The sequence below is a fragment of the Triplophysa dalaica genome, chromosome 3, assembly GCF_015846415.1.
Source record: "Triplophysa dalaica isolate WHDGS20190420 chromosome 3, ASM1584641v1, whole genome shotgun sequence".
NCBI classification, from domain to species: Eukaryota; Metazoa; Chordata; class Actinopteri; order Cypriniformes; family Nemacheilidae; genus Triplophysa; species Triplophysa dalaica.
Genome location: NC_079544.1, coordinates 11,814,315 through 11,936,210, shown reverse-complemented (window position 1 = coordinate 11,936,210; position 121,896 = coordinate 11,814,315). Strand labels below are relative to the sequence as shown.

The following is a 121,896-nucleotide window of genomic DNA, read 5'->3' as shown; positions in this document are numbered from 1 at the left end:
TGAAAACAGTTCCTGAATCATTCATTTGCAGTCGATATGTGAATGACGTGACTCAGTGCTGCCCTCTGGCGGTCTGGTAGAGCACACATACTCATTTGTATTATGCATGTGTTGAACAAAGACGTTAGTGCACGAGATTGACACGGATGCGGAAAGTCAAGTATGCATGGGCCTTTAGGTTGGAGCAGTTCCTCTTTACGTCATTATATCATGTCTGTAAAACAATGTGTGGGTGGTGGAGATGTTTATTCTTACAATAGTCACTTAGAATATTAATGGTCATAAATGGTGATGTTTAATCTGGAAACTTTAAATAGGAAATCATGGAAATTTCATTGATAAAAATATCCATATATAAAGCCTTTACTCCGATTACATTTGTGGAATCAACTTTTTTGAAAACCAAGAAACCTTGAGATGTGGCGAGGAAGAAAGAAAGGGAAAGTTACAGATCCGCTGTGATTAAAATAACGTTACCACATAACTGCCTGTTTTTAGAGGGAGCGAATCCGGGATTCAGCTTTAAAGACACTTCTGATCAGCTTTGCTGTTGTGTAAATGAAAGTGGTTTAGATGTTGTTTTTATGTGACCTGAAGTAGTCCTTGAAGTATTACTTTTATGAATCATAGCTTTTTGGATTCCTACTTATAGAAACAATATTGCAACACATGAACATTTTGTTGATGATTTTGTTTAATAGCAACATACAGCTTAAAAAGCAGAAATCCAGTGGTCCTTTGATCTAGTTCCTTAGGAAGGGGTGGAACAAAACATCAAATGAAGCTCTAATGGTCAGCGTTTGTTGTGTATCTGTATGGAACTTATTCTTCTGCTACATAGTTATTTAAAGAGCATGCATGCACCAGCTCTGTAAAGAGAAACATATTAACATGTATTACAATCAAACGTCCTTGCAATATCCATAAATGTATCAAAATATAACTTATTCTTTTCATCTGATAAAAAGCTGTTTTACGTAGGAGTTCTCAAGCATTAAAATCTCATCATAAGAGCATCACACTTATAGCCAAGTTTATTAGCATTTTACTTTAAATTCGCATTCAAAGAAAAAAAAATGAAAATGTTTTGTTTAAATAAAGAGCACATTAGTAGAAAATTCAGACTTGTAAGTAGAGAATCGGCCATGGCGCAAACGCAATTGGCACTTAAAGGGAATGAGAGATTAGACTCTGATTGGTTTACTGCACGTTACGCCCCAAAACACCCATAACTCATTCAGAGGATCGGGACAACCCGTTTATGTGCCAACCGTTTTTCCGTCATTAAATTGTGGATTCGGACATATCCTGAGTACACCTGTCCGTGCTCTTTAAACCATGAGCTTAGATCGTGAAAATAGGGCCCTGCGTGTGTATATTATAGAAACTATACCTGGTACATTCTTGTCAGTCTTGTAATTACTTTCAATTATGTCCACATATTCTTTAGTAAGGAACTCCTTGGTGGGTACTTTAATCTCTTGAAGACATTTAGTAGAATCAGAAAACATGAGGTTTCTACCACCAGGTGACACAAATAGACCATTGTCAGCTTTACTCTGAAAAAAAAGAGAGAGAACTCACACAAGAATTTACATGAGCTGTTCACTACATGAGTTGCTATGGATACGGTCTTTAAAAAAAATATGGTCAAGCGTAGAGTTTATCAAAAATTGTTGTAGAGTCTTGCTTTTTATTTATTTGATTGATGTCAGTGTCAACAAAACTATAAAACTAACCCAAAAAACTGAAACATAATCTATACAGAATAGCAGAATTTACCTGAGCAACGTTCAGGACACGGACTACATCGTCGCGAACATCTGGACGGGTCATAACAGCATGAGCGGGCACAGGAGACAAGTTACAGTCTTTAAATTGATCTATTTCTTTTGCTACATTTGGAAACTTTGGACAAATCAATTCAAAATCTTTTGACTTTAGATCCTTGGCCCAATCTGGTCCATGACCTAATCAGATAAAACAGTGAAGTAAGTATCTTAGTAAAACAGGCCTATTAGGAATATAATATTTTAAAGGTGCGACTAAAGGATTTATATCCTCCATATATAATCATGAAACACACTAACCATCTGTGTTACTTGGAACAATGCTGTGCTTGATAAACGCGACATCACCTCCTCCTTCAACAAGACACCTACAAACAGATGTGATATAAAAAACAACTGCAGAAAACAAAAATTTGTCAGCAAATGACTGCATTTCCATGTGTGAACTGTAAAACACGGGTTTTGGTTCAATTAAAAAAATGTATCTAGTTGCCTTAAAATTTTAAGGTATTCAACTTATAAATATTAGCTCACTGAATTTCTCGTTGAGTTGATTAAACTTGTCTAATTTACTAGTATTTTTAGGTTGCATTAACTCAAACCAAGGCAACTCATTTTTTTGTGTTTTTAAGTTACTTTTTACACTGTATGTAATGTACAGGTTAGTATTTTCTAGTACCTGAAGGCTCCATCATAGCCATAAAACTTCTCATCAGCAGAGGCTTTGCACTTGCTCCCCTCTCCTCCCACACTCTTCCCACTGCCGGTACACAGTTTACACATGTTTGAGTCAAGTTGAGCACCAGGAGCACAGCCTTCACTGAAGAAATTGTCTGCAAAATTGAACAAACAGTATTACTTGTTATTTAACAAATTCCTGTTCTTTCTGAAATTACATCCCATGGCATAAGGCCCATTTATTCCAGTAAGAAAAATCTCAATACCATGTTCCAGTGAAATTCTTTAAAATTGTGTGCTTCAAACCGTTCCAACAAAAAAACGTGAACAATATTTAAACGATTTGGAAACTTTAGCAGAGAATGTGTCCCAATATCAGAACCATTATGTGTATAAGGCTTGTACGTACAACATCTGGATAAACGTTCAAAATACTTTTTATATTTCATGCAACATTATAGACACAAAATATTTTTTGGCTAAATTGAATGATACTCACTCAAGGTACACACAGGGTTCCCCTGGCATATTACACCTTTCGGGATATTCCAACCAGCGTTGCGGTTGAAGCCAGTGTGGCACGACTTCTTATTTCTCAGAGTATTCCAGGTTACATCTAAAACCTTTTTCACCACAGCCACAGCATAGTAGGAGGCTGTTGCGTCTGTGCACATCACAGAAATGAAGATTAAGAATTGACATACACTGAAATGCTTAGGAGTTGAAAAGTCTTTTAACGGATTAAAAATAGTTGTCATCAGTTAACAGTTACTCATTTATACTTACTGGTATCAGCACTGTTACACAAATCTAAAAAGGGACAAATTTCATTATTAAATATTCTGACATCAGATATAAAGATATCTGGTTATATGTGGTGGGATGAAAATGACACAAAAAGTTTTGTTTTCTTTATTCTTACCATTATCATACTGCTCAGCCATGATTGGAACTAGACCACAAAAGTCACCAGTCAACACATACCCACCATCAGATGCAAAGGCATCCATTTCTCCACGCTTAAAAGAAAATAAAAAAAAAATCATAATCAGAAAGTTTGTTAGACTAGGTGGGAACCACATAAGCAGTTAATGTACATTCTCAAATATAAAGACTTCTGTTTATGACATGCTGAGGTTTACATGACACATTATGGTTTTCAGCAGCTATACATTAAGGAAGTTGCTGTTTCAGATGCAATCTTGTTAAAGGAAAATGTGTCTTACAGGACCACAGTGCTCCCCATTAAACATATCGCTGCTGTCCTGAAACCTTGTATCTCCATACTCATTATTTTTATATTTTTGCCGTAAATCATTATTATTAGTCTCCCTTTATGTTTGTCACTGGGTTTTGCAAATACGTATGTAACCCAAGAAAGTAGTAAAAGTGCTTGTCAACTTTGACAACATATTATCTAATCATTTAAAAAGAAATGTTTTTTAAGTTTCTGAAAAACAGTAAATTTTCCACTGGCCCTGGACCCCAAGGTGAAAAATGTACGGTTGGAAAACTAAAAACAGTGTCCACTAGATCATTCCAGAGACTAAGACTGAAGATTAAGTCTCTCTCTGTCTCCTTGAAAGTATTGGCTTTATTACTCGTCATTTTGAGTTTAACCTTCCAAATTATCAAGGTCTGGTATTTTCCAAAAGTAAATGCAGGAGCCTGATAAAGTCCTCGGAACTTCATATAATCTTACTACGTCTTGATCCGAATAATTGTTTTATTCAAGGTTTAAAGTTGTCAAGCATTACGTCTCATTCATACTGATAGTGACACTTAATGGCCGAAGCTGGTACCGCATGCTAAAGTTATCAAGCCATCATTTTTTTCTCACTGGTGTTGCTCTCTGAGGAAAAAGGTTTTGCACAACGGAAAAAAGTTTTGAAGAGTAGAAGAAAAATTAAAAGCAAAAAAAAAGAGGAGAGAGTCTTTGTCTCAGAAAGGATCCAAGACATTTTAAATGCTTCTTCTCACAAAGATATTTTTTCACCTTGAGGCTCAGGGCTTTTGTAGAATCTGGACATCCAAGGTTTCGGAAGGACAATAACGGTTTATAAACGTATGTCTGCTAAACAAAATCTAACTATACATGCGTCTTATTTAAATGCTTTACAGTATTCTTTAGATTGCTACAGTTTACTAAACACTTAAGTAGACTAAGGCATTTTTTCATCAAAGAAAAAGTAATTTGTTACGCTAAACCAAAAAATCTGCCTTCTTTCTATTTCTCAGTATTTCTTTTAAATAGGACGTAATGAAAAAAAAATGTTAAAACACGGAACGTCGTGAGATTGGATCGTACCGCTTGCGGTCATATGAATACATTTAGCAAGAAAATGATTGTTCTTCTAGAGGTCATCCACAATGAGACACGTTTAAGATATAGTATCGTATAAGCGTTTCGTCCACACGGATCTGGTGTTTTAGGAGCCTGAAACCACAATCTCTTGAAAACGTGTGTGTGGATGAATTTAAAAACGTCTCTGTTGCGTTTTCGTGTGTACAAGCCGATACCTATATTTTTTATGTCATCACCCCTCGGCGCAGAATTTATGCAGATCAGGGACGTGCACAGGGGGGTTGCTCAGGTTGCCCGGGCAACTGCCCATATTGCCCTTCTCGACTCAGGTTGCCCTTCCGAGGTGAAAAAAAAAAAAAAATCGTACAATGGATGCAGAATTTCACGTAGGTCTAGATAAAAAACAACGCAAAGCCTCATTCACTTCCATATTCGGTCACCGAAAATGAAAGTCAGTAGGGGAAGAGCAAACTCTGTTTACATGGCTGCAGCGCTGCACGCGACAGGCACTTGAGCCTGCATGAGCCGTCCTAGAAGGAGATTGTCGCGGTTGTCGGGTGAGACGACTCATTGTCAGAAAAGGTGAGTTTGTGATGTATAACAAACGAACGATCATCATCATCATCAAGTTTTTTGAAATGAAGTAAAATCTTCATAAATCCAGGCTGAGTTTGCCACGTTTAGCCACATTTAGCCTAAATAATAAGACAGATATAGGCTACAATTTTTTTGCTGATAGTTAGTTTCTCACATTTCGTTTTACCAAGAACAATGAATGATGGAAGTAATGCATCACATTAATTATTTTATCCAAAAAGGTTAAATGCATAAATGTACGACGGCGTTTTAGTGCCACGAAAAAAAAAAGATTTCGAGAATAAAGTCGAAATGTTACGAGAATAAACTCGTAGTAATACGAGAATAAACTCGTAATATTTTGAGAAAATTTACAGAATTTCTAGAAACAATGGCTGTGGAGGATTTGGTTAAAGTACTTCAGCAGGGGGTCACAACGAGTTGTGGCATATGGATTCATATGATAAACAGAAGCTAACATTGAAATAGAATACAAACATTGAAATATTAAAACAATGCTTGATAACCTAATGTACAAAAAGCTGGTTGCATCAAGCTTATAAAAGCCACAATCCTTAAGGATTTATAAAAAAAAATGTACAAATGTGAACTAAAGAGGTTTTAAAAATGACTGCTGTTGTTTGCAAGGCCTTCCGAACTCACTGGTTCAGATGACACAACTTAAACTCTTAAAATACAACATTCACGTAAACAAAATACGTTTCACGACGAGTTTATTCTCGTAAAATCTCGATTTTAAACTCGTAACATTTCGACTTTATTCTCGAAATCTTTTTTTTTTTTTTTACGTGACATTTCGACTTTATTCTCGTAACATTTCGACTTTATTCTCAAAATCTTTTTTTTTTTTTACATGGCAGTAAAACGCCAACGTAGCACATCACTGCAGGGTTGGCTGCGAAAACGCCAACCAGCAGATGAGACAGAAACTTTGCACTGTGATTAAGATGACATGACACTGTGTAGGCGAATTGATTAATTAATCAGAGTTTTTCTCAGTCCTTCATATAGCCCGGGAGTTTATTTTCAGTTTTTGGGGGGGGGTGCCCTTTTTTCAGGTCAGAGCAACTGCCCCTCAAAATTCCTGTGCACGTCACTGATGCAGATGCTCCAAGTTTTCTTCTCCGTTTTAAGTGCATCTCTGTGGCAGAATAACAGCGCCACATGCTGATTTGGCGTTTATACTACATCGTTTTGAGTCGGTTTCGTAGTGATGGGAATATTTTAAGCCTTTAATATAATAAATTAATTCATCTTCATCAGCGTTTTAAAGAAACTATCTGATGCATGCATAGTCCAATACGACTTATTTGTTATCAAATTAACTCACATTTAGCCAGAGTGCTCCCATGTGCCCTAGTAGCAATAGCACAGCATCAGTTGTCCAAACTGTTCGGTAGCCTGAAGGGAATCATGAATGCCCCCTATTATCAGCTCATCGGTTCTCAGTCGGATGTGTCCAAAACAGCTCTTGGTTCAGTGTACTGGTTTATCTGAAATCTTTTGCTACCGGTTCTTGGCTTGAGAACGAGAACCGATCTAGCAGTGTCAAGAACCTAAACGGCGCTGCAGATTGTTGTACATGCAGTGTAAGGCATTAATAAAGTCCTAAACAAATTAAAAACTGTGTTTTATATTATCACACCTGATGTTTGATAAAATGTCTGACTCACAAGCTTTTTATCCGCTTTAAAAAAAAAACACACACTGCGCAGTATCATGTGTCCGAAAGAACCTGAACCGCTCAGTCTCAGCTGCTGCTCATTCTCATCAGTTCTCTCTTCACTCCACTTAAGTCCAGTACTGGAGTAACTAAGCAATAAAATGGTTTATTTAGAGTCAGAGTGACTGTCAGACACGGCAGAAAGTGAGTAATTCAAGTAATTTGTGATTAAGTGCATAGTTGAGACGCAAACTGTTTAGAACGATTCAGACCGGTTGAAAAGAACCGGTTCAATAGATTTCACCGGACATCACTATGATAAGAGGTTTTGTGTGTACGCAGATATTTCTTGAGACCACGCCGTGAAAAGGAAAAATAAAATCGGATACGGAAAGCTCTGGCTTTCTGTGGATGTGGCCCTAGTTTTCTGTTGTACAGTCTTTTCTGTAGCCATTTTCAATGAGCCAGTGTAAGGAACAAAGGTCAATTTGATCTGACCATACCATGACTTTTGGGATGCATTCATCCACTGAAGATGCCATCAGACACTCGATATCAGAAATCTGTAAGCTGTCACACTTGGCTTTTTCTCCATGGCCAACATTACACCACCGAACACGTCGAGACGAATCTTTAGCTGATAAAGGGTCACCTGAAGAAAAATAATTGTATATAAGTTTCATAAAATACATAATGGAGAAAATAATGGATATATTTGAATTCTGTGGCTTTATCACCTTTAAGCGCAAACATGATGTCATAATAATCTTTTTTCAAGAAGTGAAAAGAGTCAGTGATTTCTGGTAGCCTGATCAGTCCAGATGCAGAGTCTGAGAACATCAGATCTTTACCTCCCTCAGATGAGAAAAGATCTGATGCCTGTTGAGAAAACAACATAAGAATAAACAAAACTAAATCCTTAATTTAACTGATTAAACTGTTTGAAATGGCATACCGGAAGTTTACTAAGGAGATTATAAATCCGTTTTGATAAATCAGGATCCTTGCGGCTGATGACAGCATGGCCAGGCTCTTTACCAAGGTGGCAGCTTTTGTAGTCATCAACACTTTTCCTGGTGTCGTCCAAGCACAACAGCTCATAATTCGGTTTCTCATCCACTTAAAGTTTCAAAAAACAACTTCTTTACTCACTCAAAAAAACGTAGAATCATATAAACACTGAATCATATATAGCTCTTGACAGTTTCTATGTCAATAATCTCTATTTCATTTACACCTTTAGGAAACACTCACCTGGGATCTTATTTTGACAAACAAAGGCAACCTCTCCACCATTCTTCAGGCACCTGGAGAGGAGTACGAGTTTATAATATTGTTGATTTGTAAAATGGAAAGAGTCAATGTAAATGTGATAATGTACTAGTTTTAATTTTACCGAATGGCTCCTTCATCACCATAGTAGTTTTCATTGGGTGTGCAGGAGCAGTCACCATTGCAGGCTTTACAAAGATTTGGATAGTGAGCTCTTGATATTCCAGGAACACAACTGGCTGAGAAGAACTCTGACACAGCTGCAGAAATAAATCAAGCAATATAATAGATTCAGCCTCATGTCCTGTTATCTTAGTGATACATCAATTACAAAACACCTCACACAGGCAAAAAACACATTTTTCCTAATCAATAATTTATTTCTGAATAGGACAACGTTCACCTTTTTCAAGCGATTTGTCATCAACACCTTCCCAAATCAGTTTATTTTCCCTGATCAGTCTGCCGATGGGAAGATTCCAGCCTCCAGACATTTTATAACAACTGTGACAGGACTTCTTCCCTTTGAGATCTTTGATAGTGAAGTGAGTGTCTTTCTTTACCACAGCAACAGCATAACATGGTTCTTGTCCTGTTAAAATGATAAAACAATATACTTGCAAAACTTAATCATTTTGATATCAACAATGCATAGAGGTTTTGATTTCTATTTATCAAACTCTGTTGTAACTGAAAAAATAGATTATTAAAAATGAATAATGAATGAATGAATAAAACTCACAAAAAACTGTACCTTTTTTATATTTCTCTGCAATGATAGGATGGAGATCGTAGTTCTTGAGTCCACCTTTATACACATTTTCTCCATCAACTGTTATGGCATCTGCAAAACCATCCTGTCAAACAAAAGTAATTTGATTATTAAAAATATGTACTCTTTTAAGGCCACAACTGGGTTTTTTTCAAGTTGCGCCTTTTGTCTTTGTAGAACAGACAAAATGTAGTTTTACCTTGATGCTTTTAAAACAGTCAGTCCCACTCGGCGGGAGATAACAAACAAGTTCTGGTGCTTTGCTGGACAGTTTGTTGCATTTATTTAACTCGCTCTGCGACTTCACACACCATTTGATTTTTGGATCAGTGGCTGAAGCCAATGCCAAAACTGAAAAGAAAAATGCATATTAAACACAACTATTGAATCAACAAAACAGCAAGTACATGTCTATGATATCAAACTTATAATGAAAAGTACCAAGGCACCCCAAGAGTGTGGTGAGCAGGAACTTCATACTTGGCCCAAACCTGGAAAAAGCAGGCAGTAAGAGGACAAACAACGCTTTTTATAGAAGGGCTAGAAACTCTGTGGGTTGGGTCAGACAAACAGAAAACTCATGATTGCTCATTTCTCAATATCTACTGTGGAGGTTGTGAGCCAGTTCACATTTACAAAGAGAAGGAGACTGATATGTACGTGGCTTTGAAATCATCTGATTGCTCCATATTTAACTAGTGTCCTTTGTAAGCATTACTCAATTCAAAAGCATAAAGTACCAAATCTTAACTACTAGGTATGATGAATGATATTTCATTTATGTTTTTGAGAAATATATGCGCTCTTATGAGCACTGCATGCAGGTTCTTTAGCATGGCTTTAACTTTAGAGTCAGTCAAAGTAGACTATTGACAAAAGTTAGGGGCGATTATGAGAAATATGCTATACAGTTGGACATGTTTGTTTCAAAACCTTCAAACTGAATTGTTTAGATTGTGGGAAGTGATGTGAGCTTGTTTGAACAGATACAATCCATCCAATCTTCAAACCGACTTATTCTCTGGAGCGTCACAGGTTTTACATTATTTTATTCAAGCTATATGAATTAAAAATGTGTCAGTGCAGTTTCAGCAGAATGTGACTTTATCTGTCTGAACTGTCCGTATAGCAAAATCTAAAGAACTCTGACCTCTGACAGACTGCCACCTGACAGAATAACAGACAAGCTTTTAGCAAACACTGTGTAATATATTTCCAGGGATACTGGGCCACAATGTGAAGGGTCAAAGGTCATTTTCGCATGTATATAAATATTTTCTATAAATATTTTAACATGAATTTGATAATAAAACATTTAGCATTGTTTTTTAAGGGTGTTAAAGATTGGAGTTTGAACGTTGTAAATGTTCTCTGCTGGTTGATAGCAAGCTACTACACTGGTGAATGTAAAATCCCCCTTTTAATCTGACTTTACATTGCCAAGAATGAGCAGTGCTGGCACTATGTAGTCTTATGAGCAAACGCTGTGCTTTCCACCGCCGGTTGAGTGACCTGACTTGATATTTGGGCAGCTGCAGATATTTAACTTAGCCTCAGTTGCACAATTTTATAGGAAGTTAATGTTGTTTTGTAGTAGTATCTATCTTTCAAGACCTAGATTTGAATGAAAATGAAATCCATCTGCTCAATGAGCCACTGCATGTACCTCAATATTAAACAAAAAAAATATTTCAACTATTGTTAAGTTTAGGATGACAGTTACGGTTGGGTTTGTGCATCCAAAGTATTTATTATTATTTTGCAGTTTTAAGCTATTTGGCCATGGAAACTGTGAAAGAAGAGATTGATTTCAAGAAACAAATATTTTAACCCAAAAGTGAATGTTCTTTCATCATCTACTCACCTTCTAGTTGTTCTGAATGAACACAGTAAAAGATATTTGAAATAATCCTTGTAAACAGTTCTCGAACCCTTTTGACTACCATAGTAGAACAAATAATTTTTTGTTCTGTTGAACACAAAAGAAGATTTTATGAAGAATGTAGTACAGCAAACAGTTCTAGAGCAATTTCGACTACCATTGCCATTTTTCCTACTATGATAGTCAATGGGGTTCAAGAACTGTTTGGTTACAAGCATTCGTCCAAATCTCTTTCTCTTTTTATCAACCGAACAAAGAAATAATTACAGGTTTGGAAAAACTAGAGAGTAATTGAGACAGAATTTTAATTTTGGTATGAACTATCTGTTTAAAGTGGTACTTTAGACCTTTAAAACACCAAAGTAATGTGGGCCTGATACTTCACCATCATTTTCTATGAACGAAAGTCACATTATTTGGGTACGCTTCTAGACCTACAGGTACAGAACAACATCATCATCATCAAAGTTCTGGAATACTTTGGAGAAAAATCAGGATGGTCATTCATTGAGATCAGAAGCTGTCAGGAATTTGCTTGTGAAGTACACACCATGAAGGATGTTTCTTATGTTTTGATAGCGGCTGTCTTATTGATCTACATCTTGATTAACATTGTCCTTATATCACAAATCTGTGATCAGGGGTGCATTGATGCTTTTCTCTTTTGACAACTCTCAAGGTATTCCGTATATCATATTTTAATGTATAGCGGTTTTCTGCTCCAGGCAAATTGTACAGTTTTCTTGACTTTCCTCTCCAGTTTAAAGGGAGTTTCTAAATAAGGAGAAGATTTGAAAAAGCTATTTTATATTCTGGATTACATGCCATTTCTCTATTGACTAAATTGATGTGTCAAGGTGCAAACCCATGTACAAGGGTTCAATAACCTGGTTGTATAAGCAGTTAAAGGTTACAATTTTCCCCAACTGATGTGATAAGCAGAAAGTCACAGAGATCACAGAGCAAAGAGCAAAATAAGAGCTTTACCACATAATATAGTCCTGTTGGTAGACCCAAGAAACCAAAGGTGTTTCTGTGGCATCATGAACTATTTTTATGTTATGTTATATTGTTTACACTTCATGAAGCACTTATAAACCTCTAAAACCCACACAAAAGCATACAGCTCTGAATATTACTTCACCTGCTGGGGTGGCTGCCCCCCAGGGGCCATTCCTACAGTTCAATCTTTGCAAGAAGGGTGATGAGAGAAGAGTGATGTCTAACAAACATCTTATGATATAAGTCTTTGTTGTGTTTGAGCATAAAATTATTTAAACTTCATTTCAAAGGCAAACTATGTACTACCCTGGAAAATCATTTTTCAAGCCATGTGAAACTCAGTTGGTCAATTTTTTAACCTAAAAGACATTCAGATGCTTCCACTATTGATCAAGTCATGTTAAATTTGAGTTTCAAGCTTTTTAACAATAACCAAGCCACAAAACAGAGAAAAAGTCATAGAAAAATTACTTCAGTAAATTACTCAAGTAGGCAAGTCGTCCCTTTTGTTTCAATGATTATATTTGAGAATGAGTTTTTGTGGAAATGATGCAGTATATAAAAAAGGAGACAGAAACTTACTATAGCTAAATGTCACTCCACTCCTTACCTGCACATTGCAGTTGAGATTTTTGATGGTGTACCTCTAAAGAATGAACACCCACCCGTTCATCCCCCGAGCCTGTGAACAATAGGACCCCTTTGCTTAGCTGAATCTGTTAACAGGAACTTCAGCAATTTTGGAACAAAGAAACTTTGCATAAACATGATAAGCCATCAGAATAGCATTCCTTACAAACCTATAAACCATCAGAAACCTTTTGAGTATTTCTATTCTACATCTTTTCTAAACGTTAGCTCTTTCAATGTGAGTGTGACAATGAAATAAAGAGTTAGACCCAAACAGGATGGGATGTGCCGATTTCTTTGTAAAATAAATATGTATATAAATGGAGCTTGGGGTGGCCCTATGAACTACAAACTGTTCCATGTAACCAGAACTTATTAAAAAAAAGTGGTAACAGGGCACAGTCAATTCAGTCTTTCTAAGGCACAAGTGACAGGATAGGAGGGGTGTGGTTTATATAAAAGGGGAGGGGCTAATTCCTCTCTTGGACAAACACAGTCTCCTGCGGACATAGTCCTGCTTCTTGCAATGTGATGTCATAGTCCAAGTGAGTAAGTCTTCAACGGGGAAAGTTGGTGACAAGTTCAAAGCGCTCATTGGGGAACCCTTTAGACTGAACATGTCTCACCAATGCCTACAAAAGACAAAAAAGAATTCATATTTCATACATCAGACCACTGCACTTTACTGAATACTGAGAAATACAACAAACTATAAAACAGTAGAAGGATGCCCACCATAAGATTAGCTTTAGCAGACAGTGCTATCTGTTCCCTCTGGCCATCCGGGTATCGCAGCATCAAGCGGGCTTTTGGACCTGCAGACGTAGTCATTTTATTCATGCGAGAATTACAAACAAAATACATGCTTCAGGTTTAAACGAAGCCAAAAAAAATGTTGTATACCATTGTCATCTGGTTCTGCTGTGCTGGTGCCAGCAGGCTCTGAGGGCTGGTGTGATATGGATCTGTGGTTCTCTACAAGCTGATGCTGGGACTCTGTTTGTCCTGACTGTCTGTGGCTATGTCCCGCCGGCTCTATGTGGTTCTTTTTGCTCTCCTCTTTCCTGCAGCCCAACTCTTTGTGCAGGGACTTCCTGTGATGGGGAGGACTGTCTGCTCTAATGGGTTGGGCTATGGGAGGAGCAACATCTTTGGAGACCTGTCCATCTAAAGATTCCTCCCCTCCCGAGCCATCTACTGAGATTAGACCTTCGCTATCAGAGAAAGGCTCTGCATCTGAATCATCATCAGAGCGTGACTCAGCCTTGTCCTGGGAAGACTCGTAGTGTGTTTCTTGAAGAGATGCCCGGATAGCTGCCTCTAACTGACTGTCTTCACTGGCATCTATTAAACTCTCCTGTAAAATAGATTAAAAAAAACATTAATATTAAGATATAATTAAATGCCTTCATGAACTACTTGAACTTTCTGGATCCTTCAACTTATACTTACAGAACGAGCACGTTTGGCAGGAGGTTGACTGGATTGCCCGTCCAGCTGCCCATGCTCTGACAGGAAGCCTGTGACCTGATCCAGGAATGAGGACACATCTAACTGGTTCAACTCAACCATTTTTTGTCCTGCATTTGTCAACAAAAATGTAAAAAGCAAATGAATACAAAGACATAATAAACTGTACTTAAGGTAAAATTGAAGTGATCGCAATACCAAAGTGGCCCAAAAACAGTATATGTTGGACGGTAATGGGAGAGTGACATTAATCTCACAATGTGGACTACACATGTGGTGACAGACAACTTGAAGACTTTGTAAATGTGACAATAAATGAATTCAGAGCACAGTTTAATGATTTAATAAAACTAAATATGGGATTATACTACTGTTCATCATCAGAACACCGGGCACATCATAGGACAGCAAACAGTTCTTGGGCTCTTTTGACTACCATTGTAATTTTTCTTACAATGGCAGTCAACGGTGGCCAAGAACTGTTTGGTTACAAGTATTCATGCAAATATATATTTCTCTGTGTTCCACCAAAAAAAGAAGTTGATAACGCTCATAGAACTCATAGAAGGCCACTTCAGAATAATCCAATGTTTTGTTCTTATCCATTATCCATGATTTTAGCTGTGTGTTTTGGGTCATTATCCTGTTGGAAGACCCATGACCTGCGACTGTGACAGCGCTTTCTGACAATGGGCAGTACGATTTGCTCCAGAATGCCTTGGTAGTTTTGAGATTTCATTGTGCCCTGCACAGATTCAAGGCACCCTGGGCCAGATGCACACTGATACCAAACAGCACAGTGACTACTTTTCTCCGTTTAAATAGGCTGAATGACTGATTACAAGAAAACTGCTGTGTAACAATCTAGGACGTGAGTTTGAGTTACCATGTTTAAAAACATACTGAAATGGATAAGATAATAGCATGTGAGGCATAAGATATGACTGTGTGTGTATGTTCCATTTTATTAGCATGTGTGAGGGATCAAACAGCCAAGGAATGGAGGACACACCTAAAAAAATCTCCCAGGAAAAAATAGTTTCATAACAACATCAAATTTCTTGCAAAAATCGTAAGGAAATCAATTTACACATACATTTAACAACGATCAAACAGACCAGAACTAAACTTAAAGAACTTAACTGAACAAACTTACCTCCTAAATGAAGCAACAGAGAAACATTTAAAGGTTTGGACCACTCTAAATAATAAGGGTATGTAACCCGTATTGAACAATAGTACTAGGAGGAATGGGGTTAAATCATTTATTTTTCAGTTTTTTTGGTTTGTTTATTATATGTATAAGCATTTTGTGTTTCTTGTCTCTAATTCTGAGATAAGGTTATTTAAAACGATTACGTTCATACGCACAATGTCCCTTACGTCTTTCTATGTAAGGTTTGGTTGAATTACACATGTAAAACACGTGTGTGTGTGCAATATAGTTTGCTGTATGTAATGTTATTGGATGCTTAGTAGCTTAAACCCGCCTTCAAGGTGTGTGTCTGTAATGCTATTGGTTACGTGGAGGAGGAAGAAAAAAAGAAAGAAAGAGAGGAGACATGAGAAGCTGAGAAGTCGTTCGTAGGTGAATAACTTGCGAGTTTGTAAGCAAAACGCAATTTTATTTCAGTCTAAATTTGAGTATGTTGTCATTGACTTTGAACCTAAAGTTAGCTCAAGACATGGGTTAACAATTAGTATCGATGCGCATTGGTGTGTTTTGGACACGCACCGATCTGTTGGAAGAGGTCTTTTGCCGTGTCGTGTAGAACAGCATTGCACCTTTTTATTAGCGTTTGTGTTCTCCCGTGTTTCGTTTCTCTGTGAGAGCTGGAGAGAGTACAACGAGTAATTTTAAACCGCCATGCGAGTTTCAATCTAAGAGGGAGAGAGCTACGGAAATAACCGGATAGCTCACCCAGCCACCGGAAGCGTTGGGTGTTCCTACGGCTACGAGGGACGTTCGGTGCTTTTCGGAAGGATCCTAGAAAGCGATTTATACTGGTGCTTTGGATTAAACAGCCTAACAAGGATATTTACATATTAGTGGTGGGCCGTTAACGGCGTTAACGCAGAGAGACTATTATCGCGCGTTAAAAAAAATCTATTCTCAAAGTTGGGTTGGCAGCTGGGTCTATACTACGCAAGCTATGATGACTTTCACCCTGATATTTTAGCGTGGATGTATACCAGCTTAACTGCACTGTACGGGGCGAGAACGAGATTTTTCAACTCGCGTGATTCGCGTCATTCGCGGAAGAAGAAGCCGCCTCATCATCTCATAACCAGGGCTTCATTCGCGTCCTTAGCGCCGCCTCATCATCTCATAACCAGGGCTCCATTCGCGCGATTCACGCCGCAAGTAGGTCTATTGGCTCTTGCATTAACATATAAATCACTCGCGCTTGACACGACATTCGCGTTTGGTCTGAACACAACATAACGTTACTGTGAAATTACCGCATCAAACGTGACGTGCTAACATGGATGCAGCTATGAAGCCGCTGGGTTTGCTTCAGGGAATATTCATTTTTAAGAAGCTTCCCAATAGAAACATCGACAAGACTAAGGTTGTTTGCACCTTGTGCAATGCGGAATTGGTTTAAAAAAAACTAGTGGTGGGCGCCGTTAACGCAGTGAGACTATTATCGCGGGTTAAAAAAAATGTTGCCGTTAATCTATTCTCAAAGTTGGGTTGGCAGCTGGGTCTATACTACGCAAGCTATGATGACTTTCACCCTGATATTTTAGCGCGGATGTATACCAGCTTAACTGCGCTGTACGGGGCGAGAACGAGATTTTTCAACTCGCGTGATTCGCGTCATTCGCATGAACCAGATTTGTGCTTTGGTGTTTATTTCATGTTATAGACTAAGGCGCACAAGCAAGATATGATTTTAACAGGTTAACATGAGCTGTGTGCTCTCCCTACATTCGGGTGTCGAAATTATATACTTTTGCTCAGACACCTGTTTAAAAATCGTATAGGGACTTGCAAACTTGGCCTGAAAAAGAGAACTAACTACAGGAAACAAGGGCAATATATGGTCACCCGGACTAAAGGTCCGGCACTCCCCACTCCTATCATACCACAATTTAATTTTCTATTGTTGAAAACTATTAAGAAAATCAATTAGGTTTTTGGAGGCTCAGTATCTTTCCAAATATGTGCCAACATTGCACATAAAAAGCATGGACAATGTGCAAAGTCAAGTTCATTTGGGCAAAAAACCAAACTCTCCTGCGTCACTTCTCTGGCAACAAGCATCAACCCAGTTCCTCCCAGCTCCTTACCCAGCTCAATACAATAGGCTCGTAATAAAGATTTTAAAGTCTGTTGGAAACGTTCCAACGCTCCTTGACTATGAGCATTATAAGCTGAGGCTTGGACATGAAGGACACAGAGATGTTCCCTTTCTGTCGGTTGTGTCGAGCCGACAGATGGAATCGTCATTGAGAACCTATCAACTGTCAACCATGCTTACCCAGGCAGCCATAGGCATTGGGTTGCAGTGCACACCACTGCCTCCTCCACAACGCTCGCGGCTGGATACATGGTTTCTGGGGTCGGCGCGCGGTGCCAAATGCGCCTACCCCCGTTGCCATTCTTCCCGGTGGTGCATGAAGAACTGTGCAAGACTAGGAGCGCTCCACTCATAGCTCGCTCCAGTCAAGCCAGTTCTAGCTCCCTTACTTCCCTCGATGGTGGGGCAGCCAAATGCTATGGTGGAACGTGTGGTCGCGGTGCACCTTTGCCCACAGACAGCTGCCACCTGGAGGAATCGGCCACGCCTACCGTCTAAAGCGTGTAAGACTTCGGCATCACTGGTGTCGAAGGCTAACGCTGCTGCAGTACAGGCTGCCTCCTCTCTTCATGCCACTAGGCCATGGCGTTAAGAGAGCTCCACGAGGGTAAGGCTGACCCGGGTATTATGCAGCATCTCCGTGCCGCCACTGACCTAGCCCTACGGGCGACCAAGGTGATGGCACAGGCCCTGGGTCTGACGATGTCCATGCTAGTGGTCCAGGACAGACACCTCTAGCTAAACCATGCGCAAATGAGTGACAACGAGAAAGTCCGCATTCTCGACACATTCATCTCGCAGAGGGCGCAATCTGGTGACACCATCGAGGACTTCGCTCAGCAGTAGGGCTGCAACAAACGATTATTTTGATAGTCGACTAATCTAAAGATTAGTAGATCGATTAATTGGCCAATCTTACGAGTATTAGATCGATTAATCCACTAATCGCCTGTTATTTCAATGACTAATCAGTACGTTTTTAATGATTATTCAGCTTTCGCAACTAGGTAAAACATTGAGTTATAGATAATTTACGTAATGAATAAAATCAATTCAACTTTTGAAATTTGCTTAAATGAACTTTAAACCAACTGGTTAAGCTCTTTAAGTTTGCTGATTCTGTCCAACTCGAATCACACAAATACTCTCTCCCTAGAAACTTTTAAATACAAATAAAAATAAATAAATGAGGTACATTAAAGGCAATTTTTTTAAATGTAAACAAATCTCTTGACAGAAGCATTAAGCAGCATTTATGTAAACAGTTCAGTTTAAATCTTTCCCCGTCAGCCTTTTAAAAAAAAAATTGTAAGCCTACGGCAGCGTTTTTTTTTACATTTTAACCAAACTTTGATGGCTCACACAACATTTTCTTTAAAGAATATAAGGACAGACAATATGTGCAATGAAAGAACACAGTCTCTGCTTTAAAAAAAAGGAAACCATATTCTTCAATCTTGATTTGATCTTTTTTTATCACTCCTTAGATGTGGGTAGGTTTCTTCAAAAATGCATCACTTTGATTAAAAGATCATTTTGAGTCAATTAGTTTTTTTTGTCAAAGATTTCGCACAGATTACAATCATTAAAAAAACCGATAAGAAATAAACTTAGGTTCTAGGATTCTGTATTTTCACGAAAGGTGTGTAACAGCGCCACCTGCTGTACAACAGTATAACCACTGATTGCCGTTATAACTCATTTGGCGGGGAACCGTTTTTTTTAAATGACGAGATAAATCATCAATCATGTCGGTGAAAGAGATAATGAAAAAGAGCAAGAAACAGAAGAAAATATTTTAAAATAAAGTCAAGATATAAGACTCCTATCACTTAACTTCCCTCTCATATAAGGATTTTCCGCTCATGTAATACGTAAATGTGTTATAATAATCAAAACAGGCTTGACTTTTAAACTCGAGCAAAGCTTTTTACTTTGCAAAACAAACAATAACATAACTGTAATTATATGATTATTGTTGTTATTATCATTACTGTTATTATTGCATTCTCTCATAAAAAGATTAAAGTTTAGATTAAAGACATAAAAAGTTAGGTCTAGATTGAGAACACTCGCCTCTCTTCTGCTTATTCTCCGGGATGTTTTTCTTTTAAATACTCCAGCATGCAGGTTGTGCTGATGTGAAAGGCAAGTTCGGCCTTGCTTGCATTGCACACAACCACATTTGGTCGTTTTCAATTTGGTAAAGCTTTCTCAAACTTTATTTGTTCGCATTCGTTTGTACTCCGCCATAATTCTCGCTGCGTGTCCTTCTACTGCGATAGCATTCGGTAAGGCTGCATTACACTCTAGCGCTACAGTGCCGTAGCGGTCAAATTGTGATATTGCAGGCCCTTAAATTAAGTCACGTAATCAAACGACTACTTGACAACAAGAATATTTGTCAAGAATTTAATCGTTTCAGCCCTACTCAGGTGTTCTCGACGGTGAAGAAGCAGACACAGGCTATTAGCCAAATTCTACCTCGCCACGACTCGGCCGCCCAGAGGCCTCTGAGATCTCAAGCGACATCTGCTTCCCGGCAGCCCAGGCCCCCTTCGACATCGGCTCCGGTTCCTGTGCTCCAAGCTCAGGCTGCACCCCGGAAGAGGAAGTCGAAGGGGAAACCTCCATCCCATCAGCAACCTTCTCGCAAGAAGCGCCCCTGAAGGGAAGACCCCACGGAGAACAACATCGGGTCGGACCATCACAGCCACGCCTCTGATCGGTCGGTACGGATCGGTTCCTACCTCGTCTCAAAGCCTGGCCCTTCTCAGGGTCTGGCACCCATTTCCGTTCTCCCTGGGTGTCCCTTGCAGCCGCTCTCACTCTCCACTGGACTGGGTTCGGCAGCCCGACCTCACGTTGTGATGAGACGTAAGGTCGAACACACATTACATTGATCAAAAGGCTGGCTCAGAATCGGAAGCAACTGAGCAGGTTTTAGCATTTGATTCAGTTTATCTGTAAGTTGATATGTATGAAACGTTTTAACATAGGCAGACACGAGGCCAAAAGAAATGCCTCAACACCTGATCATATGTTTTATACACATCAGAATGACCAGACTCCTTATGTGACACTGCTGCACGAAATTTTAATGGCAACATAGCCTGGATAATAGGATCCCCAAGAACTTTAGCTTTCTGGTCCAGGCACTTTCTCCCCAATAGTGAGTTCTGGAGAAAATACCTGCAGTATCTCCGAATCGGGCTTGACGTGTTGAAACAACTCAGTTAAAGATGAATCTGTCTGCTGCTACGAAAATAACTGACTGTGAGACACAGACACGGGAAAATCAGACAAAGGCAAAGGAAATTTAGCTAGGAATTTTCCCCAAACTAGACAGTGAATCAGGATCAACAACGGTTTTAATGAGCAACTTAGCACACATTACTGTATTTACTCTTTGTTTACCCGCTATCCGCTTAGAAAAAAATTCTTCCCGACCTGACCGTTCCCGCTAAATTTAAATATCTTTTCCACAATATCACATTTAAATTTCCACCACTGAAAGAGAGAAATAACAAATAAAACTGTTGGTTGTACAAAACATATTTATTTGTATTCGTCTTGTCAAGATGCTTTTAACACTTAGCCGTCAACACAAAAGGAACACGTGTTGCAGAAAAAAATGTCCATCTGCGTCTATAAAAAACGAAAAAGACTCCCATACATCAGACTTGCCTGACGGGGGGGTTTCTTAGCAGTAAACTGACTGTTTTCCAGTCCATGTTGAACATCCTTCAAGGACAGCGCATCCGCTGCGCATAAATGCTGCGTGCACCGACCTTGCGAAAAATGCATAACGCAGAAAGCACCGGTCCATGTTTGCAGCGCGTGCACAATAGTCCTAAGTGCAGACTGTAGGCCCTAATTGTGGTTGATAAGAATGAGTGAAGACATGTAGTTCTGAAAGGACGACGGGAACGGGTTGTTTTTAAACCGCCCGTTCCCGTTCAAATAACACCAAAGTTCCCGACCGCTACCGCATTTAATTTGGAAATGTATCCCGCGTCGCAAGAACTCTGGTCGGGTCCCGCGGTTCCCGCGGGATAGCCGCGGGAATGCAGACCTCTAATGCAGACCGTCACACCTGCCATAGTGAGTGTTGGTATGTCTTGCATTTTTGCACTTTTAATGGGTAAGTCATCCAATCACACAAATGAGTGATTTACGCCAATAATGTGATATAGCTGGTGGGTAATCAACAAAGATTGTCGAGAACATTAACACACAATTTCTGAGAATATTAATGACCCTTTGAAAGTAAGCAAGCCAAACTGCCAGTTAATGTAGCTGGTTAATCCAGAAACTGTATGGCCGTGTGGGTGCGGGATCGCACACTTGCAAAATTATGAAAAACATACATTCACACACACACACACACACATATTTATTTCTTTATACTATTTCAGTGAGCCCTGATAAATACTTTACCCACTTTATAAGACAAGGATAGAGCGAACAATCGATTCTAGAGGCATCAATATCAACCTATTCAGCACCACCGCCATGGACAGCACCTGCTTACGACACACTAGAGAAGGTTTACATTAAGTAACCTTCAAAGGTATAGTTTGGGAACACATGTTGAAAAGTTATGCTTGTAGTCAGGGGCGCCGTATAGGGGGGGAAAGTTAGGACAATTCCAAGGGCCCATGACTGACAGGGGCCCCAAAAATAGGTAAAAACTAATATAACACTATCAAACAATCATCCATTATATATATATATATATATTTATATAATAATACAATTAATAATCTCTTTTTTTTGGCAGTAAAGGTTAAAAATTCCCATTGACCAAAAAGTAAACATCCATATTGACCGACCACCCCCCTGTATCTGAATGAAATGGTTTGGTCCTGCCTTAGCGCTCTCAGTGATGGTGTTTAGTTGCAGTCCGAAGTTTCTGCCAGACCTACAGTGGCGACAATGTTCTCTAATCAAAATCTGGTTTTCAAAAAAGGAAAGAGAGAAAAGAGAGAGAGGTAAGATAAAGGAAAGGGTGTGAAAATGTAACCCAGTTTTTCACCCAGAAAGGTGGGTAGCCTATAGCAGTGGTTGTCAACTACGCATGATCCACTTTCCTGCCTAGTTCAGCAACCAACTCTGATAAAACACACGAAGAAGCTAATCAGTGACTTCAGGAACAGACGCGTTCAACTTAATCTTGGGCTGCAAAGATTTTTTGGCATATCGCATTAAAGTACCGCGAGACCGATTCAAATGCGTACCGCGCAATCGGCAATTGAATCTCTATAGCGGTACTTAAATGTCATACGATGATAGATTTTCACAGCGCCGCATTAAATTGAAAGCATCATAAAAGTGTTTTATATCACAGTTGGGGATAAACTATGAAGGAAAATGGATTTCGCGGGCCAGAGTTGAGAACCACTGGCCTACAGTCTGTGATTGGTATTAACCTTTTGGCTTAATGTCCATAGGATAGCTAACAACAGACTAGTGTTAGCCTACATTTAATCACCATTTAATCAGTGCAGGGAAACGTTTATCACTATAATAACCCTGGTGTGGAAAGTCCATTTCATGAAGAGTCCATTTTCATTGTTGTGAGAGGATGATGTTAATTTTAAGTTTTTTTGTTTTTCTTTTTTAAAATCTTTCATTAATAATTATAATAATAATTAATAATTAGGTTAAGATAATTTTCCATTTTCTCAAATTTTACAATAAAAATACATGAAGACTGTAAAAGATAGCCTTCATCAAATGTTTTATTGTTGCTTTTAATCTTGCATCAAATAGTGAAGTTGCATGCATGTACAAATCCTCTATCATTCATTTGCAGTCGATATGTGAATGACGTGACTCAGTGCTGCCCTCTGGCGGTCTGGTAGAGCACATATACTCATTTGTATTGCGCATGTGTTGAACAAAGACGTTAGTGCACGAGATTGACACGGACGCGGAAAGTCAAGTATGCATGGGCCTTTAGGTTGGAGCAGTTCCTCTTTACGTCATTATATCATGTCTGTAAAACAATGTGTGGGTGGTGGAGATGTTTATTCTTACAATAGTCACTTAGAATATTAATGGTCATAAATGGTGATGTTTAATCTGGAAACTTTAAATAGTGATCATCATGGAAATGTCATTGAAAAATATCCATATATAAAGCCTTTACTCCGATTACATTTGCGGAATCACCTTTTTTGAAAACCAAGAAACCTTGAGATGTGGCGAGGAAGAAAGAAAGGGAAAGTTACAGATCCGCTGTGATTAAAATAATATTATGCAGCTCTAAAGACACTTCTGATATGCTTTGCTGTTGTGTACATGAAGTGGTTTAGATGTTGTTTTTATGTGACCTGAAGTAGTCCTTGAAGTATTACTTTTATGAATCTTAGCTCTTTGGATTCCTACTTATAGAAACAATATTGCAACACATCAACATTTTGTTGATGATTTTGTTTAATAGCAACATACAACTTAAAAAGCAGAAATCCAGTGGTCCTTTGATCTAGTTCCTTAGGAAGGGGTGGAACAAAACATCAAATGAAGCTCTAATGGTCAGCGTTTGTTGTGTATCTGTATGGAACTTATTCTTCTGCTACATAGTTATTTAAAGAGCATGCATGCACCAGCTCTGTAAAGAGAAACATATTAACATGTATTACAATCAAACGTCCTTGCAATATCCATAAATGTATCAAAATATAACTTATTCTTTTCATCTGATAAAAAGCTGTTTTACGTAGGAGTTCTCAAGCATTAAAATCTCATCATAAGAGCATCACACTTATAGCCAAGTTTATTAGCATTTTACTTTAAATTTGCAATTTTATAGACTTTAGGGGGCCTATTGTACACCCGGCGCAAGGCGCAGCGCAAGTTTTTTTGCTAGTTCCCCCGACGCAGTTCTCATTTCCCCGTCCTGTTGAAAATCCCCTGCAGCAGGGAAACTTTGTGACGGTGAGACGGCATAGTCGCAGGACAAAACATCACTCAACCGTTCCGATTAAAGTCTCGAACAGGTTTGCCCCGCTCAGTGACGCACCGACTGAGAAACCTGCTGAAAGTGCCCTAGTGATCGGTGATTCTATTGTCCGGAACGTTAACATAGAGACACCAGCCACAATAGTCAAATGTTTACCGGGAGCCAGAGCGCCTGACATCAAGTCAAATTTAAATGTGCTGGCTAAGGCTAATCGTAAATACAGTAAGATTGTTATTCATGTCGGCACAAATGATGTTAGACTCCGTCAATCGGAGATCACTAAAGATAATATTAAAGAGGTGTGTGAGCTCGCAAAAACGATGTCAGACACTGTAATATTCTCTGGCCCCCTTACTGCTTACCGTGGTGATGAGATTTATAGCAGATTATCATCACTAAATGGCTGGTTGTCTGAGTGGTGCCTGCAGAATAATATAGATTTTATAAATAACTGGAAGAGTTTTGAGGGCAGACCTGACCTGTTGAAACGAGATGGTCTCCATCCCTCCTCTCTAGAAATTTGGCACACAGTCTTAATAATGCTAAAGTCTGACTACCTAGGGCCCAGGTCAGGAAGGAGACAGAATGGCTTAACCAACTGTCTGCTTGCCGTCTCGCGTTACAGAATACACAAAATATACAACATGTAATAATCCCTTCTTACAAACAACATAAAATAGAGACTGTGTCTGTCCCCCGGATTAGCAAACATAAGATATTGCGTAAACCTCTTGAAAGTAATTTAATAAACGTTAAACAAATCAAACATGAACAAAATACAGATAATCAGCTGTTACGACTCGGATTGCTTAATATTAGATCTCTCTCAAATAAAGCACTTTTTGTTAACGATTTGATAATCGATCATAAAATAGACATGCTTTGTTTGACAGAAACATGGCTAAAGCCAGATGATTTTATTACTCTAAATGAATCCGTTCCCCATGATTATTACTATAAACACGAGCCTCGTCTAAAAGGTAGAGGGGGAGGTGTCGCTGCACTTTACAAGAATTCTTTTATTACCTCTCAGAAGTCTAATTTTAAGTACAGTTCTTTCGAAGTCATGGTACTTCACGTATCGACACCTAATACTAAGGACAAAACATTTTTAAAATTTATTCTAGCTATTGTATATAGGCCTCCAGGGCACCACACAGATTTTATTAAAGATTTTGGTGGGTTCTTATCAGAACTAGTACTGGCCGCAGATAGAGTCCTTGTCGTCGGTGACTTTAATATCCATGTAGACAATGATACAGATGCCTTGGGACTGGCTTTCAAAGACACTCTTAACTCCATGGGCGTTAGTCAACATGTGTCAGGACCCACTCACCTTCGTAATCATACTTTAGATTTAATACTTTCTTATGGTATAAATGTGGACGATGTTAAAATCGTTCAGCAGAGTGAAGATATTTCGGATCATTATCTGATATTATGTTTGCTTCAATGGCCTACGGCTGCAAATCAAACTCCTTGTTACAAATATGGTAGAACGATTACTTCAACTACCAAAGATGCGTTTCTCGATAATCTGCCTGAATTGTCTAAAATATCCAGCATGAGTAATAACGTTGACGATTTTGACACTACTATTGAACATTTTAACTCTACTTTCTCGGAAATATTAGACACAGTTGCTCCTCTGCGTTTAAAGAAAATTAAAAATAGCAGCCCAACACCGTGGTATAATGAACACACTCAGACTCTAAAAAAAGCATCCCGTAAAATGGAGCGCAACTTTAAGAAAACTAATTTAGAGGTATTTCGTATAGCATGGAAGGATAGTACTCGAAATTACAGGAATGCAATAAAAACGTCTAGATCCGCCTACTTTTCAACACTAATAGAGGAAAACCATCACAACCCTAGGTTCTTATTTAACACCGTGGCTAAATTAACAAAAAATAAGTCGTCATCGACGTCAGATTCTGATTATCAGCATAACAGTGATGAATTTATGAACTACTTCACAAGTAAAATCCAAGATATAAGAGAAAAAATTATAACAATGCAACCTGTTGTGAAATCCGCTGAACAAACTAACTACAGCACCCCTAAGGAGAAATTGCAATTATTTTCTACAGTAGATCACGATGAACTGTCTAAAATCATTAAATCATCTAAATCATCAACATGCATGCTAGACCCTATACCTACAAAACTACTGAAAGAAATGCTCCCCGAAATTATAGATCCTCTTCTTAGTATTATTAACTCATCTCTGACATTAGGACATGTGCCTAAAGCATTTAAGGTGGCTGTTATAAGGCCTCTTTTAAAAAAAACCAAACTCGACCCCAAAGAACTAGGGAATTACAGGCCTATATCGAATTTACCTTTTATATCTAAAGTTCTGGAAAAAGTAGTTTCAACTCAATTATGCTCCTTCCTCCAAAGGAATGACATTAATGATGAATTCCAGTCTGGATTTCGAGCATGTCACAGTACAGAGACTGCTTTGATCAGAGTTACAAATGATCTGCTTTTAGCGTCTGACCGTGGCTGTATTTCGTTATTGGTGCTGCTAGACCTCAGTGCTGCATTTGACACCATGGACCACAGCATACTTCTACATAGACTCGAAAATTACGTAGGCATTAACGGAATAGCATTGAAATGGTTTAAGTCTTATTTATCCGACCGTTTTCAATTTGTAGCAATAAACAATGAGGTGTCCCGCAAATCACAAGTCCAGTACGGTGTACCACAGGGCTCAGTCTTGGGACCCCTGCTCTTCGCATTATACATGCTACCTCTAGGAGATATAATAAAGCGACACGGAATTAGCTTTCACTGTTATGCTGATGATACTCAACTTTATATTTCCTCGATGCCTCATGAAACCCAGCAGTTTCATCGAATAAAGGATTGCATAGTTGACTTAAAAATGTGGATGAGTAACAATTTTTTACTACTAAACTCGGACAAAACAGAAGTGTTACTTACTGGACCGAAAACTGCTATGCGTAACAACCAAGAATACTGCTTAACGATTGACGGTTGCTCCATAAAATCCTCGTCATCAGCTAAGAATCTTGGCGTTGTATTTGACAGTACTCTCTCATTTGAAAGCCATGTCGCAAACACCTGTAAAATTGCATTTTTCCATCTTAAGAATATATCTAAATTACGTCATATGCTGTCACTGTCAGATGCAGAGAAATTAATTCATGCATTCATGACATCAAGACTAGATTACTGTAATGCACTTCTAGGTGGTTGCCCTGCGGGCCTATTACAAAAACTGCAACTGGTTCAAAACGCGGCAGCTCGAGTTCTTACACGTACAAAAAAGTATGAGCATATAACCCCGGTTCTGTCAACCTTGCACTGGTTACCTATAAAGCATCGCATTAACTTTAAGATCTTGCTTATTACCTATAAAGCCCTACATGGTCTAGCGCCGCAGTATTTGAATGAACTTCTATTGTATTACAGACCACCACGTACATTACGCTCTAAGGGGTCCTGTCAGTTGGTAATACCTAGAATTTCAAAATCAAGTGCAGGTGGTAGATCCTTTTCTTATCTAGCGCCTAAACTTTGGAATATTCTTCCCTGCACGGTCCGGGAGGCAGACACACTCTGTCAGTTTAAATCTAGACTAAAGACTCATCTTTTTAATCTTGCATACACTACACCTCCATAATATTAATCCTCAGAGGATTTAGGCTGCATTATTTAGATCAACCGGAACCAGGAACACATCCAACAACAAATGATGTACTTGTTGCATCAAAGAGTGCAGAACAGTACTCTACTCTCAGCCAGTCTTGTCTCTTTGTTCCAAGGTTACCGCAGGATGCAGTTCATGCCCAGACCTGATGGCAGAGCTGAGAATGGGAAGCGGTGACCTGACAAGTGCTAAGAGGATAGAGCTGGATAAAGGACGCGACAACTTTGTTTTTTTCTACAACATTTCAAATGCTATTAGATTGTTAATGATAATCTTTAATTTTTATATTTTTATTAAGCCTTGTTGTGCAAGCACTGATGAGCTTGTGCAGAGGCAGCAGCTTTTGCCAGAGGGGAACTGGAATCCCCTGGTTGGGCCTGGGTTCTCCTGAGGTTTTTTTTCTCGATGGGAGTTTTGGGTTCCTCACCACCGTTTGCATATTGTTTTGCACTATCTGCCTGGCCGGGGGGGCTGCTTTAGAATTCATACTTGTATTAAATGTGTCTCATGTACAGCTGCTTTGTAACAATGAAAATTGTAAAAAGCGCTATATAAATAAAATAAAGTTGAGTTGAGTCCTGCGCCACGTTGTTTAAAGAGCAAATGCATTCGTGGGCACATAGGCGTGTTGTCTATGCATGAGGTATGCTCAGTCGCCTTGTTGGCACGTTGCCATTTTGAGGAACTGAAAAAATATATTTTTTGTTTAAATAAAGAGCGCATTAGAAGAAAATTCAGCCGTGTAAGTAGCGAATCCGCATGGCGCGAGCGCAATTGGCTCTCAAAGAGAATAAGAGATGAGACTCTGATTGGTTTACTGCACGTTACGCCCCAAAACACCCATAACTCATTCAGAGGATCGGGTCAACCCGTTTATGCGCCGACCGTTTTCCCGTCGTTAAATTAGCAATAGTGGATTCGGACATATCCTGAGTACACCTGTCCGTGCTCTTTAAACCATGAGCTTAGATCGTGAAAATAGGGCCCTACGTGTTCATATTATAGATACTTTACCTGGTACATCGTTGTCAGTCTTGTAATTACTTTCAATTATGTCCACATATTCTTTAGTCAGGAACTCCTTGGTGGGTACTTTAATCTCTTGAAGACATTTAGTAGAATCAGAAAACATGAGGTTTCTACCACCAGGTGACTTACTGTAAATAGACCATAATCAATTTTACTCTGAAATAAAAGTGAGAGAATTCACACAAGAATTTACATGAGCTGTTCACTACATGAGTTGCTATGGATACGGTTGTAGTACCTGAGACCGATCAGACACGCATAACTAATTCAATTTCTTAAATATTACAACAACAGCCCTCACCCCACCAGCAAGCTAGTCGCTTGGGGGTCAACCCCCAATCCGCAATTTACACCAAGAGCAGAACAAGATCTCTGGTGACCATCGCAACTCACACCAATCCATCGAGATAGAGTATTTTACGACCGAATGGAATGTAGGGAGCTGAACTCTCTTTACTCACTTTGGGGACAGAAGTATGTATACAATACATATATTCATTTATAACATTTCCATGTATTAATGTTCATGTCTGTTTTAAAAATTAATCCAAAGTATCCATAAATGTGTGTTTAACTACTGGAATTATTAGATTTGTAGTAACTCATTTAACCAAGATGATATTTAGATCATGTATGGTGTCTCTGAGCTACATTTGTTAAGTCCTTTATGTTTATGTTTGTTGTGTTTTGGTAACTCTTTTCATATTAGTTTTTAACTCTTAGAAGTCTTCTAAGTGAACATCCAATCAGCTCTCGCATGCAAAACACCATCTGAGAGACAAAGACAATTAACTTTCCCTCCAAAGTTGCCATCCCCTGATTGGACCAGTCACGTCTGTAGGATGTGACATCCTTACAGTTTAAAAGACATCACGAGAAGAGTCTTTGGTTCTCTTGTGTCAGGGTTTTAGGAGTTGTTCTTCAGGTTTGCAGGTTGGGAGGGTTCGTTCTGTCTCTCCTTGCGTTCTGCATCTCCAAGGATGGACTAGAAGAAGACTTCACCTTTAACCAATAAGTTTGTGCCAGGCTGTGGCCTCGTCTTTATAGATACAGATCCTCTGCATAAAACTGGTTCTCTCTGATCACTTTCAGCCAAGATCACCTGGAGCCTTAAGAAACTGCATCAGGACACTTTCTTTCTTTTGATGTGCAAGACGTGCAAGTATCAAACTTAGTCTCATTAATGGATGCATAGGGCATTATTAATCCTTTTAACAAAGGTGCCTTACAAAAACATACTAATGTTTAGTTCAGGCTATTGATCTTCTGAATATCATATACTGCCATAAATCCAAACTCTGTTCTTCTCTCTGCTTCAACTTCAACCTTCTTCCAATGTTTAACTGAATGTGTGTGTATGTTAGATTAGTATGTGTCTAGTCTAGGAAATAAAGTCCTGTTTTGTTTCACACGTGATGTTGTTTGTAGTTCATGCTCATAATCCGGAGTCCCTAAACATGCCGATTCTTGCTACCTGCTCGTAATGCTAAGTGATTTCCCCAAATCATGAATTTGATCCAGATAATTATAATTGATCATTATTAATTAAATTCATCCCAATTTGGGTTGATATTTGTTTCCCTTACTAAGGGTGGTGGAGAATATATTACTTATAATTGTGATCAAAGCTCATGATAATTCTTACATATTCGATGAAGAATAGTGTTTAAATAATACTGTTTCCCCGAAATACACTACACGGTACTTGTTACATGATTCTTTAAAAAACTATGGTCAAGCTGCATAATATCAAATATTGTTGTAGAGTCTTGCTTTTTATTTATTTGATTGATGTCAGTGTCAACAAAACTGTAAAACTAACCCCAAAACTGAAACATAATCTATACAGAATAGCAGAATTTACCTGAGCAACGTTCAGGACGCGGACTACATCCTCGTGAACATCTGGACGGGTCATAACAGCATGAGCGGGCACAAGAGCCCAGTGACAAGCTTTAAATTGATCTATTTTTTTTTATTCATTTGGAAAGTCTGGACAAATCAATTCAAAATCTTCTGACTTTAGATCCTTGGCCCAATCTGGTCCATGACCTAAGCAGATATAACGGTGAAGTAAGTATCTTAGTAAAACAGGCCTATTAGGAATATAATATTTTAAAGGTGTGACTAAAGGATATAAATCCTTCATAAATAATCATAAGACACACTAACCATCTGTGTAACTTGCAACAATGCTGTGCTTGATAAACGCGACATCACCTCCTCCTTCTACAAGACACCTACAAACAGATGTGATATAAAAAACAACTGCAGAAAACAAAAATTCATCAGCAAATGACTGCATTTCCATGTGTGCACTGTAAACGACAGGTTTTGGTTCAATTAAAAAAAAAATTCTAGTTGCCCTAAAATTTTAAGGTATTCAACTTATAAATATTAGCTCACTGAATTTCTTGTTTAGTTTACTAATATTATTAGGGTGCATTGACTCAAACCAAGGCAACTCATTTTTTTGTGTTTTTAAGTTACTTTTTACACTGTATGTAATGTACAGGTTAGTATTTTCTAGTACCTGAAGGCTCCATCATAGCCATAAAACATCTCCTCAGAAGAGGCTTTGCACTTGCTCCCCTCTCCTCCCACACTCTTCCCACTGCCTTTACACAGTTTACACATGTTTGAGTCAAGTTGAGCACCAGGAGCACAGCCTTCACTGAAGAAATTTTCTGCAAAATTGAACAAACAGTATTACCTGTTCTTTCTGAAATTACATCCCATGGCATAAGGCCCATTTATTCCAATAAGAAAATCTCAATACCATGTTCCAGTGAAATTCTTTAAAATTGTGTGCTTCAAACCATTCCAACAAAAATATGATTATATTTAAACGATTTGGAGACTTTAGCAGAGAATGTGTCCCAATATCATTTATTATGCAAAGTATGACAAAACTGTGTATACTATGCTTTTTACAAATATACACATAATTGACTTCATTATGTATAAACCGTATTTCATGCTCTGCACTAGAATATTGCACTTTCAAACATGTAGGTACCATTGGATGTGATTAATATTCATGGTGGAGATAGGCTACCTAAAAAACTGTTCTATCAAAGTTATATTGAGAATGGTAAGGGGAGTGGGTGATGGAGGTTCCACGTGAAGTTCACTGTCATCTCAAGGGGCATTCAGTATGTTTTGACTCAGACAGCAAGCAGCAGCCCATCCTCGCTGCTCTCTCTCACACACACACAAAAAGTAAAAAAAAAGTAAGTAAAAGAAGAGAAAGGCGAGATGGGCCCTAAGCTAAGTGTGAATAAGAAACTGGAAAAGCGGATGCTTCGCATTTTTAAGGTGGAACGGATAGCGTCAATAAGAAACTGCGAATAAGAAGCTGGATTCAGCCTCGTGGATTTAGTCCTATACATGGAGGAGAGCGGGGACGAAACCCAGATAGCACACGTACGTTTGGCCGACGTCGGCCTAAAAGCGGGACTTCGGGCCCCCTACCAAACACATCGAATAAATATCGGCCAGGCATATAACATAACCAGCTCTCCGTTACATCGGCTTTGGGTCGCCTCATTACCGCAATCCGATGCCGCTCTTATCTATTTGTGCATGAACATTCATCTTTTTGCTACCCAGCATGCCCTCAATTCTTCTTAAGGTTACTAAACACAAATTAATTTTCTTTCAATAAAGCTTCATTTTCTCTGTATTTGCTCGAGAACCTCCAATTTGCATCTTCTTTCTTACTCTCCGGCCCAATCTCCCTTACATATTACGTTGTCTTATTAATATTCAACATATAATTTGCATACCGAGTATAAGCTTAAACTAGTTTCTATTATGTTCAGGATATCTTTGATCTAAAAAGTTACTAGTATGTTATGAATAAGTACTAGTATCTAATGATTAATAACTAGTATCTATTGAATAAGTATTAGTATCTAATAAATAAGCACTATTATCAAATTTTAGGTACTAGTATCTAATGAATAAGTACTAGTATCTAATAAGTAAGCACTAGTATCTAATATTTAGGTACTAGTATCTAATGGAATAGTTACTAGTAACTAAACAATAAGTACTAGTAGCCTAAAAATAGATACTAGTAAACCTCAAATGTTAAATGACAAAATGGCTCTCCATACAGCATCAGTTGTCAAAACTGTTCTGTAGAGTTGAAGTGAATCACGAATCCTATTATCAGCTAGTCGCTTCTCAGTCGGATGTATCCGAAACAGCTCTGGTTCAGTGTTCTGGTTTTCTGAAAGCTTTTAGCTCGAGAAGGAGAACCGCTCTAGCAGTGTCAAGAACCTAAACGGCGCTGCAGATTGTTTTACATACAGTGATAAGGCAGTAATAAAGTCCTAAACCAATTAAAAATGTGATTTATATTATCACACCTGATGTTTGATAAAATGTCTGACTTACAAACTTTTTATCCGCTTTAAAAAATACAAACATACTGCGCAGTATCATGTGTCCGAAAGAACCTGAACCACTCAGTCTCAGCTGCTGCTCGTTCTCATCAGTTCTGTCTTCGCCCCACTTAAGTCCAGTACTGGAGTAACTAAGCAATAAAATGGTTTATTTAGAGTCAGAGTGACTGTCAGACACGGCAGAAAGTGAGTAATTCAAGTAATTTGTGATTAAGTGCATAGTTGAGACACAAACTGTTTAGAACGATTCAGTCCGATTGAAAAGAACCGGTTCAAGAGATTTCACCGGACATCACTACGTTTAGAGGTTTTGTGTGTACGCAGATATTTCTTGAGAACACGCCGTGAAAAGGAAAAATAAAACAGATAAGGAAAGCTATGGCTTCAGTTGGATGTGGCCCCTTGTATTCTGTTGTACATGTCTGATGTCTTTTCTTTAATGTGAGCCAGTGTAAGGAACAAAGGTCAATTTGATCTGACCATACCATGACTTTTGAGATGCATTCATCCACTGAAGATGCCATCAGACACTCGATATCAGAAATCTGTAAGCTGTCACACTTGGCTCTTTCTGCATGGCCAACATAACACCACCGAACACGTCGAGACGAATCTTTAGCTAACAAAGGGTCACCTGAAGAAAAATAATTGTATATAAGTTTCATAAAATACATAATGGAGAAAATATTAAATGGATATTTGTAATTTCAGTGGTTTTATCACCTCTAAGCGCAAACATGATGTCATAATAATCTTTTTTCAAGAAGTGAAAAGAGTCAGTGATTTCTGGTAGCCTGATCAGTCCAGATGCAGAGTCTGAGAACATCAGATCTTTACCTCCCTCAGATGAGAAAAGATCTGATGCCTGTTGAGCAAACATCATAACAATAAACAAAACTAAATCCTTAATTTAAATGGCATACCGGAAGTTGACTAAGGAGATTATAAATCCGTTTTGATAAATCAGGATCCTTGCGGCTGATGACAGCATGGCCAGGCTCTTTACCAAGGTGGCAGCTTTTGTAGTCATCAACACTTTTCCTGGTGTCGTCCAAGCACAACAGCTCATAATCCGGTTTCCCATCCACTTAAAGTTTCAAAAACAAATTTGCTTTTTACACACAAAAAAAACGTAGAATCATATAAACACTGAATCATATATAGCTCTTGACAGTTTCTATGTCAATAATCTCTATTTCATTTACACCTTTAGGAAATACTCACCTGGGATCTTATTTTGACAAACAAAGGCAACCTCTCCACCATTCTTCAGGCACCTGGAGAGGAGTACGAGTTTATAATATTGTTGATTTTAAAATGGAAAGAGTCAATGTAAATGTGATAATGTACTAGTTTTAATTTTACCGAATGGCTCCTTCATCACCATAGTAGTTTTCATTGGGTGTGCAGGAGCAGTCACCATTGCAGGCTTTACAAAGATTTGGATAGTGAGCTCTTGATATTCCAGGAACACAACTGGCTGAGAAGAACTCTGACACAGCTGCAGAAATAAATCAAGCAATATAATAGATTCAGCCTCATGTCCTGTTATCTTAGTGATACATCAATTACAAAACACCTCACACAGGCAAAAAACACATTTTTCCTAATCAATAATTTATTTCTGAATAAGACAACATTCACCTTTTTCAAGCGATTTGTCATCAACACCTTCCCAAATCAGTTTATTTTCCCTGATCAGTCTGCCGATGGGAAGATTCCAGCCTCCAGACATTTTATAACAACTGTGACAGGACTTCTTCCCTTTGAGATCTTTGGTAGTGAAGTGAGTGTCTTTCTTTACCACAGCAACAGCATAACATGGTTCTTGTCCTGTTAAAATGATAAAACAATATACTTGCAAAACTTAATCATTTTGATATCAACAATGCATAGAGGTTTTGATTTCTATTTATCAAACTCTGGTGTAACTGAAAAAATAGATTATTAAAAATGAATAATGAATGAATGAATAAAACTCACAAAAAATCTGCATGCAGGTTCTTTAGCATGGCTTTAACTTTAGAGTCAATCAAAGTAGACTATTGACAAAAGTAAGGGGCGATTATGAGAAATATGCTATACAGTTGGACATGTTTGTTTCAAAACCTTCAAACTGAATTGTTTAGATTGTGGGAAGTGATGTGAGCTTGTTTGAACAGATACAATCCATCCAATCTTCAAACCGACTTATTCTCTGGAGAGTCACAGGTTTTACATTATTTTATTCAAGCTATATGAATTATAAATGTGTCAGTGCAGTTTCAGCAGAATGTGACTTTATCTGTCTGAACTGTCCGTATAGCAAAATCTAAAGAACTCTGACCTCTGACAGACTGCCACCTGACAGAATAACAGACAAGCTTTTAGCAAACACTGTGTAATATATTTCCAGGGATACTGGGCCACAATGTGAAGGGTCAAAGGTCATTTTCGCATGTATATAAATATTTTCTATAAATATTTTAACATGAATTTGATAATAAAACATTTAGCATTGTTTTTTAAGGGTGTTAAAGATTGGAGTTTGAACGTTGTAAATGTTCTCTGCTGGTTGATAGCAAGCTACTACACTGGTGAATGTAAAATCCCCCTTTTAATCTGACTTTACATTGCCAAGAATGAGCAGTGCTGGCACTATGTAGTCTTATGAGCAAACGCTGTGCTTTCCACCGCCGGTTGAGTGACCTGACTTGATATTTGGGCAGCTGCAGATATTTAACTTAGCCTCAGTTGCACAATTTTATAGGAAGTAAATGTTGTTTTATAGTAGTATCTATCTTTCAAGACCTAGATTTGATTGAAAATGAAATCCATCTACTCAATGAGCCACTGCATGTACCTCAATATTAAACAAAAAAAATATTTCAACTATTGTTAAGTTTAGGATGACAGTTACGGGTTGGGTTTGTGCATCCAAAGTATTTATTATTATTTTGCAGTTTTAAGCTATTTGGCCATGGGAACTGTGAAAGAAGAGATTGATTTCAAGAAACAAATATTTTAACCCAAAAGTGAATGTTCTTTCATCATCTACTCACCTTCTAGTTGTTCTGAATGAACACAGTAAAAGATATTTGAAATAATCCTTGTAAACAGTTCTCGAACCCTTTTGACTACCATAGTAGAACAAATAATTTTTTGTTCTGTTGAACACAAAAGAAGATTTTATGAAGAATGTAGTACAGCAAACAGTTCTAGAGCAATTTCGACTACCATTGCCATTTTTCCTACTATGATAGTCAATGGGGTTCAAGAACTGTTTGGTTACAAGCATTCGTCCAAATCTCTTTCTCTTTTTATCGACCGAACAAAGAAATAATTACAGGTTTGGAAAAACTAGAGAGTAATTGAGACAGAATTTTCATTTTGGGATGAACTATCTGTTTAAAGTGGTACTTTAGACCTTTAAAACACCAAAGTAATGTGGGCCTGATACTTCACCATCATTTTCTATGAACGAAAGTCACATTATTTGGGTACGCTTCTAGACCTACAGGTACAGAACAACATCATCATCATCAAAGTTCTGGAATACTTTGGAGAAAAATCAGGATGGTCATTCATTGAGATCAGAGGCTGTCAGGAATTTGCTTGTGAAGTACACACCATGAAGGATGTTTCTTATGATTTGATAGCGGCTGTCTTATTGATCTACATCTTGATTAACATTGTCCTTATATCACAAATCTGTGATCAGGGTGCATTGATGCTTTTCTCTTTTGACAATTCTCAAGGTATTCCGTATATCATATTTTAATGTATAGCGGTTTTCTGCTCCAGGCAAATTGCACAGTTTTCTTGACTTTCCTCTCCAGTTTAAAGGGAGTTTCTAAATAAGGAGAAGATTTGAAAAAGCTATTTTATATTCTGAAATCCATGACATTTCTTAACAAGAACCAAGTCACAAAACAGAGAAAAAGTCATAGAAAAATTACTTCAGTAAATTACTCAAGTAGGCAAGTCGTCCCTTTTGTTTCAATGATTATATTTGAGAATGAGTTTTTGTGGAAATGATGCAGTATATAAAAAAGGAGACAGAAACTTACTATAGCTAAATGTCACTCCACTCCTTACCTGCACATTGCAGTTGAGATTTTTGATGGTGTACCTCTAAAAAATGAACACCCACCCGTTCATCCCCCGAGCCTGTGAACAATAGGACCCCTTTGCTTAGCTGATTCTGTTAACAGGAACTTCAGCAATTTTGGAACAAAGAAACTTTGCATAAACATGATAAGCCATCAGAATAGCATTCCTTACAAACCTATAAACCATCAGAAACCTTTTGAGTATTTCTATTCCACATCTTTTCTAAACGTTAGCTCTTTCAATGTGAGTGTGACAATGAAATAAAGAGTTAGACCCAAACAGGATGGGATGTGCCGATTTCTTTGTAAAATAAATATGTATATAAATGGAGCTTGGGGTGGCCCTATGAACTACAAACTGTTCCATGTAACCAGGACTTATTAAAAAAAAAGTGGTAACAGGGCACAGTCAATTCAGTCTTTCTAGGGCACAAGTGACAGGATAGGAGGGGTTTGGCTTATATACAAGGGGAGGGGCTAATTCCTCTCTTGCACAAACACAGTCTCCTGCGGACATAGTCCTGCTTCTTGCAATGTGATGTCATAGTCCAAGTGAGTAAGTCTTCGACGGGGAAAGTTGGTGACAAGTTCAAAGCGCTCATTGGGGAACCCTTTAGACTGAACATGTCTCACCAATGCCTACAAAAGACAAAAAAGAATTCATATTTCATACATCAGACCACTGCACTTTACTGAATACTGAGAAATACAACAAACTATAAAACAGTAGAAGGATGCCCACCATAAGATTAGCTTTAGCAGACAGTGCTATCTGTTCCCTCTGGCCATCCGGGTATCGCAGCATCAAGCGGGCTTTTGGACCTGCAGACGTAGTCATTTTATTCATGCGAGAATTACAAACAAAATACATGTTTCAGGTTTAAACGAAAGCCAAAAAAAATGTTGTATACCATTGTCATCTGGTTCTGCTGTGCTGGTGCCAGCAGGCTCTGAGGGCTGGTGTGATATGGATCTGTGGTTCTCTACAAGCTGATGCTGGGACTCTGTTTGTCCTGACTGTCTGTGGCTATGTCCCGCCGGCTCTATGTGGTTCTTTTTGCTCTCCTCTTTCCTGCAGCCCAACTCTTTGTGCAGGGACTTCCTGTGATGGGGAGGACTGTCTGCTCTAATGGGTTGGGCTATGGGAGGAGCAACATCTTTGGAGACCTGTCCATCTAAAGATTCCTCCCCTCCCGAGCCATCTACTGAGATTAGACCTTCGCTATCAGAGAAAGGCTCTGCATCTGAATCATCATCAGAGCGTGACTCAGCCTTGTCCTGGGAAGACTCGTAGTGTGTTTCTTGAAGAGATGCCCGGATAGCTGCCTCTAACTGACTGTCTTCACTGGCATCTATTAAACTCTCCTGTAAAATAGATTAAAAAAAACATTAATATTAAGATATAATTAAATGCCTTCATGAACGCCTTGAACTTTCTGGATCCTTCAACTTATACTTACAGAACGAGCACGTTTGGCAGGAGGTTGACTGGATTGCCCGTCCAGCTGCCCATGCTCTGACAGGAAGCCTGTGACCTGATCCAGGAATGAGGACACATCTAACTGGTTCAACTCAACCATTTTTTGTCCTGTATTTTTCAACAAAAATGTAAAAAGCAAATGAATACAAAGACATAATAAACTATACATAAAGTAAAATTGAAGTGATCGCAAAACTTAAGGGGCCCAAATAAGTATATGTTGGACGGTAATGGGAGAGTAACATAAATCTCACAATGTGGTGACAGACGACTCAAAGACTTTATAAATATGACAATAATAATTAATAAAACTAAATATGGGATTATACTAGTTCTGTTCATCATCAGCACACCATAGACTGTACAGACTGTGCTCTGGCATACTCGTCCTTGTCAGCTGCTGGACTTGCAAAATTTAACATTATTTGTTATGTAATATATATTAGAGTATAAGTATAGTATAATACTATAATATAGTATAATAGAGTATATAATTGTCATTCTTTGTTTTAGGATATAAAATGGTCATTATCATTGTTGATTGACATTGGAATACATTTCTATCACATTATTTTAACAGGCTGGTTTTTATTGAGGTGGGCGTGTTTCAGTGAGCCTTTGCGCTGGAAATTGTCCACCAATCTAGCAACACTGAACACATTGTCACGAGACAAAATCTGCTGTGGCTCAATCACAAAAGTAAATGCATTAGGGCCATCGCACGGCCTTGTGTCCCTTACCTGTACGGGGGTCCAAAATAGAAATATAGGGGAACTTGTTAAGCTTGTAAAACTGAATGTACCTCTGCCCTTCCTCACTGTCGTGATACACCTAAAAACAAAAACAAAGCTTCAATCCAAACACCAGTTTACAGCTCATATTGACATGTTTTGTCACATATAGAAAATGCAGTGGTGGTGGGCATTTATGTCTATGTAAATGTACCTGCCAGAATATGAAGTGATCTCTTATGAGGTTTTTCACAGCATCATTGCTCCACACATCTCTGTTCAGACACTGGCAGGCAAAATCCTGAACATTCTGAATGTTGATCATCAGCCATTTGTTGTCAAGCTGACCACAGTCTTTTGCCTGAGGTGAGAAAGATGCTCAAAGTCAATACACATGACTGTTTAGTCATTCATTAGATTTGATACATTTTGTAAAATCATAGAAATTACCGTCTCAAAGCTGCCTTTGTGCATGAGTTCAATAGGGGGACGGAACAGATCGGCTAAAGTGCTCAGCTTCTTGTCCTTAGCACTTCCGTTTCTTAACTCCTGCTCCTGTCGGACTAGAGAGACACCAAAGAAACAGCAGAGAACTGCTCACAAACCGGTCTTGACTATGTTTGAATGAGAGTGTACCATCAACATGCCTCACAGCTACTCACTGGTTTCAGTCTGAAAATCGCGAAATCCGTCAAAGATCGATCGCGCTGGTCTACGCCTCTTTGGTACTGTGAAAAAGAGAAATGACTTGATGATATAAAGAGAACAGGTAAGACCTGTTTTACACAGCACATGTAAGCAGAACACATTTTTGCCTGTACACATATTAAAGGGATAGTTCCCTATCAGTGTAAATTTCTTTGTTCTGATGAACACAGAGAAATATATTTGTAAGAACGCTTATAACCAAACAGTTCTTGGACTACCATAGTCGGAAAAATTGCTTAGAATTTTTTGTTCTGTTGAGCACTGTGACAAGCAAAGTGGGACGAGGGCGTTGACAGAATGGCCGAGGCCCGTACGGTTGCGCGTTACACCGGTCTCTCATCTCTCACGGAGGAGCTCGGAAGCATAAAAGGAAGAGTGACCGGAGTGTACGACGAGGGAGGACCAGGCCTGGACTTTATGTTATGTTTTACTATGTTTGTGTGGCATTTTGCTTTCATTTTGTGGTTCGTTTATTCTATAAAAAATTCGCCGGTTCCCGCCTCCTTCTTCCTATTCTTTGAACATTGCTGCACACACAAAATCAGAATCAGAATAAAAAAATATATTTTCAAGAATGTAGGACAGCAAACAGTTTTGGGGCACTTTTGACTACCATTATAATTTTTCCTACAATGGCAGTCAATGGTGGCCAAGAACCGTTTGGTTACAAGCATTCATCCGAATATATTTCTCTGTGTTCAACCAAACAAAGAATTTAATACAGCTCTGCAATAGAGAGTGAGTACTTCATGACAGAATTTTCATTTTTGGGTGAACTATCCCTTAACATGTTATTCAAAACTACAATTAAATTACAACAAGGGTAACTATTAGAATTATTAACTTATCTACTTATTAAGTAGATGCATGGTTATATAATGTTTGAGATTTTGTTATTCAATGGTTCATAACTGATTTCTGAACTTTTGAATCGGTTATGTAGTAAAGATGCTTCTAGAGTGACAGTCCATTTGTCGCTACAGTTGCTCTGCTATATACAGACATGCTCAAATTTGGTGGTACCCCTCCACAAAAAACGAAGAATGCACAATTTTCTCTGAAATAACTTGAAACTGACAAAAGTTATTGGGATCCACCATTGTTTATTCCATATTTAAAAGAAATCTTTAAATTTTTGCTATAAATATTAAAACAAATGAAAATGTCATGGCCAAAAATTAGGGGACCTTTTCCTAATATTTTGTTGCACAACCGTTAGGGCCAATCACTGCAAGCAAACGTTTTCTGTAGCTCTCAATGAGACTTCTGAACCTGTTAACAGGTAGTTTGGCCCACTCTTCCTGAGCAAACTCTTCCAGCTGTCTCGGTTTTAATGTGTGCCTTCTCCAGACTGCAAGTTTCAGCTTTTTCCATAGATGTTCGGTAGGATTCAGACCAGGACTCATAGAAGGCCACTTCAGAATATTCCAATGTTTTGTTCTTATCCATTATCCATGATTTTACCTGTGTTTTGGGTCATTATCCTGCGACTGTGACAGAGCTTTCGGACAGTGGGCAGTACGTTTCTCTCAAAAATGCCTTGATAGTTTTGAGATTTCATTGTGCCCTTTACAGATTCAAAGCACCCTGGGCCAAATGCAACAAAGCAGCCCCAAAACGTAACCGAGACTCCTCCATGTTTCACTGAAGGTAGGGAGTTTGCCAATAAGCTCCAGTTTTGACTCATCTGTCCAAAGGACATTCTCCCAGAAGGATTGTGGCTAGTCAATATGAATTTTAGCAAATTCCAGTCTGGCATTTTTATGTATTGCTTTCCTCCTGGGTCTTCTTCCATGGAGCCCACTGGTAAAGCGAAGGATGGTGTGATCACAAACTGATGTACCTTCTACTTGGACTTCAGCTTGTATCTCTTTGGCAGTTATCCTTGGTTCTTTTTCTACCGTTCACTGTTCAATCTGGGGTCGATATTCCTCTTGCGGCCGCGCCCAAGGAGGTTGGCAACAATTCCATGGACCTTAAACTTCTTAATAGCATTTATTTGCAACTGTTGTCACAGGAACATTGAGCTCCTCGGAGATGGTCTTGTAGCCTTTACCTTTACCATGCTTGTCTATTATTTTCTTTCTGAGCTCCTCAGACATCTCTTTCCTTTGCTTTCTCTGGTCCATGTTCAGTGTGGTGCACACAATGATACCAAACAGCACAGTGACTACTTTTCTCCGTTTATATAGGCTGAATGACTGATTACAAGATTGAATAGTTAGAGAAACGACTTAGTTTGAATATGAAATATATCTATAGTCCAATTATGAATTATCGTTTCTAAGGGGTACCAATAAATGTGTATAGGCCATTTTAGAATATATAGCTTCTTTGCTTTATTCTATGACATACCCAAGGCATGCAAGTATACATGATACAATAGCCTTTAATTTCATCACTCTTCAGGAGGAATGAAGCATTATTTCAATGAGCGTAAGGGTACCAAAACATTTTAGCACATCTGTAACTCTGCTCTGCTTGTGTGTAGAATGTAAAACAGGCATTTGCTGCAAGAGACCATGAGACCAAAAAATGAGCACTGGATTACCTCCAAACAAGGGTTCGGGCTCCACCAGAATATCTTGCTTCTGAGGAATAGGTGCTCGCACATCATCTCTGCCAGAAAGGGGAACATACATTGAATAACGCTGCAGTGTTGTTTATAAACGTCATAATGATGCGGGGCAGACACAAAGGGGATTTGATGCTGCTTGACAACACCGGGACATCTGGAGTCACTCACTCTGTGGGTGGAAGTCTGCTGCTGGAGGCCCCGGCTGAACTGGCACTTGTGCTGGGTTCCTCTGCGATCCCCCCTCCATCCAGAAACATGGTTACTGCCATCTCTAGGTTATTATTACATGCTTCTAGCATATGCTTCCCTACACTTTCTGTAGCACCTGGAAAACCATGAAGAACACTTATAATGTGAAACACACTGATTTTTTTTGTGATTTCTCACACAAGTATCCTGTCTGAAATAATTTATAAAGCGCTTCTGAATTACATAAGACAATAATGACAAAACACAGCAGTTTATGAGCCACGACTGTCATCAAAAATAAACAAAATTACATGAAGATTATGAAATTACTTCATTTGCTTAAATTTTTACCCTGCAATGGTTTTACTGTTTACTTTAACTATACGTTGATTTAGGTGTAAGCTTTGAAATCTTCTTCACAAGTAAAGAAACACGTATTTTGCGTATATTTTATAGTATTTTAGTATGTTGGTGTTTTTTATGACTGTAACATTAAGTAAATATTGCAAATATGTTTAAGATATCCAGCAATATGTGAACCTGGATCACAAAACCAGTCTTAAGAAGCACAGGAACATTTCTAGCAAAAGACAAAAATACATTGTACGGGTCAAAATTATGACAAAAATAATTAGGATATCAAGTAAAGATCATGTTCCATGAAAATATTTTGTACATTTCCTACCCTCAGATTCCTGAGTTGTATCTCAACCAGACATTGTCATATTCTAACAACTCATATATCAATAGAAAGCTTATTTATTCAGCTTTCAGATTGTGTAAACAATATCAATTTCGAAAAATTGACCCATAAGACTGGTTTTGTTGTCCAGGGTCAAACATAAGATTACAAATGTGCTGAAGAGAGAAAAGCTGCGCTCAACTTTCGCTCGTTTTTTTTATTCTCAAATTCCCACCCCTCAAGAGCGCATGCGCACATTCAGTGCATCTTTCACTTTTACAAAAAAAGTAGAGAGCAGCGAAACATGGCTCTGCGTTTCTGATGAACAAAACTGAAACTAACAAGCGATACAAACCATCAAGTAAGCCTTTAAAACAGCCAGCGTGTGCACACCAAAGAACAGTTAGATTTACAGTTCCCGTCCAACAAACACAAAGGTGAATCACTGTGATGAGAGTTCAGAGAAGCATACACAAAACGGATAATTGATTTAGTATCTGCCTACACAAACCGCCATGTTGTGGACCATGGTTTATAATCCAGACACTTGCTGAAGTTATCTAACATGCTCGAGGTGGCTCAAAAAATCCCAACCTGTAGCATTTGGACGTGCCCACGTCTTTAATCATCGCAGTCTTTAAAAAGAAGACCGCATTAATAATCTGCCTTACTCGAGTGGTTTGCATATAAAGATGTTACACGAATAGCACTGATGGAATAACAGAAGCAACGATACAATGCTCAACGTTACAAGTTTAGTCTGAGAGAGTTTTACATAAACCTCGGCATATCTTTACAAATACTCATGTGACAGCCATTTCATGGTTTGATTTCTTTCTTTCGCATTTAAACCTGTTTAAAGCAAGTGGAGATAGCAGCTAGCATCAGCTCTCTTTCGTTACAGTCTCTTTCCTTTGCATGACAGAGGGGGCAGTACTGATGGTGAGTCTCTCGATTATTCCTCCCACATACATCAATTCTAAATGCACCCCCTTTTTCTAAAGAGAAACAGTCTGGGTAATAATTCCCCACAAATGTAAAATGTCAATATTTACCAGTTATGGCTGTGAACTGTTGTATTAACCCATTAACCACCGGGGCCGATGCGTCTCCGAGAGTCGCCATCTTGCCGCCACTAACAACAACACGACTGCACGCATGCACGTCGTCCGCCAATGAGATCTTTTTCTGTAGCTTCCTTTTTGCGTCGCCGCACTGGGTCTCTGGGTAATGTAGTATTCGAGTGGAAGCCTATTGGTCATGCATGGTAAATTTCACATACACAAACAAAAAGTGATAATAATACACCCAACATCGTATCATTTAAAATTGAATTAGGACATTATTTAGAATCTCTTTATAAGATATTAGGGGAAAAAAGCAAAACGATTGTATAGGATTCTTGAAACGTATTTCTTTATTAATCTATTGTAAGATATCACTTTGTTCTCTCTCCCATTCATTCTCCATTGGATCTTTACTACTATTATAAACATTTTTAACATTGAATGTGATGTGATCCTCTATGTATGTTTGTAATGTTCTTGAATAAAAGCATATGAATTTTTTTTTAAGTATTCGCGTAGACAATTACTACAGCCAAATGCGTTCATGTTAGTATTAAAATAAGTTGAGTTTAAAATAAACATTAGTAATGATGAAAAAGAATCAAAGCACTCATCTCTGTAAATTTTGTTTTATTTATTGTACATTCAAGAAACAGTCAATAAAGCATGCAAAAGTGAATGAAAATACAAGCAAATGATAAGAAATCCTACGCTTTTGTTCACCCCTTTAAATGGGACTGTTTATCCCATTTATAGTATATAGTAATGGCAAAGTGAAATTTAGATGACCCTCTATGTAAAATGCAACGAAGTATGAATGGCCTAACTGCCAGTCACAACAGTTTTTCGATAAGTGTGTGTATAGACCTTTTTAGATTTGCCCAAAAACAAAAAAAGGTTAAAAAATAAGTCAGAAAATTAACAAAAATACTGACCTCCTGACATAACTTCGCCCTTGACTGTAGATATTAAGACTTGGTCTAAAATGGCTCTAGATGTTGTGGTGTGATATTTGTTCTTCAAACGGACTTAATCTGTTAAAATGTAATTTTAATGAAAAGAGTGATTCAAGGGTCATAACAAAAAAATGGCTGTTCTGCTAAAAAACTTAAAAAGCGTTTCTTTCTTTTTTCTATGCAGCAGTGTTTCAGCATTTTTTTTTTAAATATACAATATATCTCGATATATATCAAGAACTGATATGCAAGTTTCATCCATTACAGCCTGCCTATATATTACTCAAGAGAGCAGTCCATGTTGTGTGCAGTGCTAAACCAGATTTCAGAGAATTGTTATCTTCAGTACCTGAATAGAAAGTTAACACTGACCTTTTTACCACATAATACACTAACTGTAAATTTGCATTGATGTTAACCATAAAGGGTGAAATTGAACAAGGGTCAGTTACAATGCAATTATTACCTAACCACAATGATAAGTCTGTAAGGGTAAAAATTTCCCAAACTCCTGAAGTTGCTTTTTCTTGATAGGGTCAAATCAACAAGGATTCATTCACGCTATAGCATAAGTCATGGCATAGGTACAGTCTTTTTGTAAGTAAACGGTGCCAGCACATGGAATGGCAACACGGGGAGTGGATTTATTTAAAAAAAAACAATTAAAAGCGATAAATAGGGAAAGATAGTGATGATGTGTTTCTAATGTGCAGATGATAGTGAGGGAGTGCACAAGGGCTGGTGAAGTGGATGGTCAGAAACGGATGAAGGTGGCATCGATCTGCCTGACACTGGGCAGTGCCAGCATGATCTTGCGTCTATATTGAGGGTCCTTCTGCAGGGGGTTTCTCTCCAGATAGATAGTCTCTAGACCTTTGGCATTCTTGAGTTCATCCAGGTCTGACCAGTTATCAATCTGGTTGTCATTCATCTGTGAGAGAGAAAATTTACAACCATCAACAACTACAAAATGTATAACTATCAATTTCAATGATTGTATCATAAATATATTATTTATATGACAACAGCATTACAAAGTAATCTTTTGAAGGATGGTAGCAAAATATTTATATACAAGTTTACAAATACAATGCCACACAAAAATTTACCAATACAAACTGCTTTTACACTAATTCACAGCTTACCCAAAATTCTTTTAAGTCCGTCAAGTGGTTAATATTTTCAATCTTTTTTATCCTGTTTGCAGCAATATCCAAAGTTGTCAGCTTTTTCTAAAAAGAAGAAAGCGAGGGAGTTAAGACTTACATTTTCTAACACCCAAATATTCTAGAACATTTAAAAATAAAACCACAGCTAGATGTGATGAAAGATCAGAACACATTGATATTCCCCGTGGAGTGAAGATGCAGTAAAGCAGGTAGTGAAAATAAGGACAGTTTAAAAATATATATAAAATTTGACGGATGGTCTTGAATAAATTACGAGTATAAAAGAAAAAGATGATGCATAAATCTAGGACTTACATTGTTCTCCAGCCCCTCTATGACTTCAATGCCGTTATGACTCAAGTAAAGCTCTCGCAGATTCACAAGATTCTGGAGTCCCTCTAACTTTGTGATGCGGTTACTCTGTCAGACAGGAATATATGTTAATGTTGAAACCAACATTTGGCAAAAATATTCCCTATTTAGAACAGGGGTACCTGAATACTGAGAACCATCAGATTGTGCAGTCCATCAAGGTTCTGTAGCCGAGTGATTTTATTTGTGCCAAGAAACAAACTCTCCAAGGAACTAAGAGAATCCAGATTTTCAATAACCTGCAATGGTAAATACATCTTTCAAATTCAAGCTTCAAAACGTGTCTTCATTATTCATTATGGAAAACATTTTACAGATACATTACAGATAGACAGCAGGTATGGCTTTTGATTTCTTACCCTGATACGGTTAGAGCCCAGCTCGAGCATTTGAAGGCTAGTCAGATGATCGAGGTTGGCTATGCTTGCAATCTTATTATGAAGCAGGAACAGCTTCTTGATTTTCGTGAGACGGTCCAATCCCTCAATTTTCCTCAGCATGTTGAATGATACATCTAGCTGCCTGCAAAGCACACAACAGAATTTTCAAAATCTGCTAACAAAGTGAATTCCCTACAGACCTTCTTGAGAATATCACTATACTTCAGTTTCGATCAATAATGTTTTAATAACATAAATCTGACTTACTCGAGCTCTGTTAGGGCCTCAAGCTTCTCTAGTTTGCGAATCTGGTTGTCATAAAGGTCCAGTTCTATTAATGAACCAAGGGTTTCCAAGTTCTCCATGCATTTGATGAGGTTTTGTCTGAGCGAAATTGTCTGATGGTAAAAACTAAGTGAATTACTTAAAATAAGCAAAATTTCCCCCCATTATGAAGTACTCTAGATGTACTTCTCTGACAGTTAGCTGCATTGTGTACAAACTATTGTAAAATACTCTTACCTTTGCTTTCTTAAGAACCTCTAGACCTTCAATCTTCCCAATTCTACAGTGAACCAGATCCACATCCTAAAACAAAGTAAATAATAGCAGTAATAACCATTTTCTCAAACTCAAAAACTAAAGTTCATTCTGACCCACCTCTTCATCTGGGTCTAAGCTTATGGTGTCCATGTCAACCGGTGACTCCTCTGGTACTATAAGAACCAAGAGATGTGGAAGACAGAATATCACATGTATTAATATCACTAAATATCATCTTTTTATTTCTTTCCGTCACTTAATAAAATGCCAATGAAATGGGCAAGGTGGTCTCACCAGTTGAAGGGGCTTGTAGGGATTCAATCTCTCCATTGAGGCTCTTTCTTTTGGTCTCATCATCACCAGATTCTTCAGACTCACCTCTCCTATCCACTAGAAATACATGATGATATATAGTACAGAGGCACAGCACATTGGCCCAAATGAGATAAATCACCAATTTAATATGATGAAATGATAATGCACATGTTGACCGCACACACATTATTGTCACGTATCACCAATTAATCTGAAAGCACGATTTAAAAGCCTTCAACCATTAACATAAGGCTGTTTTCAAGCCCATCTCGCACACACCCTGATCCCACCAGTACCTACAGTACAAGCATTCTAGCAAACTGATCAAGCATCCAAAAAAACAACGCAAGCACCGAGACACCCTCTATCCGTCACATCTACTCATTCAAACACATGCACTCCTATTCATTAAGCATCTGAACATGTGAGACTTTGATAGGTTCGTGCGCCTGTGAGCTACATTAGCTAACCAAAAAGATGTGTGTGTACTGACGCCATACACTTCTTTACACACAACTGAAAAGAAGTCTGGACTAACGACTCTCATTTAAATTCACTCAAAATAGACAGCGAGTTAGCTTTCATCGTTATTTCAAACATGAGCGACTTTGCTTAGCTGGGTGTTTAACGTAAACAACCACACATTTCAGTCTAAATGAATGGCAAAAGGTCACTTAAATATTAACCATTAAAAAACAAAACCCCACTTTTAGTATGAAGGCTGAGAAAACATATTTCTCCTGCTTTCATAAAATTAAACCATCATAAAACAGAGAAGTAATTTTACCTTCCATCTCTTGAGGTTCTCCGACAGATAAGGTCGCCATTTTCCGCTAGTCCCACCCACTTTGCTGGATTATTGACACCAGCATCCACCAATAGGAAACAGTATTTTGGGACTTTAAATAATCAGAGTCAGGGGCTCGTTCTTCGTATCAAATGAAATATCCGAGATAACCTAATCCCGCAAAACACGTTCTGGATAATACGGTTCTTTAAATGCACCTGTTGTGTACGTTTAGTATATCTTGATTAAATTGTCTGGGATCATTGCATGCTCACGCACTGTTTGGAAAGGCGTGTATATCGATATAAGACTAGTGATCAGCAGCGCTGCTATTGGCTGGTCGTTACGTCAATAGACGAAGTTACGTCCATAGTTTTTTTTACGGCTGCTTGAAGATTATGACGCAAAGGCAACTTCAGATCAGATATATTATATATAACATCAGATACAGTGTTGGGTAAGTTACCCTGAAAAAGTAATTAATTACTAGTTGCTCATTACATATTCAATAGTGTAATTAGATTACTGTCCAAATTACTCTGTCCAAAAAGTATTTAGTTACTCATTACTAATTACTTTCTATATCCTACATCGACCTTGATTAAGGAAGTGATTCAAGGATAGACATGAAACGGCTTATTTAATTCATTCAAATAAATAATATTATTAACTGACCAAAGTATTACAAATGTGAGCACAGATTTTAAAGTAAGACTTTGAATTTTGATGTCAATTACACTATTGAACACAAGTATTTAGTTTAAGTACATCAAAAGTAACTGTAATTAAATTACAGAAAACATATGAGTAATCCCTTACTTTACTTTTTCAAGGGAAAAGTAATTAAAATACAGTAACTAATTACTTAGTAACTAGTTACACCCAACACTGATCAGATATATTTATGACATTTTAAAGCAGTTGTAAACTGAAGTTGTATATTTTGATAAATTAACTTTTAGTTCTTAGTGGGTAATTGCAAATGAGATGGTGTTTTCCCCAAATACAAAATAAAGTGTTTTATATCCATTAGTGATCACATAGTATACTGAGGAGAGTGTCTGGAGACCATTTCAATAACATTTCTTAAATTGTGTATTCTCAGTTGTAGGAGTCCACATCATCTGAAAGGCTTTTTACATCTGTTGAGTCTGCAGAGAAACGTTGTACAGAGATGAGGAAAATATGATTTTGTTGTGCTATTTTGTTGCTTTTAATGTTTTATAAATTATTGATTTCTCTCCACAAAAGGCGCATCCACGATTACACTTTTTGAAGTCTTTAAAGGTTGATTATACACAAATTCAAAAGCAAAAACTTTGACGTTGACAATGTAAAGAACACAAACGTAAAACTGGAGATTTCGTTTTAAGAAGATTGCAGACTTGGAAACTATTTCTATATTGTTTACTGACTTAACATTCTTGACTTTAACTGCAGGTAAAAGATGACACTGATACCTGCCTATTATCTATGGAGATTTAAAATCAAATGCATGTGGGCCTAAGCATGTTTGTGTTTTTTATTTATTTAAGAATAATTAAGAAATAGTATTCCAAAAGTTATATCTCATAAGGCTTAGTCTAAGTGAAGTGGTTTAGAGATCATCATCAGGCTGCTTCTTCATCACAGGCCTCCTCTCTTTTCTGATCATGTGTGTAGTGTAGCACATGCAACAGTACAGGCCCTGTCCGGTATTTATAAACTTTTTATTTCAGTTTTTATAAACTGAAATCCTTCATTCCTGTCAGTTGCCCAAAGGTAATTTCATGATCCTGTCCTGACTTGAGCTGCAGTGTAACAGGTTTGGGTCAGGGAATGGTGTCTTCTAACAGTCATATCATAAATGTGACTGAACATGTTGACTCATGCAGATTCAGGTCATTTTGCTTCAGTGCTTGTGATACTGTAGGTGTCACACACCATCTAAGAGATTTCATCATTCAGCTCCCTTATTGCTTAAATTGCTTTTTTCTTAATTGCTACTACTAAAATGAGTATTATCTGAAATATTACATTTACGCATTTGGCTGACGCTTTATGTCCAAAGCGACTAATATTGCATTGTACTATAAATTTTATTTCTAACTATGCAAGATCAATGAAAAGGTTGTCTTCATTCAGCTGACCAACTTCTTAAACTCAAATGTCTACGTGGACAATTATCAGTCTGGTTTCTGTCAGCATCATAGTACAGAGACAGTACTCGTAAAGATAATAAATGATATTCGATTGAATTCTGATTCAGGCAAAATATCAGTTCTGGTAATACTAGATCTCAGTGCTGCCTTTTACATGGTAGATCACACCATACTCCTACATAGGCTGCAAACTGTGTAGGGCTTTCTGGGTTGGTACTTAAATGGTTCAGATCATACCTTTAAGGGAGAGGTTACTATGTGAACATAGGTAACCATAAATCTGACTGGACACCCATGACTTGTGGTGTTCCACAGGGCTCGATTCTTGCTCCGCTCCTCTTCACTTTGTATATGCTCCCACTTGGCCAAATAATGAAAAAGTACCAAATTGCCTACCACAGCTATGCAGATGACACTCAGATCTATCTACCCCTCTCACCCAATGACTACAGGCCTATTGACTCTCTTTGCCAGTGCATTGAGGAAATTTACAGCTGGATGTCTCAAAACTTCCTTCAGTTAAATAAAAACAAAACTGAAGTCATTGTATTTGGTAACAAGGATGAAACAAACAAGGTAAACACAAACCTTGACTTAAGAAGTCTAAAGACACAAAGTAAGGTAAAAAATATTGCAGTTTTTTAGAGTCTGACCTTAGTTTCAGGAGTTATGTCAAAGCAATAAGCAAATCAGCATACTACCATCACAGAAACATTGCCAGAATCAGATGTTTTGTCTCAAACCAAGATTTACAGAAACTAGTTCATGGTTTCATTACCAGCAGGGTGGATTACTGTAATGGACTCCTTATGTCTTCCCAAAAAGACCATCACACAGCTGCAGCTCACACAGAACGCTGCTGACAGAATTCTGACCAGAACCAAAACATCTGAGCATATCACTCCAATCCTCAGGTCCTTACACTGGTTACCAGCAGTGTTGGGTGTAACTAGTTACTTAATAATTAGTTACTGTATTTTAATTACTTTTGCCTTGAAAAAGTAAAGTAAGGGATTACTCATATGTTTTCTGTAATTTAATTACAGTTACTTTTGATGTAATTAAACTAAATACTTTGTGAAATATATGCGTGTGCAATAGTGTAATTGACATCAAAATTCAAAGTCTTACTTTAAAATCTGTGCTTAAATGTATAATTCTCACATTTGTAATACTCTGGTCAGTTAATAATATTATTTATTTGAATGAATTAAATAAGCCTTTTCATGTCTATCCTTGAATCACTTAACTAAGGTTGATGTAGGAGATAGAAAGTAATTAGTAATGAGTAACTAAATACTTTTTGGACAGAGTAATTTGGACAGTAATCTAATTACACTATTGAATATGTAATGAGTAACTAGTAATTAATTACTTTTTCAGAGTAATTTACCCAACACTGGTTACCAGTTACTTTTAGAATCAACTTCAAAGTATTATGAATTGTCTATAAATCACGCAATGATCTCGGACCTAAATACATTTCAGATATTGAATATAAACCAAACAGAATTCTCAGATCATCAGGATCAAGTCAGTTAGAGATAACAAGGGTTCACTCAAAAAAACAAGTCGAATCAGCTTTTAGCCCTTACGCCACCGGTAGCTGGAATCTGCTTCCGGAGGACATCAGATATTCACAAACAGTTTTTAATCCAGATTATAAACACACCATTTTAGCTGTGCATTCACAACCAAAGCACTGTGTTGGTTTACATCAAGTGTATTTCTATTTCTATTTTCTAATTATTTTTAAATATAGACTCACATTTGTAATCAATTTTACTTCTTTTTTATTGTTTTTAAAATCTAAGGTTGTATTTGTGATCTTAAATCATTAGCATTTTAAAGATATGTTTATTTCTCTCTGCCAATCATTTTATGTAAAGCAATTTGAATTAACCTTATGTATTAAATGTGCTATACAAATAAACTCGTCTTGCCGTGCCTATTTGTGCAAAAAATGAATATGGCAAATATCTAAATAAAAAAAAGTAATCCATTGACAGATTGGGGTGGGCACAGAGATCTGGGTCAGTTTGTCTGAGAAAAGGACAGGCATGATGGTATTAAAGGGCGAACTGAAGCCCACAAATAATATTCTTGCACAATTCCCAGGTCTATCAAGGTGTTGTAGGATATATTATAGCCCCATTTTGACTGCATCTTCAACAGACCAGTATGCAAACTGAAGAGGATCAAGCAAGAGTCCAGTGATGTCCTTCAGGTAGGCCAGTCTCTGAAACGCCTTCATAACCACAGACGTGAGAGTAACAGGTCTTTAGTTTTTAAGTTAAGTGATTTTGGGTTTTTCCTGGACCGGAATGATAGTGGAGCGTTTGAAGCAGTGGGGAACTTTGCACACCTCCAGAGATCTGTTGAAGATCTGTCTGAAGATGGGGGCGAGGTTGTTTAGTGCAGACTTTTAAACAGCAGGTGAAATCGCCTGGGAGATTATTGCGGAAGTGGAGTGTGATGTCTGTTCTTTTCAAATCGGCAGTAAAACACATTCAGATTGTCAGCCAGTTGTTGATTCTCCACAGACTGTGGGGTCGTGTCTTGTACTTGGTGATACTGACGCCGGGTGCATAGGCGTAAATCCCGGGGGGGACGGAGGGGACATGTCCCCCTCTATCCGAGAGTTGTCCCCCCCTCGATCAATTAAATTCTTTATTGTCATAAATAAATTGATGTTAATCTAATCTAATTGCGTAATTAGTAGAAAATACAAAAGCAAAAATGCGTTTTAAATTTAGAAACTGTTGAGTTCCCCCTCCCCTGCCTCTCACAATGGTTTGGCCCAATGCCTGCTCTCCACGTTCATCTCACCTGCGCATTCCAAAACACATTCAAGTCAGTTATGCGGCTCAGTTCATCAGTGGTTGTTGAACTCCAGTAAGAAGGATATTTTATTCACTTTAAATGAAGTGATTCTCTTTAATTTAGTTGATGCTGATTAATTAATAAATTAGTTGTTTCAGAAAATGCTGATTAACGATGCATTTTCCATGAATCTGCTATGTTAGCGATTTAAACGTTACTTAGCTAGTTAACATTAGCTTGTTACATAAGACTTCACACACTGCAACTAACACGCCGAAGCCGTTTCGCATTCATTGTTATATTTTAAGCGACCTTGCATGATGTGAACATTAACCGCAACACTTAGCCACCGATCCCGCCATTCAGGTCCCGTGTCACACACAGCCGCGAACATACCGGTTACAGTTTTGTGACGTTGGCACTATATCTAGCGTCCACAAAAGGTGCTCAGCTTTCATTCAGATGGAGTGGATCGTTTTCTCAGCATCTATTGTGTGCAGTATGTGCGCGGCGGATAAACTAAACATTCAGTTTACTGAAACTCGGGCGATTCATCATCGAGTATAACACAGAATTTAAGTTTGTTTGGGTACACGAACATGAAGAAAGTTTGTTGGCGGAGCCAGCTGAAAGTAACAACCACTCAATGATGTCGATGTACGTTTACTTTGTCAAACAATGTTGCAGTATAAATAAGGATAACATTTTAAAAGTTTAAAAGTGTTTAAAAAGTGACTCAATGTCAACATGTAGTATCATGGGTAGTTCCTGTCTTCACAACAAAGACAAAAAATATATATAAATGGAAAAAAGCTTTATTGTTCACAATTTCAATTCAGTTATAATATGACTGCAAGTCTGCATGAAACACCTATAAACCTAATGCATATTGTCGCTTTGTGTCGTAGTAAGTACAATTTTGACTGTGTTATTTGTGTCCCCTTCAAAAATTGCTCTTGAGTAATTTTATATGTATTGTCCCCCCTACTATTAAAAGAGATTTACGCCCATGGCCGGGTGGTTGGCTGAACCACCAGCTGTTCAGAGTAGTCTTTTTTAGCCACTCTGATTTCCTTTGTTAGTCTGTTCCTGTTGTAAAAGATTTAAGAAATAATTATGATTATATGCTTATTTTATAATGCGTCCATGACGTTCTGAGAATGACTGGATTCATAAATATCTTGACTCTTATTTCACGTAATACATGACACTAGTGATCTGTTTATTCTTTGAAATTATGATTTTTTGGACAAAACATGACAAGAGGATTCCCACTGAGGAATAAATTGAAATATGCAATTTTTTTTTACAAATTACTAAATACCAAGAAATCCTTGTTGCTTATTTTATTGCTAGCCTTGATTTCGAGTCATTTTATTGAGAAATGCTGAACTAGGGGATCTTTTTGAATTATTTAGTCCAGTCTTTATGTATGTTCTGATTTCATTTTGCAGTTTCCTTAATTGTTAACTCTGACAAACGAAAAGCATTTGACACTGATAGGACAAACGTGCAGTTTATTGTTTCCCACATAGTCATTAAATTTTTTCACATATTCATAAGAAACACAACATGACATTAACAGTTCTTTGACAGTGTATTTAAAAAAACACATTTTCTGTATGTATGTTCTTTATTTGATATAAACATCATGTTACACTTTCACAGTCACTTATTGATAACAGTTGAATGCTTGACATCATAAACCTTTGTCTCATTGTCGATACTATTAACTGCCACAATTGTTGTAAAAGCAAGTATAGCAGGTTGGATAATTTGATCAAAGGAAATAAACCCATTATGAGATGCACTTTTCATGTTAACGGCATTCTTTTTTGTTGCATTAAGAGGTACATTATTTAAAGTACATATATTACACATATTATAAAAAATTTCACCTGCATAATCCACATATCAAATTAAGAAAATATCAACAGAACATTTTACAAAACATTAATGTATTAATAGATAAGTGTTAACTTTAATAAAAAAAATAGAAGTAAGTTTTTAAATTTTCAAATCTATGTAAACTACTACAATGACAATATTCCTCTAGAGTTATCTCTTACATAAAAGTACTCCAAAACGGTAGTTAAATAAAAATGTATTTGTTCAACAACACTATTAAAAAAACAGTAGTTGGATGAAGGCACAGGGACTGATGTATGCTGGCTGAATAACTGATCGGCAAAATCAAAATACCACATACATGTTCTTTTTCCAAAGCAGGGTGTGACCTAAGCTCCTACCCTATTGTCATCATTTCATAAGGATACCATTAATAATACCCTAATAAACCATAATTTATGATGTGCGCGTTTCCAAATCAGAGCTCCAGTTTGAATGCTGTTCAAGTGTTTTTCTCGGTAAGAAGCTTGTTCCTCTATGAATCGACCCAAAGCTGTTCACATGAACATTGAGTTGGTCTGCTCCAGAGTAATGGCTTGTATTGTAGTTTTCAGGGCTGGCTGTACCAATGCATGGACCGCTGTAGAGCCCTCTCCCAGCTCTGCAGTACACTTCTGTATTGCCCTCCCTTGTCCCCTTCAGATTTATTCCTTTGGGGATTAAAATGTTGGTCAGTGGACTGAATCTTCTTGAGCTCCTCTTGGTTCCTCCAGTAGCCTAATGGAAAAAACACAGGGCAGTGAGAGTAACTCCACAGTGCGCTGCAACAGCATCCTTCGGACACGTGTGCAAAGACCAACCTACTGTGAACTGATTAATTTCTTACCTGTTCCTAGCCCAGCAACAAAAGCAGCTCCTAGGCAGGACATATCAAAGTGATTTGGACGTGCTATTTTACGCCCCAATAAATCAGATGTCAGTTGCATGATGAAGTCATTAGTGCATACACCTCCATCCGCCCTATGAAAACGTAAACACTTGCACAAATCATGCTGGGATTATAGATTTTAAAGTGTACATCATATAAATTATATCCTCACCTGATTTTGGTAATAGGAATATGAGTTTCTCCAAGCATGATATCATACAGTTGCTTGTTCCTGAACGATAAGAGTAATAATAGATTAATTCAGTCTTTTTATTTAGTAACTGCGAACTGCCCTTGGAAGTGAACAGCCGATTACAAAATTACTTCCGCCAATGCACATCTTATTTAAAAAAATCTGATGCTATAATAGCATGCTTTTTCTATATTTGATAATTTTCTATTTTTACTTTGTACATCCACTTTGCAACAAATACAATTTTGCAAAGTGCTATAGAAATAAAATGTGAGTTTTTTGCCAGTATCTATGTAGCTAAATTAGGAAGGTATAACCATTCACATAAACCATATTCTATAGGAACAAAATGAGGATGAGAGAGAGAAAAAACAGCTGACATATTACAGTACAATCATAAATATATTCTATACCAAATTTAAATGATTCTCAGTCTTTATACAGACAACATAAGGCAAAAATCGAAGGGCTGCCAAATAATGAATCGCATCCATACAAAGTTCTGTTTACATGCAAGTCAGTGTACTGTGCATATTAATTTTGTATTTCTAAACATGTATACACATTTAGGAAATATTTTCATGCATTTATGTATAATAAAAAATATTTCTTAAATTCTATATAAATGTGTATTCGTGTTTATATTTTTATTGAATATATGCATGTATCTGTATGTTTTTATAAATACAAAATTAATATGCACAGTACACATATATTATGTAAACACAAACATATACATTTACTTTAAAACACAAGACAAAGTCCAGATGCAATGTTTACCCTCACCCACCTATCTGCCTCTGTTTGTAAACTACAAGAGTTCTAGGTTGAGGAGACAAACATCGACAAGGCCATTAGACAACATGATAAGAAGCTTTGCCCAACCTACCTGAATGCAATGGATTCGAGAATTGCTCTGACCAAGTGACTTTTGGTTGTAGAAGGTTTTAAGCCCATGAAAGAAGCACATGCTTTTGGATCATTCAGAGGGGCCTACGGCACAAAAGCAATCAAAAACTGAACTAAATAATTTTTTTTAAATGATTTAACATTTATTGTGATGCATTTGTGTACATGCAAGTCGGTTGAAAAAGCCTGCATTTATTCATAAATGCAACACCATGAGGTATAATATCACTGACAAACATACCTGTAAGCCACAAAAAGAAGGCACAAAATATACTCCATCTGAATCTGCCACACTGGTGGCTATGGCCTCTGTCTCCTTTACATCCGTAAACAGCTCTGCGAGACAGTAAGATATACTCACACAACCAGATACCCAGGATGCTACACTAAATTTAAAGGTGCCGTTCCCCATGATTCCAATTTTCAAACTTTAGTTACTGTGTAATGTTGCTGGTAGAGCATAAATAATATCTGCAAAACGAAAACGCTCAAAGTTCAATGCCAAGTGAGATATTGTCTTTAACAGAATGAAACTTTTCTTTAACTTTTCTAGGACTACAGAGAACGACTGGAACCGTACTTTTCAATAAGCTTTCCTGTAGCTCAGTGGTAAGAGCATTGCGTTAACAACGCAAGGTTGTGGGTTCGATCCCAGGGGATTGCAAGTACCTATGTAAAATGTATAGGATAAAGCAATGTAAGGTTATGCCTAAATGTAATGTAATGTAATGGACTACGGCCCTTTACTTACCTTCCTTATAGAAGAAAAAGAGCCGCTGGAGTAGTGTTTGGATATCAGAGATTGTAAACATTTAACCGTGCTACGTCCTTACTTACTTTCACTTTCATCACAGTCCTACAGCTGGTATTAAGAATTCAGCTACACACATTCTAAGACAACCAACGGTTAAATAACAGCTTCCATGACTTTAACATCGTCTGTGAAAGCTGTTCTGTGTAATACACTGATATTGTGTGTGTGTGTGTGCGCGCATACACTTCAATGAAATGTCCTCTGAAGTCCAGCTTGCAAATGTATCCTAGTCAATCTGCTTTTTTTATTATCCAACTACGGTCCAATATAAAAAAGCCAAAACTAACGCTTCTGTTATTGGTGTTAATATAACCGTTCTGACGCCAATCGGTCAGGTGTCATTTCCCTCGCCATAGCTTAGAAGCGGAAGCTTGCTGGTATGGTTTGTGTGGGACATCTTCAGACACACGCTCTAAGCGGGAAATAGCGTTTCGGAAGGAGGGACTTTATAGAAAGCAGAAAAAAATCGGATCGTTTTGTGAGAAGAGGGACACAATAGACTTGAAATATGTTAAAAATTAACTTGAAACATGAATACTCATTGTTAAACATCCAAAAAACATAAAGCTTCAAAAAAAAGCCTAAGAACGGCACCTTTAATACAACTGGAACAAATTGAGAATATTTTTCAGTATCACAAAACAAATCTCACATTTAAAGCCATGTTCATGAACTTCAAACACGAAACTTAAACTTTGAACACTTTAAAGGTAAAAACATTTCCCAATATTTATCTGCTTTTAAGAAGCGATTATTAATGTCCTACTTACCTAGATCCTGTGCCCACTTAATGGCAGCACCTGTTCCAGCAGCATTACCTTCAGCTAGAAACACAACGTCAGCGCCAATCTTCCAGCCCACCAGGGGATAAAGACCTGTTCAGAAAGCACGATACAAAGACATTTAACAACAGAAAGAGATAAACCATTAAATTCACAGGACACAATAACCGACTGATATTTGGTCATTTCACAGGTACAATTTTTTTGTCGATACTACAATAGACCATGGTTCTTCAAATAACTACACTACAGGATGGTAACTGTAGGCCAAGCTATAACAAAAAATGACTTACCAGACACTGACGTATGTGGTTTGTTTCCCGTATTGATGTCCATAAAGGTCCCAGTTCCCATTGTGATTTTCACATCACCTATGTCAAAACAGCATTCTCCAAACATGGCTGCCTGTTGGTCCGCCATCTATGACAAAGGGACAAGTACGGTAATGCGTCAAACCCACAAAATCAAATTTATAACAGATACGTACAACTAAATAATAGCAGTTTATACTCACAACACACATAATGGGGATGGGCACTCCAAATATGGACGGATCACATGATCCAAATTTGTGGCTGGAATAAAAAGAATATTATAATAATAATACCAGCAGGTATTGTGGCTATATAAGCTATTCAGGGAGCATAAGAAAGATATTAAAAAAAAACATGGTACCTTGTGTTCTGCACCTTGGGGAGGGTGGAGAGAGGTATAGAAAGCAGTGAGCACAGAAATCCACTCCAGCACATCTGAAGATCGCAACAACACATACACACACACACAATGAGAGCAGGCAGCATTACCGCCAACAACCGCAACATAAGCATCAGCATCTTATTAGCCGATGTCTTGCCGATTTACAGTCATTTGCCTCATTTATGTAGTTAAGAAAAATTGAAGGACCGAAGATACGTTTTTGGTTTTCGACTTTACGGGACAGTTCACCCAAAAAAATCTGTCATGAATTACTCACTCTCTAGTTGTTCCAAACCTGTATGATTTTCTTTGTTTGGTTGAACACAGAGAAAGATATTTGGATGAATGCTTGTAACCAAACAGTTCTTGGACACCATGGACTACCATAGTAGGAAAAATTACAATGGCAGTACCTAGAACTGTTGGCTGTCCTACACTCTTTAAAATATCTTCTTTTGTGCTCGACAGAACAAAAAATATGTAAAGTCATTTTTCCTACTATGATAGTCAACGGGGTCCAAAACTGTTTGGTTATAAGCATTCTTCCAAATATCTTTATCAATGTTCATCAGAACAAATAAATGTATACAGATTTTGGAACAACTCAAAGATAAGTAAACGATGACAGATTTTTTTTTGGGGGTGAACTGTCCCTTTAATGACACCAAGTAACTGTGAACCAGCTAGTGAGACGCCACCTGTAAAGCAGCACGATATAAGAAACAGAAAAAATTACATAAAGCACAGACACAAATGGGAGCGCAGAAGCCTTAAAGATACCGTACACAAAAGATACATTTTTATTTACCCTTAAGTTGTTCAAAACCTTGTTCAAAGAAACAAAAACCTTGTTTCTGTATTTCACACAACATAAAATGCTACTTACAATCAAATGGGTTTGAAACGACTTGAAGATTTCTAAATAAAGACAGAATTTGAACAATCTCTGTGGTATCCAAAGGTAATGGCTTCAGCAGATAAGACAATGGCAATTACACCAATACAGTAACTGACCTGGTAAGAATCAAATATTCCTGTGGCACTGGCATTAGAGAAGTCTGTTGCATGAACCGCCCCTTCAAAAAAATACAACAATATAAAAAACAATGTAAAACGTTGAAAAGGCCATTAGGCCAAAATCAAGAAAAATTAGATTATCTACTATATATACATTACAGTATGCAAAATTGTTGTATATGCTTATCGATTAGACTGGTAACTAGTGTGACATTCACCTTTAAAAGAGGCAGTAGGCAAATTGTTTTCTAAGAATAGTGATAGACAGTGATGTAATGTATTCAGAACTCAGTCAACATGCATTCGACCTGCTTTAATTGACTGGGTTACTATAAAGATGTTTTTAGGGATCTGACTGTTTATTAGGAACCTCTCAAAAACCATATTCTTGGCGGTGGTTTTGATTGATATCCACTAGAAATCAGAACCAATTTATAAGTGAATCATTTTTGAATACTAACCTTTCGTGAGTTTGTATAGTAACCAGGTGTCTATGGTCCCAAAATAACAGGTGCCATCTTCGACTGCCTGTCTTAACTGCAGACAGAGAGGGATGAAGGTGAGCTAAGAATACAAACAATACAAATGATTCACATATTTTCTGATTTACCTGAGGAATGTTGTTTAGGGCCCAGACAAGACGTAGAGACACATGTTGGGTGGAAAAAACAACCAGGCTGGCGGCAAGGAACCGCTTCTGTCTGGTGAGAAAGTGCAGCATCTTCGTCACGCCTTGTACCATCTACCATCACAAACAGAAAACATGTCTGCCATGAACTACACACTTTTCAGTATAACCGTTAGGTCAGTGTCAAGAAATTCCCTGTGGAGTAACTTTGTTTTGCTCAAAGGCATACAATTTAAGTAATAGAGTGAGATTTACATTTCACTGCAATTTTTCAATGCAGCTCAGATTGTTAATCCGCAGTTGTGGGAAAGCACTAGACAGACTTTTTTTTTGCGTGCGTCACTCTCGTATGCAGCGCCCCGACATTAAGCACGAGTGTTTACTCTGTTGCACTTTGGGAGTAAGCAGCTTGCGGATGATCAGCACCTAAGCTGACTATACCACAAATACAGTATAGCAATTGCAAGTTCACATTACCTTATTTTAAAAAATATTCACTGGCAAACCTCTTAAAAAACGGATCTTCTGTCTCTTACTTATGTGCAATGTAAGCATGAAACATGATTTGTTTATGTAGTTTAAACTGTTTCTCTGAATGCTATGAGGGTTCAGTCAGTGGAGGAAGAAGGATTGACATTGTGATATGATCGCCACACCCCTACTATCTAACTCAGTGTTTCCAAACCCAGTCCTACCAATATGAAACACCTGATATAACTCATCAGCTTCCCTTGGAATGTTTGAAATGTCTCTTTAATGAACACAATAACAGGCTGATGAGATAAATCAGGTGTTTCATATTGGGAGAGATCTAAAACGTTCTGTCAGGGTTGCCACGTAGGACTGGGTTGGGAAACACTTCCAGTAACAACTGACATACTTTTTTCTTCACTGGAGTTTTGGGTTCCTTGGCACTGTTTGCACACTGGCTGTACTAGTTTTGCTCGCGGAGCAACTGCAGAAAAAAAATCATTATTTTTTTCGAGCTGGAGCCTTCTCAACCAATTACTTTCCTCACATGTTGTTGTGAGGAATGACAGGTCTCTGTCATTGGTTATCTGGGAAAGGGGATTGACGTGGGCATTTTTTTCCCAGAAAAGTTGAACTTTTTTTAACCTAAAAAAAAAAAATCACTCTGAGCTGCAGAAAGTGACGCCAGAGCTGGTGTTTAAATAAGCGCATGGGACGTTTCTGAAAACATGGTTTATTCTATAGGATTTTAATGAAAAACAGACGCTAGCAGCTTTGAAAAAGAATTCAAGTGTAAACAGGGGCCAAGTTTAATATTGATCATTTTTGTCCATAAATTCATTTACAAAACAGATCTGCAACTAACTAATGTTGGCTTTCGGAAAATAAATACGAACAAGTTAAAACAGTTGTCAATTTCAATTTTATAGGACAGAATGTGAAATTTCGTAGATTTTATAGCAAACTGAAGAACACTGCAGGGCCTGAAAGACACTGAAATAAATGAAAACGGTTCTTAATGTCAGCTTGCAGGAAAGCATGGCAGATCTTGTATAAAGTTTGCATAAAGTCAATGGACGTTAATAATTTAAAATGATTAATTTAGAAGAATATGTCAAAAGAAAAAAGTGTCAAGTATTGGGAGGCCTAAGCTTTGAAAATATGCCAATGCTTTAAAGCATATTTGAAGTTATGGAATTATGCTTTGAAGCTGAAGCACATTTAGAAAAGTTATTCTCAATTATATTGGTAAACATGATTCTAATATTTGAGACTTACAAAAGGTAAGGGCACAGTCCTATACAAAAACATTTTATTCTTATAATCATATGTAACTTTGCACACCTAGAATGATTTTGATCAGCATTTTATTGTCCATATCAGAGGGCTCTCTCTTCTTACATTTTACTTTTTGTAATACTACTACTACTACTACTACTACATTTTATTTATAGGCATCTTACTGACACTCAAGGACACCATACAGCAAACAGTGCAGGCCAATGCAGGTGTGCTCGGTTATAAGAGTCCGACAGATAATTTGTAATTACAATATTGTTTATATCGTCATCAGAATTATATCGTATTTACCAAAATGCATGAATGTATTTCAATATCAATTTTGGCCATATCGTCCAGCCCTAGCTGCTCTGTAACAATGAAATTGTAAAAAGCGCTATATAAATATAGTTGAGATGCAACGTCAGTTTAAAATAAACAAGGCAAGCTTTAGCATTTGTATTCCTGGGGACACAACAATTCAAGCTGAGTGTAGACAAACACAGATATTATATCTGTTACATTTTCTTGAATTTGGTTGAGCAGCAGTCATTGGGTGGCTCGCAGTTAGAATGCTTCTCGTACATAAATAAAAGAAAACGGACCAAGTGCTTGTGGGAAAAAATAGTATATTGAAGGTATATTGGTTTGTAGGCTAGAATGGTTTTCCTTTTCTATTGTCTCATGCAAACCTTCTACATTCTTAAAGATATCTTAACCCAAGGTAAAGTTTGTGTGAGCAGACCTTTATACCTGGTAAAACGTGACATATGTAAATACATTGACACCACACAGGAAAGTGACCTGATGATGACCTGATAGGGCCTACCCTATGAAGACCCTAGTACTTTGATCTCTGATGCTTACCTAAGGTTCCATTTATATGAGCCATTTGTGTAAACAACAATACAGTTGTTTACATCAGAATCACACTCACAGCATTCTAAAAAGTGCTAAAGTCAAATCCAAATACACAATCTTTCATATCCCAGCAAATGTATTCTTTAAAAACATGTCATTTTCTAAGACTTTGATATTCTCGAAGACTTTTGGCTTGGTTTATGTCATACTTTCTTTCTAGAATTTAATGCAAGACACCCAAAAACAACAGTGTGAATCACAAGGAGAATACTGTGCAAGTACCATCTCAAATGATGATTTGTGATAAAAGCAAGCATTGTAGCCTTACCTTCATTGTGCATGACCTGTTCCATGATCTCGCCAACTCTGCTGCCCGCAAATCCTGCCAGGTGATGAAATTATGAAAAGGTTTCCCTGTGTTTCTGCAGTCAAGAATAAAAAATAGGTAAAAATCACGTCAGTCAGTTCCTGCAAGTTCATACAAAAGCACAGACAGACTTACTAACCTTTCCCAGGTCAAGAACGTTGCCCTCTGGGTTGAAATGCCAAGCCCTTCCATTTGGCACATCTGTAAGCCTGAGTCTAAACCATTAAGAAGATGGGTAAGTCGTACCTCTGAAATATCACAACCCTAAAACGCAGGCTCGTAAACTGCCCATAACCTCCATTTATCAGATGGCACAAATATGAATCAGACAAGACAGCTAAAGAACGGCGAACAAATTATCAACGTTTTCTGTTTATTGTATATATAGCAAACCATGGCACTAAAAGAAGTCTTGGTGGTTTCAAAATGATGTTTGCAAACAATTGAAAAAGACTAGACCACATTTATAACTTCATGTTATTTTTGGCTCAAATGTCTAAATACATATAGATACACTGTATGCAAGCATAGGATAGGTCTGACCTTGTACAGCTCCTTTCACTACAGTGACGAACCCTTTCCAAAGCTCTTCGGGGTCGATCTCTGCCCACCCGGGTTGAGGATACAGAAGAGACACCTGTGTCAACGAAACTGATGTGAGAGTTCGCAGAATACGCGTGATAAGGATCACAGTGAAATGCATTTACACAATACTGGTCAGGTAACGTAAGTCGGCCGTCATTTACTTTCGAGCTGCATGACCCTCTGATGTTGGCACACTTGTCGTACACATGACACCTGACGGAGGTTGTTCCTACATCTACAGAAAGAACGAACGTCTCCTTTTTGCTGAACCCGTTCCTCTGAGTTCCCATCGCACAATGCGCTTTATTCAGAAACCCGTCAAGACACTTTCGTAGCCACATATAGATATAATACAGATCCTCGAAGTTTCCGAGTGCATTTTCCTTCCAAACTACTTGATGATATTAAGTTATAAAAACTCGACCTTACGTCGCATTCCTCTCAAGACTTCCACTGCCAAACCCTTGGCAGATTTTAAAGCAGTAAAGAAAACCGGTAATCGACACACAAAACTGTCTTCATTGTCGTCAAAGTGTATTTTGTACCATCCGCGATGGACAGGCACGCTCACGTACAACTTCCAAACTTTCGCATGGGATTCCACCCGCGCACGATTTTAAGTCGGCCAATGAAATATATTGAGAGGGCAGAGCGTCCCGAATTACGTAAAAAAAGTGTCCGCTTGGTTTTAGAAGTGAACGAATAAGATGCCAAAACCTATCGCCCGTCGTGCTTAACTGAAAGCTTAATATAGGAGTTCGTTAATATTACAATGGTACAAATCAGTACGTCATATATCAGTCGATAGGTGTGGACAGAGTTCTTAAAGAGACACAACCACATAAGCAGAAGAAATGGGCGTGGTCTACGTCATGCGACGTTGCGCAGTCTGATCAGACCAAGACATCACAGTACCGCGAGAGCGGACTCTTATGTATGCTTTCGACTCGCTCTCGCGATGGTCTGATGCAAATGTGTCACGCCGTGCGCATGAAGTCGAAGACACTGTCGAGCAGAGCTGCACTTAGCCCTGGGATAGGCTGCGTGGATACCTCAGACATCCCTGACGACATGTGCACTCTTTAAGCCCTCCGTGGGGCCACGTGGACTTCGCCAAGTAACTCGAAACGGTTGAAAAACAAAGGTGGGATAAAAAAGAAACATTATATTGCATTAACGGTAGTCATTGGTTTGATCCCCAGGGAGCACACCAACTGAAAATGTATGCCCTTGTAAATAGCTTTGCATAAAATAGTCTGCCAAATGTGTAAATGTGAAATAGTGCATCTCAATAAGATAAATGTATTAGTGCTTATTGTAACAAAATGTTGCATCAGTGCCAAGAAACCAATGCTTTCATGTAATTATTAATCACAAAAACAGAATATGCATTATGATAGCAAAAAGTTTATTATAACAAATGTCTATTTACCACTCACCAACCAATCAGGTGTCAATTTGTTGGTTATTTAGATTTTTAATTCATTAAATAAACAAACCAATATTTTTAAAAATAAAAGTGTTTACTTGCATACTTTCAACATTTTAAAACTCGGACAAAAGAGATTTTTTTGGGATACAAATATGAAGAGATGAAAAAAAAACAAAAAAGGTGCCAACATAGTTCCAAAGAGAAATATTAACTAACTGCTATTTACCCACTTGTAAAATTTTGCATATAAAATCCATAGATCTAAATACACATAATTCATTTAAAAATTCTAGAACTTAAACATCTCCCCTAGAAAAAAGATAAAAAAGCCTAATTCAAAAATAAAAACTAGTTTGAAATGTTCGAAACCCATTTGAAAAGACCTCATCTCATTGGAAAGGCAGTTATGTTTAAATTTGCATCCCCCACATTAATCACATTAAATCTTGAACATACAATAGCTCACAGACATTCAATTTTACGTAAATCATGTTGTTTCTGACCTAATAAACAAAATGGGCTGGTTTCCTTCACCTAGTTTAAGTCTGTGGAATTTTCAGCAGTTTCAGAATCTTCTGATAAATAGAACAGCCTCTAAAACTGGATCCAAGGGTTCAGACCGATAGTTTAAACACATCGTAGTAAGATAAGATAATCTGTCCTTCCATGCTGGACTTCACCACTGTGTTATATAAAAAAAATACAGATGTACAAGTACAAACGTTGTAGTGCAGCGGTTTGTGCCAAATTGTGTGTGCATAATGTTCCACTACTACAAAAATGATTATTGCACTATGAATATTAAAATCCAGCATTCAAAGAAACCAGTAAATGTAATAAAAGCTTAAGGATTTAACATGGGGTCAAAACAAAAGAGCAGAGGTTAATGTAAAACCTTTTCCATGATCAAATATTCTGATCAATTTGCTGCATCAATTAATACCAGTAAAAGTGTTTCGCACTCTTACCTCCAAACACGGCAACTAAAAGAAATACCGAACTGTCTCAGAGCCCGAGATGAAATACATTTTGTCTCACCAAGCATGATTAAATCAAGTATGTTTTGACATGGCACTCTTTGTTCTCCTAACTATAATCATTAAGAGAGCTAAAGAGTGATGGGCAGCATAGTAAAACAGTTAGTCAGTCACAGTCATTTCAGTCCGTCACTTTAGCAGCCTCAAAGTTGACTGCCAGCTTCCTGTGTTTCCGCTTGGACGCAGAGCCAGGCGTGTGAGGGTTGGCACTTTGCCTGGGTGTTTTGGGTGTGGTGGCGATGGGCTTCTCTGTAGGCTTGTCAGTACCGGGCGGGGGAGTTTTGGAAGCTGAAGGGGAAGAAGAAGCTGGTTGGGAAGGTCCACTGCTCTGGGCCTGGAAAGAGGAAAACTGCTTTGCATCTTGGTACTTGGTTCGCCCTGAAACCCGTTTCTTAGTCACCTGAAGACATGGTATCATGTTATTAATAGATCAGTGTGCAACCCAAACCCTTGGCGATAGAAAAAAGACTTAAAAACCATTGACAGGGATTTAAATGTTCTTGCCTGGAGGGGAACAAACTGGTTGTGGGATCCGCTCGCTGCTGAGGGTGGAGGGACCCGTGCGCCAGGGAAAGTACCCCCAAAGAATGGGTTCCCCTGGTGGGGCAGTTGCATACCCCAGTGGAGGGGTCCATACCCTTGTGGGGGCATCAAAAGACCACCTGTGTAGAAAAGACAGATTAAGTGTGAAGTAACAAATATAATATAAAGAGAAACTCGATATAGAAAACACTTGCCTGGTGGCTGGCCGAAGATAGAGGGATGAGGTGCAAGAGGCCTCATCTGCTGTACTCCAGGGAATATGGGAGGTGGAAGTGGGAATGAACCCAACGAGTTCTGTAGGACACCATGAACATGTCATTCTTAGTTAATAAATGAATGATCTAGTACAAATGTCACAATTTGTTTAGCGAGTTACCAAGCGTTGGAGGGCAAAGAGAGCTGCCTTCTCTTTGGCTTCAGTTTCAGACTGACACTGAGGACCATGGACCAGTAGACCATTAGACAGATTCACTTGACACACCATCAGATTCTATAGAGAAAAAGAGCGGAAGAGTATTGACTACAATGACCTCGATTAAACATCCAAAAAACATTTCTGTACAATCACAAAGTCACAAAAATATGGCTACCAGAAAAATCACAATTCTCAAAATCAGACAGACTTGAGAAGAGGTTGTTTGACAGACCAACCTGTCTGTGCCGGAGAAAGGCGAACTCTGGAGGTCCCATGCCGAGCCCCATGCATACCCGGCCGAGCTCAGCAGCCATGCTGGGCATATTAGGGGGCTGGCCAGCTAGAGGAGGAGGAGGTGGGGTTTCGGTCTGAGGTGTGTTTATACAAGCAGCTGTTGGGGCAGGGAGCATCCTTATTTGTTTAAAAAGCACACTTCACATGATACACAATAAAAATTATATCAGGTTTCAGAACTATTAAATTCCAAATAGTTCATTGCCTGGATAATGTAAACTCTACGCTGGACACTGTTAAGTACCTAGCTTTTTGCTGGACCGTCTCTTGTTTAGCTGTTGGACGTTAGGGTTTGATGAATTCTGGCCTTCAGAAAGCAAAGTAGACTCAGGGGCAGAAGAACTTGTTCCAGAGCTGTCGATCTTCAACATTTCTTTCAACATCAGTGTTCCCTTCTGTTGAGAGAATATTTTTTGTAAAACATTTGGACTAAGAAACAGCAAGACAACTGCATCATCAAATAAAAACCTAAACAATTTAGGAAAGTACACTGGTTCTTTTTATTTTACACTTTTTAGTACAGACATTCCTTAAAATACTGTGGGCGAGAGAATTTTGGATTGCTCACCATAGCAAAGGACTGAGGAGACAGAGGCTCTCCTGATTGGCTCTTGGGCTCTTGATGCGGATAGTGCTGAGCTGGCTCAGGGTCCTTTGAAATCTTCAGATTGGCTATAAGCTCCTCAAATTCAGTGGATACCTGTACAAATAATCATTACATGAGGTCTAAAAGCAAACTTCATACTTTAGAATACGGCATAATAGTTATTATAGAGAGAATGTGCGTGTGTGTGTTTTGTCACCTTATTTGAAGGACCTTGTAAGTGAGTAGAATTCAGATCTTCATTTCTTTTTAGAAGTCTAATATTTCCACCTGCGCCCTTCAAATCCATCATTCAAAACATACATAAACCATTTAAAACAATGAAATATTCCACTGCACTAGGATGGTTAAGTATTAAAACATCCTTAACATGACTGATCAATGCATTTCGGCTTGACATACAGTAGCCTTCCTCATTAGTATACATAAATCTATTCTGCAATCTGCATCTCATTATTGTCAACACTGAGCAGTTTACAGTTACTGTACATGTAGAATACAAGTCATTCTTGTACAACTGAATAGATTTGTTAACTGTGTTTAAAACATGTACAATGTTCGACAGGTTTGTTTGTGCAGTGTGTGAACACGACAGTTACGACAACTTTTTTCATCCAAACGGCCACATAAAATGTCTGTGTTTGTTGCTGTTTGTCAGATCAGTGTCAATTATGATCTATTGACGTGAGGATGTGATACACAAGTGTGCAGTTATACAGAGAAATGGTAAACAAAAACCTTACAGGTTTGTTGAATGGGTCAATGTATTGGTCCGGTTTATGTCCCTCTGGTTGTCGTTGTTGTGATAATAAGCCACTGCTTTTCCCAGCCTGTTACAAAAAATACACTCAATTTCAAGTTGAGATAAAGGTGATGAATACTTTGCAATCCCGAATGGGAAGAAAACTAACATTGTTTTGCCAGTGAGCCGGTGGGTTCTGGGGCATTCCTGTACCCTGCAGAGACTGCCATACATTACTGAACTCCTTCTCATTGCCAGAGCCCTGCAGGAACGGACATAACGGTGATATAATGCAATATAACCTTTCAGCCTTTCAGAGCAGAATGGCCTGCATTACTCCATATCCACTTGGAGATATTTTTACATCCACAAACCATGTGTTGGGTTCGTACCTTGTGTTGGTTTTTCTGGTTGAGGGCTTTATGAGGCGAGCTTCTGTTGCCCTGAGTGTCAGCCCTGAGATTGAGACCTTGTCGGCCATTCTGCTGCTTTTAATAGGAAATTCAACACCGTTAGAGATTATCCCCACACGAAACAACAAACTTCCTTTTCACGTAACTAAAAAAACTGGTTTGCAATGCCTGGATTTGTATTCGAACAACATATTCATGAATGAAAAAGGCTAGTACAAGAAAGTTGTGCTGTGGCAAAAAAGTTTAAAGTTGGCTTATTTGACGATCTCCAATGATGACCAAATGGACAATCTAAAAGTTGACAGAGTGAACTGCGATAAGGGGTGAGTGTGTGTCGGTTACCTGTGTAGGGATAAACGGTGAACGTGGCGAGTGGTTAAGGCCGCCCAGGTGGCTTTTGTGGGTGGGATGGGATGAGGAGGGCTGGGGTTTGACAATGGCAGTGAGTTTGTGCTCCTTCCTGCTCCCATGGCTCAGGTTTATTAAGGCACTGGGGGGCAAGCGATAGCCACGCCCAGTAGAGCACCTGAACATCAACATCAGTCTCAGTAAATCATGTCTTTACTCTTTATTAACTACATTGACCAGTGACATTGTACACATGCTTCGAGTTCGCATTTGGATATAATTGATGAAAAACAATTTTGAAAATATCACAATAGTGTTATCTGGTCAAATATTGTAATGCTATCCATAATTTTCCAGCCTCTGGTACTAATTAACTCATCTGTACCTGATAGTGAGTCCACCAGCGAAATCCTCATCAAACAGCACCTCGTACAGAACTTCAGTCTCTCGTTCAGCTGAAAGTCCAAAGCAAAATAAAATGAGAAACCAAGACAAAACTGGTGGTCTCCAGCCAACGTGAGAAGACTCCTTGAGCAATAAATGTGTTTAAGAATGCTGTTACCTCCTTTGATACCAGTGATAGTCCCTCGAAGCCCAAGAGGAACGGAGAAACTCTCTCTCACGTTGACCACGCGATCAAATAGTTGATATTCTGCATCAGGATCAGGAACGACACCGTGTTGCTGCTCCAGAGGCTAAACACAAATAATACATTACACACGTTTGCAAGTAACAAGTAACGTTTGCATGCTCTCACTAACACATCATACACATTCATACACACATACCCTGAAGAGCAGGTGGGGCTTGACTGTCACTCTCACTTTCTTGTTCATCTTCTTGACCTGTCACCCATAGAGAGAAACGCAACATGAAATATGCAACAAAACAGTCACTCTTGTGGGGATCCAAATGTTTTTCGGTGTCTCAACCTTTGTTTTCTCCAGTTCCTCCTCAATTTTCTCCACAATGCCAGCGTCCAGGATCTGCAGGTCACATGATGTTCGAGATGAAGAGCTTACTGGGTGAGCTTTTAACCAGGCTTGGATCTCCTGGATCTTCTCAGACCTAAAAGAGAAATATCATCATCAACATGGCTCAAGTGTGTTGGCGAATTTAGCAGATTAGCAACAATTACTACAATGTCTATAAACCAATATGTTTTTACAAAATCAATCATTACAGCAAATTAAAATGGAAAATTCTATTTTTGGTCTACCAAACAGATGGTCTGGTGTAATCTATACACACTTGACTAAGAACTTTTCTTTAGAAAAGAAGAGTTGAAAAAAAAACACACCCATTCTCATCTTCTCCTGGCCAGATGTCATCCTCATAAAAGACGTCATCATGACTGTTTCTCGCTACAAGGTCAAACACCTCTGAAAATCTGTAAGATGACAATTTGTTAAAATACTATGCAAGGCAGTAGTAAAACCATAAATACACATACAAACCTTTCTAGGTATTCAGCTATAAGTTCTTCTACAGCAGCAGAGTAAAGCCACTCTTTCTCTGTTCTTTTGGTGTAACCTGGAACTTCCTCATTCTTCTTGTTGAATTTGAGATTAAGGCCCGCATTAACTTTCTGCTCTCCATGAGGACTGAATGGGGAGGAATAGAAAACAAGAACACTTAAATGCCATCTTATTTAATGAAATGTTGTGACTCATAGTTAAAAAATTCTACTCTTAATCAAAACATCAATATGTTCTGTTTGACTGAGAATTGCATCATAACTGTTTCTTATTAGTTGTGCAATGATTACAAGTCTGTACAGTCCAAACACTGTATGATTCACATCTCTTTTTTTTTTACTTTTTCTTGGATCCTCTTCCGATAAAGATGCTACCGGAGAACCTTGAGACGAGGTAGCTTGTGATTCCAAGTCGGGAGGCGAGAACATACCCAGGACTATACTTCACAGAGTATTTCTGATTCAATGAAGAAAAAACGATTACTGGTAAAATCTCCACAAAAACTAACACAAATAACAACACAAAGTATTAAAGACAAAAACAGATCATTGTTCGATATTTGAATAAAACACAATAGAGAAGTAATGATTTAGTCATAGGAAATATGTACTGTATATAAGTGATATCTGGATTAATTCAAGGTGTGGTATGCAATATATAAAACCAAGACTTACATGCTGGTTCTGTATTAAGGCATCAAGCTGAGGTTCACACGGTACAGAGAAAACCACTCTGACTCGTCCCTCATTGATGACATCACTAGAATCTTGCACCTACAGTCAACAGAAAGCATCTACATGAATAATAACTATTAAAATAAAGTTTAAAGAAATGTTTGACGAATAGAAGTAGCCCGAAGGTTACAAAGTTACATACATCCCCCATTGCACCATAATACGGGTTTCCAACCATGAAGACTGATGTTCCTGGAGGAAACAGCTCCTCTAATGTCTTAAAGCGTGCCAATGAGGAGTCAAAGGCTTTGATATCCTGAAGTACACAAAAATATGTGAATAAAATATTAATAATTATACATTTTAAAATAACTGTTCCTACATAATTAAATTGCGAAGAGTTAGGACATACAGAAAAAAAAGAGAAACAAGTTTAAATTGTAATAAAAAAGGAAAGTCTGTCTTATTTGATAGACTAGAGAACTATTTACCTTTACTATGGTCTGGTGTGGAAAGGGCAGGACCTGTTTGGCAAACTGCTTCTCCAAATGGACCTTTCCATTTTGACCAATGACATACTTTCTGCCGATCAGGAGTTGGGCATATATCACCACATCTGTGTCACCTATCACAATGCCCTTACGCTTGCTAAAGCTGAAAAACAAACACAAGTCTTATCTGTTATACGTGCCTCAAACAAAACGGAGTACTTTTCAAAGATTTGGAGATATTCAGTAACTGGTTATTTTTCAAAAACACTGATAGTAGAGCGTGATTTACGGGCAAAGATGATGAGTTTAAGATGATGGAACGTGCCATTTTTCGGTGCAATATTCATAACTTCATCCATATCCATCTAGTATACCCGTCATCTCAAATGAAAAAATTCGCCATGACCCTTATGTCATTTCAAACATTTCAACTTTCTTTCTTCAGCAGAGCACAAACGAAGTCCTTGTAACTAAACATAAAACCACAGAGACATCTCTCAAAATATCTTTTGTGTTCCACAGAGGAAAGAGTGATGGGGAATAATTGATGACGTGTTCAATATGACTCTGTTGACATAGTCCAAAACAAAACACATCTGCAATTGGAATTTTAGTATATCCCCTGATCTCTTGGCAAAAACACATGTCAAGATGGTGATCCATTGTTGTTATAGTTGGAGATTTCCGTCACTACATTACTCATCAAACAACAAAAGCTTGTGTTGATTATGTAAACACCATCTATGATACGCAAATCATACTCTTAGCTGACACATTTAGTCAACACATTAATTTACAATTACTTATACAAATGTAATGTTATATAGAGCTACGTACTATTCGGACAGGCCTTGTACTTCTTTAATCCAATCTTTCTGCTCTTTATCGGTCAGATGGGTCACTTTAGTAGGGGGTGGAATGTCATCCATATACAGCAACTGTGATCCTGGCTGTTCTTCTAAAGCAAACCTACAAAGAAACGAGGGGACACTTTAAACAGCCTAACACAAAGATAATTTATCTGAAGGATAATGTACAGTTATAATGCATCCGGTCTTACATCATTCTGAAGTGGTGACTGAACATTATCCAACTTAACAATAAATAAATGGAGCTCAGGTTATTAAGATTATGTGAGAAGACAGGGACCACTGAGTACTACCAGCACAACAGAAAATGATGCAGTTTATTGTCCATTACACAACCATTCTTGATGGACTTACTTTGTTTCTCCATCTGAAACCGCTACAACTCGAGCTTCCATCAGATGAGGCCAGTTCACAAACAAAGACTTTCCCAGAACCAAAGTTGCAACATCGTCTACCTGCGGCACAGCAAAACACACCTTACCCCATTACTGCAAAAAACTAAATTTTCTGGACTAGTTTCCAATATAAAGATTAGGCATGCTCAAAGTTTAAAGTAAAGTAATAAAGTGCTCACTTGCTCCACCTGCTGGCCTGGCAAAATTTCCAGTATCGTGTTTTCTCCTCTGCTGCTTTGCTGAAACACCACCACCCCACTTTTCTTCTTATAAAACTGCGTTAGAGAGACAATCTGTGTTAATCCTGTGATAACCCAACAGAGCTCTTCATTAATCAGACAATAATCTGTTATCTGCAGCCAGAGAGGGCTTTGTTTACTTTATGGCGGATGTGCTGTAAGGTGGGGAAGCCACAGAAATAAAGAGCTCCCCTGTCAATTCTGCAGCCCACGTGCTCCACAGACACATGCCATGCATCCAGAGGGATTGGCGTTTGCCTAGAAACAGACATCAGAACAAAAAGAAGATATTTTGAAGAATGTTGGTAACCAAACAACACAGACCCCTATTGACTTTCGTTGTATGGAAGCACCACATTGGCTGCACAGAACTAAGATGTCGTCGTGCTATACTTGTTTGCCGAAGGAGGTAATGTATTTACGAAAGATACTCTGTAGAGCAGTTTGTCCGTTAGGGCTACTGTAGAAAAAAAATGGCGAAATCCATGTAAGGGGACCCACGGTGTGTGTATGAAGATAGAAAAGGGAAACATAACGCTTCATTATGTAAGGCCTTTATACACCCCTGAACACATAGTAATGTATATTATATTGCATTTCTGTATACACAATGTATTCAATGTATACACAGCACCATTAACATTGGTTAAATTGGCATATACATATCAGAGTGTGAGGTGGTCATACCTGACACGGCAGTGGATGATATTGGGTAACATTTGGGGGAGAGGAGAGTCGTAGGTATAGTCCAGTTCTTTATCAAAGCAGTACACAGCACATTCAGTATGTCTGTTCCTTGCCTTCTCCGACGGGGTCAGTTTAAGCATGCAAGGCTCCATCGCTGCTAACAAGCATTTCTGAACGTAAACACAAAACATGACACCTTACATTCACCACACAGACACCATCACAGATTTGATGAGATACAGGGTGACCGCATTTAAGCACCTCATCGATAAATGGGATGAGCACTACGGCCTCCCACTCCTGCTGCTTGCCGTTCAGGTCCGTTTTGAAGTCTTGTGGGTAATACTCAATGATGGTTGAGCTCAATGATGTCATGAGGTGCTACAACAAAAGAGAGCAAGCCGGTTAGAAACAAGAGTATTAAGAATGAGAGTGGCGAGTATGGTGAACATGTACACAGAATAACATTGATATGAGGTGCACCTGGTAACACTGTGGAAGTAGATCTTTGCTAGCTGCAGGCAGGACGCCCAAAAGCTGCTCAAAAGGCATGAAGGGTTTGGCCAGGTCAAAGGTCAACTTGAGGCTAGAGATGTTTCTCACGTCAGAGAGGAATGGGGCATAGTGGTACGGATAATACCTGTAGAAATATTGGATAAATAAGACATCTTTTAAAGTGATAGCTTGCCCGGAAATGACAATTCTGTCATATCAAACCTATAAGACTTTCTTCTGCAGGACACAATAAAGATATTTTCAAGAATGTTGGTAGCCAGCACCCATTCACTAGCATTAGTTTTGCGTCCATAGAACAGTGAAGTGAATGGGTGCCACCACTGTTCGGGTACCAACATTCTACAAAATATCTTCTTTTGTGTTCTGCTGAAGAAAGAAAGCCATACACACTATTAACACATAGACAAACTGCACAAAAAAAGTGCTCAACGTTATCTGACATTTCAAAGCAAATAAAAATACAGTTATTACACAGAGTTGCTCCACACTCACCAGCTCCATGACTGAACTCCATGGTAGTAATAATGGAGGATCCATTGGATACCTTCCACATAACATTTAGCCTGATTGGCTAAAAACTCACTGCAAGATGAACAAACAAAACAAGACTTTTCATTTCAATTTCAGATGCACAAAGACAATACACATCCTCTACTTATTTATTGGCCCACTTAAAACAACGAAGACTCACTCTGAGACGACTTCAACGCCTATCTTGGTCATGTAGTAAGTGCGCTTATACTGGCGAAACTCTGTTTCAAACATGTCGTCATCCTCACCGTCCTCTTCTGTGCCTTCTGGTGCATTGTGGGAAATATAAACTCTTTTATAGTCTTACTCCACTTTGCTCTAATAACAGGCATTGAACAATTACAGATAAAGACAGTATATGAACCACAATGTGCATACCTTTTCCAGAAGTGTGTGTGACCTTAACTCCATCAAGAGCAGCAAGACACAGGGAATCATCTGAAGACTGAGAGCATCCATGAATTAGCACTTTATCAAAGAGTTTGTGTGGTCTACAGCAATTAAAGTGACATCTCATATGTGAACCCACTGGCTTCATACTTAATAGTATGTTTCTTACTTTGCTCTTTAAAACTTTGGCATCAGCCTCCTCAGCCGCTAGTCCAGCTGCCTCGTTCAGGTATTTGTTCCCCACCTTACTCTCAAACCACTTCAGATCCACAAACACTTCACTGAAGTGCTCTCGGTCGAACTGACAAAACAGAAGCGCATGACAATGACATGGGGTAGACAAAGCATGTAATAGTAAAATAATGTATAGAGTAGTATTCTACAATGCAAGAATGTGTATGTAAACAAACACTCACGTCTGAGAGCTTCTCCATATACTTCTCAAAACGGCCGAGGTTGAGGTGACCATTTTCATTCAGGTAGCCTGATAAAGGACATTCATTAGTGCCACTGAATTTGACCCTCTTAAAGTGACAATTCACCCAAAAATGAAAATGATATCATTATATCATCATATCAAGTTTAATTGTTTAGCTGAAAACAAAACAAATTATTTGGAATAGTGTTTGTAATCAAACAATTCTGGGGCACTATTGACTACTATATTAGGTAAAACCCTTCTAATGTAGTCAATGGTGCCCCATACCTGTGTAGCATCTTCTTTTGAGTTCAACAGAACAAAGACATGTATACAGGATTTAAAACAACTGATGGGTGAGTAAATGATAACAGAAATGTTATTTTTGGGTGAACTGTTCCTTTTAAGAAACATCCCTCTACATAAACAAAAATGATCACACGCATTCTCTGTAAACGGCATGCACGCTGACTCACCGCCTAGGGAGGGCAGCACGTTGATATAAGTTCGGTAGAGCAATGGCAGAGCATCATGGTTAATGTGCAGGTGAGGAAGATGAGGGATGAAGTCATTTCCCACCAGGAAACCCATTAGGACCCAATCGTCTATGATCCGCTCCAAGTCATACTCAAAAGTGATCTTTTTCTGAGGCAGATTAAATTATATCGGGTTGATTCAAACTCTTTATCTTTACAGAGGCATCATTATAATTTAGCTTCGTTCTGGCATGCATTGAGAAAAGTATATGAAAAGAATGAAAGCTCATATATCCTTACCCTAAGCTCTGAGAACTCATAATCAATGTATTCCCTCATAAGGGAGAGATGGAGCAGGTGAAAGGTGGTCTCCTCGGGGGCTGTTATCCTAGAGGTTGCACCAAATTCAACTATTAATACATGGCCTAAACTCGCTTACACGTGCCCCTTTATATAAATAAAATATCACTGCCTGTTTACCCTCACCACAACGGCACACCACACACCTCTTTTGTGACTTCTTGCCTCCGAAGCGCACCTCCTCTCTGAGGAGAGAAAAGTTAGGCTCGTGGCTGGTCAAGCCAAGCATAATCTACAAATAAGAAGAAAATGAATAAACAGACAAATAAACAGACAAAAACATTTCAAAGGATCACAATGGAAACACAGAATTCTCTCTCATATACAAACAAAAAGGTTCTCACCAGGTCAGCGTCCAGACCGTACAGGCAGTGCCTCGTGTTTGGATTATGACTGGGTTTGGCACTCTCAGAACGAATGAACTCCATGATTTTGTGCTCTCCTTCACCAGGTGTCTATAAATAAAAAGGTACCAAAAACTAAGACATGAACAGACACGCAACACAAAGCTATGAACTTATGAACTCACCTCATGACCAGACAAATAGACATTCACTCCTTGCCATGATTTATCTGTAGACAGTTTATTGTGAACAAAATATTTAAGCTGCTCCTGTAACCTGGCCATAAAATCCGTTCCTATGGAGAGAAACACCAATACGTAAGACATACATAATTTTCATAAGAAATCTTCATACAGTAAGACCATACAGATGTAAATAGTAAGGAATTTTATGATTCTGGATCAAGCAACCCATAACAACTTGGTTCTTTAACAGTTTCGCAATAGCAAGTTTTGTTAGCAATTTTGAAAATGAAAATATATTTTTATTCATTACTTTCTGAAGCATGTTTACTATTTTTGGATTAACGGAACAGTAATTACAATAATCTTTTTTTAGTAAAATAATAATAATAATAAATATAAATATAAAAAAATTAAACGAAAAGGAACAAACATACAACAGTTTACCTGATCACAATTATGTAGCAATTTTGCTGTTATTCTTGCTTTTTTCTCTCATTCACTTCATATAAAGTACAGGGGCTATTAATCCTAAACCTTCCATAAATGAATTACAGACAACCTCATCCAGGATTTTTCCTTTGTGTTTTTTTTCTCTAAGGTAAGATTTTTTTTATTACACATTACACACTCGAAAGATTCTGTCTTTCCTGTCAAACAACATGAGGCTCGCAAAAGGATCACAGATCTTTTATGATTAGCACAGGACAAGAGAAATAGAGATGCATACAAACCAGGAGTGATGCAGTTAGAATCAAATCGGGCCTCTGTGGGTAAAACTTCACCCTTCTCCAAAGCCTTTTTAATTTTCTCCTCTGCCTCTTTTGCTGACCTTCCAGAAACACGTACATAAACTAAAGTTAACACAGTGCTAGTAAAATATTGTGTTATATATGTCATGTTTATTTAAACAGCAAAATGTGCTGTTCATGAACAACATAGACATACAAAAATATTTATGTGGGTCTGAAAAAGAATTTTATATTCAATTTAAAACATCTGCTGAGTGTATGTGAATGTACAGACGGTCTCAACTGTTCCGTTATACCTGAATCTTCGTCCACGCTGCTGGTTCATCTTGGCCCTGGGGGCAACTCCATCGACCGCCATGAAGAACACTTTCCTGGGCTTAATAATGCGAAAGAGCACTTCCAGGTAGTGAAAAATGTCCGCAAATATCTTCTCCTCAGAAATACGGAAGTGAACATCCTCATCATTAGGGTGGGAACATTGATGGATGATACCGTTCATATCTAAATAAAGGTTGTCAAACTCTGGGATCTGTCATAAATGAAACAAAAGTGAGAAAATTAAATCTAAATGCCTGGTGTTGGTAAAACACTAACTCAGCAAGCACAGCTACGGCTATAAGATGTCTGCTAAAGATCTGGAAAACATATGCCGTCTAAACACATCCGCTAAAAGTCTTAGAAACATATTACGGGCATCTATTAGATGTCTATATGACATCAGACAGCAGATGTCTCAGAGACGTATTACAGACGAGGAAACAAAAAAAATATGTCTGCCACATGTATGTGTGCTATGAGGGATGTAAAAAAAAAAAAAACATTAAGATAATACAAGACAGTAAAGAAACTTTGATACAGAAAATAATGGTCAATGTAACTTTGTGTCTAATAAGAAAAGCATGACCTAAAGCGGAAAAATACGTGAAAATTACATTCACTAATTATAGATTCATATTTTGACGAATGAAAGATATTAAAACATTGTATTTGTCAGCTCAGAACTGTCTCCGAGCTCCTGTTGTTTCTTGCCACCTGTCAGGTTCACTGAAAGAAAATTAACGTAACCTTTGGTAAAGGTTTAGAAGCAAAGGCGTTTTTTAATTTTTTCCATGTTTTACAATTTGTTGCGATCTGTTCTTGAATGTTATTTGGTGGTACATCATGTTTTCTCAGCTTTTAAAAACTAAACGAATTTGTGCCAAATATATATTATGATCCAATATAAGAGCGTGATACAGGACAGTAAATTTGCATGGTCTGTAATAGCAAGAACTGCAACTGATTTGAGGGTTTGCTCTCTCATTCGTAGATGAACAAATATTTAACACATCTGACTGTGATTGGCTGCTCTAACCAAACGTTGTAATGCGCATGCGATCCCTTAAATATACTGTCTAGATAGGCGATTCACTGGGCTTTGAAACACATCCCTTTTACATCACATTACACTAACGGGACAAAAAAGAAGGATATAATTCGTTGTTTTTAGATCATGGCTAGTAACTACGCCTATGAAATCACAGTTTTAGTCTTCGTTGTTTAGTGTAAAGTCTGAGGTTTCGATCACAGAGGTGTGAATGATATATACGGGCCTTTTATATTTAGCCAAACAAGCTCACCTGATGCTCTTTGACCACTTCACTCAGACACGGATACCGTTCTGATATCCATCGGTAAAATTTGGGCACTCCCATCTTTTCGCTTAACTCTTCGAGTAAGAATAATGTAGAGGAAATCTAAAAAGAAGTCAATATGAGTAGAGTTTCACAGATTGGCGTCGCCAGCTCCGTCGGTTTTGTTTCTGTATGAGCTGTTACTTTCCAGCCGGTAAAAACGTCCGTGTGGAAACTCGCATGATGTCACATATTGTAACAGCGTTCCGATACAGAAGCCGGGAAGCTGCACGATAGATGTGAGTAAAAACATATATTTATAAAATTTGATCTTTACTGTTCACTATTTAAAATAAAATATAGATCATGTGAAGCTGCTTTGTAAAAATGAAAATTGTAAAACGCGCCATATAAATAAAGTTGAGTTCAGTTTAATCACGTATTTGCATGTTTAACCCCTAGAGGAAGGGGCGTAATGTCCATTGGGACAGGGGTCTGTCCCCCTCACTTTCCAAAATCCCGTTTGTGTCCCCCTCACTTTTAAATGCAGGACACATACAATTTGTCGATGCGCGTGTCGCGTGCACGCTTTTAAAATAGATAACCTAAAGATTGTTTTCAATAACGTGGTTTTGATTTGAATTTAATAGAAATTAGTTTTTACGTGATTGTGATTCGGTTTGCTATGTTAAGCGGTTTCCTTTTTATGGGCTTCTATGGGGTAGAAACACACAATGCGTGATTTTTTTTTTTTTTTTTTAGTTTAATAAGGACTCTTTTAACAGTAGTGTTTATGACAAGGCTTGATAGAAACGTTGGCCTCCCTGGTTGTTGTTTAGGTACGTTAAACCTTATTAACCATTTTAGAAAGTCATCTGGCTCGTCTCCTTCCAAAAGCAGATTCAGGTTTACAAGACACGTTTTCCTCCGTTTCTCTGTCAATACTCGCATTTCCCCCCTTTATGAACATTTTGCTACACAATAAAAACACCTTTTGGTTTCATGATTCAATCAATTTAAACAATGAAAAACAACGCCGAACATGGGTATTTTGACAAAACAAAAACATTTTCCCCCATTTTGTGCCCCCACTTCTCAAACCAAAGTTACACCCTTGCCTAGAGGAGTATGGAAGCCCGTTTCCGCCAGGGTTGGGAACTTTTTTCAGAATTATATGTCAAAATAATGACTTAGTATCTCATAATAATGAGATATTAGTATCTCATAATAATGAGATACTAAGTCGAAATTTCGACTTAGTAGCCTAAGTCATAATAATCACTTAGTATCTCATGAGATACTAAGTGATTATTATGTGATACTAAGTCATTATTATGAGATACTAAGTCATTATTATGAGATACAAAGTCATTATTATGACTTACTAATTCTAAAAAAAATTCCCAACCCTGGGGGAAACGGGCTTTCAGAGTTTGCGTATGATCAACACATTCTTAAAAGAAAGTCTACTAGGGCCATGATGTAATATGAGGCTAAGAGACAAAATATTGCGACCCAAATAATAATAAATAGCTAACCAAAGTTGCTGTGGTTCAGCAATGTATTATGTAAACATAACTGTTCAAATTAGTAAAATAATATAATGATAAAAAATAATAAAAAAATGTTTATTTGGCAGCATTATCCAAAAAATGTCCTAACTAAGCGATATTGCATTTCATTAGACAGCAAATTTTTATCAAGGAAACACATTAATTAAGAAAATGCAAAGAAGAATGGTTTAATTCATTTCGTTGACGTTTATTTTGCATGGTTTTGCGTCACAATACATTCAAAGCTTGTGATAATAAAAGAAAATGTTTAGCATTTAAACATTATATCACCTATATGTTAACACACAATTTGGTAAAACATGATTTATTTGTTCATCTACATGATAATAATATTTTTCATATGATTCATAATCTTAATATTATAAAGACTTGTAATTTACAATAATATACAGAAATAATTTTGTTCCAGCAATATATCACTTTTGAATTAATCATTTTAATTTCAAGATTGTATCAAGGATCTAATTTCTGAAAATATTCAAAAAAAAGAGTTTAATCTAACCACAAAGAGCCTGAAGATAGAGCTATTTTTATAGCAGCTCCGAATACAGAGGGCCAGTAAATCCAGATGAATGTGGTAAGGCAGGTCTGGTGATTTATTATAACTTCACTCAACTCTGCTGAAAGAGACCTTTGGGAACAGGTAGAACTTGCTGTTTTGTTTTTGTCCCCATGTCAGAGCTGCTCTTTTCGCTCTGTCCTGCGATAGGAACTTCAAGATAATGGGCTGGGTAGTGGATAATTGATCCTATAACACCTAGAGGAACCCATACAATTACAGCATAAAATCAAAGTACAACAGCATAAAAAACATTTTTGTGCACTTCAAATAACTTTTATATTTTAATGTTATAGTCTATTGATGATTATACCTAAATTCCACAAAGCCACAGAAACACAAAACGTACTATATGTCCAATTCAAAGGGCTCTTCTACCAAGGTGAGTATATAATCTTTTGTCAATCTGTATATTGCAACAATAAAAACATTTGACTTACCACCTGGGTGTTGACCTGTATAAAGTAAAAGAGGAAGAGAATAAATTTGAGCTACATAGTTAATTCAAGATTAGATTACTTTAACATGTAAATTTAAAATCATTAATAATATGGCAAGTGAGCAATTGTCACACATCAGCATGTGACAAAGCATGTGATTACAGTATACTCACCCTGTCGCTTGAAGATAAGAATGCTTGTAAAAACAAATCCAACAAAGAGTAATGTGACAAAAACTGGAGCAATCACTCTTAAAACACCAAGCTCTGAAAAAAGTTCAGCACATAGTAAATGTTAAATTCATATTCCGTAAGCAATTGCATACTTGCAAACATAGAGATGTCTTTGCAAGTCTTTCAAAACACATTAAATGAATTCTGTACCCAGATTCAAGTATGTTATCTTCAATAAACATGCCAATTTCTGTAAATGTTTTGTTGGGGACCTTGATGAAATGTGACCCTGGATCACAAAACCAGTCTGTTAATACGTTTCCTACCTTAAATATATATATTTTTGTGAGTGGATGGCCCGCCACAGTGCCCGTGATTAACAAATTTAAAGGCAATTTTCTCAACATTTTGATTTTTTGCACTCTCAGATTCCACAGTTTTAAACGGTTGTATCTCAGCCATATTGTCCTATGCTAACCACATATACATCAATAAAACGCGTATTTATTCAGCTTTCGTATTATGTAAAAAAAAACTGTTCTGTTGTCCAGGGTCACAAATGTGCTTAATTTGGTAAGATATTTGAACTCATTTTAGTTAAGTGAAGAAATAAAAGTTGACTCGGTTTCATCATAGCCCAATTATGAACTTTAACATTGCTCTGTGTAAAGGCATGCATTCAAATCCATTTCAAATCTTTAACAAAAGAAAACATCACGACAATTACCCTCTTGATTCCCATTCTCATTCATCTGCTTGAAAAACTCCTCGCACTCCTGTTTCAAATGACTTTTCTCATGACCTGCCAGCTCAATCTCAAGCGCCCATATTTTCTTTATATCACTCGCCTCTGGCAGCAACACCGTCCACGAAACAGCCTCTGGATCTAACGTCAGATAATCTTTGCCATTCAACTGAACCCGATCGGACAGTCCGCAGACTTGATAGCCCCGTAGCGTGCATTCTCTCAAACGTATGTAGGTCCCATTATCTGAAAGTTAAAGGTGTATTCATTGCCACAAAATGACAGCGTGAAAATGTAATTTATGCACAAATATACTTTACTTGCGCTTGCATGCTTCATGATTATCCTCAGGGCGTCATCTTGAATGGGTCTTACAACGGGATGCTTGGCGCTCTTCCCCTTTAAATAGCTGTCAGAAGCGCCATTGATAGAGATTCTCTCCACGATTGTCCCGTTTATCGATACACTGCGCTCGAACTGGATTACTATATCTAACACAACGGAGATTCACAGAGTAAAGATAAAACATCTATTTAAGATTATAACAGGATAAAAGACTCACCCTTTGGGAGACCCCAGGACAGAGCCATGAGAAAAGCGAGAGTTAAAACGAAGATCATTTCTTCGAAACAAAAAGTTCCACCAGGTTGAGTGTCGAACAGGTCGCTTCGTCAGTAACTTTTCTTTCAGTTTCTATTTTTTTATCAAACTCATTAACCCAACCCAGCAAATAAATAAATAGCAAAAAATGAACCAGAGCAACAGCGTCAAGACCAGACAAGTATGTTTGGCTTAAACATGTAAGAGACAGTGAGAGCTCTTGCTTGTCATTGGCTAAGACTGTTGAGGAGGGTCACAGTCTCACACAACGGGTTCACGTCTATAGCCTACAAACACTGACCTGAAGTTGACATTTAACAGCTATGAAAACAATAATAGTAATGAATAAACTGAGTTCAGACTTTTTGTTCTACCAATACACTCGTGACGGGTTGTGTTGCTGTAGGCTATACTTAAGTTTATGTTTGTTATTATTTTAAATGGATTATATAACCAAATCATGTATGTTTTAGTTTACTGCATTTCCAAATTAGGTCAGTGATATTACAAATTGTTTCCAGGTTAAAAGAGACTATACCAATCATCACACATATGTAATATGAGCCTACATTTTAGGTATAGGAGGCAAAGAGGATCATGACAGAACTGTGAATATAGAAAGAAAAAATGATAAAGTCCACAGCACTTTTAGTGCTTTGTGGCACAATATTTTGGGGGAGTGTACTAGAAAGCATTGACGAGAGCAGAAAGAAATACTGTAAACAAAGACAGACAAGAAGAGCAGAGCAGACGTAGACATTCTTTGTCATTTTCTGGGAAACTGAAACTAAAGTTGCATGGCTTCTTAAAATAAACATTAACCTTATACATCAACAAAATGAAATGGCTATTTAAAGCACAACATTGTTAGCACTTTTACTGAGCATTTCTTTCCAACTTTCGTTATAAACCAGAGAGCACGGAGGCATGACAAATGGAAAAAGAAGGGCAAAGATTATATATTTCCCTTCAGATATAAACCCTAGTCATAAACAATGTAAAGAATTAAGACATATTGTGACTTTGGCAAAGAATGTAAATTGGTTAGACCTTAACGGGTAGTGCATGCCTTTAATACCAAGGAACATGATCATTTTATTTACCTTCAATGCCCTGTAAGTTACTTTGGATAAAATGTTCTAACAAGGTTATATGTCCTTCTCAGTCTTAATATGGAATTTAAGTTTATGGTACATAATCTTCCCACGTTAAGTAATCTTGATTTGTTTTTGCACTGACACTTAAATAAATCAGTGAGAGTTTTTGGTTAATGATTTCTTAGGTGTCTTAAAAGTCGAATAGAGGTGTTTCATAAAAATAGAAAGTATCAGCTGCTAGGGATATATTTTAATTCATAATTAGCACAAATGCGTCCTATTAGAATAAAACATTCTAAAATGATAAAATATCTTTAAAACTTGTGTACTTGTCTACTTGTGTACGTAAGGAAAGAAAATCTACAACAGATAATTTACAACTCTGTTCATCATTACACATCTAAAACCGAATGTTTATTCGGGTTGTGAATCTGTACTTAAAATAAAAAATAATCCAGTTATGAACCAAAGTGATACATTTAACAATTAATAAGAAACAAATTATATAAACGTAAAGAACAAACAGTCTGGTCAGTAAAGTTATACAACTTCTTGTAGTGAAATATAACTTTTTTTGTTTACTTATTATTTTTGAATAACTTTTGCAGAACTGGGTGAGAGGCTAAGAATTGTTTGGCCATCTTCCGTTTTTGCCATAGACATTTATGATCCAGAAGCAGGTTCACACATTACCAAACTGTACAAATGATAAGAAATACAGACACACTGGCATAACAACCTCTGGAATGTTTATAAATTGACAAACTAATGAATTGAAATGAAATGAACACAAAAAATATGTTTAAAAATTATTAAATTGATTCATCTGCAACTGTAAAACAAATCAATTTAACCTGTTCAGTGCACTCAAAACAGGTTTTTTGGACTATCACGGTACACCATAAATGTTTTAGATCTTGCACTTTAAACCATTGCATTGTTTTTGTTAATGCGCTGTCATGTGAGATCAAACATGTAATTAATAGCAATACAGACTAATGCAATACAAATAATAAATAACATAGCTCATAACTACCATGACAATGCTGTGCCATTTTAGAGTGAAAACAATTCTGCATAATTTCAGGGTTGCAAAGTTTGCGCATGTGCAAAGCGCCTGACCCTTCGCTCCCTCCCCCACGACATGCTGCTGTTGGTCCGGTTTGTGTTGGACCCAGAATCACATTGCATTCCGTTGCATTGCATGTGCACACGCCAGAAGCTTGAGGTTCTTAGATTTTTCATTGGGGCATAAGCCCACTGATTTTAGCCTCATTCGATCAGATCACATCTTACATTTTCTCTCTCATCGGTAACGTCAATTCTAACCTAAACAGCAGCATGTCTAATAAAAACGACAAGCCAGAAGGCAAGGAGCCTGAAAGCAGCTGGAAAGACGCGATTTACAATCCAAGAACTGGGGAATTCTTCGGTCGGACTGGTAGAAATTGGGGTAAGTGAACGCAAATACTATAAAATAACACCAGTTTCACATCCAAAGTATCTTCAGCATTGGATGTATGCGGTTGCTTATACGTCACGTAACGTTAGCTCTTAATAAACGTTACATGCGCGGCTACAGAAATAATGATCATATAAGAAACGACATGTACGCTGCTTTTATGAAAATCTAAGGTGTTTACTCATAATATAGTGGGGATACCTTTAGGGTAAATGAAAGGAGCATCCCATGTACATATAAAAATGACAACAGTGGTAGTAATCACAGGCATCCTTGATGTCATCAGGGCTTTCATTGATGACATCAGTGGTAATTAATGTCTGTCGTTTTGAATACAGTGGCAACATTGTATTGAAATTCGTGGGTGCATTCACATAATGTAACATTGCTTAAGATGTCCAGTCTTCTTTAGCATACCACCGTGATGACAATTTTAAATGTCCAAATGTCGCCAGTGTTGTGGTTGGATTTTTTTAGGTGTCATGTGTATTTTCTCGGTATGAACTGAAAATTCACTGAATTATAAAGGAGTAATTTTTATCTCTGTGCATGTTTTATTTATCAAAGGCCTCGTTTGATAAAACATTCAGCAAACAGTACTATCTATATCAGTCCTATGATTCAAAGCTGTTCAGTGTTTATATGCAGTCAAGTCCCTTGCTGTTTTTAAGAAAGAATTTATGTTTATCGCTGATGTAGTGAACGCATTGATTGAAGGACCTCTCTGACCTTATTAAAGGCTGAGTAGGCAATCCAGAATCATTTTTTGTCATGCTGGCTGGAAGTGTCTTAAAAGGAAATTTAACTATAAATTGAAAATTCTGTCATCATTTACTCACCTTCGATTGTGTATAAATTTCTTTGTTCTGATGAACACAGAGAAATATTTTGGGAATAAAGCATATAACCAAACAGATCTCAACACCCATTGACTACCATAGTAGAAATAAACGATGGTAGTCAAACAGTGCCCCAGAACTGTTTGCTGTCCTACATTCTTCAAAATGTCTTCTTTTATGTTCAACGTAATTTTTCCTACTATGGGAGTCAAAGGGTGTCGAGATCTGTTTTGTTGCCATTGGCAGTCAGGCAGACTCTAACACCCCCAAAAATGAGAGTTTTGCTTTTTAAGGTGTGTAGTAATGAAAGAGAAAACAATTTGGGCTATATTTATTTCTTAGTAAGCCAACTGTTCAAGAATGAAACACTCGGCTTGTTCTAGTGGGATTGTCGCACGCCGCATCCAGTATAGGCACGGTGTAATCCTTCATCCTACTGTACAAACAAAGAATTTCGTCCTGAAGAAGATTTATAGTGCTGAAGCTGTGGTCTCTTACTTAACAAATGGCTTACTAAACAACTGGCTTTCCTGTAACTCAGTGGTAAGAGCGTGGCGTTAGCAACGCCAGGGTCATGGGTTGGATCCCAGGGATTGTACATATTCCGAAACAAATGTATAGTATAATGCAATGTATGTCGCTTTGGATAAATGACTAAATGTAAATGGATAAAAGCGTCTGCCAAATGCAAAAATGTAATGTAAATGGGAATAAGTTAAAAGTGTTTCAGGCCCTTACGGTTGGTAAATAAGTGTAGGCTTGTAAACAGCAGTTTCCCAATAAATCCCAAGTGCTATGTATTTTGTCTAATGTCGATAAATCTGTTCTCACTCATTTTTGTCATTATTGGAATTGTGCTCGCGATGGTGCGGTTACTCTCTATATTTGTGCATGTTTCAGCCATTCTCTAATCATTGCTTCCTAGGTTGATTGTTCTGACTTCTCTGCTTTGTTTGATTCTCAACATGTCTCCCATTTTGAGCATGTTTTTGATTTGGTTGTGCAGAGCCTGATTCTGATATACATTTATTTTCATTCAATACCTGTTCTGTTGTAGCAAACTAATACATTTTGTTTTGGCATGGTATAATTAAAACAGGCATTAAATGCTGTAAGAGCAAATCCTTAAAATAATTCATCATGAAGAGTAAACAAGGAAATCCTGGCTAAGATAAAAAATGGTAAGGGCTACATTGATTGATGTGACTTTTATTTTGACAACGGAAGTAAAGGGTTTACGTGTATACACGCAATTAAGGCCGTAGTACGGTCCATCCATCCGCGCCGTCTGCATGACGCAATACAACAATACCACAATGCCGCGTTCAATAGCGCATGCGCGAAAAAGTGCACTAGTCCACTAGGTGTCAATACACACACAGAAAGTTTGCAGTGTCCCGTTGTCGAAGAAGAATGATACAAAATCAACATGCTGAAACCACAAACAGGAAGCTCAGAAGCATATCCTTCTCCACACTGTTTGGTTGTTGTTCTTGTTGTCTTGCTATTCGCTCAGATTGTTTGGAATGGTGAAAACAGTTCCTCAGTCATTCATTTGCAGTATATCTGTGAATGACGTAACTCAGCACTGCCCTCTGATGGTCTGGTAGAGCACACATACTCATTTGTATTGTGCATGTGTTAAACTCGGACATCCATGCTTATCTGTGATGAGAATGCGCAAAAAGCTGTGTGGATGCGTTTGTGCGCGAGACTGACACGTACAGCGAAAGTCAAGTATAAGGCCTTTACATGTCCACGCGTCTAACATCTGTACAAGAAATTACATTAGCTGTGTCTCGTTTCGTAAGGCTGCATCCTTGTGTCCTCTATAGGTATTATCCTTTAAAGGATGCGGTATACGGAGGATTCTCAACTTAGAATTAAACGAGACGTCCTTCGTAGGACATAATGGCAGAAAAGGAAATGGGAAGTACCACGTTCCTATGACACCATGTTGTACTGGGACACCTGTCAATGAATTAAAATGATTTCTACATGGTTTAAGAGGTAAAAAGTTGGTTACTCTCAACCCCAAACAATGCCAAAAGAGTTAGACAAATATAACATTTTGCCTTACTTTAAAATCACTGAACACTTGTAAACCTATTTAATACATATGCCTGCTAAGATTTAAAAAACATGACGCAATTTGTAAACCGTTTACATTTAAACACCACGTATTTGATTGAATGTGCAGCTGTTGCCGTTTATTAAAAAAACAGACATGGCCGACGCAAAGAATTGTGGGTTATCTCTAGCAACGAAGAATACAGCTCATGTATCCTCCGAATTCCTTTCAAAGAAGGTCGGATTTGAAGGGTGCCTCCGGAGAGTCCTACCTGATTTTATGAAACGAGACAGCCTTCGAAAGAGACCTCTGGAGGACACAATCTTACGAAATGAAAGACGGCTAATTACTGATGGAAATTTTGATTCATTTGAGTGATTAGTTCTTTTTCAGTTTGTTCACCAAAATGATTCGTTCAGACTCGTTCACTGATTCCTTCAGTGACCATTTCGTCATATATTACATACAAACTCCAGGAGGTGGTGAAAATTTTTGTTAAAAGTGCCTGACGTGACTGATTTCTCATATTTAATAAAAGCAACACGTAAGCAACAGCAGCATTAGCAACAACAAACTATTTGTCATGTTTAAGTGTCATGAATGAGTCATTCACTTGAATTATTTTAAATGTAATTATGTAAATTTAAATACATGCTTATAACAAACCATTCTATACTTTCAATAGGAAAAAGTTACAGTTAGATGTGGCTTGTTACATCTATATTGTATTTTAGTATTTTAGTATTGATGTTTAATGTAATATCAATAAATGATGCTGAACAAGAGTCATTTTCTTCAGGTCTCATCCTCCTTTTTTACCTGGTCTTCTATGGATTCTTGACTGCAATGTTTGTCTTCACTATGTGGGTGATGCTTCAGACACTTAATGACGATGCTCCAAAGTATCGAGATCGAGTTGCGTCCCCTGGTGAGTTATTCAATGTGCAGATCTAGATGTGTTCATTACATGTTCATTGAGCTGTATAATGGCTAGAAATACGACTGTAACAAGTATAGAGTTTGTCTCAAAAAACATTTATTCTGAAACGAAACTAAAATCTATTTAATTATATGAATTTTAAATTTAGTGATAAATTGTCTATTCTTAATTCAACGTGGACTTTTTTCTTTCTGAAGGGTTGGTTATCAGGCCAAACTTGCTGAATATAGTTTTCAACAGATCAAACCCTCTTGAATATGGCCAATATGTCCAGCATCTAGAATCGTTTCTGGATCGTAAGTGTTTTACACTCCCAACCACTCATAATGACCTGTTTAAAATGTTATATACATGGTAATCTTGCGAGGCTGTACAATGATGTCTACATATATAGTGTGGGTACGCCATTCTGAGCAGAAAGTCAGAAATGAAGATAATATTTGATCATTTTCCAGAATATAATGACTCTAAGCAAGCCAAAAATGACTTGTGTATGGCGGGTCAGTACTCCGATCAGGATGAGGAACCTCAGAAGAAGGTGTGTCAGTTCAGGAGGAGTATCCTCCACCATTGCTCTGGTATGGAGGATGCCACCTTTGGTTACGCTGAAGGAAAGCCGTGTGTTATTGTCAAGATGAACAGGGTGAGCAACCTTACATGTAAACGTTACATTTATTTCTAGCATAATGCACATTCAAATTGTATTTTAAAATTAACATTACTGTAGCCATACATTAATTGTTTTAAATTGGCTTATTAAATGGGAATATCTGCAATGGTCTTTCAAAAATACATTCTTAGGTTTCCTAACTGAATGTCAATCATGCTTATATTGTTTTATTTTTTTAACCTTCAGATCATTGGTCTTAAGCCAGCCGGAGATCCATACATCAACTGCACATCAAAGGTAAACGACTGTATTCTGGTTAAATATGAGTTTATATTACTTATCAGCCTGTCTTGTGTATAATGTCATTTTAATATGTGCTATGTTAAATTTTCTGTCTGTGGTGTTTTTGTGGTTTAAAGCTACAATGTGAAAGAGAAATTTAGAAAATGAAGCTAAATAAAGCTTAAAGAGATTGTGATTAAAGTAATTACAAGCCAGGAATGAAGATGGACGGACAACAGATCCCCGTTTGGGTGCTTACAGATATTAATGTTGCTGAAAAATTCTCATGGATTTCTTGGATGTCTTATTGTTAGTTCATCCTCTCTCACAAAAATGTTTTTTTTCTTTTTCTCCCTTTATTATTTTCTTTTTCTCTCATGTCTCTGTTGCATGCTAGCAGTTCAACTCCTTATTAAAGTGATGGGTAAGATCACTGTATTTACGGTCTCTTGCTCTCCTGGCTTTTTGTTCTCCAGATACCAAAGTGATTGAGCATGTGTAGACAATTTATGCTGTGTACTAATTATCTGTAAGGCACAACATATAAATGATGCTTTGCATGATATAGTAAAGAATCTCATACCATGGGATTTTTTTCCAGTTATCTGTGTAGTTTCTTTCAAAATCACCTACTAGAAGCTATGTTTGTTTAAGAAGTGCTGCTACAGCAATAGAGCTTAAAGGGGCAGTTTACTCCAAAATAAACGGTTCGATTCATTTAAGTATTTATTTACCCTCGTGTCATTCAACACCTGTATATGACTGTTCTCTGGAACATAGCAGAAGATATTTTGAGATGTCTCTGTGGTTTTGTGTCCACACAATGGAAGTGGATGGGGCCCCAATGTTCTTCAAAATATCTTCTTCTGTTTTCTGTTTAAGAAAGAAAGTCAAACAGGTTTGAAAGGACATGAGGATGAGTAAATTATGAAATAAGTGTTAATTTTTGTGTGATTTATGCTCTTAATACAAAAAGTAATCAGTTTAGCATGGCATAGAGTGCTTTTCTGCATTTTATTTTCCAAAGGCATAGTTTTATTTGGCTTAGTCTGCTTTTTGCTGAGTTCCTTTACGTGCTGCATTCTGAATGTGTTCAATTGGTTAATATGTTCTTACCAAGCAACTCAATGCCAATTCATTTCTTCAGTTCTATTATGGTATCTTTCTTTCTCTTCAGACTGAAACTCTTCTCCAGTTGCAGTACTTTCCCCATGAAGGGACTATTGATCGGATGTACTTTCCTTACTATGGTAAAAAATCACATGTAAGTAGGTCATTACATGTTTTAACACATATTATGATTAAAGAGAGACACGTATCATTGTACCGTTTGATTATGTTATCAAGTTACATTTTAATTTTGTGTGATGAATGTTAAACCAACTAATTTTACTGTTTTTCAAAAATCTTGTTACTTTATTTCACATCTCTCTTGTAGGTGGATTACGTTCAGCCTCTGGTGGCTGTAAAGCTGTTGCTTAAGAAGGAAGACTTCAACTCCGAGCAGATTGTAGAGTGCAAGGTGGAGGGATCTAATCTTAAGAACGATGACGAGCGCGACAAGTTTCTCGGCCGTGTCACCTTTCGGGTCCTGGTGACCGAGTAGATCGGGGGCTGGTGCAGACGCTGAATGGGACCTTGCACTACTTGACTCCCTATTGTCCTTGTTCTTCTATATACCCCCCGCTGGTCCCCAGCAGGACCACAGGACCTAATTTACCTCTCCACAGAATGACAGGCATGACTGATCGATTACCGTTAATGTCCCCTTAAGCATGTCTTAGCGGGTTTAGTGATCATAGCTGAAACTAAAATTGTATTTCACCCTGGGCTTTGCATTCCTTAGATGTTTTAAATTCTTGAACGTAAACGCAAACGCATTTTAGGTTAAAAGGAGTTTTTGTTTACAATTTGATTGATATGATAGGGGTTAGTCACTACCTTAAGTCACTCATTGCTTGTTGTGTTGGTTTGTTTCGTGTTACTCTCTGTGAATATATTTAATTATCGTCAAACTGCTGTATGATTTATGTTGAAAAGTGGCATGATATGTTTTTAAAGTATACATTTGTAACCTAAATCCGTTTCCTAACCTCTGCATGGACTGGTTCATGCAGACGCCTTAAGAGCCATGTAACATCTTGGTATAAATGCTATTTTGGACAAATAAAAGGAAACAAAAGTCAACTGTGGGTTTTTCTGTTGTCTCTTAATTTCGGAGTCAGCCACACGATGGCACCAATGCACAACAATGTGTTGGGGGAAGGGGTTTTAGGATTGATATTTTCATACACTTATTTCGTTCCAAAGCCAGCTTTTGTATGAACCAACATTTATGCAGTTCAATGGCTGCCCTTAATATATTGTAGGAACCCCCTCTTATGCTATCAATACTCATTTTGATACTCTGTGTCCGTCAGAACTTTGATATTCTTTTCTGGCTCAGAGGACAACTTACACTATTCTGTAACCAAAGTATTATAGATTACACTTGAATTTCTGAAGTTGCTTCACTGAAACACGTAGAGTCAAGCTCATTTACCTTATTTATGTCACAGGCTCACCTAAAGATAGCACTCACAATTCTGACAACAGCTATCAATAAGCAATTTACGTCAACCGATTAGTTCACCAGACTTAGCAGTAAGAATCTGTCCGTACAAACATGGTGTTTTTTGTCTGGTGAAGGCCAATGTTGATGTTATCAAAGCGTAGTTCAAAGGAATGTTTTGATCACACAAGGATTTTTAATGTTTGCCAATATAAGTCTTGTGTTTTATCAAGACTTTCACAAACACCCCTTCTCGACCTCACATAAGATTATTTACAGCATTAGTGAATGTATAGATATAAGGAGGAGGTGGGATCTACTTGGCTAAGCAGGGTCTTTGGCTCTACCGTCCAGAGGAATTCAGTCTCTCCCTCTCTTACTGGTATCCATCAAAACCCAGTTATGCGCAAAATAATCCTAACAATCATAATAAATAATATATGCACATGATTGGTACAATAAGGCTTGTAAATACAGGATGCAGACTGACTTTTAGTGTTAAACCAGACAAGTATTTCTGCATTAAAGGTGACGAAAATTTCTCTTTGTGTTTCGCCAAATTTAGGTTACAGGGATTAGAGGTTGATTTAAGAGGTTGATAAAGCCATTCTGAAATCAGCCCTGAACTTTTGAATCGACTCTACAGCACAATAGGCTTGATCTGGGGAATATTTGTAGGTTTTTGCAATCTGAAAGTGGCGTGCACAAGTTTAAAACTCAATTCTTGTTTAATTTTCATCATGTGTTTGCGTGTAAACACAAATGCATGACCACCAAAAAGAATGGCAGACTATTCCTGTAATGAAGCTCTCTGATTTAAAAGTATTTACAAACACTACGATAGCATTACAGGGAAAATATAAAACAAATCTGTAAAATATAAATGTTAAAATGAACTCATAAATTCATAAATGTCCCTGTTAAATCTCACATTTCTATAGAATCTCTATAGAAACTCTCAAGTTTTATTTACAGTTATGCTACATTTTAATTATCATAGTCTACCCCAGAACCATAAAAACAGAACACCTGAAAGAAAATAACAAATTATTCATTTACCGACAGGTTGTTTGGTCCATTTTACATCACTTATACAGCTTTGACAGTAACCGTTTTTGTTCATGACAATTTTTTTGATGTTGCAATAAGATCACTTTTAACCCTGGGTAAAGCAACAGTATGTACGTAATCATGAACCAAATCCATTACCAAGACAACATTATTTTACAGTGTTTCAGAACACATTAAGGTGCATTAAGATTAGACACAGCCAAACATCTGCTCTTCAAAGTCCTGCATGCAAAGTAAGAGGTTTTGATATCGTGAGAGATGATGTAGGGGAAAAACGATGTGTATAAAACAGCAGTGACTGAGCCATGCAAAGCATTGCAATTGTCTATTAAAACGATCCTGCCCACCTTTCTAACAAAGCCTTGTAATTGAAGAAGTTCCTGTTTGTTTAGTGTTTGTTGGGTCAGTGTGAAAGTGACTGGCTGTGAAACTCTGCCAGCATACAAACGTAAACTGCAGAATTTTTACTGGTATTTGCTTGGACAGTGTGAAGTTTTGAAACAGATCCTGTGTATGTTATCCCTTGGTTTAGAAAGGCCCTGTATTTTTTTGCATCAAATATATATCTATCATAAAAGCACCACCACTGAGGACTGCCTTTGGGCACAACCCAAATGGATACTTGAAAACGTAGAAAGAAATGAGCAGACATCAGTGCCAAGGCCCTCTCTTTGTGCCCTTGAGTACCAACCTGTTTCAGCTTGAACTTTATTGCTTTAAAATTATGGTAAAGATTTAACCAGACCATTTAAATTGTAAACCTAAAAGCTACAATAGGTATAATCTCACTATCGCACTATTAATATTATATAGATACTAGATAGAGATCTATTAGTTCATATATATAGTGTATGTACATATTTATACATAGCCTAATATTATTTCAGAATCTAGGTGCATTATCAGAACAGCCCTGCTATCAAAGGAGCTCTTCAGATCACAGTCATAGAGGCCACGAGTTACTGCAAGCTTCTCTCTGGCAAACACTTTTTCAAATTTCCTAAAAACACATTTGTTATAATGTAGCGGTTTATCTGTAGAGCTGTTTCAGGCAGACCCACGCAGAATCTCTGCACATAGATTTCTGCTGAATTGTAATACCAATCACTCATAAAGGGAAATATTAAACACTTTAGAGAATTCAATTTGTTTTTTAGATAACTATAGGGTTGTAGTTATCCCTATATCCCAATTGAACACATTTAAGCGAATAAAAGTACTCTGAATATGTGTAGGTGCCGGTTGTGTACACCCTGAACTAATCCACAAATTTGTGATTTGGCAAGGTGAGAAGTGTTTGGAACACAAGCTGGTTCATACTGAGGACTCAACTTTGTATATCCAGACATCTCTGCCTTCTGATCACACACTCATGGTACATTTAATTGCTACGTATACATCCTAAGAAGTCTGTTTAGGCCTACATTTCTAGAGTCTTCTCAATAAGGAATGGTCATTTTTTTACACCCTCTGTCAGATCGGATATTGACTACTTCATGAGACATGAAGGAAATGCAGAAAAATCCTTGTGTGGTCCAAAGCTCAAGCACATCATGGATGATATATAGGGTGTTTCTCTGACACTGCGGCTCTGCATCCGAACCAACAAGAATCACCTTCTATCCTAAAGTTGACTAACGTCCCATCTTATTCCAGCCATGCTTAAATCTTCTTCAACACAGAGCACGATGTCAATAATATTTAGGATGTCACTCAAAGGAATTCCATATGCTGCCGAACTCCAAGCTGGCTTGTTCTCTCACAAAAGTGCGCAGGTACCCGATTTCTTATCGTCGTCTAAGCCACCTGCTGATTCTTTCCGGTTGGGGTCATTAAGCTCATCGAAGAGTCCGGTGTCAATCATCTCCATTTGCCAGGCGATAGGTATAGCCCCTGTGCTGAACTCCTTGAAAAATTTATCATCCTTAGCATCAAACTCAATACCTTTGATTTCAGAGAACTCGGCAATGTCACTTGTATCCTTCGCGTAGACAACATTGGGTTTGGGTACCCAGGGAGGGTCGATGAGGCCGGCCTCCAAACGGGCAAAGTTGATGGACTTGAACCACTCGTGCTTCCTGGGATCATCACCCCTACAAAAACAGTATGTGTCATACATATTGTTGAAAGATCCTAGGCAACATTGGTTTCATGAAGTTAAGAGGGATAGAAATTCTTACTTGCAGCCTAGACGTTCGTCCATCTTCTTCTTGAGGAACTGCTTGATGATGTCTATTGTGGGGGCATCAAAGTTCTTGTGCTCATATTTGGGCTCCTCATTGATGATCCGCCTCTGTACCTCCTCCTTCTCCACTTTCTCCTTCTTGGAATCGGGACCTTTAAATGGGGTGTAGCCAGCCACCATTTCATAGATACTACAGCCAAGAGCCCACCAATCCACTGAGGTCCTGTACGGAATTTCAGTCAGGATTTCAGGTGCCATATATGCACCGGTTCCAGCCTGTTAACAGAGGGAAAAGGATCAGAAGGAGTCTTAAACAAATTGACAAATAATTAATGGTGGGAAAATTGGTAGTTAGATGAGACAATGAAACTGAACATCATACCATTGTTTGAAAGATTAAGAGGAACAGATCTGATTGTGGGAGGTGATTAGTACAGGGATAGTTTACCCAAAAATTCTTGCATGATTTACTCACCTTCTTTGGTAAACACAAAAAAATATATTCTGAGAAAGGTCTCAGTTGTTTGGTCTCATCATTGGAAGTCAATGGGGTCCAATGTTGTTTGGTGAATAAATGTTTTTCGAAATATATCAAGTCATGCAGGTTTGGAATGAAGTGAAGGTGTGCAAACTATCTCTTTGAGATTACCTGATCTGAAGTAGTTTATTTGTTGTAATTCTCACCCTATCTATTCCACTTACCTCAGCCCCCCTCTTTGCCAGATGGAAGAGGCTTAATGGTAATCCACTACTACCTGTCAGAAGTCATGTGCCGATCCACTGTGATGAACTTGACTTGCTACTTATATAAAGATAGCCATTCTTTGGCTCCATTGGACATGTGGATCTTTGCGACCAGACATGCGTTTTCACCGGTATTCTTTAATAATACCCACCTCAGTATACAAGAGAGGGAAACTGTTGTATTCTTAGACACTGTTTATTCAAATGGATAATTTAGGTGTACTGTGTGATAAATAAAGAGAAGATGTGGGAATTGACAGGGTAAAGCCCATTGCACATTGAGTCCAAAATTTGCGAAATTTCTGCAAGTTAAAAAATAAATACGTCCTCAAGTTGTGTCAATCACATACATAATCGCACTGCCTCCTATATTTTCATCCATCATTAAAAAAAATTGGACCGGGTTCAATTTTCTGCGTTTTCGCATCCGTAGCAAGCATTTGGAGTGGCCTTTTATAACAATTCAGAGACACCGTACAAACGAGAGACAAATATGAAAAAACACATATAAAAATTTCGGACTGTACGTGCAAAGACCTTAAGGCTCAGTCAAGCTAAAATGTGATTACAAGGAGGATGCACAATCATTGTGCTTGGCTAACACACTGTAATGAGCAAAGCTAGCATGATAGCCACATCATGATGCTAATGTCATAATTTTGCTCATGTCAAGTTTAAATTATTTGAGATTGTAGTTAAAATGGTTGTGGTATTACATTTAAAAAAATCTAATTTAGGAAAACAGAAGGCTCTAATAAAAGTGCTTAGGATATGGACATATGTTAATGACAGCAAAAAAATAGTTGTAAGCACATTATTAATCATATCTAGACTCGTGCAGGACAAAATGTAGCGCTTACATCTGCCTTTGGCAGTCTGATCAGAGACAGATTTGTGTAATTCGTCCTAAGAGGATCAGCAGTGTAAAGCCAACCAAACCCCTGTTGGTTCAGCTTGGGCTTCAACCTGCATTGAGGACTCGAGAAGGGCACTGCATAATAAGCTTACGTAAACACATGAGCTGTTGTTACATTTGACATTTGATCATACATCAGAAGTCATGGAAGGGTTTGGCTTGGCTTTCAACTGTTATAATATTTATCATGTAGGAAAAGTTCACCCAAAAACAAACATTTTGTCATCATTTATTCACCCTTATGTCATTTAAAACATGTATACTCTTTCTTCTGTGGAACACAAAAGAAGATATTTTTATACATTTCTCAGTTGTTTTATGTCTATACAATTGAAGTCAATGATATTTGGTAACCAGCGTTCTTCGAAATATCTTCTTTTATGTTCTGAAGAAGAAAGTCACACAGGTTTGGAATGGCATAAAGATGAGAGTCAACAGAGAAGCTGTAATCAACTTCAAAACGTTCCTTTGCATATCTCTGTTTGTTCTTAAAAACAAGTTTGGAGCTTGCTATTATGAGAAATTTCGCTCCGTTCCATTTACCATCAATTGTGCTGCACTGTAATATAAATGTCAACATTTATAAAGTACAACTTTTTTCTTAGTCTTACATCATAATGACGGTCTGACAGCCTTTAATGGATCTGTGCAGTCTTCTCTTAACCTCAATCATCTGCGGCCCACCAATGGAAGTGCTTAAAGAGACACTGAGCCAAAGGTGCAGATGAGGACACCGCAGCTAATTGATCCTTACGTGTTTTGCATAACTAAGCCGTTTTGGGGACTATTTGCTCACGATTGATGTAGCTGTGGTCAAAATAACAAAGATCACCAAGACATTACATATCAGGGACGGAATATAATGCAAACACTATAGTATTCTTCTAAATTACCATGTTAGAGATTAACAAGCCATAGCTAGTCAAGGCTAGTGGAACTGATCTTTACATAATGACTTAACAAAAGGACTGAAAGCATTGATTCTCTCTAGCCTCAGTACATTCTGAGTTATGTACTAATGTTTGCTGGTAAATTTGTGATTGTACACTACTGTTTAAAAGTTCTGGGTCACGATATTATGATTTATTAATATTTTTAAAGCTACAAGTTTGACCTCTAACTTTTAACACGTTTACGTTTACATGGGTTGAAGTCAAATTTTATATTAATGAATTTCTCAGTCTAAGCTCAATTTATAAATCAATATTATAAGTGTATCAGGGAAAAGTTTTGGACAATGATTTTTTAAGTACTTGCAAAACAAGTTTTTTGTTTATTCATAGATATAATGCAGCTTTCATTTATTATTTTATAAATATTTCAACACTTTAAAATAAAGGTAAACTCATCCAAACTTTGACATAGAACAAATGTGATTATAGGAATTGTTGTGTCAAAAAATGTCCAAAATAAATACAACTAAGTTATATTTACAATAATGTAGCCAAAGTGGAATAAGTAAAAATGTACTCTTGCCATTTTATTAACCAGCTTCTTGATGTATCAAATTCAAATTGTAATTATGCTAGGCTTAGTTTTATTAAAAACTAAAATGAATATGCTGGCTCAATTATATATATACTTTCTTTTGCTAAACTAATTTGACATTTATGAATACGTTTTATTTTTAACATCATGCAATGTTCTTCATTTATGATTTGCTTTGAATAAATGTAAACTATTCATCACCACCAATAATAATTCATTTTTGTGCAGTTACACATCTGCTCTGCTTTGTACAGCTCTTTTTTTATGGAAATTAGGTATGGTAGCACAGCTTGCATTGTCTTCTTTAGATTATTTGAATAAAGACAATTAACTTACTTTTTGGGTGATGGTTTTTCCAACCGGAATCTCCACAGCAAGACCAAGATCTGAGAGACGACATTGACCCTGGCTGTCCAAAAGCACGTTCTCAGGCTTCATGTCACGATACACAATGTCCATGGCATGTAGATGCAGCATCCCGGTACAAATCTGAGCTGTGTAATAGATGATCCGATCCATTTCGATGCCCTTCTCACCAATGTTATAGATGTGATACTTGAGGTCACCTCCATTCATCAAGCTCATGACCAAGCAGAGATGGGTCTTGGTTTCATAAGCGTAACCCAGGTTGACGATAAACAGGCTGTTCACCTTCTCCAAGATTTTCTTTTCCAACAGGGCCATTTTCTCACCATGTTTCTTCTTCAGACGCTTTTTGCATAGCTTCTTGCAGGCATACATCTGGCCGGTGTTCTTCACCTGCACCGCACAAACCTGAAATGAAATGGAGCGAACACAGTCAGTTGTAAAGAATATATATTTTTCACTAATGTCTGTGGAGACAAGCATATCTTTTGTATTTCGTGAAAAGAACCTACCTCACCAAATCCACCCTTTCCAAGTGTCCTGAATTCATAGAAGTATTTCTCAGTGATGGGCTGTTTCTCATATTCTTTCCACTGCAGAAACTTGTCAAAGAATTGACTTTCCTGATAATCTGTAAACGGTTTGCCTCTGACAAACTCATTGGTGGCATCCTTCACCAGTCCCATCACCTCCTCGAAGTCTTTGTCAGTAACTGCCTTGCACTTGGTTGCTACATCTCCTGTCAGGTAGGTGAGGAAGCTCTTGGAACCGTCCTTGCAGAATTTATTAATGATATTTGTACGGGCCTTGTCTCTGGCAGCGCCCTCCGACAATTCCCAGTCATTCAGATCATCCAAAAATTCGGCCGCAGCAACACACTCAGGTCCCCCTTGATCAAGGTATTGGCGGAAGAAACGCTTTCCTACAGGCTGTTTTTCGCAGAGGGAGTCAAAGTCCTTCTCTAGATTTATCCTGAGTTCTGCGCACTGCTCCGGCTTGGGAAGGGACAGACTTCGCCGACGTTTCTTCATCTCCTTGTCATCTCCCCCCTGGGCTTTCAGGTAGGCCGTGTTGGCCACCAAGTTATCGAGTCCCCCCATGTCACACATTTTGGCGGCTGTGGTGGGTTACTTGTCCCTGAGAAATGGATGCTTCTCAGCCAGCGGTCAGTGCGTTTGTGTGTGCAACTCTCTTCAAAGCCGAGGAACGAATGAGCCACTAAGACTTACGCACCTCAGGACCGAGACACACTGACAACCTAGTAATTACTTATTTAGAATTAAATACCTGCAAGGGATTTTCACTTAAGTATATTTGTGTGGTCTATACTCAGCTTCTATTCAAGGAAAGGAACTTATAAGAGGGTTCTCCCGCTAAGAAGCTTTAGGGCTGACTATATTTAGGCAGATGCAGTGCGGTAGCTGATGGCTGCCCATTGGCCTTGTTGTCTAAACATAAATGGTGATACGATGAGAGGAGCAAAAATGTGAAAGCTTACAGCTCAACATGAAGTGTACGAAATGCTGAGGGCAGCAGGATGCACTAAAACTTTCTTCTGTTGTTCACAGGCCAACAGCTAATGCTCTTTTGCCGGACCGGTATTAAAGAACAGATACAATGACTGCTGACTTTATCAAGGAGATGTCAAACTACATTTTAATTGACAAAATGTCATTCTCAGCTTTTTTTGCCCTTTTTAATTTCTTATCTAGAATATTAGGCATTTTATTTCAGTTTTTTTATTTTAAGCAGTTGCCCTTTTCTGTAGTAATAGTGTATTTCAGTGATGCTTTTATGTATAAAAATGTTTCCTAATATTATTATAATATAATAAGTTCCTTATGTAATTATGCACACACAATAATTCTTCCTTTCTGATTATGCACTAAATAACAATTTAAGGCGAGTACCCATGTAAAGGAACACTTTTTGTTCAGAGGTCTTTCATTAAAATAAGAAGTTTCTCTCATATGATCATCCTAAAATTGAACTCTCACTTGCTTTTTCATTTCACACAATAGTAGAAAAATCTTTCTTAGGCTTTATTTATTGTTCTGTTGGACACATAATGAGATATTTTGAATAATTTAGGAACAGTTCTGGGACACCCTTGACTTCCATTTTAATTTGTCCTGCTATGATAAATTGTCTGTAAATGGTGACAAAATTAAATTTTTGGAGTGATCTATCCCTTTAATTTTTTTACAGAAATGTTCCTTTACATGATTTTTATGTGGAACCTATTTTAAAAAAAGAAGTTCTCAAATCAAATAACAGACACTAATTTATTCTCATTCATCTTTTTACTTATTCATCACATTAAGAAAAATTATAATAAACACTCCAATATTCCAATAAAAATAAGAATAGTCAGTTTAGATTTTTTTGGTGTCTTTCATTCAAAATAAAAAACCTTAAACTTTTTGGTAATGCTGTGTAAATCAGCTCACCAAAAATGAAAATAGGGTTAATTATTACTGTCTTAAATTTAAGTTGAGTTTATTGCATGTTCATTCACATTAACTACATGAAATTTGTAAATGATCGTTATAGATTGATACAAAAATAACAAGAATGAAGATATTTTAAGTATACTGTGAAACATTGTAAAAAAAAATGTTTTTAAAGCTAAGAAAATAGAAAAAAAATGATCCACATCAAAAGTGCCATTGTTTATGAACAAAGATTGGGGGATGGTCTTGTTAACATAAAATGAAATAATGTAATACTTTTGTATCGGATTACCTCCTGTCTGAAAACCTCAGGAAACCCAAGCAGAACAAGGACATATAACAGCACTTAAAGTCAGTTCAGTATTTTTACTGTAATATTCTCTCTTGATTGCTCGCCTGCTTGTGTTCCTTACTTTTTTAAGTTAAACAGGTGTCTGCTAAATGATTCAATGTAAAATGTAGTAAGGCAACTACCTCTGTTCTTAATGGTAGAAGGATTGCCTTGTCTCACATAAAGATCACCTCTCACGGAAGAGGATTATGGCGGTGGTGGAGGGAGAGAATAGTCAGTCTCCCATCTGCTTTTTTAACCCACAAACACAAAGTACTGAACAGATCAGCAGGTCACCCGTACAAATTACAAGATACAACTGGGACATTTGTTTAACTCGTGGTTTCTGTCATAAGCTGCCTGCTTTGTTGAAAAGACCAAATGCTGGTTGTCAGCATATGCGGTATTTGGATAAAGTCATATTCCAACAACATCCTACTTGTTTTTAAACATGAAAATTGGAGCTGGAGAATGTTAAACCTGTGAGATCTTAATATAAGACCTAAGATTCAAATTTATTTTATGATCCTACCGAGCTTCTAGCTTAACCAGCAAGAAATGCATGCTCAACCAGCTTTGAAAGCCAAAACATGTTTGTTGTTTTTCTTTTTGTTGTAAAACCAGAGCATACTAATGCGAAATGCAATTGTTCAGAGGCAGTTTTTCAAGGGTAATTGATCCTGCTGTTTGTAGTTTCTTTCAATGGGATAAGTTATTTGTTAAAATATGACACCAGCACCTGTTGTTTTTAGTCTGTTTGTTCCATCTTTTGTTTTTGGACAGCTATGTAATGCCCATGCTAAAGACCAGGGGGTATTCCAGAAAGCTGGTAATGTGACATACCCGGGTAAGTTTAAGGGTTAGTTAGCTGATAACCTCAACTTTCGGTTCCAAAAACAGAGATAACTTTTAGGGTATGTAAGTTACCATAGCAATATAATCTCTGAAGATCACCTGCTCCGGAGCAGGTTAAGTTCACGGGTAAGGTCATTTTAAGGAAGCTTTAGGGGTTGTCTGCGCATATGTTCGCTTTTGATGAGTGTCAAGTGGGTGTTACGTATAATAATATAATTTCACAGCAATATTACAATTACATTTCCAGTCTCTACCATCGCATTTCAGCATTCACAACAAATTTTATTATTAACTTTATTATTTAACCTTTTATAATTAAATGATCTTTAAATAAAATGATGCAAGCTGCTATTGTAAAGCTTTATGTATTTACATTGAATACTCTATATATACTTTCAATCAGGTTTATTAAAACATCTCCAAATATCACTGGATGTATATTGACACCCTAAAATTTCCAACAGTAAATAACCTGTTCAATGTCGGAGCCCTTTTTGAGCCTACACATGAAAAGGCATGTAGGAACTAAAATGTCGGTAACTCATGAATTCTTTGGAAAACAGACTTACGGTTGGTCTTGTTTGAAAAAAGAAAAGTAGCTGATTATTGCGGGGGGAAAAAATCACACACACACGAACATTTTTTAATGGAATATGTTGTTAGGTTTTCTATAAAAAAAAAGGTTTATGTTTTTCTTAGATTAAAAAATAAAATACAAAAATACGGGTTGCAAAAGGATAACAAAAATCTAAGCACACTTTTTTTTTAAAAATGAATCAATTACTCTCCCTACATAAATAACTTAAAAAACACCTCATAAATCTGATTTCTAGAGTCTTAGAATCTTTCCAATGACATATAGTTTGTCATGATTCGATAAAAAATTATATGCACAATTTTGACGCAAACTTAGGTGTCCTGTATACGGAACGGGTGACAGTTAACAGGCTACAGGATGTTAATAGTGAAGTATTATGCAACTTTAATGCATTGGGTCAATGATAGTTTTGGCCTAATGGTTAGAGAGCTATAGAACTCAAAGGTTGCAAGTTCGAATCTCAGGCTGTCAGGTTTCCAAGGCTTTATGGAATACTGTTCACAATCACATTTATATTTTTTTAAACCATTTACATAATAAAATACGTCAAAAGACTTAGAATTAAGGTTTTTCATAATTACTGTATTACTTCAAAATGTCTTTCTGCTCCTCCTACAGTTTAGTATTGAAAGGATTTTCACCAAATTAGAATTACAGTTTCAGGATATGCCTTTTCCACCTCTTTAAACATTTGGAAAGCCTTTTAGCTAACAAAGACAAACCAAAAAAGGGAAATGGGTATATTTGAAATACATTCATTTAAAAGGTATATGTATTACATGACATATTGGACATGTTACGGTGGGCCTAACGCTTCATTCTCTACCTATGTCGCAGCAGACCTCCATCCTCTAATGCAAATGAATTATCATGGTAAGTGTTCAATGAAGTGTTAAACTTCAAAAACAATTTATTATGACAACTGTAGCAGTTTTTTAAAGTTAAATGAGTCCACATTTATATGACTACATCAGCAAATGTTCAAAATAAAGCTGATACATTGCAAAGTCAGCTTTCCTAAAACCAAATAAAAGTATTTTTAAAGGAACAGCCTACACACTTAGCAATGCAATTAAATACATATAAAATATACCATTAGAAAACCATACAAATGGTGAAATGCTAAAACAACTCAACAAACCTAACAGAGATAGCCCTGAAGAAATATTTTTATATATATTAGTATAAAAAACCTTATAAATAGAAGCCTACATATATATATACTAAGCCTATATTTATATTTAATACCTTGTATAGTTTTAGAAATGTATAAATTCAATTACACAATATTTATGTTTTTTAATACACCAATGCAGATTTAAAACTTTTTGAGCAAGAAAAGGTTTCTAACGTTGATTCACGGTCAAAACCTTTAAGCTTCTTAACCGTTTCCATGGTGACTCATGAAATCTGACATCCATTGGCAATGTCTTCATGTTGTTCCTGTGAGCCTGCGTTAACTTGGGGTAACTTGCGGGAGGTTGATTAAACTGACCCTTCAAACGTGTTCTGGAACCGACATACACCGAGTAAGCAAGAGTTCAGGGTTTAGCTGACGGTAAATGAACCCTGATTTCTGTAATGCACCCACTATAGTCCCATCATATGCTGTGCCGTCATGTCACAAGGTATACTGCCCTCTATCGGATCATTGTATTATTATTATGAACACAAATAAAAGTTAGACAAAGAAAACACCGTTTATCAAGTGTAGAAGATTAAAACCCCTTTCACAAAACATGTTTAATACCTAAATATAAATGTTTTATATGATTCTGTATACCTCTTGATGTATTTTAAATGCATTTGCTTTGAAGTTTTGTACATTACAGTTGTGTGATAGCAGCATGTTTTGATTTCATGAACATTGATAATTGCTTGTTATAGTTTACCTTGGAAAGGTTAGTGCATCATGTTAAAGGCACCGAAAATGAAACTTCTGTCACCATTTACTCATCCTCAAGTTGTTCAATTCAATTTTATTTATATAGCACATTTCACAATGTGCATTGTTTCAAAGCAGCTTTAAGGAGAAAATAAGAAAAACAGAACATCTAATAAATAAATGAAAAAATGCAGTCTCTCTGTGAGATCATTTAAATGGACAAATTGATATCTGTCTTATACAGTAAGTAAGATCTAGACCATTGTAGTGACTGTCCATGAATACCGGTATAATTGTGTAAATCATCTAAAGGTATTTTATTGTCTACAGTATTGAACGCAGCACTAAGGTCAAGCAGGACTAGAAGTGAGATGTTACATTTATCTGATGCAATAAGCAGGTTGTTTGTAATTTTAACGAGCGCAGTTTCACTGCTATGATGCGGTCTAAAGCCTGACTGAAATTTTTTGAGTATGTCATCATTTTGTAAGAAAGAGCACAACTGAGTGGACACTACTTTTTCTAGTATTTAAGACAAGCAAGGGAGATTTGAAATCGGTCTAAAGCTTCAAAGTTCATTGGGGTCTAAGTTTGTTTTTTGGAAAAGAGGCTTAATAACGGCCAATTTAAAGGCTCCAGGAACATGGTCTAGATTGATTGACGAGTTGATAATGTTATAAATGGGCTCAATTGTAACTGTTGCAATTGAAACATTCTGTTTTTATTTGTAAGGTTATTAAAGGAGCCAGATCTGGCAAATTCTTTACAAAACTATAGTATTCAAGGTCATTGTTCTACCCTGTGAATAACAAGTTATACGGCTGATTTCTACAGTGTACCTGTTATATATAAGATGGTGAACGGTGACATTGTCGCTTTGAGGTTTAATTTCTATATTGGTTAGATTGGTTCTGTGAGATATAATCCAGTCTGGTGTATTATTAAATCGATGATGGGGACTATGGATGTGTTGTGTGCTCCAAAAGAGTGTAGTAGCCTATATTAGTCTATAAATACAGCTGCTAATGCATCATTAGCACTATCTAAGTGGACATTAAAATCTCCGACAATCAGTAATTTATCAATGTTAACCAATAGTTCCGATAAGAAGTCTGCGAACTCTTTCAGAAAATTAGTGTAGGGCCCAAGGGGGCTATACACAGTAGCCAATGTAAGAGAAAGCAATGGTTTTTAAATTGTGGTTGGAAAAAGTATGTTCAACGTAAGCACTTCAAATAATTATAATTTATGCTCTGTTCTCTGAGTTACGAAATGAAAGTCTCTAAAGATTGTTGCAACACCACCACCTCGACCAACTGGACGTGGCTCATGCATATAACAGTTACTTGGTGGGGTAGATTCATTTAGGCCGTAATAATCATTTGGTTTAAGCCAGGTTTTGCTAGGGCAGAGTATATGAAAACTGTTTTCATTTAATTTACAATAACTGCCTTTGAATTTAGTGATCTCATATTAAGTAATATTAGTTGTTCCAACCCTGTACACATTTATTTGTTCTGTTGAACACAAAGTAAGATATTAGGATGAATATTAGCAATTTTCAGTTCTGGGGCATCATTTGCTACCATAGTTGAAAAAATATTGTATGTTTTTTTTTGAGTGTGTGTGAAAGCAAACCGTTCTGGGGCACTTTTGACTACCATTTTAATTTTTCCTACTGTGTTAGTCAATGGTTTTGACATTCTATTTACTGTTTGACATTTGACAATGACATTCTTCCAAATATCTTTCTTTTTGTTCATCATAACAAAGTATTTTATACAGGCTAGGAACAACTTGAGGGTGAAAAAATGATGGGTGAACTATCCTTTTAATACAAAACATACAGAAAAACGAACATTTCCACTGTATTAGTTATTATTCATTAAATTAATAAAAACATTTACTGTCTCTATATGTATGAAGCAAAAAATCTACTTTTGTTTATTTCTCTACCTTTCACTGTATGCATGCGTCGGCTCTCCATCACCATTCGTGTTTCTTATCGGATTGTGTTTGAGACAAAAAAAATGCTAATGCAGTTCTGTAGCTACAAAGGTTAGTCCTGTGCTGTGCACCTGGTGTTACATATTAGGTTGATGCATATTGAAGGAGACAGGGTGAAGGATAGACACACGCACTTATGAAGTAAACATTTTAAGGGTACTGTGACATGAAGATACAGATGTGTTTGTTTTATATCTGGGTCAAGAGTCATCATATACAATTACATAGCATTAAGAGCTATGCGGTACAGAGATGTTTGTCATGTTCTGCTAATAAAACATATTGTGTATGTGATATGAAAATGGCACTTCCTAAATAACACATTTGTGCGTTTACAGGCATTTTTCAAACTGATCTCTTCCTAAATTTTTTGTGATTTGAAATGTTCTGCTAAAATTATTTTTTTCATTGTATGATGGAATTATGAAAGTGAAAGTAAACCTATTTGTCAGCTATGGTGACCCATAATTGAAATGTGACCTCTGCATTTAACCCATCGAGTGAGTAGTGAACACACACACCAGGAGCAGTGGACAGATATCACTGCAGCGCCCAGGGAGCAAATGAGGGTTAGGTGCATTGCTGCCTGCTTGCCATGAGAATAAAAACGGTGACCTTCTTGTTACGAGTCCGACTCTCTAGGCCACTAGGCCACAACTGCCCTCAAGGGGAAAAAAAAAATCAAAAACATAAAAAGGTCAAATACAAAACTCAACTTTAACTAAATGAGCTCACAGGGCAGACAAGACATCAGGGTAGGATCACAAAACGGTGCAGCACAAGACAGCAAACACAAGGGCTTTTATTAGGGAAGCAAGTAAGGAGAGGTAACAAGGGAGACAGGTGTAGAGCTACTTTTGACGGGATAATGAATACGGAAACAAGGGGGTGGGGCTAAGAAGAAAGACAGGAGAGGTCTTGTGCGTCCAACACAGACACTACACATGGGACTGTCATGATCCCATCAGCCAGAACAAGATAAACAGCTAGGAGGACAGAGCATGACAAACCGAATATCATTACATTTGTACAACAATATAAATACTTTAATCATCTTTACACTTGAGATTTAAAGTGTACATCACAGACATTAGCCGACTTATAGGGTAGCTATTTGTATTTTGTTCGAGTATAGACACAACCAAAGAACACACAGCAACGGCAAAAGTAAAATGCTTAGCCTTGATTGCTTGACAAAGAGGATAATCAGAAACATATCAAAGTCGGCACAACATATTCTCCATTGTGACGTATTTAAAATATGCTGAACACAAATACAGATTTGTAAACAAAAAGTTATGGGGTAGCATGGACTACCATAATAGGGAAAGTCTGTTGAACACAAAAGAAGATATGTGAAGAATGTAAGAAAGACAAAAAGTTCTGGGGCACTTTGGACTACCATTGTTATTATTGTAGTCATTATACTGATTTCACGCCGGCGCCATGTTGAAATTTAAGCGTGGCAGAGGTGGGAAGAAAACAGACTGCAATGGTTTGGGCAACAAACTCAAGGGTGAGTAAATGATGGCATAATTTAACTGTTCTTTTAATACTGGGTTCAGTTTATACAGTTAGATGCATACTATGAATGTTTTACACAATAGGTATGTACAAGTGATACATATAATATAACAAAAAGGACAGTTGGTCATTCTCACAGATGCAGTGCAGTATGATTGTAATTTAAAGGTACATTTCACCCAAATATGAAAAATCTCTCAAAATCCCTCATGCCACCTCATATGTATATGACTTCCTTTCTTCAGTTCAATAGAAATGTATTATTTCACTTCAGAAGATTGTCTTGATTACTGGTGGCACATTACAATAAGGTTGTATTTCTTAACATTAGTAAATGCATCAGGTACGGTGTATGAAATTTAGCGGCATCTAGTGGTGAGGCTGCGAATTGCAACCAACGGATCACTCCTACCCTCCCCCTTCCCTTTCGAAGCACTACGGTGGCTGACACATAACTATGATATAGATGACGAGATGGAATGTGGATGAGTAAATTATGAGAGGTTTTTTATACTATCTTTTAACTCTCAGTTAAACTCTGTCCCAAATGCAGTTAGTTGTCAAAGAATCGTATTCAACACCATCTGAATCTCACTTACACGGTTACCTCTGTGACGTCTTTCTGCTCCTCCTCAAACTTTGAAATAACTGCAGACACGGTGCCTGTGGCCACGCAGGCAGAGGCATGTGTCTCTATACAGGCCCCACTGCCTGCACTAGTTACTGTCTCTGTACTTGTGTTATCCGTGCTCCCAATGTGGCCACAGATACCCTGAGTGCACGGCAGGAGATGTTGCATCTCCATGGAGAGCTCTTTGCAGCGCAGGCCAAATACCACAGGACTTAGCGACTGTGCAGAACAAAAGACGATGAAAAGTGCCAGTGCCACCGCGAGTCTCTCCTGATGCCGCGAGATGATGATGAGAGAGGGGAGGATGTGCAAGCTCATCTGCAGGCAGTGGATGAAAATGGTGCGGCGGCCCTTACTGTTTGAAGGTGTGAAATGACCGGCACGCCAGCCCTCCAGGTAAATGACCACGTAGCTTCCGATTATGAGTATAATCAGCAATGACAGCTGCGTTAAAGCACTAACAATGCAAGCCATGCCTTCCAAAGCTGTAGAGCACTCTGTGTCCAGTCCAATCACGTAGTCCCAGGGGTTGCGTACGCAGGCTAGGACAGTGAACACCACAGGGTTGAACAGGGCAAAAACACAAGACGCCAGCATCACCCAGTGGCGGTAGCGCTGGACAAGAGCCGGGTAACGGAGCGGCAAGGAAACAGAGAGACAAGTGGTGACAGACATTAGCGTTAGGGTGATCATCAGACCTCGTGCCATCACTACCTGCAGGTCAAAGAGGATCCAGCAGACAATTCGTGAGACAGGCCATCGAAGGCTGCGTAAACTGTGCACCACTACACCCATAATGTTGAAGATGCTCACGCACATGCAATGCAGACACAACAGGACATAGCGGGGGTTCTCACGCAGCTCCGAAGAGTTCTGCACAATCACTACGATGAGGCAGGTGAAAATAACGGTGACAATGAAAGCTCCTGAATGGGCAAAGGCTTTGCCCATTTCCAAAAGCTTGCTGTCTTCAATTAGACTGGAGCTATTGAACCCTGTGGAAAGTGGAAAGTTGTGACACTTTATGTAGGTAAAGAGAACTAGGTAGCAGAAGTGTAGGCCTACTTCACATAAATTGATTTTTTTTGTTTTTGATCAATTTAGTTACAGCAATTAAGCATATTTGATCAAACAGACAGATCATGTCAACAGTAACTCAACAGGGTGAAGAAATTGGAATGGATCCTGTGGATCAAACAAGGGTTAGATACAATTCTGTGCTCAAGAAAAACAAAGCAGAAATCAATGAATGTTCCTTGCATAGCATATAATGCCAAAAGATATGCCTTTATTTAAAAAGGGAAATATTCACTCACCTGTTTGAAGCAGATCTAAATCTATCCCAGCGGTGGTGTTAGTCATTGTCGCTTAGTGTGATAAATCAAATTTTTGTCTCTCCTTACACTTGATTTGATCAAAAATAAAACTGCTTTATCCTTGTCAGTTCTCCCTGTGTCTCTATGCCTTTCTTATGCTTATTTACAGATGAGAAGTGTTTCACCTGCAGCAACCGGTTTTGTCACAGCATCTCAGATTTCGAAAACTCCCCCCTCACGCATGGTCATTTTCAATGCTGTCACAAAAGAGTCCATGTGGAGTAAACCACATGCTTATAAAATTGAAAATGATCACTCTTAAATGAATGCTAAATTGACAATACTTAGGACTTAATGCTAAACTTACATCAGATGACAGCAGTTTGAAGTTATAGCTGCACTCAGTTACATTATGCCATTACTATTTTCCCTGCTAATATCATTCCTGATTTCACATGCTGTCTGATATCGATCACAAAATAAGACAAAATTAGACCTAAACAGTTTTAACAAATGAAATTTCCTAAATCACAACTAATAAGCTCTCCCTATTTTTCATAAACATTTACTTAGCATCTTTAATCAAAGTCACGTCAGTGTCAGAGGGGACCTTCCCCTGACTGAAAAAAATTCTCCATTTATTTATCATTGGAGTTTGGGTTCCTCGCCACAGGGACGTGTTGGCTTGCTCGCCGGGAGACTGCATTTATTAGATATTATTTACTAGAATGATCTTGGTTGTTCTATAAACACCATATTTTCTCCTGTAAAGCTGCTTTTGAACATTGCACATTGTGAAAAGCGTCAATATATATATAATAAAATTGAATATAAATGACTTTATGCTTCAATTAAAATGATCAATGAGCAATTAGGAATAGTTATGACCTACAATAAATAGTGTTGTGAATATACTTTATGTGATATGATGAGTTTGCAGGTCTTTTGATTGTTAAAGGATCTTCTGTGTTCCCATTTATATATTTATCTTTAATAGATTTTATTCTTTTATTCTTAATATGGAATAGTTTTATCATTGACAGTCGCTTTAATTACACAAACCAGATGCAATGTTAATGTTAATGTATATTGAACATGACAAACAACATCCCTTTAAATCATATGCCTAATATTACAATAGGTTGCAATTACCACAAATCGGCTTTTGCAAAGAACAACCAGTGGGAGATATTACTGAAGATTTGAGTTTATTTAAATCCAGGAAATATTATTTTTGGCGTAATATCACCTTTATATGTATTGAATTCAACCCCTCAGAGTGCAAGAAAATGCCAGATTAAAATGTAGAAGAAAGTAGCCACAAACTATTTCCTCAAAATGAACAATGTTGGTTTAAAATCTTTCTAGATATAAGCAAATAAAACAGGGTGACTGGCCAGATGTTAAATGAAGTAAAATAAAGACCTCTAAACAGTACATAAGCAGTATTAAAAAGACAGAATCAAGTAAAAAAAAGGCTCTGACCAAGTAGGTTTACTGTAAATATTTAAAACAAGGTCTTCAACTCAAACCTTCCTAGAAAGATAATGAAAGGCATCTCTGTTATTCTGTATCCTCACAGGGCTGATTCTCCTTCTGCTTCCGTCGGCTAATCTGCATCTGCAGCTGCAGCTTGTTGGTAAAGAAAACTGTCCTCCAGCCAACATCCTTAGCCAACGTTTCGACGGAAGGAGTGAGAGCACCCCAATGATTTCTCACCGTCTGCTCCCAGAACTCCTCTGAGTCACAAAGCTGTACAAAGAATAAACAACACATTTAACCAATGAGCAGCGTTACAAAAAAGAGGATATTAAATGTAATCCAACTGATCAAAGAGAAGATTTGCAATGAGAAAAAATGCTGTAGTAGTTAAAGTAGTCCTTACCTCTCTAAACCTACGGCAGGTGTGTGAAAGGCCTGAAATGTCTTCAAGGTTAAAATATGCCATGATGTTGAAGAGTATAGAGTTTGGGAGTCGTACAAGGTAGTCATATTGGCCCTGGCATAAATTTATGGAGTACTGCAAGATGTGGGGACCGAATACCATGGCCACTTGACCTGAATGAGTTGACTTCGGTTACTCGAAAGAATTAATTTGGCACAACAACCCAGCAACATTTGGAAATTATTTTAATAGTTCAGTAAAGTAGCAAGCACAACAAAATCAGACTAAAATGAACAATTGGCTTACTTTGCAGATGTCTGTCTTCTACGTAGTCTTCGTGTGATTCTCTCAGTTCTCCTGGTTTAGTGTTCCTGCTATCTGATCTCAGAGAAATCTTCCACCATCTCCAAATGACCTGATGTAAGGAGTTCATTTAAATAATGTAATTTAAGTTGCAAACTATACAGCTAACTACCACATCGGTTTCTTAACCTCTAATGCAGCTTTACTATATAATACACTTCGTTTCATTCTTAGTTATTGTTGAGCAATGTTACATATTTTAAGCAAGTGTCCATTTTCTTACAGTTATAAGGAAAGGTTAAGATCATACGTTGTGTTTGCTTAGATTCATTTAACAAAACATTATACATGTAAGCTAATGCATTAAATAATGCTAATGAGATCTTCAGTTACACTTTACCGGGCCAAAACTAACAGTTCAGAAACAGACGATTTCGAATAAAAACTCATTTTAACACACAAACCTCAGACCGTGTTATTTCAAAGTAAAAATAGTCCTTTATAGGTGCACGACCTTGTCCTCCGATCTCAAACAGAGTTTCCCCAAGCAAGCTCGCCATTGCCTAACTCGTTTGACATGTTACCATGACAACAGCCTTCTTTGACCGTCAAAACGTGATTTTCACACAGACCATCGTCATTTAGGTTCATTTTCTAACATCCATGATCAATGGATGAATGGCGTACAAAGTAATTGTGTTGAAACAAATAACATACATTATATTTATTTTCGCACATTAAACTGTTAAGTTACACGGGTCTGTGCGTGCCACTGTCGTGTTCGTGTCAGATTACGAGTAACACTCATAGTCTCATAGTCATCACATAGGCTTAACATTACCGATAATTAAATATTGTCCCTGCTATTTATAATATTATATAATGTAATGGCAACACGTTTAAAGAACAGGATCGTTTCTCTTTACAATAGGCAATGAGCCTGATATCTGAAAAACAGCACACTTCACATAGGCCTAATGTTATTTCACTCATATTTTCACCAGATTTACGTAAACGTATATCCATATGGAAGTTAAAAACCTTTGTTGGATTGAAACACTTTTTTTTAAATAATTGATAAAAGTAGCAGATGTAATAATTGCTTATGCAAACACAAGATGGTATTTGATAAGCACTTATGTAAAACTAAGTGTTACTGAGCATGCAGGTATCACATTGGTTCACCTTAATCATCTGATTTTGCCTCAGCAGAAGGGTTCGATGTTCTGTTAACTTTTTTCGTATTATTATTATCCATCAACGTTTTGGGGTGCTTAACATGCTCAAAACATTGTCGGACATCAGGGCAAAAAAATGTAAGGAGCGCTTTAATTGGCAAAAGGTGAACTTGTGTGGATAGCGTCAACACTTCTTGTCATATTGTCTTTCTTACTACACCACTGAAGATGATGATGTGATAATGATTTACGCGAACCATCAACACATTTATAATTCAGCAAACTTTGGGAAACAGGTATTGCAATCATCGCTGCTTGCAGCTATATTTCAATGATTTTCTTTCTCTTTCACTTTTATAAACATGTTCCTCCAACCATACTATTTAATAAAATATTTTGGCCTTGACTAACAAACTACTGTTCATCTAGAACACAATAACAACCAATAAATTTGGTCTGTCCATTATTTTGGGCAAAATCATTCATTTTGAATGAAAAACAACTAAAAACTGCAGAAGTAAAAACAGCAGACAAATATAACACAGTAGTTAAAAATCATTTAATATTTTATACATATATTTATATATGTACACATTAACTTGTATACCTGTAATGGTAACTTTTGATGTCCAAAATCCATAGATGGAGGTCAGACCTGCCATTTTTCAAGGTGCAGCTATAGAACTCTAAGGGCAGATCACAAAAAAGCATTTTCTACCACTTACACTTTTCAGTCTTGTTGTGCTGTAGACGCCTGCTTTATCTACAAACCTGCTTGTGCTGAGCTTCTCTGCTCTTAAAACAGGTGTGAGGTTTTAATTCAAAACCATATGTTCCTTACCTCCTTGAGGCAATTAGTCACGTACATTTTCCTGTGTTTCCGACTCAACAGAATGTAACATTCTGCTCAAGCAGGTGCTAAAGACAAATTCAGTTGTTTGGACACAGCATCTCTAGACAACATTTTGTTCTTCGGTTCTGTCACAGTTTCTCTTTGTGAATAATATGTTTTTTTCTAAGGATTACAAATGCTGATATGCACGAGGATCATACTTTCTAGGCATAAAACATTACTAATTCAGTCAAAGGCATAAATGAGGAAGGAGAATCGCATCGATTCCAACTATGTTTGTCCGACAGAATACACAGACGGTTTGGAAAACACCATCATCAGCATATTCACAGCTCTTTCTCTAGAAATGTCAAAGACCCAGTGCATTGAATAGGAAATCTTGAAGATCTTGAAGATATTATGTTTAGAGGACTGGTGATGCGGAATGTGTGCATGACTCTGCTGAGATGTGGCATAAAAAAGCGCTTTAGAGAAAGGGGTTTGTGGAAGAACCTCCTGCTGGGTATGGTCCTGCCGGGCCTCCACCCTGAAAAGACAAATTTAGGCATAATTCTGAATTAAGACCTTAAATTAAAACATGTGAAACCCTTGTTAAATATTAAGAATTCAAAACACAGCTTGATTCTTACAAACGATTACTCAAATGGTAATTTACTAAATGTAAATAAGGGTCTATAAATCCACAGCAATGAGTAACTAACATCTCTTCCACTTTATGTTCATTTTTAGCCAATGATCAACACACCATGAAAGGGTTGCTGGAAATCCCAGGCCCGGTGACCGCCTGACCGTAGTTGCCCATAGGTTTTGCCTGTCCATAGGTAGGAAAACCACCTGAAAAGCACCATACAAGAAACAACCCCATGCAGATGTTGTATTATCTTAACAAGTGTTAAATACAGACTTTTCTGCTAAAGCACTGAACCTGCTACTCCAACATCATGCAACATCAAAACTCACATGAAAACAAAAAGCACAAGAAGAGATGCTTGATGCAATCCACACACAGCCTTTCTCATGACTTGAAATTATGCATAAAAGAAAGGCATAAGCCGCTGGGGTTTTGGGTCACCTTACACTCACAAAAACACAAATTATAGTCTCACATACCATTGGGATGTTGGTGGTAGGCTGCAGGTGGGGGAAAGGGACCTTGGCCAGGGAATTGCTGCTGGAAGGTCCCACTAAAACTGGTTGGCAGGCAGTAACTGGTCGAGTTTCCAAAGCCAGCTGGCATGCTCATGGAGCCAGTGCCAAATGAGGCTAGTGTACATAAAGGGAGACCAGAGTAGGAGTAGCATGTTTCATCTGCTCATTCCTTAAATGGACAGACACATAAAGGGCATGCTGACCTGACGGAGGCTACGTTTTACCTGTGGCAGGTGCTCTTCCATTGGTCTGGAACGGATTCATGGAAATCGTCTCCTGAACCATCCCAGCAGCCACAAATGGGTTTGTGGAAGGAGCAGCTGCACACAAAAATGTATTGAGCCCATTTGATACAAGCAAGTAACCGTAAATGAAACATACTAAAATGTTTGGTGATGTCTACCTGCAAAACCCTGTTGCATGTTGGGCTGGTTTGGAGGTGCAGCTGGTCCTGGCACACCTCCAAACACACTTCTGCAATCCAGAGTAAAGCATGCACAGAAAATAAATATATATATATAAACATACCAAGAGTAAAGTTTAAAGAATGCTGTAGGGTCATTCCGTTTTAAATCAATGAAAGTTTGAATATTTCCCTGGCTCAATTTTTTTACAAAAGCAACATCTGGAGTGAAGATAAAAAATTATAAAAATGCCACAATGAATAGTAATTAAGTAATCAATAAATTTGAAAAGGGATGAAAAAATGAACATTTTCACCTGAAATTTGGTGCCACATTAGAGGGGTATAAAATGACATGACAAATATGCCAGCATCATAATTTTATTTTTTACAGAGATCAGTATATCTGTTAGTAAATCTGGTAATTATGGCAATCCTTGATGCATTTTATGCCAATGGTGACTGCTCAAAAATGAAGCATTTTCCAAATATCATACATTTACATAAAACGTAGTACAAGGGCTGCTTTATTTTGTAGATGGAGCTAGAACCTTTTTGCCATACTTCATTCTGAAACCCATTTCAGAAGTAACATTTTAAACCAATTCTGACATGTATTCAAATTTTCATGGGTTTTCGAGCACGTTTAGGCTCTCAAAAACGTCTGAATTATTTTAAAGATTATAACAAATGGGGAACTTCCTCACATCATCAGTGCTCTGGCCACAATTAACAACATCCTTTTATCAAACTTTACCTATAACTCAAAGTAATATTTCATCTTATAAATAAACTATTCAGATTAAGTTAATGTGCCTAAATCTGATACATTATAACAGTTACTCTGTTGTTTAGTGCAGTTGTTTTAATAGAAAGAAAAAAGAATACATTTCTAGTTTCAACATTATTTGTTCTTCAGACATCCTCTTTGAAAGAAATGAAGTGCCAGATTTTTGAAAGATTACCCCCATTTAGTTTTTGATGACTGAAAATGTGTCCATTTTAACTGTTTTCTCATGAAGCCACATTTAGACCCTCAGATCTCTCGGAAGTGACCATATAGGCTTCAAAATGTAGTTCCCAACAGAGAAGTTGTCCAAGTACAATATTCTGAAAGGAAATTAAGGTATCTTTAATGGTTCTGGAGTTACAGGCATGCAAATTTTGTAAAAAACAAAAAAAAAGGCCCTTTCTTCATTTTTGAGCAGTCACCATTGTCATAAAATGCATCAAGGATTGCAAAAAGGATTAGATTTACTTAAAGATATACTTATCTAAAATAAAATTATGATGCTGGCATATTTATAATGTCATTTTTTACCCCCTATAATATGGCTCCAAATTTAGAGTGAAAATATTAATTTGTACCTCTTTCTACAAATTAATTGATTACTTAAGAAATATATATTGGTGGCATTTAATATTTTGCTTTCATCACTACTGATCTTGGTCTTGCTTCTGTAAAAATATTTTTTAATAAATCAAATTTTCGAGCAGGGGACCTCTGGTTGAGTTGACATGGAGTGACCATGTAATGTGAAGTAATTGACCCTTCGCAAGCAGTTTGATTGGCAGGAAATTTGACCAATCATATTGCAGTTATTATTTGCCCCGGTGACAGACCGCCATTTTGGCAACAGGAAGGAAGGGGGCGGGGTTTTGCGAAGTGTCAATTGCTTACCCTGGTGGTCCACCGGTTGAAGTTGAGTAACTGAGGGCAC

The 121,896-nt window shown here is 37.6% G+C and overlaps 12 protein-coding genes and 1 pseudogene across 15 annotated transcripts; 1 reads left to right on the top strand and 12 right to left on the bottom strand.

The window, feature by feature from the left end:
• Nucleotides 1–676: 676 nt before the first annotated feature.
• On the bottom strand, nucleotides 677–9,677 carry tfa (transferrin-a). Its single transcript, XM_056743131.1, has 17 exons — nucleotides 9,519–9,677; nucleotides 9,277–9,428; nucleotides 9,060–9,162; nucleotides 8,709–8,897; nucleotides 8,430–8,565; nucleotides 8,288–8,340; nucleotides 7,989–8,152; nucleotides 7,771–7,912; nucleotides 7,537–7,685; nucleotides 3,391–3,487; nucleotides 3,255–3,278; nucleotides 2,968–3,132; nucleotides 2,470–2,623; nucleotides 2,091–2,158; nucleotides 1,783–1,970; nucleotides 1,394–1,559; nucleotides 677–869 (listed from the first exon to the last, which is right to left on the bottom strand). The coding sequence occupies exons 1-17, from the start codon at nucleotides 9,553–9,555 to the stop codon at nucleotides 823–825; spliced, it is 2,034 nt and encodes a 677-aa protein (XP_056599109.1). The 5' UTR covers nucleotides 9,556–9,677; the 3' UTR covers nucleotides 677–822.
• A 2,069-nt stretch (nucleotides 9,678–11,746) lies between these two features.
• Nucleotides 11,747–20,277, bottom strand: LOC130417530 (UBX domain-containing protein 7-like). The gene is made up of 5 exons (XM_056743133.1): nucleotides 20,120–20,277; nucleotides 14,044–14,171; nucleotides 13,495–13,948; nucleotides 13,327–13,406; nucleotides 11,747–13,223 (listed from the first exon to the last, which is right to left on the bottom strand). The coding sequence occupies exons 1-5, from the start codon at nucleotides 20,262–20,264 to the stop codon at nucleotides 13,149–13,151; spliced, it is 882 nt and encodes a 293-aa protein (XP_056599111.1). The 5' UTR covers nucleotides 20,265–20,277; the 3' UTR covers nucleotides 11,747–13,148.
• Nucleotides 20,278–23,792: 3,515 nt separating this feature from the next.
• LOC130417007 (serotransferrin-1-like) lies at nucleotides 23,793–37,544 on the bottom strand. The gene is given in 14 exon segments (XM_056742351.1): nucleotides 23,793–23,985; nucleotides 29,033–29,175; nucleotides 30,895–31,099; nucleotides 31,220–31,287; nucleotides 31,581–31,743; nucleotides 33,487–33,590; nucleotides 33,940–34,093; nucleotides 34,183–34,324; nucleotides 34,383–34,546; nucleotides 34,684–34,736; nucleotides 34,825–34,960; nucleotides 35,104–35,325; nucleotides 35,786–35,802; nucleotides 37,537–37,544. Coding segments are annotated over 14 exon segments (1,626 nt in total). The 3' UTR covers nucleotides 23,793–23,938.
• ubxn7 (UBX domain protein 7) lies at nucleotides 37,082–45,073 on the bottom strand. The gene is made up of 11 exons (XM_056743132.1): nucleotides 44,974–45,073; nucleotides 43,216–43,372; nucleotides 43,021–43,088; nucleotides 40,424–40,489; nucleotides 40,212–40,324; nucleotides 39,976–40,122; nucleotides 39,771–39,861; nucleotides 39,011–39,138; nucleotides 38,462–38,915; nucleotides 38,293–38,372; nucleotides 37,082–38,189 (listed from the first exon to the last, which is right to left on the bottom strand). Exons 1-11 carry the CDS (start codon nucleotides 45,041–45,043, stop codon nucleotides 38,028–38,030), a joined length of 1,536 nt encoding a protein of 511 aa, XP_056599110.1. The 5' UTR covers nucleotides 45,044–45,073; the 3' UTR covers nucleotides 37,082–38,027.
• A 527-nt stretch (nucleotides 45,074–45,600) lies between these two features.
• On the bottom strand, nucleotides 45,601–49,664 carry ppp1r7 (protein phosphatase 1, regulatory (inhibitor) subunit 7). Its single transcript, XM_056743394.1, has 10 exons — nucleotides 49,508–49,664; nucleotides 48,700–48,795; nucleotides 48,523–48,578; nucleotides 48,385–48,450; nucleotides 48,130–48,260; nucleotides 47,842–48,004; nucleotides 47,605–47,721; nucleotides 47,426–47,530; nucleotides 47,087–47,173; nucleotides 45,601–46,872 (listed from the first exon to the last, which is right to left on the bottom strand). Exons 1-10 carry the CDS (start codon nucleotides 49,545–49,547, stop codon nucleotides 46,696–46,698), a joined length of 1,038 nt encoding a protein of 345 aa, XP_056599372.1. The 5' UTR covers nucleotides 49,548–49,664; the 3' UTR covers nucleotides 45,601–46,695.
• Nucleotides 49,665–55,971: 6,307 nt separating this feature from the next.
• gk5 (glycerol kinase 5) lies at nucleotides 55,972–66,657 on the bottom strand. The gene is made up of 16 exons (XM_056744211.1): nucleotides 66,010–66,657; nucleotides 65,807–65,900; nucleotides 65,403–65,478; nucleotides 65,225–65,318; nucleotides 62,269–62,400; nucleotides 62,120–62,195; nucleotides 61,656–61,717; nucleotides 60,621–60,694; nucleotides 60,460–60,520; nucleotides 60,239–60,365; nucleotides 59,934–60,038; nucleotides 58,591–58,685; nucleotides 58,330–58,433; nucleotides 57,420–57,479; nucleotides 57,206–57,339; nucleotides 55,972–57,096 (listed from the first exon to the last, which is right to left on the bottom strand). Exons 1-16 carry the CDS (start codon nucleotides 66,187–66,189, stop codon nucleotides 56,930–56,932), a joined length of 1,641 nt encoding a protein of 546 aa, XP_056600189.1. The 5' UTR covers nucleotides 66,190–66,657; the 3' UTR covers nucleotides 55,972–56,929.
• A 592-nt stretch (nucleotides 66,658–67,249) lies between these two features.
• On the bottom strand, nucleotides 67,250–82,300 carry xrn1 (5'-3' exoribonuclease 1). Of its 2 annotated transcripts, none has more exons than XM_056744094.1 (42): nucleotides 82,098–82,300; nucleotides 80,775–81,007; nucleotides 80,461–80,558; nucleotides 79,730–79,839; nucleotides 79,545–79,655; nucleotides 79,347–79,432; nucleotides 79,141–79,228; nucleotides 78,841–79,009; nucleotides 78,363–78,430; nucleotides 78,116–78,247; nucleotides 77,935–78,001; nucleotides 77,717–77,822; nucleotides 77,518–77,607; nucleotides 76,993–77,149; nucleotides 76,771–76,890; nucleotides 76,510–76,679; nucleotides 75,963–76,080; nucleotides 75,763–75,858; nucleotides 75,543–75,643; nucleotides 75,157–75,288; nucleotides 74,320–74,482; nucleotides 74,031–74,144; nucleotides 73,829–73,927; nucleotides 73,495–73,610; nucleotides 73,134–73,280; nucleotides 72,977–73,066; nucleotides 72,609–72,744; nucleotides 72,465–72,521; nucleotides 72,239–72,371; nucleotides 72,062–72,131; nucleotides 71,671–71,854; nucleotides 71,308–71,403; nucleotides 71,085–71,177; nucleotides 70,917–71,003; nucleotides 70,373–70,450; nucleotides 70,138–70,269; nucleotides 69,814–69,964; nucleotides 69,512–69,666; nucleotides 69,237–69,350; nucleotides 69,055–69,154; nucleotides 68,822–68,979; nucleotides 67,250–68,717 (listed from the first exon to the last, which is right to left on the bottom strand). In XM_056744094.1, exons 1-42 carry the CDS (start codon nucleotides 82,170–82,172, stop codon nucleotides 68,439–68,441), a joined length of 5,079 nt encoding a protein of 1,692 aa, XP_056600072.1. In that variant the 5' UTR covers nucleotides 82,173–82,300; the 3' UTR covers nucleotides 67,250–68,438. The 2 variants fall into 2 exon arrangements, with proteins under 2 accessions (XP_056600072.1, XP_056600073.1); XM_056744095.1 differs by having other exon boundaries at nucleotides 71,308–71,400.
• Nucleotides 82,301–83,837: 1,537 nt separating this feature from the next.
• Nucleotides 83,838–86,419, bottom strand: LOC130418115 (uncharacterized). Its single transcript, XM_056744081.1, has 6 exons — nucleotides 86,145–86,419; nucleotides 85,903–86,073; nucleotides 85,565–85,828; nucleotides 84,838–84,930; nucleotides 84,665–84,679; nucleotides 83,838–84,422 (listed from the first exon to the last, which is right to left on the bottom strand). The coding sequence occupies exons 1-6, from the start codon at nucleotides 86,200–86,202 to the stop codon at nucleotides 84,277–84,279; spliced, it is 747 nt and encodes a 248-aa protein (XP_056600059.1). The 5' UTR covers nucleotides 86,203–86,419; the 3' UTR covers nucleotides 83,838–84,276.
• A 1,967-nt stretch (nucleotides 86,420–88,386) lies between these two features.
• On the top strand, nucleotides 88,387–95,644 carry atp1b3a (ATPase Na+/K+ transporting subunit beta 3a). 3 transcript variants are annotated; one of them, XM_056744079.1, is made up of 8 exons: nucleotides 90,694–91,317; nucleotides 91,416–91,590; nucleotides 92,451–92,579; nucleotides 92,789–92,887; nucleotides 93,047–93,234; nucleotides 93,448–93,498; nucleotides 94,661–94,747; nucleotides 94,922–95,644. In XM_056744079.1, the coding sequence occupies exons 3-8, from the start codon at nucleotides 92,498–92,500 to the stop codon at nucleotides 95,087–95,089; spliced, it is 675 nt and encodes a 224-aa protein (XP_056600057.1). In that variant the 5' UTR covers nucleotides 90,694–91,317; nucleotides 91,416–91,590; nucleotides 92,451–92,497; the 3' UTR covers nucleotides 95,090–95,644. The 3 variants fall into 3 exon arrangements, with proteins under 3 accessions (XP_056600056.1, XP_056600057.1, XP_056600058.1); XM_056744078.1 differs by lacking the exons at nucleotides 90,694–91,317; nucleotides 91,416–91,590 and adding an exon at nucleotides 88,387–88,732; XM_056744080.1 differs by lacking the exons at nucleotides 90,694–91,317; nucleotides 91,416–91,590 and adding an exon at nucleotides 91,621–92,195.
• A 3,220-nt stretch (nucleotides 95,645–98,864) lies between these two features.
• On the bottom strand, nucleotides 98,865–103,913 carry LOC130418113 (rhodopsin kinase grk7a). Its single transcript, XM_056744077.1, has 4 exons — nucleotides 103,317–103,913; nucleotides 102,775–103,212; nucleotides 99,286–99,566; nucleotides 98,865–99,198 (listed from the first exon to the last, which is right to left on the bottom strand). Exons 1-4 carry the CDS (start codon nucleotides 103,911–103,913, stop codon nucleotides 98,865–98,867), a joined length of 1,650 nt encoding a protein of 549 aa, XP_056600055.1.
• Nucleotides 103,914–113,052: 9,139 nt separating this feature from the next.
• On the bottom strand, nucleotides 113,053–114,450 carry LOC130416997 (muscarinic acetylcholine receptor M4-like). Its single transcript, XM_056742346.1, has 2 exons — nucleotides 114,405–114,450; nucleotides 113,053–114,083 (listed from the first exon to the last, which is right to left on the bottom strand). Exons 1-2 carry the CDS (start codon nucleotides 114,448–114,450, stop codon nucleotides 113,053–113,055), a joined length of 1,077 nt encoding a protein of 358 aa, XP_056598324.1.
• A 1,141-nt stretch (nucleotides 114,451–115,591) lies between these two features.
• On the bottom strand, nucleotides 115,592–117,351 carry LOC130418082 (F-box only protein 36-like). Its single transcript, XM_056744035.1, has 4 exons — nucleotides 117,057–117,351; nucleotides 116,596–116,704; nucleotides 116,290–116,462; nucleotides 115,592–116,156 (listed from the first exon to the last, which is right to left on the bottom strand). Exons 1-4 carry the CDS (start codon nucleotides 117,150–117,152, stop codon nucleotides 115,968–115,970), a joined length of 567 nt encoding a protein of 188 aa, XP_056600013.1. The 5' UTR covers nucleotides 117,153–117,351; the 3' UTR covers nucleotides 115,592–115,967.
• Nucleotides 117,352–118,684: 1,333 nt separating this feature from the next.
• LOC130417870 (arf-GAP domain and FG repeat-containing protein 1-like) overlaps nucleotides 118,685–121,896 on the bottom strand; it is a 7,506-nt pseudogene continuing 4,294 nt past the window's right edge.

Bases quoted from the DNA above. Each gene is read 5' to 3' on its own strand.
- tfa (XM_056743131.1), bottom strand. From the start codon at position 9,555: ATGAAGTTCCTGCTCACCACACTCTTGGGGTGCCTTG. The intron at 3,133-3,254 runs GTAAGTATAAAT...TGATGTGCACAG, and splicing joins GTGTAACAGTGCTGATACCA to ACGCAACAGCCTCCTACTAT. The intron at 1,560-1,782 runs GTAAATTCTGCT...CTTTTTTTTCAG, and splicing joins GTGTCCTGAACGTTGCTCAG to AGTAAAGCTGACAATGGTCT.
- LOC130417530 (XM_056743133.1), bottom strand. From the start codon at position 20,264: ATGTGTGTTCGACCTTACGTCTCATCACAACGTGAGGTCGGGCTGCCG. The intron at 14,172-20,119 runs GTAGGAACCGAT...TGACAAATGCAG, and splicing joins GGGCCAGGCTTTGAGACGAG to GACAAAAAATGGTTGAGTTG. The intron at 13,407-13,494 runs GTATACAACATT...CTACGTCTGCAG, and splicing joins AGCAGAACCAGATGACAATG to GTCCAAAAGCCCGCTTGATG.
- ubxn7 (XM_056743132.1), bottom strand. From the start codon at position 45,043: ATGGCGACTCTCGGAGACGCATCGGCCCCGGTGGTTAATGGGTTAATA. The intron at 43,089-43,215 runs GTGAGTGACTCC...CCTTTCTGGCAG, and splicing joins AGCAGACTTCCACCCACAGA to AGATGATGTGCGAGCACCTA. The intron at 38,916-39,010 runs GTAAGTATAAGT...TCTATTTTACAG, and splicing joins CTGCCAAACGTGCTCGTTCT to GAGAGTTTAATAGATGCCAG.
- ppp1r7 (XM_056743394.1), bottom strand. From the start codon at position 49,547: ATGGCGACCTTATCTGTCGGAGAACCTCAAGAGATGGAAG. The intron at 48,451-48,522 runs GTGGGTCAGAAT...ACTTTGTTTTAG, and splicing joins GCTTAGACCCAGATGAAGAG to GATGTGGATCTGGTTCACTG. The intron at 47,174-47,425 runs GTAAGTCCTAGA...TCTTCTTTTTAG, and splicing joins TAGAGGGGCTGGAGAACAAT to AAAAAGCTGACAACTTTGGA.
- gk5 (XM_056744211.1), bottom strand. From the start codon at position 66,189: ATGTGGCTACGAAAGTGTCTTGACGGGTTTCTGAATAAAGCGCATTGT. The intron at 60,366-60,459 runs GTGAGTATAAAC...CCTTTGTCATAG, and splicing joins CCATCCCCATTATGTGTGTT to ATGGCGGACCAACAGGCAGC. The intron at 58,434-58,590 runs GTATGTTTGTCA...TTTGTGCCGTAG, and splicing joins CTTCTTTTTGTGGCTTACAG to GCCCCTCTGAATGATCCAAA.
- xrn1 (XM_056744094.1), bottom strand. From the start codon at position 82,172: ATGGGAGTGCCCAAATTTTACCGATGGATATCAGAACGGTATCCGTGT. The intron at 73,928-74,030 runs GTATGTAACTTT...TGTTGACTGTAG, and splicing joins ATTATGGTGCAATGGGGGAT to GTGCAAGATTCTAGTGATGT. The intron at 69,155-69,236 runs GTAACTCGCTAA...GGTGTCCTACAG, and splicing joins TCTTTGCCCTCCAACGCTTG to AACTCGTTGGGTTCATTCCC.
- LOC130418115 (XM_056744081.1), bottom strand. From the start codon at position 86,202: ATGATCTTCGTTTTAACTCTCGCTTTTCTCATGGCTCTGTCCTGGGGT. The intron at 86,074-86,144 runs GTGAGTCTTTTA...CCGTTGTGTTAG, and splicing joins GTCCTGGGGTCTCCCAAAGG to ATATAGTAATCCAGTTCGAG. The intron at 84,931-85,564 runs GTAATTGTCGTG...AACTTTTTTCAG, and splicing joins TGAGAATGGGAATCAAGAGG to AGCTTGGTGTTTTAAGAGTG.
- atp1b3a (XM_056744078.1), top strand. From the start codon at position 88,621: ATGTCTAATAAAAACGACAAGCCAGAAGGCAAGGAGCCTGAAAGCAGC. The intron at 88,733-92,450 runs GTAAGTGAACGC...CATTTTCTTCAG, and splicing joins TCGGACTGGTAGAAATTGGG to GTCTCATCCTCCTTTTTTAC. The intron at 93,235-93,447 runs GTGAGCAACCTT...TTTAACCTTCAG, and splicing joins TTATTGTCAAGATGAACAGG to ATCATTGGTCTTAAGCCAGC.
- LOC130418113 (XM_056744077.1), bottom strand. From the start codon at position 103,913: ATGTGTGACATGGGGGGACTCGATAACTTGGTGGCCAACACGGCCTAC. The intron at 103,213-103,316 runs GTAGGTTCTTTT...ATTTCATTTCAG, and splicing joins GAAAGGGTGGATTTGGTGAG to GTTTGTGCGGTGCAGGTGAA. The intron at 99,567-102,774 runs GTAAGTTAATTG...CTCTGTTAACAG, and splicing joins GAAAAACCATCACCCAAAAA to GCTGGAACCGGTGCATATAT.
- LOC130416997 (XM_056742346.1), bottom strand. From the start codon at position 114,450: ATGACTAACACCACCGCTGGGATAGATTTAGATCTGCTTCAAACAG. The intron at 114,084-114,404 runs GTGAGTGAATAT...CACTTTCCACAG, and splicing joins TTTAGATCTGCTTCAAACAG to GGTTCAATAGCTCCAGTCTA.
- LOC130418082 (XM_056744035.1), bottom strand. From the start codon at position 117,152: ATGGCGAGCTTGCTTGGGGAAACTCTGTTTGAGATCGGAGGACAAGGT. The intron at 116,705-117,056 runs GTTTGTGTGTTA...TCCTTACATCAG, and splicing joins TTGAAATAACACGGTCTGAG to GTCATTTGGAGATGGTGGAA. The intron at 116,463-116,595 runs GTAAGCCAATTG...CAACTCATTCAG, and splicing joins AGAAGACAGACATCTGCAAA to GTCAAGTGGCCATGGTATTC.